The sequence below is a fragment of the Miniopterus schreibersii genome (assembly GCF_964146895.1).
Source record: "Miniopterus schreibersii genome assembly, chromosome: 14".
In the NCBI taxonomy this organism is placed as follows: Eukaryota; Metazoa; Chordata; class Mammalia; order Chiroptera; family Miniopteridae; genus Miniopterus; species Miniopterus schreibersii.
In genome coordinates this window covers 53,049,941-53,188,956 of record NC_138114.1, presented here as the reverse complement: position 1 = coordinate 53,188,956, position 139,016 = coordinate 53,049,941, and the positions used below count along the sequence as shown (strand labels likewise).

Here is a 139,016-nt window from a genome sequence, read left to right as displayed (position 1 = left end):
AACTGAAAAGGAGGCTGCGAGGAATTATTTTTCAAGAAGTGTTTGCCCCTCAGGCCATGGGATGCTTCTGGGTTGACCGCCAAAGTTCACAGGTCGAAGCCGGTTAGGGGAAATGAATCCTCCCCACGCCCATAATCCCATCAAAGGGGAGAGGGTGGGAAGGGCTGTGGGGACCCCACCTGGAAGGAAGTCTTTTGCTCAGAAGGCTCATGGGGGTGCCCTGGAAAGTCCTTTGCTCAGAAGGCCCATGGGGGCCCCAGGAAGGAAGCCCTTTGCTCAGAAGGCACGGCCGACCCAGGATTAGACGCCAGCAGGAGCCCGCAGCTCACACTCCTGGCGGCAGCAGCTCTGATGGTCCCAGAAGGGCAGGCTGTGCCCTGGGCGTGCCCTGTGCAGGGCTTCCCTGCAGCATGGGCTCCTCTTTTCTTTTGATTTTCACCCAAAGATATGTTTTTATTGACGAGAGAAAGAGAGAAACATCAATGGGTTGTCTCCCAAATATATCCCAACCCGGGCTCACGCCTGCAACCTCCGGGTGTAGGAGGCTCCCACCAACCGGGCCACAGGGCCAGGACCACACGTCACTATTTAAAATGCATGAGATTCAGCCCATCCCCACAGACTCAGTCAAGGGCATGATCGCTGTCTTTAAAAACACGAACTAATCATCGAGCCAGAAGACCCGTGGCCCCCATTCCATCAGCCCTCCAGAGGGGCCAGGACTCAGGTCCCCCAGAGCCCACGACAATCAATACCCAGTGAAAACTCGTTATAAAAATAAATTAGAAAACAAGTCATAAGCACTTGCTGAGGGCGGGTTTGTGTTCCTCTCTTCAAAGTCAACAAAACAATTAACTTTCCATCTCGGTTTCCAGGGTGGGAGAGTCTGTGACTCAGGGCAGTGCGCTGGGCCAGGGACTCCGTATGGGGACACGGACCTGGGCAGGGAGGCCGTTGGTCAGTCACCATGAGCGGTGGGCCCCGCGCAGGGACTCGCAGGCTTTGTTGGTGTGAGTGAGCGTCTCAGGAGGCAGGCCTGCTTCGGGACACAGGGAGCGCTGTTGGAAATGTCCTTGTCTGAGGGGGACCGCGTGAACCTTCCAAAGTGACCGAGAGTCCAACGCAGGGGCCCAGGACAGGCCCTGTGTTCACAGTAATTCTGAGTGTGGTCCACAAGCCCACTAGTGATTGGAGGCGGCTCCTGGACACTTTCTGTCCACAAGGCACAGTGGGACGTGGCCAGACAGAGGGGGACTGGCCTGGCTGGTCTGGTCTGTGGGGGTGAAGGCTGTGGGTCCCAGAAAGCCCGAGCTTTGGTGGGCAGGCCGAGCTGGGAAAGGAACCCGGCTCCTGTGAGACACTAGGGGATGGGTACTGCCTCCAGGGTGGCCCCCTGGAATACCCTGTGGGCTGCAACTAGAAGTGAATCCGGGAAGCCGGAGGGAGAAGCAGACAGGATGGAGGACCAGCCTGCACACAGTGCTGGGAGTCAGGCTGCAGGCCCCTCGGGGGCTGGGAAGGAGCCGGTGCTGGGGTCAGGCGAGGTGGGGCTGGGATTGCCCCACAGGTGCCCATGAGGAGGAGGGGCCTTCGCCTTCCGCCTTCGCCTTCGCAGGGACAGAGTAGAGGCGGGTGCAGCGGGTGCCTCATAGGAAGCTGCTGGTGGGGGAGGGCCCGAGGGGAGGGCAGGAGGCTGCTTTGAGATCTTTCCCTCGATGACCCACCCGGAGGATGCTTCAAGGTGACATGAGGAGCCAGTTGCCGGGGGAGGGGCTGGTTTGGGGAAAGAAGTCAGGTCGGAGAGATTGGGGTGTGTCCAGGGTGTAAAGGGGGGCTCCTTGGACCAGACCCTCCGCAGGGCCTTGCATAGCTCCCGCTTAGAGGTGGGAGTGTTTCCAGAGGAATGAGAGGTGAGGAGCCTTCGCTGGGTGAGGACTCCAAGAGCGTGCAGGGGCCTGGAGGAAGCTGTGCCTCCAGAGAGGCCACAGAGGACAGGGCCCCAGGGAGAGGGAGATGTAACCCTGAATGGGAAAGGGCAGGGCAGGGCAGGACACGCAGGAAGAAAGCTGCCCGGGGGAGGGGAGCACGTGGGTGGGGGAGCGTCTACAGGCACAGAGAAGGGGGCCCAGCCACAGGGAGGGCTGGCCAGGTGGGGGGGGGGACCTGATGGCAGAGCCCAGGCGTCTGCTAACTCCTGATAGGACGTCAGAACCGCTCACTCAAAGGGGTGTAAGTCACACTCTCCTGTGAGTCATCAACATTCCAGCTGCTGTTGTCCGTTACCCAGAGTCTCCCAGACAGTCGGGGGCCTAAGGGAGCCCTGGAGACCAGGAGGTGCACAGGTATGACCATGGGCCCAGCGCAGTCTGAATTCGTGAGCTCCACCCTCCCCCTTCACCCCGAAACATAGGGTCTGCTCCTTCTGGTCCTGCAGGGGAGGCTCCTGCTGCTCCCAGGTGCTCCCTCCTGCTCCTGAAATCCCACCTCGGGTTGCTGGCAAAAACTGCTCAAAAATGGGCAAGAACCCAACCTAAACAACAACAAGCATCCCCCCCAAATTTTAAGTCAGCATTTACAAGTGGCTGCTTCATGTATAGGTCAGTGTCACACACACAGGCTCACACAAAAGACCCGAATGTCCAATAAGTTGGAGGGAGGGTGGGTGCGGCTGAGTGGGCCGATTTCTTCACTGTATGCGAATGTCATCGTCACTGGGCTCTGAAGGAGGGATGGGCACACAGAGCCCTATTTGAAGGAGCATCTCTGAGCACAAGGTGTCTCCAGAAACGTGGGGGGAACATCCATGTAGAGGCAGGTGGGCTTCTGCTCCCGGTAGGTCTCAGGGACTAGAATGGGCCCTAGTTTTCCGCAGGTCACAGGCTTATACTGACCTCTAGTGGTGGCCCGTTGACATGGCCCATTGATGCTGATGTGGGGGGCGGGGCCTCACAGGCTCCTCTGGGGTGTCCCCACCACCTCAGATGCCCCGTAACCAAGTCCACAGAGACTTAACCTACTTACGCTCCGAACTTCAAAAAGATCAATATAGTGTCCTAACTCTAGTCTAAAGCAGAGCTACAAGGATGAAAGGAAAGACATGTATGTAACGATTGTCAGTGACTCACCAGAAGCACAGTTTCCGAACTGCCCAGTAGAGGGCAGTGCTGCCCCCGCTGAGAGGGCTCAAGAGCAGGGCCAGATAGGAGATGTCTGGCTGTGGGGCCACGGGCTGTCACAGCTGCTCAGCTCTGCCAGGGGACTCACAGCAGCCACAGGCGGCGTGTGAATGCAGGGCCATGGCCGTGTTCCAGCAAAGCCGTTTGTGAAGCAGGTACTTGGCTGGGTTTGTCCCACAGGACGCAGTTTGCTGACCCCTGGTCTAGGGGGTCAGATAAGAAAAGCAGAGGGGCGGGGACAGAGAGGGGCCAAGGCTAGGAAATGGGACCCTGACTAAAGTGAGAGCAAGGCCTCCTCCCCCTGACCCACCCACCCAGCCAGCTCCTCCCCGAGTCCCCAGGCTGCCGCTCAGAGGGTCATTCCTCAGCTGTGTGTGTGTCCACGGGGAGGGAGGAGATGACGTGTCCGCTTTGGCTCCTTTGCAAAAACCTGCCTCAGTGTTCAGTGGGGGCTGCCTTGGGTTTAGGGGCTGCCTGGGACCTGGGGCAGCCTCAGACCTGGGACTGCTTGGGGTTTGGGGGCTGCGTGGGACCTGTGGTGACCTGGAGTCTGGGGGTACCTGTGGACTGGGGCTTCCTGGGGTCTGGGGCTGTCTGGCATCTGAGGCTGCCACACTAGAGCTCGGGCTCCTTGGAACACGGGGCCTCGTGTCCTGGCTGAGGTGTCGCGGTCGTGGCCGGCCTAACCATCACAGTCACTGGCTGTTGTGTCTCCACCTGTGAGGAATGTCCCCTCAGGATTGGCCGTGGGGCATCCCAAGGCTCCTGGCCCTGGGTCACAGGGACCCTCAGCCCTGCACGGCTCTCAGGATACCCTGGGTGAGAGCGAGGACCGGGTCTAAGGGAGGAAGACTCCTTTCAGGTGGCAGGTCGTCACAGGCGGGGACCACACCTATCCAGCCGGGCCAGGGGGCCAGTCCCAGCTTCCTGGCCCCGCACACCCTCCTGGTCTCAGGAGCACGTGGGTTGGATGTGATTGTGTCTGAGGTCTGTCGCAGGTCTGCCTGGGGTCGCAGAGTCTGGGGTGGAGCCAAGGCCATTTCCCTCTCATGCCTCCCCAGTTCGTTCAGGTTCTCCTTTGGGGTGCCCCACAGCACCCAGTCATTGTGCTCCCAAAGCTCCCCGTCATGGTAGACTCGGTGTCTGTCTGTCCAGCTGCTCCATAGCCCGTGTCTGTCGTGCCCATTGCCGGGTTCCCAGCTCCGGCCTCCTGTCTCAGGCTAAGTGCTGGATAAATACTTGTTCACCGCGTATCCGCTGACGCCTAGTCTGTTGCCACATGAGCACATGCTCTCTGCACTCCAGCCCCCCCCAAATCGCAACTTAGCCTCTGCCGGGACTGTGCCGGAGCCTCAGAGAGGCCGTCTGTCTCCAGGGCGGAAAGATAGCACATAGCGAGTATTGTCTGGTGAAAATGGTTAGATTTTTCATCCAAAAGTGAATGATTTCACAATTAAGCACCTGCCTGGGGATGCCCGATGGAGCCCAAAGTCCAGTGTCTGGAGGTGCACTGAGACTTGCGCCTGCGCAGGGTGCCCTGCAGGTACCAGCCCCAGCCACTCACCCCTCCAGAGATATGCGTGGAATCTCATCTCAGCTGCCCCTTGCCGTAGGACATGGACACAACAGCCCAGCTAAGCCTCGGTCACTCACCATAAAATGGAGTTAATTGTAAACCAACCCATGCTTTGGCCCCGAGGCTTTGGTGAAATCTCCCTGTAGAGCCTCCGGGGGCACACGCACTGGGAGACTGACTTTCGCTGCCATCGCTGGGGCTGATGAGGACCCTCTGAGCTCTGACAGACCCTCGGGGCTCGGGGAGGCCCTTGGAGCTCCCACCAGCCCCGGGCACTGTGAGAAAAGCAGAAATCCCCTCCGACGCCGGACTTACCAGTGACAAACATTTTGCTAAAGTGGCCGTACCTCAAGATAGTGAGCCCAGCAGAGCGTGCCACGGAGGGTCAAGGTTAAAAATTAAAACCTGCCCCCTTGCAGAGAGTAACCAAAGAATTTATGTGCATATATACACAACCCAAGGACATGGACAATGGTGGGGAGAGGGACTGGGGAGGGGAAGGAACAGGATGGAATGGGTCATTGGGGAGAAAAAGGGACATCTGTAATATTTTAAACAATAATAAAATTTTTTAAAAAAAATTGGAAAAAAAACACACACAAAAAAACCCTGCCCCCTTGGTGAAGATGGGAGGCGGAGGCAGGAGGAGCTGTGCTTTTAAAGTGGTTTGTTTAAAACAAAACAGAAACAGACTCACGGACACAGAACAAACTGAAGGTTTCCCGAGGGGGGAGGGGGGAGGAATGAGCGAAAGGGGGAAGGGACGGGAGTCCGAGCTTCCAGTTATAAAATTAGTCACCGGGACCCGATTCCCTGGCGTGGCGATGACTGTGCGGCGGCCCATGGCGATCACTCTGTAAGGTGCATAAAATGTTGAATCACTATGCTGTGCACCTGGAACTAACAGGATACTCCATGTCAATTATAATTTGAAAATAAATTAATAAAAAAATTAAAAGAATTTTTAAAAGAATTTGTTTAAAACAAAGTCATAAAACCTGTTTCTATCTAAATTTTTCTTTTTGACTAAACAGCTCAAGTTGTTGAAAATGAAACTTTCATGATCCGAATGAAGTCAGTCTCAAGTACAATTTTTTTAAAAACGAGGGCACTGTCTGGAATTCTTGCTGATGCTGTCTGCCGCTATTTTTCAAGCCTCTGGGTGGCCTGAGAACGCACAGCAGGAGCAGTGTGCGGAGCAGGAACAGCATCTGCGTGTGCTCCGGCGCAGGCCTGCTCAGGGCATTTAAAATTGCACAAACTCCCACTTTCCTCCGTTCCCCCTTGAGCACAGTTTTAATCAGCCAGTGGCCCTGGTCCCCGTGGGGAACGCTGGCCTCACTTTCCCTCTAAGGAGCACCACGTCCTGGGTGTGCGTGGGAGGGTCATGCGGGGTGGCCCCGCCGTCTCCAGCTTGGGCTGGCACCCGAGCCGGCTGAGACTTTATTTGAAACAAACTGAGTTCCTTTGCCTGAGCCAGCCGCTCCTTTATTCTGCATGGACGAGACCCCCCAGGAGGCCCACGCATGCGGTGAAAGGGGCCCTGAGCACCACGGGACGCACCGGGAAGGCCACCCTTCCCGTCTGGGGCAGAGCTCAAGGAGCAGGGACCTTTTGTCCTTTGGCCCCTGAGCCCCACCCCCAGCCCATACCATCAGCCTGATGCAAACAAGTATTTATGGATCTGAGTCAAATGTGGGCTAAAAGGCCCAAGGGCTCCGGACCTTGCTCCGCCGCTTGGCAGCTCCGGACGCTCAGGCCGTTTGTCTGTTGCCATTTACAAAGCTGAGGAATTAACCTGAGGGCGCGGCCACCCTCCCGCGTTTACACTCACGTGGGTGGAGGGCCAGGAGCCGAGGACACCCCTGGTCATGGTCCGTGCTCGGGACCCTGAGGGCGGACCGGCCGCTGTCATCCGGTCCCACAGAGGGCAGCAGAGGCCGCTGGCCGGCCTTTGTCCCCCTCGGCCTCTGGCTGGGCAGGAGTCTCCCGATGGGTGACACGCTCCCACCGGACCAACGACGCCTGTGTCGACACCTCAGGAACTGGGCGCAGGGCTGGCCGACGCGGGGCGGGCGTCGCTAGAGCTTGTGGCCATGTTACCCTTCCATTTCGACTGGATTTACCGCAATCCTTTTCAACCAAAGACCCGTGGTTGGCCTAGTTTAGGCTGCAGGGTAGTGATTTTTTATTCATTTAAAGACAAAGATATTTTATCTTTTCACTTTCTAATCTCATCCTGACAAAAACGCACCTTGGGACCCCCCAAATGGGCAGCGGCCCTTCCACCCACGGCGGGGTTTGTTATGTCGGTGACCCGGGGCCCCGGGGGCCGGGTCATTTGCCCCAGAGCCTGGCCTTCTGCCTGCAACGCCTGGTGCCAGGCAGAGGAGCCCGAGCCCCTCCGGGCTGGGCGTCTCGTCCGCAGGGTGGGCTCGGGGCGCCGGCCGCTCCGGGGAGGCTGGGCCCGGGTGCTAAGGAGCCGGGGCGACGCACAGGGCGGGTGGGTGGTGCAGACCTTTATTACTGCGGAGGCTGGGCGGCGGGAAGGGTCCTGAGGCTCGAGATCGCCCCACCGCTTTGCCCACCACGCGGCCGGAGAGCCCCCTTCCCGCCTGCCCGCCCTCGACCACCGGACCCTCTTCGGGGACTTCGTTGATGAAGAACGTGGCGCCCTGAGACGCAAAAACGACCGCACGGGGACAGCGAGCCAGAGAGGCGGGCAGGGGCCGCTCAGGGCGCCGCGGGCTAGGCCGAGACGGTGCCACCGGGCGGGTTCAAAATAAGATGCCGTCCCGCGGCGCGAACTCCACTGGCTTTCTCTGCTCCTGCTTCCGCTTGTACCTGGCCTTCTGGTAAAAGAGGACGATGACCGCGGTGACAATGTTGAGGAGGATGACCAGCAGCATGAGCCAAAACGGGTACCCGTAGCTGTGGCTGGTCCCTCTGTGAGTGGCAGGCGGGTACCGGGGGTACAGCGCCTGGACCAGCTCTTCCGCGGGGTGATTGGCCTGGACGTTCCCCGCAAACAGCGCCATGGTCAGGACAGCGAAGGAAGCTGGGAGGAGAGGGGACTTCGTAAGTGACGTGGAACCAGCCCCTCTTCCCTCTGGCTCCCTGTGGGCAGGTGGCCCCCGCCCTGGGGCACAACGACCCGGGGCATCTTCGCGCACAAAGCCCCCCGCAGGTGGAGGGTGGGCAAGCGGGCTCACTGGCTTCTCCCCCCGGGAGCCCGTGGGAGGAAAGGGAGGAAAGCAGGGGTCCCCGAGGCTCGGGGGAAGGCCTGGCTATCCCAGCGCCGGGGTCAGAGGAGGCCGGACTTGAAGCCAGAGACCGGCCTCGGCCCCAGGCCCGTCAGGACAAACTCCCTGACCCTCAGGGCCTCGGGTTGTCTTCGGCCCCCCGCAGCCTCTCTCTGTGTCAGAACTCGCCCCAAGCAGGGAGAGGAATGTGCCCGACTCTCTCTGTCAAAGTTCTTTGTTGGGAGAAGCAGGTGGGAAGGAGGGAAACCTGCAGGTTCCTTTTTCCATGTTTTCCTCCAAAAACACCCATCGGGCCTCTGCCAACGGCAATCAGTTTACACTCAGCTGTGGAGGGAAAAGCCAGCCTCGGGGAAAGCAGGGCTCCCTCTGGCTGAGGTGAGGGATGGGCTTTGAACCCGGAGGCCGCAGACCTCCATCCGGTCCTCCTCTCTGCTGCGACCACCCGACTTTCCTTGAGGACCCACCCAGCCCTAGCCCCAAGGTGGACAGGGGTTCTCGGCCAAGGGATGGGTCAATCCATGAATTCAACCCTGCAGGCCGTGGAGGTGGCTCCAGGGAGAGGGAGAGGGCTAGTCCAGCGAGAATCAGGTTTGGGGGAAAGGAGTCTTTTCTCCTGGGGTTGTCTCAGTGGCGGTGAGCAGGGAATGGCTGGGACCAGCACCGCCCTTCAGAGGACCAGCTGGGCTGCTGAGCGACGGAGGGGTGCTGGGACATCTAGAGACAGCACACGGGAGGGAAACAGAGTTCTGACGGTGTGAGCTGACACCCTGAGCCAGCTGTACCTGAAGCCCCTGCTTTCCTTGACTCCTGAATTACATGAGCAAAAATTAGAATTATCTATTTCTCAGCCTGGCAATGAGTGCCAGTGAGCCTCGCCTTTGGTTTGGTGGATGGAGGTGAAATATAGTCATAGGAATGGCCTGGGAACCCTGGTGCTTGGGCGAAGATAGGTGAGCTTGTGACCAAGCCCCTCCGCCTCGGCCCCAGCTCCACTGTGAGCCTGGGCAGCAGGGAAAACCCCGTGCAGGGCCCTGTGCCTGGCCCAGCGTGGATGCCCCCTGAACTCGGGGGTGGATTGTTTTTTCCACCAGGCAGTAAAAGCACAGAGAGAAAGGAAAGGGCTCGTTATGTGTGAATGTGGCTGGAGCAGCTGGGGGGTGAGCATGCATGTGGCCACCCATGCAACTTTGCTGGGGACGGTCCCAGTGCCACCTGGGGTCCCTGGTTAATGGTTTGGTCAGTGAGTTGTGTGGGTCTCTGTCATATCCATGCTGTGCTGGGGGGCGGATCACAGATCCCCTCAAATATTAGCCAGAAAAGGCCACCGTGGAAATATTTACGAGGCTCGAATCAGGCAGTGCTCCGCTCAGAGCCCCTCCTCCCAGAGCACGCACTCCAGTCACAGGACGGAACTTGGCCTCTCCTTCAGCCACCTGCCCCAGGCCAGCGTAAGATCGGCCCCCACAGGAGGACAGGGGGACGCTGCCCAGGGTGCCTCCCCCAGGCTGCCTGGCACCTGGATTCTGGAGCACCCCTCCTGTGCTGGAAAGGGGCCGGCCTGCGTTACAATGCACCACCTGGAATTCACAGGTTAGCAGGGCAGGCCTCTTCCGCTCCTTTCTCGAGACCAAGCTCCCGTGTGGAGCAGGGGGAGAGCAGGAGAAAGCTGGCTGCCGTCAGGGGCAGAGAGGGACCCACGGGCCACGCCTCTGGCCAGAGTTGGTGTCCACAGTGCCCCTCGAAGCCACAGGGAGAGGCAAACCTACTGTGACTCAAGCTGGGATTCTCCTCCTCTCCGGGCAGCAGTCCCCACCCCAACACCGTGCCCACAAGCAAATAAAATAGCCTAGCAACGCCGCACACCAACACCCTGGGCTCACAGGTCACCCACAAAAGGGCGTTGGCACCAGATCCTCCTAAGTGACAATTTCTGTTGTTCTCTGTGGCACAATCATGCAGATGTTATGTGGCAACAAAAAGTAAATAAGTATTTATGTGTGCGTGTGTGCATATGTGTGCGTGTGTGTGTGCGCATGCATGTGTGTGCTGGCATGTGCGTGCATGTGTATTTGTGCGTGTGCTCCTCTGTACGTCCCGTGGAACCTAGTTTGGAGTCACACACACAGCAGGAGCCCAGTGACTGTGTCATGATTGCTGTGTGTCTCGTTTACCCCTCACATCGACGCTTGAAAGCAAAGCCTGGTGCATGTCGTGTATCTTAACTCCTAACATGCCCTCCTCGCGCCTCTCCTTGCCTCTCGCCGGTGCATGTAATACAGACTCTTATTTCCAGAGATGCTCATAAATGCTGTAAATATGCAGACATAGCCCCAGCCCTGGCCCAGAGCGGGCCTCCTGCCCTGCATGGCCCACTGTGCCTGGGAGGGAGGCGGGAGCAGGGACGGGCGAGTGCGGGCCCCGGCCACTCACCGCAGAGCCCGTTCCAGGTGTAGAGCCCCAGCGGCCCCAGGAACGTCTGGTAGGGGTTGCTGACGCTGTTGTAGAAGCTGAAGCCACAGCTCAGCAGCGAGGCGCACAAGCTGAGGGCCAGGAGCAGGATCGCCACCGCGTGCAGAGCCTTGGGGGCAGAACCGTCCAGTTTCTTTAAAACTGAAATAAAGTTAGGTGAGTACATAGTGCAAAGTACAAATACCAACTCCAGGCCGAGGCTGCGCCACGAACGTCTGGCTTTCCTGCAAATCCTTCCCAGTACATACTGGATCAGAGACCGTTAGTCAGGCGGCATCCCTCTGGCCTGCCTGGACGGGAGGGAGTGGGACCTGGGGGTCCCCACGGTTCCCCTCCAGGCAGGTCTTTAAACCTCAGGGTGGAGGTGGAGCCACAGTGGTTCAGATTATACGAACCATCCCAATTTTAAAGTCCCCCAGGAAAGCACCTGTGCCCATGAGGATCCCATAACCCCCGAGGTTCCCGTGGTCACTTCTGTGTGTGCAAACTGAGATGATACCACACTCCCCGACTTGGCTTCCTTGGAGCCAAAGGAACCCCAAACCCCTGTAGCTTGAATGAGGAAGGTGGCCCCTGGGTGAACCATCAGATTTCTTTCTGAGCTAAATTCTTCAGCGTTCTAAAAAATTTTATAAAACCTGCCTGTTTCTTAGGTGCAAAGGAGCTCCAGACATGACCGTGCACTTCCATCAAATGGAGCCCCGGCCGTTGGCCATCAGCTCCCACTTTGCTGTCAGTTTCTAACCACACCTCCCCCTTCCTGTTCTCCGGTTCCCCTGCTCACTCCTTTATTTACAGCACAGGGTGACCAGCACAGAGGTGCAGCCCCACACTCCACACCTGCACCCCAGCCACGCCTGCACCCCAGCCACGCCTTGGTAAGCCTCTCCAAGGCTGCCAGTGTGTTAGGCCCTAGGAGATGCCACCACATCATATCGAGTTTATTTTACCAGGACCTGCTGTGACAGCCACAATTTGGCTACTTAACAGAAAACAGAAACTTCAGGATGGAAAATGTCCTGGGTCCTGGGCGCCTGGAGACTCCCTCTGCTCTATGCACTTACTAAAAGCTGTCAATGGAGGCTCATTTGCAAGCGGGAAACATTCCACTTCTTCCGAGTAAATTAGAAAGTGACAGTCAGGGTGAGCTTTGCTTCTGACAGTAAGACCCACAGACACGATTTTTCCGGAGGGAGTCTGCTTGGAGCCTGAGGACTCACTCTCCTGTGGGTTCATGTGGCGATCCAACTTCATGTGACTTCCCCCTTTTAAAAGTATATTCCAGCCTCTGAATTCTCTGCCACGCAGGTGTAACAGCTGCATCTTCCCGCCCCGGCCTGATTCAGAACTCAGACAATGAGAGCTGCAAATTCAGAGAAAGTTAACAAAAATGAAACAACAATAAACCGCAGAGCATCTGACAGATGCTCTCTGCCTACAAAATTAGCAAATACATTCCGTTCTTTCTTTCTTCCTTTTCGGGGCCAAGCTCTGGAATCAGGAGAACCACCTCTCAATGGGCACTAATTGCCTGGCAGCCCCGGAGAGAGGCCAGGACTCCGCAGCTGGGGGTGGGCCGTGTGCAGAAATGGGGTCGTCCGGACATCCGGGCTCCTGGTGAGCGGGGATTTAACCCTCAGGACCCACATGCCATCTGGCCCTTCTACCTCTGGTTACCTGTAAGTCCCCCGAAACCAAGGGAAGAGCAGTGGCTTTGTGGGTGGGAACTGTCTCTACCCCTCCCCCCGCCCCTGGTCCCCAGGGAGCAGGACCTGGTGAGCTTCTCAATCCGTGGACCTCAGTGTACCACTGGAGGAGCTCGGTAAGGCCACAGATCCCAGAGCGTGGGGTGTCCCAGCTGGTGACCCCTACGCTTGGGGAGAAGGGTACGGCTACGCCTTTTCTGCCCCCTGAAGCTCCCCTTCCCTCTGCGGTCACGTCTCTGGGGCAAACGGTAAGTCCCTCCTCCCCAGAAACATATGGCAGATGGGTGAGGTTGGGCTTTTTGTAAATTCTGAAGGAAAATCTCCCTGGTTCTTCTTGCAATTAATTGATTTTCGCAGCAGATTCTCTCTCTCGGGATTATTTTTGGCCTGGGCTGATAGTACAATTCGGAGCTCCCAGAGGACGAATGGGTGGGTGGAGGAGAGGCCGTGGGGGGGGGGGGGGAAGCTGGATTGGGGTGAAACTGCTCCTTGCTGTCGTTTGCCCCGCGGTTCCTGTGGGGTGTTGGATTTAACTGACGGGGGGTCTTTCTCTAGAAAGAATAGATGGTGAGTCCACCAAGGCCGGGAGCTGTGTGCAATTCTGTGTCCAGGCTCCTCCTTCACACAGCAGCTGCTCGGGCAGCTGTCCTTGAGCTGAGATTGAACATCCAGAGCTTTCGGCACAGCCAGGGCCCCGTGCTCGCTGGGGGCACGGAGGGCCTGTCGCTCTCCACCTGGATGTTGGACAAGCTGGGTGCCTCCGGATGCGGCGGGTAGGCCTCCGGGTCAGCTGAGCCGCTCCAGTGGTCGGGTTTCACGGGCCTGGCTCACTCTTTTCCCAGCGATGGACCTGGCGTTGACTGAATTCTTTTGGCACCTGCAATCAGCCATTGTCACTTGGCTCTGCTTTTTCCAGCCCAGGCCCACAGCCCCAGTCGGCACAGTGCGATACACCCTCTGCGGAGACAGAACCGAGCTCTGCGATATTCGTCACTCTTTGGAGACTTTCAGTGTGACCTTGGCCCAGCCGAGCTGACACGGGTAACTTCGCAGACGGAGAAGTCAATCCGTCACTGCTGGGCAGATTTTCCCGTGCTGCCAATGACAGAATTCTGACTCAAAATTAGCCCCGTGTGGTCACGTGACACCAGCAGGAGAGCGGCCCTGTCTCACTGTGACGCTGAAGTTCTGTCCTCTGGGAAGGACCCGCGGGGCTGCAGCAGCCAGAGGACACCACGGCATACGTGCTAGTTACAGGCCTTTTCCCATCTTCTCCAGAGAGCTGTGCATGAGTTTACCGGTTGCTAAAATCACCAGCAGTGAGGGTCCCCCAGCTCTGATATCAACCAGAGCAGCTGTGTAGCACCTGCACCTGCACCTGCTCCTGCACCTGCACCTGCACCTGCTCCTGTACCTGCACCTGCCCTGGTGGGGGCGTGGCTCACCTTCTCACCTGGAGGCTCACAGTGACTCCAGAAGGTTGGGATGTGGCTCCTGGGGAACAACAAATCAGAGGAGAGAACCAGGCAAAGCAGGTTCCAATGTCCCACCTTCTCGGAGCCCCCACGTTGCATGGGGTGCCCACTTGGTCCTGCCACCTTCAGGGTTGTCCTGCCACTCAACGCCACAGAACTTCCATCACCCACGGGGCTGTAGGGCCTGGCTCTGACCTCCCCTTGCCTCCTGGCTCTGACCTTCCCCTGCCCCCCCTGAGCCTCCCAGTGTGCAGGTGGGTGGGGCGCTCATGAAGCCATTTGTCACAGATCAGAATCATTGGTTCCAAGCAGACGCCGTGACAATCAGAACTTCACAGGGCGCTAGCTCATATTAAAATATCTAAATGAGTCGGGAGACTGGGAACCCAGTACACTCTCTGGTTTTGCAAATGCTGTTCACGTGGCTGAGTGTGAGTGAATCTTTGAGAGTTTCGGTTTCCAGCAGCTGCACCGTGAACACCCCTCGTTTCCCTGTGAGCCGAGGCTGGTCCCGCTGAGGCTGTGGGGGACACGACGCTTCTGCTCGTACCTAAAAGCAAATTTATAACTTGGAACTATAACCATATTGCTCTGGATTTAAGGAAATCATTTCATTAATAAAGTCACAAACTAGAGCTGGAGCCTCGGGCGCGCCCCAGGCTCAACCTCCTTCCCGTAGGCAGCGGGAAGGGACTCAGTGCAACATTGTATCAGGCAGGGAATGGCGCGCATTCACCTGTCAGGAGGAAAAGACGGGGTAACACCCGGGACACCCGCGCATGCCGCTGTGCAGAGTGAAACCCGTGTAGGGCGCTAAATAATTCGCAAAGGCAGCTTTCATAGTTAGAAAACGTAACGGTACATATTCAGACTTCAAAAGTCAAAGAAGGAGCTAACTTACCATTCTCCATGAGTTTTTATTTTCCACCCATTAAGAGTAGGGCATGATCATGTAAGAAATCAGAGAAAAATTTAGGAGTTCCTGCGAAATATAGAATTCATGGAAATCTAATATTATGTCCAACTACAATGGATATTTTGGGGGTAAAAATGGAAACTCAAATTGGTTAAAGAAATGTACTTGAGAGACAGGAATAAGAAATGGACCCCCTTGCCTGGCCGGTGTGGCTCTGTGGTTGAGAGTCACCCCATGACCCAGGAGGTCACGGGTTGGATCCCCAGTCAGGGAACAGGCCCGGGTTTCTGGCTCAGTCCCCAGCAGGGGCCGTGCAGGAGGCAGCCGGTCAGTGTGTCTTTCTCATCGATGTTTCTATCTCTCCCTTCCCTTCCTCTCTCTCTCAAATCAACAAAAACATACTTTAAAAAAGAAAGAAAGGCAGGAATGGACTCCGTTTTCCACTTCATCTTTTCCTTGGATGGCCACTAATGAAGTTCTGGACAGAGGCTGTTGATGCAACTGAAAATCCACGCTCCATACGGTTAAAAATGATGTTCCTGCCGACGGATACCAGGTTGCTGACGCATAGTTTCCCTCAGTCATTTACGTGTCAATAAACTCACTAGCGTCACTCAAACAGCCTCTGCGACAGTGATTCAGACCGTGGTGCCAACAGGCACAGCCGGAAGGGAGGAAGCAGAAATAATGACACCACTGGCAGGAGGTGTGAACAGGTATTAAAATATTAAATATCAAAGGAGAGGAGGGAGGCCTGTCCAGCCACCTGGACAATTTATAGTTTATCCTGAGGACCACAGTGAGCCATTAGAGGGTAGCAGGAAAGAGAGTGATTAGATTAGCAGTTTAGAAAGCACGTTGTGAAGAAAGGGCCTGAAGCAAGCCAGGCGGAGACAGAGATATGTTAGAGGAAACCAAGGAAGGGCTGGGGGTGGCCCGGACTCACGTAGCAGCTCTGAGGATGGCAGGAAGCAGGAAAGTTCAAGAAATGTTAAGGGGGTCGGATGCGAGAAGTCGGCGGTTTGTCAGCGGTAGGTCGCCCCTCCCAACCAAGTGATACGCTTGGGAAGAGCAGGAGATCTGCAGTCTATGTCCTGGTGCCCCACTAAGTCACCTGCGGTGCTCACCTGTAGATCAGGTGTTCAAGAAATATTGGTTGAATTAATAGAAAAAATATTAAATGTTAAATATGAACAGATATTAAAATATTGGATGACATGAGTCTCACCCAGTCAACTCAATCTCACTATCCCCGTTCCAATCCATCTCTCACTTACCTTCAAAGTACTTGTCTGTCTCCCCAAGTCCGTGTTCCAGAACTTGCTTGCTCTGCCCACGAAAGAGTCCATAGGTGACGACAATGGTGCCGTTGGAAGAGCTGTCACTGATGGCGATGCTGCTGCTGACCCACTCCTGGGCCGCCATGATAGCGCAGATGACCACGAACGCCCCGAAGCTCGTGAAGGAGCTCGACAGGAACATCAGCGTTTTCTGTGTTGAAGGCATTTTTCCGGGTAAACGATGGTCCTAGGGAAAAAACTATGTACCTTTTCCTAATATCTTTGGACCTTATCATTTGGAGCCCAGAATTTAGAAGCGGAGCCTACTACTTTGTTGTAAAATATAAGAGCTGGCTCTTCATCGGAAGGGTTGTACTAATGCGCCTTGGACCATGGACATGGCCATAAAGATTTACAGCAGCTGGACTTTGGTCCGGAGTAGGAGGTTGCCATGGGTACAGCCAACCAGCGGGAACACGGGGGCGCGATCTTCCCAAGGCTTCCTCCGTCGCACGATTAATCTGTAACCCTTGTCAAGGGCCACGGGAGCGAGCCCAGCCCCACGGCCGGACAGGGCGGGACTAGAACTCCTAAATAATGAGGGAGCGGAGGGCCTGGACCCCCAAAATGTTGCTGATCCTAAGCAGCCAACAACATAGGGTCTCAACTCACTCACAAATTGCTTTACTGGTTAAAAATTGGACCATAACAATGATTCCAAAAGGAAACCCTAAGCAGAGCCAGCCTTCGCTAATGGTACCATGTAGTGGCCTTTTGAAAATTGTCATTGAACATCTTGAAACTGCAATTTTTTTATTTCTTCTTTGCCAAGGAGTAAGTTTGTAAAATTATTATATGGTAGCACTGTTTCTATTTTCAATTTCTACTTTTTGATGATTTTGATAAAAGAATGTGGTCTTACAGTATTTACTCTTTGGATTTTATTGTTGGGGTGTGTTTTTTCGGAGTCTGTTGACAAGCCGTTTTTATAAATGCTTACATTTTATACCACTCGATACTATTCAATTTTATGGGTTCATTATCATTAATTTAACAATGTTCTACTTTGGATGTTTTCCCTATTACTACACTTTTTGCTCACCTAGACTTGCTTGGATGCAGATTGTTGATTCTGGCCTTAGGGTAAATTCCCGGAGAAGATGGCTGTTTCTGGCAGACGGTTTACAATTCTTGATACCAAATGCAAATTGGCCTCCAATGCATAGCCCCAGCCATGTTTAAGAACAGTCCTCTTTTTCATAGTACTGGAAAATTCTGGCTATTAAGTTTTTAAAGTGTAGCCAGTTTTATAGGTAACGTTACATTGTTACAATTCTGTGATCTGCTTCTCTATTTTCCTTTTCTCACTTGACAGCAATGGTGTATCTTCTGTGTCCGGCTTATTTTGCGATTCATCTGGATGCACCAGATTTTGTTTATCCACTCAGCAGCCGTGGGTATCTGAGTAGGTTCAACTTACTATTATGAAGTTGTTACGAACATCTGAGTACAAGTCTTTACGTGGATTTATGCTTTTTTTTCTCCTGGGTAAAGATGTGGGAGAGAAATTGCTGGGACATGTGGTACATGTATTTCACTTTAGAAGAAACAAAGTGTTTTCCAAAGAGGCTGTGCCAAGGTGTCCCCCTCCCCTCTCCCCTGGCAACGGGTGGTAGTTCCAGCTGCTCCACGTCCTCTCCAACACTCGCTATTATCAGTCCCTTAAAATTTGGCCTTATAAGTGCTTAGTAGTATCTCCCTGTGGTTTCGATTTGCATTTCACTGTATTAATGATGCTGAACATCTTTTTATGTGCTTTCTGCCATCCATCTACTTTCTTTGGTGCAGTACTGTTTTAAATCTGGATGCCTTTCGATCGTTTTTCCCCCTGAATGCATCCAGGAGGGAAGACTGGGCTGAGCTTTGACAAACCACCCACGTCCCGTTGGCTTAGCTCCCACAAGTTTGGGGTAACAGAGGCCCTGTGCATCACCTGGGGCAGGGCCTCCAAGGCGGTCAGCGGTCCCGCCCTCCTCCCATCCGCGGTGCTTCTCCTTGCCCTGTTCCTGACTCAGTGACGCCCATCCTTGCCCAGAGCCAACCCAGTCACACATCCCCACACCTAGAGCCGGGGGAGGAAGCCTTCTTATGACGGAAATTCTTTTTGATTCGTTTTGAGTTTGGGGAGGCAGCGCCTGTGATCACGCTTCAAGTCAAGAATGTTCTCTACCCAGGTTGGGACTCTTCCAGGGCCTGGCTCTGGGGACTGTCTCGCCCTCTGCCAGGGACGCCTCCAGGAACAGGGACCGCAGGAAGGGTGGGCTAGGGCAGGCCAAGGCTGGGCGTGGGTGACCAAGGGAAGTGACGTCAGACGCAACACAGCCGGGAGCACGAAGCCTCCACAGGCAGGGGACAGCAAGACCGACACCTGGGATGCAGGGGGCACCGGCGGCTGGGTGGCTCCGGCTCGGGACTGCCCCCGATTCAGTCACTCAGGGCCACTGCTGAGATTTTCACCTCTGTGGTTACCATCTCTATTCCCTTCCTAATGTTCTCTGAATTAATTGACTCTGACACTATCTACAGTAGCTTAGTTGTAATAAAAACCTCAAAGGATGTATATAGTACTTTTGTAATACAAGAAAATAAATATGTCATTTGCATATGACATAAAAAATGGCCATCCTTGTACTACGCACTCTCCTGACGTCCTCGGCACGGGCCGCTCGCGGGATCTTACTTTGGAAAATGCTCGCCTGGCTGATAGGAAGGGCGAGAAGGGACTAGCTGCTCTCCTTTTACTATTTTACCACAATTGGTGGCCGCTGATTTCCCATTTATCACGTGGGTTACGAAAAAACGGGGTTGTTTCTTTAAAAAAAAAAAAATACCAAAAACCCAAAAACAAACACAAATATGAGCCTCATAACACATAGAGCGCTAAAGATATAATAGGATTTATTTTACTCTTTTTAATTAACTCATGTATATTTACGCTCTTGTTATAAAACGTATGTAGTTTATATGTACATTGGGATCATTTTAATAGGAAGACTCTCAAGAGGAGCGAAATTGCCCATGAAAGGAGCAATTTTTAATACATAAAACCCTTTCTTAACATCGCAATGCTTTAGGAAATCAAACATGTAAAAGCTAAATTTTATCTTGCTTTAATAACTGATAGAAAATAGCTGCCTAGATCCTGTTTACCAGGAGTTTCCTCAGTATCTCGCCGCTGCTTTATATCCTGTTACCACCTTTTTTCTCAATCCCTGAGCAAACCGAAGCTATACACGAGGCGAAAGGAGGTGAGTGATAAATCATTCCACGGGTGGCCGTGTTCTGTGGGCCACAGGCGGCATTTCACGGTGAGACCTACAGAACCGCAGGCGTTTCCTTCTGCCCGAATCTGCCGAGGGTCTCGCAGCTTCCCGAGGACGTTGGCGGGAAACGTGCCTTCGCCAGAGCGCACGCCCTTCTGAGAGACTCGGTGGTCTTTAAACTCGAGGCAGAATTGACGGAGGCGGCCAGGGTCAGGGGGACACACGACGTGCTGCGTGGACGCCGTGCGGCGGCCGCCGCGAGCAGCCCGGCCACGGCTCCTCCCCTGCGGCGTCTTAGCAGCCGGAACAGTGACAGAACTGACCCGGAGAGCCAAGGAGCCTTGGGGGCCCCGAGGGCCAACGTCAGGCGACGCGAGGAACCTGTAGCCGGAGTCCCCGGGGTGGGAGACGGTGGGAAACGTTCCTGGGGAAACAGTGTCTGAAAACTTCCCAGATCGATGAAAAGTGTAAACTTATAGAGCAAGAGGCACCGCGAATCCCGAGTATGACAGACTCAAGGAAAACCACACAAATCCACCTTTTAATCAGATTTATGTGAAAAGCCAAAGATGAGGTAACAAAACACGACCCTCGGGGGATCCTGTCGAGCGAAAGAAACTAGACATAAAAGCGTGGGCTGTGCGGTCGGGTTAGAAGGGACGCGTGCCCCTGGCGGGGTGAGCGGCCTCTGGGAGGGGACGGAGGATCTCTCGGGGGGTGGAGAAGGTCAGCGCCTGGTGGGATCTGCCCCTCGTTGGCCACGTGCTTCCCTTCTCCACGACACGGCGCACTTAGGGTCTGGGACACACGTGTGTCGTCCACGATGAAATTCACCCGGGAGTGAAAATGCCGCGACGACGCGGAGGGAAAACGGCGCTTTCCCTGGGGTGGTGGAGGCAGCTACTGCCAAAGGGCCCGGCCCCTTGACCTCACTGGCTAATAACCGTTCCTACCTGGGCACGACTTGGAAACGGGGGACGGCAAGAATGACGGGGTAAGGTAGACATAGGCGGTCCGGGCCCATCCAAGCTGTTCATTCGGGCACATTCTGGAGACCAGAAGAGCCATCCTGAGTTTCCTCTCTGTGGGGACAGTCCTGAGGCTGGTTTTACCCGCTCGCCAGGCCCCACAGCCCCTCAATCCTAAGTCCTTCTGATTTTACCCCCTGAAGTAATGTCTGCGCCACTGTTCCTGTGCGCCGTTGAAAAGCGACGCCGGTTTGCTTCCTACGAACCAATTCTGCCTTTTTGCTGAGCCTCCTGGACAGCGCCTCTGGCCTGAGCGGTTCCATTTTCATTGACATCTGTTGAGCCCTTCAAGCGCCATGAGCGTTATCCAGGTTCCCAGGAAGAAATCCGAACGGCCCGTCCTGGGGTGGAGTGAAAAGCGAGGGACCGGAGGTCTCCAGTGAATGTTCAGTCCGGGGAAACCGCGCCCCACGGCCGCGTCTAGGGGAAGGAGCTGCCAGGCTGGCGGGTGGTGGCCGGGAGGGGAGGGTGGCGGCAGCGAGGCTGCGGGGCTTAGACGGGTGCTCGAGGGGCGAAGAGGAGGCTGTGGGCTGACCGAGGCCGAGTCCCAGGGTCCTGCACCATGAGGACTCGTCCCTAGGTGTGCGGGGTGGCAAGAGGCTCGGGGGGGGGGTCCTCGGAGCCCAGGAAAGGGAAATTGAGCCTGATGTCGCAGGGGCCTTGAGCCTGAGAGGCTGGATGCTGTTTAGGAGGAATGGAGGGCCCCAAATGGTCACACTCCTCAGCGTCTGTGTGACTATGGTCAGCGTCTTTAGACTTCAGAAAAAGTGGAGGGGCCTTGCTCCGTTCCTGGAAGCATCTGCGGGGTCCCACAGAGAAGATGTTACGGGGAGGGGAGAGCCATCTGCCCCGCGTCATGTTCCCAGGGCTGTTGGCTTTCCGGCAGCAGATGTCTCACGCAGGCGGCTCGCTCGCTCTCCTGCGCCCATCTCTGCCTCCGCAGCCCTGCGGCCACAACAAGCAGAACCGTGCTCGTCGGAGCTTTGAAACGATGGCCCTCGCGGGGAAGCCGGGCTCTGCAGGCCGTCACCCCAGGGAAATCCGGAGCTGGGTGACGACAGCACCGGGCTCCCCGGTTCCCCCCCCCCGGGCGAGCCTCGGGGCACACTCAGGAGGGAACCACCTGCCCTGCCTGGTGCTGCCGACCGGGACCCCTCCTCTCATCTGTCAGCCCACGTGCGTTCACGGGCTCGTCCTGGCCACGGGAGCTGTGCCCGGAGCTCTGGATGGAGTCTGGGAGCCCATAGCCCCGGGCGAGGGGCAGGAAAGGGGGCGAAAGGGGGCGGAATGACGCTAAACGGGTGAACACACCTTGAGAGAGTAGCAGAGGGAGCGGTGTGGGGACACCCTCCAGCGGGGTGTAGGGAGGTGGGGCAGGACAGAGGGGAAGGCCCCCTCCCCCGCCCCACCCCACTGGGGCATGTTTGTCTCTGACACGGGGAGAAGGCGCTGAGGGCTGGAGCACCCTGAACTGGCGCGAGAGGCCGGGCAGAGCCTCCCAGGAGTGTGGGTTCTGTTCTGAATGAAGGCTCTTGGCAGGGGACTGGCACGACCTGGTGTCGTTTGTGAGGGTCCCGCGGACGGTGTGTGAAGAAGGGACTGTTTGGGAAAGAGCGAGTCTGACGTTGGGGGGCAATTGCCCTCGGTCAGATAGATGAAGGCGGCGCAGAGGAGAGGTGGGGACACGCTCAAGAGGCATTTGGGAGCGAGACAGCCGTGAACTTGGGGGTGGGCAGAGGCAGGGGTGAGGTCAGGGGGTGTCTGCGGAGGGCCTGAGTAAGAGCAGGAGCTGGGTCTGAGGTGGTGGGGCCGCCAGCAGGGCCAGGGCTTGGAGAGGAGCCCGAGGAGCTTTGCTCTTTTGAGTCCCCTGCATATGGATGGTGTTTAAGGCCCTGGCGCCAGACAAGACCCCCCAGGGACCCCACACGGTCGGGCCAGAAGGAAGTTGACTTCAAGGTCTCCACGGGTTCCACGCCTCTTTCACCCTGCGGAAGGGACATTGCACCCTGGACAGGTCACCTGTGGTGGTCTCAGCCAGTGGGTGCCCACCGCTCCTCAGTCTTTGGGGTGTGCAGCTCTGTCCCCAAGTGCCCCCGGAGTTGTCTGCTGGCTATTGATTCGAGGTGTGGTAACAACCTAGCTGCCATCACAGGCCCTGAAGAGCGGGGTCCCTAGAGCAGGGACGTGATAAAATTCCGCAGGGGCGCCAGGCCCTGGACCGACCCCGGGGGGCACCTCGCCAAGGAGGTTCCCTGACCCTAAGGCCTTCCGAAGCGGCCGCAGGAGGCCGCCTGGACAGCAGCCCCAGGGCGCAGCAGGTATGTTTGACCTGCAGAGGTAATGACAGGAGGCCCTTGCAGCCCACAAGCGAGGACCCTGATGGGGCGAAGGGACAGGGGCGCAGGAGAGTCCCCGGCTCTCGCGCCTCCGAAGCAGCAGTGGAACCGGGCGCCCTGCGCTGGCTGCGCGGCCTCCAGCCACGCGGCTCCCGGCGCCCAGGGCCAGGGCCGGGCGGGAAGGGCCTGCCCGCTGGCGGGAGGGCCCGTCATGTCCTGGCTCCCTCCGTGCGCACCCGGCCCGGCAGCGGGGCCTGGCCAGGGCCCCCTGATGCGCCACCAGCCTGCGTAAAGGCGCCTCCCGAGCGCCGGGCGCCTCGCTCGGGCCAACCCGACGGGCGGGGCGCGGCCAGGTGGGCGGGAGCCGGGTGCGCTCCCCGCGCCGGACGGCAGGCGTCGCCCCCGCTCCTCGCAGCGCCGCGCCCCCGCCCCGCCCCGCCCCCGCGCGGAGCCCGAGCTCCGGCGGAGCCCGCGCCGTAGCGGAGGAGGCGGCGGGACGCGGCCGGACAGATTTCCTGCTCGGCTGCGGGCGCAGGCGGCGCGGGCGCGGGCGCAGGAGGCGGCGCGGGCGGCGCCCCGGACCCCAGGCCTCCACGCGTCCTCACGACCCCCCTGCCCGCCCGGCGGGGCCAGAGGGGCGCCCCGGAGGGCGGCGGGCGAGCACCGGGAGATGCGGAGTCGCCACGGCGCCCGGATCGGCGGCGCCCAGGGACCGGCCCTCTGGAGGTGAGCGCGCGCCGAATGCGGGGCGGGCGGGGGCTCCCGCCGGTGGCCGTGCGCCCGGGCGGCCGGAACAGGCCGGGGACGCCGCCTCGGCCGCCACCGCGGGAGGGAGGGAGGGGCCGCGCCGGGGGCCCGATCCCGAGCCGGGTCCCTGCCGGCCCGCGGCGCCCGGGTGCCAGCGGCTGGGCACCGCGCGACCCCGCGCATCGGCCCCCGAACCCCCAGCCCAACTTGGCGACGCGTCTTCGCCTCTCGCGCTCGCTCTGGGTGAAGGGACCAGCGTGTGTCTGCCGGTGGCAACAGCGCCAAGGGAACGGCGACGGGGACGCGCGTGGGAGCGGGGGACCGAGAGGGGGTGCCCGCGGGCGCGCCGGGGGCCGTGCGCTCGCCGAGATGGAGACAGGAGCCTTTGGAGAAAGTGGCTCGGAGTTGCGCCAACTCCGGAGGGGCGGGCGCTGCCGCTGGGATGCTGCGGGCCGGTGGTCCCGGGCTGGTCCCTTCCGGGGGCGCGCGGAGCCCAGTCGGGTGCAGCTGGGGGCTCAGGGCGGGGCAGACCCCGGCTGGCTCGGGCAGGCGGCCAGGATCCGCAGTGTCGGTGGGGTGACCTGTGGCTGAAAAGTCAGTGCGGTGCCAAGCCTGCAGGCTCCTTGGGACCATCTGGGGAAGCCTGAGGTCAGCCACAGGATGGAGCGGCAGAGCCAAGCCCTGCGTGACCTGCTGGACTGACCTAAATTCCATCCTGGCCTGGCAACCTTTCTAGAAAGGTTGGGCAGTTACACCTGCCGGCGATGGCCCTGCCTTCCCCGGGTGAGGCTCTCTGTCCGAGCTCCCGAACACGGTTGAGAACCAGCAGAGATGGTCACGGGTTTTAGAGTCCTTGTGTGCATGTCCAGTCTGCCCTTGACCTCAGCTGCTCCTTGACCCAGGGAGCCTGGAGGGTTTTGTGTCCCAGAGGTGGGCGAACTTCCACTCTGCAAAATAAAGACCATCCCCTTTAAACTGTGTGTTGGGGGGGGGGGGGGAGGCTTTCAAAAGCAGCGCACTAAAGCCAAAGGAGGGCATAAAAGTGGGTGCACGTGGGTGGCCCAGGCTGGCAGGGGCAGAGATGGGTGCTCGGGCCCCTGAGCACAGGCTCTAAACCTTCAGGGAGCAAAAGGCCCTGTGGTGAGCTGCAGGCCCCAGAGGTAGGGCTGTGCTCCCAGCGGGAAGGGCCTGCAGTGGCACCCAGCTCCCCCAGGTGTGGCACTGCCTCTGACCGTGACCTCGGGAGCAGAGGTCAGTGACGCCTACAGGTCAATACCCCACACTGCCCATGCATCCATGGGGGCTAGGAACTGGGTTTGCCTGAGAAGGCCAGGTTGCTGGATGGACCTGGGTGTTTTTAGGTTTAAAACCGTACCCACGGAGGCCGCTTCTCACTTCTGTGGAGGGACAGCTGGCCGAGGGAGATGGGTTCCCTGGGTCTGTGCCTCCATGGAAGCCTCCCTCCAGGGATCCATGTGTAAGCCCATCAACCCCTGGGAGGGGCTGCAGGGAGGTGGGGGTGGGGATGGGGCTCATGGGGGGGGGTGGATATGTGAGGTGGATATGTGAGGAATCAACAGTGGTTGGCAGTTGGTTAGGACTGGAGCCGAAATGTGAATTTCAGTTGGTCAAAATACACGTCTCCTCCAAACGGCACCTCCATTGTTCCATTTGGCCCTGTTTCCACCACCCTCATCGCAGTCCAAGGCACACCCTTTAATCAAAATTTCCTCCTTCCAAGTCAGAGGGGCATTTCTAGAGGGGCATCCTCTGCAGTTCTCATGCCCAGCTGCCCCCCTCCCTGACATTTCTCCCAGGATATCAAATGTGCCCAACTCAACACGCCCCAAGTGAAATGTGCCATCTCCCTCCACTCAGCCCAACATTTTCCCAATATTTTCTTTATCCATCTTACGGCAAAGATGGTCACGGGTTTTAGAGTCCTTGTGTCCATGCCCAGTCTGCTGTACAAAAGATATGTGGGGTCGTAGTTCCCCTAAGGACATGTTGTATCCTCAGCACCCAGCCAAGGACCTGACAGTAGGCCCGTGATGACTGTCATTGGACAGAGGAACGAGAGAGGGAGGGAAACATTTTAGGTGCGCATCTGCTGCAGGAGACGGGCTGGTGTATTTTTAGTGGATGTCAGCGTGGTTGGGAGGCAGCCATACATTTTTGTTGATGTAGATTGAACTGGATCATGGAGACATGAGATGGGTCTGTCTGAGGCTTACATTACCAGTTCTTCTGGAGATGCTGAACATATTTGCTAAAATGACAGAGTTGGACCAGAGAGACCCCAGTGACCTCCCAAGGGAAGGGAGCAGTGAGGGGACACTGCGGAAGCTGTGTGTCCCGTTCCTCTCCTCAATGCGTCTTTTTCATTTATAACATTTGAGTTATACTTGCAGAGGTTCTGATATCAAAACAGGAACAAATGTATCCATTAGGACAAAGACTGGCCTTCTAGTGTGTGATTGTAACTGGGAAAAACTCTGTGTTCCAAGATCATTCCAGGTCTTTTGGCTGCTATCTCCTAGGGAACCAACGGCTTGGTGCACCCTGAGGACACCCTGCTAGGTCCTCAGAAGTGGAGCCTGCTCAGCCCCCTGCTCTGAATCTCCTTCCCCTTTATCTCCAGCTTAGGGACTCCTACTCATACCTCAAGGCCCATTTCAAATGCCTCGCTCTCCACAAAGCCCTCCTGACCCCTCTGCCTAAGAAAATCTTTCCTGCTTTAGTTCCATTCAATGCCTGCCCTGGAGCACTTGCCAGACTCTATTTTGACTCCCAGTTGACTTGTTGAAATAGTTACTCCCCTACCCTGGTGCTTAGTGCTCTTAGGATGGCTCATGTGTCTCCGAGGGTGTGGACTCTGGGTTCAGGTACAGATTCCCATAAATCCTGGCTCTGTGTGACCTTGGTTAGCTGTTCAGAGTCCACGCCTCAGTGTTTCCTTCCCTGCAGTGGGAATGATAGTCTGTACACCTCATGGCTGCTGTGAGAGTGGCAGTTAGTACATATGAAGTACAAGGCCCATGCCTGACGATCAGTAAATCGTGGGGATCAGGCCCCCGAATTGCCTAAGGTTGTGAGTTGCGTGCATTAAGAACCAGCGAGGTTTGAGCAAATAAATAAGCAAAGTCAAAATCCATATGGATAGGTGGATACCTATTACATGCCATTCAGAGTCCTAGGTCAAATCAATTTGGTGTGATAGGCTAGGGAACTTTATTTTTTTGCGAAATAGTTTGAATGATTATGCAAATTCGTCATGCTTAAGTATTTTAATCTCGTAAGGCTACCGCTTCCCTGTGCCCCGTGAACAAAGCCATTCTTTGACACGCACCGTTGACTCCAGAGTGAGAGGTTTATGAGGCAGAAATGCAAGTGTTCGTGCACTTGAACTTGGGCTCATGGACTGGATTAAGCCAGGCCTCCTGCCAGAAAACACCCAAATGAGCCAGACCCGGCACCAGGAGGCGGTGTGGGCTCCAGCCAGCCGTGTGACCCCGGGGTCAGTGGGATGGCTTCTAGGCTAGAACATAAAGCTATGAAGCTGCGACTGCCCCCCCAAATCCTCAGACCTTCTCTCTTGTTAGCGCTAAAGAGAGGTGTGGCACCAGGTCACCTCGGAGCCGTGCCAGCTGCCGTGGGTGACTGCTGTCATCCTCTCTGTGGCTTGTCCAGGCAGTGCTGGGGCTCTTGTCCTGGGCTCATCCCATGGGCACACCTCTCTCTCTGCCCCGGGTACCGACCGGATCACCTTGAGGAAGATTATAGGCTTATGGGTACTTTTATTTTTTATTTTTTTGTCAATCCTCACCCAAGGCTATTTTTTTCCCATTGATTTTTAGAGAGAGGGGAAGGGAGGGAGGGAGAGGGAGAGAGAAACATCAATGTGAGAGAGACACATCGATTGGTTGCCTCCTGCACGCGCCCCAACAGGAATTGAACCCGCAACCGAGGCATGTGCCCTTGACCGGGCATCGATCCTGAGAGCGACCTTTTGGTGCATGGGCTGACGCAACACTGGCCAGGGCAGGCTCATGGGTACTTCTAGCATGCCGGTAATTTTAGATATTGGCCACAGACATGCCTGCCATAAGTCTACTTTGGAGGGTTAACTTCTTGTTTTTTCGCTTGAATTTTTCTCCAAGCCCAGAGTGTGGATGATATTCTAGGGCTGGGGTTTCAGATCTGAGGCCTCCAGGGGGCTGCACAGACCCTCCCGCAGGCCAGGCCAGGCCAGGTGCACGGCAGGGGAGGGGCCCCGGCATGTGCAGCGGGGAGATCCCTGCCTCTGGGGTTGCCAGGCCAGCTTCCTTTCCTTCTCGGGGTCTGCCCACTGTTCCCATGTCATCCGCCCAGGCCCGCCCTGTCCAGGTGCAGCGTGGGGAGTTTTGATGTGGTTCCCAGCCCCTTTGAACTCCACAACAGCCGGCTCAGAGCCAGAAACGTGGGCCTCCCGTCTTTCTTTCAACCACAGATACTTCAAAGGGGTTGACTACGCCTGTGGAATAAAAAATGTTTCCAGTATGTCTCATGAAAACAACACACGTATCCTTTTATATCGAGTCCCAATGAAACAGGGACCAAATTAATATTTTTAAAGGATGTCTGCTTTAAACGTTTCAGATACAATTGACAATGACCAATTAATATAATCCATTAATACATAGTGTATTAGACAACCAAGTGTGATCCCTTGTCATTCTAATGGGAACAGTGACGCTTCCCAAAGGGGGGTCGGGTGGGTGGATTGAAGGGGTGCCTAGAGGTCCTGGCCTAGTGCGTCTCAGGTGGTCGCTGTGCTGCTCTCACCGGGAACCGAGGGCAGCAGGGTTCGAGTCTGAGGCTCGAGGGCTCGGAGCGTCGCTTGGTCCCCTGCTGCACTTGCTCTGTCCTCACTGGGAGTCACTGAATTCCCAGTCTCGGTTATTAATGTCCCTCAGTCTATTTGGATGTGTCCAGCTGGACGTCAATCACCAGCTTTTGTACTAGGGAGCACATTAGTTACATTTTTCTTCCCTAGTTGATTACAATGTATCATTCCAAGTGACCTTTGTCCTGAGCCTTTTTATTTTGCCTCTCGCTCCGAAAGAATCTGGCGCTTTCCGGGCTGTCTCTGGAACAGGACTTTCGTGGGCCTTTCTGCAGACCCGGCCCCGACTCCTTCGCCCACGTGCCCGAGGTCCCTGGAGGGCTGGGCGCACCCGCGGGAGCAGAGCCTGGGCGAGCGGAAGCTCCTGTCCCGGCAGGTTCCTCGTTAAGCTTGGGGCGCTCGGGGCTCCCTCTCTTCTCCAGTTCAAAAAGGCCACCTCAAAGGTGGACCTGCACTTGCACAATCTGAAGTCACAGCCTGGGGCCTCCCCCAGCAGTCTGCTTGTCTGGATCTGAGGCTTTTATTTTGTTTTGAAATATAGCACAGATGCAAACCCTTCTGCGAGGGGCTGTCTTCGGGGGGCGCTGACGTTTAACCTGCTGCTGGACGCCCGGGGGTGAAGGGTACGGGAGGCAAAGGGGAAGCAGGGCTCAGAGGGGCTTTGGGGACGCCCGTGGTCAGCTTTCTCATCACAGTTGTTCCCGGGACTGGTCATCTCTCAGCCGTTCTAGACAGAACCACGGGTTTCAGGGCTCACCTTCGCAGAAAGGCCGGGGGGGGGGGGGGGTTGAGATAAGACAGAACAGGTGTTTAGACGGGGAGGGCCTACAGCCCCCCAGGAGACCAAGTAAATCTCTGGAGAATGCTCCGCCCCTTTTCTAGATTCCAGAAGGACCTGCCAGTGAAGTGAGATAAGAGGTTGGTTTTCGGCCCAGGGTTCCTCCTGCAGATGTTCATGCTCCTCTCCAGGTCTTTGCTGTCTTCAGCCCGGTTTCCCACTGATCTGCGTACAGAAGAGAATAGGGGGAGGGGACACCCCCACAGAGACAGACAGACGACAGGCAGAAAGATAGACGGAGAAACGCAGAGACAGACGGGGACAGAGAGGGAGAGACAAACAGAAAGTCAGAGAGAAACACAGAGAGAGAAAGACCCCCGAGACCCTTGGATGCTGAGACTTCATCTCCCAAGGTCTGTCGCCCGAGGAGGCCTCAGCCTGCTGAAAATAATATCGACCAGGTGTTTATCACCAAAAAGGATTTTTTCAGGAACAAGAAAGGGCTGCGCCCGGAGCCTGCAGCCGCGGCAGCCACGGGCACGCTGGCCTGCGCGCCTCGCCCGAGGGTGTGGGCAGGAGGAGACGCCGAGGGCGGGGAGCCTGGCGCTGAGCTTGTTGTAAACGCAGGGCCCTCCCCGAAGGCCTCTCCGGGATGGAGAGCGGGAGAGCTCCCAAAGCCCCTGCCCCTCCGCCGGGCCCTCCCGAGGATGACCGGGAAGTTTGCTTAAAGTTCCAGGTGGCCTTCGTCACCTCCAAACTCCCTTTCTACCCAGGATGGGGCTTCTGGCCCCTGGGCCTCCTCTGGGCGAGAGGTTAGGGCCAGGGTGTGGCCTGGGACAGTTCCAGAGCATAGAGGGGAGACATGGGCCTCCTTGGAGTGATGCTCAGACCAGACACCCTGAGTTTCTGAGGCGGAAGCTCTCTCACGATGACCGGGTGTGGACGGGGGCAGGTCAGCGTGAATGAACAAAGGGCCAGAATATGTGTGCCCTTTTGTTGCATCCAGTGATTTACAGTAACTCAATTTTGGGTCACAGAAGGTCGCCCGAGGGCGGCTGCCTTCATAACTAGAAAACACGAGAATGCCCTTCCAAAGACAAAACACTTGAGCATCTCGCATTTGTAAAGTGAACCCTCTACAGCCCTTACTGCTCACTAAAGTTTGCTGGTCAAAAAGACACTTTCCCCTGCAGCTACATTATTTCGGGTCATCTCAACTAGTGAAATTATTGCTGGTAATCAACACGATTTTCCGGCATCTGCTTTTTCTGGCTCTCCAAGTGGCCTTGGTTTCATCCACAGCTGAATGTTTAAGCGCTAGACATAAAAATACTTCGCAGCCGTAGCCCCGTCCTGAATCCTGGAGCGCGGTTGACTCAGCATCCGTCTTCTTCAGCTCGCAGCGGCGCTTTATTAAGTGTGTCAGTAATTCAATAGATTACTTTCTGCCAGGGTTGTGAACATCAGCTGAAGTTCAGCCATATCAGAGATGTCATCAGTCTGCCCATTTACATTCCTTCCAGCAAGGTCCCGATTTTGGCCCCATGTCATATAAAAATGCAGGAGCCTGAAATCTAATGATTTTGCGTGGTGCGGTGCCAAGTCAGGCCTATCTGCGGCTCGCCAACAATATTCTTTCAAAGGATTTCGTCCATGTGGGTAGTATTTAAAAGAGCCTGGACGATCATTTGGAAGGAAATGGAGATGCTGTACATTTATCGAGTACCTCAGGCGGACGTGCACTGTGTTTAGTACTGAAGTTACCAAAAAAAATCACGGCGCTGTCCTTCGGATGCCCCACGTCGACAGGGGGCCGGAGCTCGTCACTTCCAGGGAGTGTTAAAGGTAATGCTGGATGCAGAGGGGGGGCAGAGCTGCCGGGAGGGGCTCCTGCGGGGACCTGGGAGGGCCTCCCCAATAGAGAAGGCCTGGTTCTCCAGGATGTTTTCTTGGCAGCCAATGGGACTGGGACATTCCAGGCAGGGCTTCCATGTGCTTGCTCAGCAGGGATGAGTAGCGTGACCCGTCTGGGGAACAGCAGGTGTCTGAGTGGAGCTGGAGCCCAGGGATGGAGAGGAGGGGACCAGAGAGATGGAAAGTGTTCTCTAAACACGTGTAAGAGGCTACGTTCTGTCTGATGGACCCGCCGTTCTTGGCCTGTTTGAGACCATGGGTCCCCTTGGAGACCCTAAGGAAGGCTCTGGAGTCATTCTGTAGAAAATGCCTGCGTGCATAGGTTTCTTTTGTTTTGTTTTTTAATAGTTTCAAGGGAGTCTTATCTGACCAAGGCCCGCAGTTTTCAGCGAGGGAGACCCCACGCACCTGGACCAGGTGCAGACTTAAGGGATGCCCGTGAGCCCCGGTTTGGGGCCGACTTTGAGGTGCATTAGGGGGAGCCAAGCGAAGCTGTCCCATGCAGGCAGTTGATTCTGCTGGGGGTTCTGTCCAGCGAGCCGTGAAGAGGGTTTTCCATCGTGAAACGGGGGTGACAGTGTTTATCCCTCACTGTGCTAACAGCGCATCTTTCTATCAAAATTTGTTTACCACATGTATGCTTGGGAACTGGACAGTATTCCTCATAAGATAATGTGGAGTAAGTCCTTTAATGATGGTTATTGTCACCTGAGAAGCCACCCATAGGGAGTGCAGTGGGAGTGGGCTCACAAAGCTCCCCGTGGTCACCGCTGGCCTGTGACAGGTGCACACGGGGCAGGATCCTGCTCCCTCCCTGGCACCCACCATGCTTGTCTTAAAGACCTCAGTCGGGCTTCTAGCACCACAGTTTCCCTTCCCTTTTGACATGGAGAAAACCCACGTGGGAGTTACTGAAGGAGCAGAGAAAGCACCTTGAGGGCGAGGCTGAAAGAGCCGAGGCCACTGATGCAAACCAAGTCCCGGGGGTGCCTGATGTGGTCGGCCAGCCCCGCCTGCTCGGCATTTTCGCCGTTGTCCCTCGGGCAGCCCGGGAGGAATGACACACAGAGACACAGCACAGGAGGGAGGCCGCCCCGGGGCAGAGCCGCTGACCTGAGGCCTTTGCAGGTTTCTTGGGGAGCACCACGGGGAGCCCCTCCTCCAGGTGCAGAGAACTGGCCGCCTGGGGAGCGCAAGTTCTTCTTCATGGGGGAGGGGAGTTTTACGGGGGACCCCGTCAAGGTGGTCAGCAATGAGCTACCGACGACAGCATCCCCGAGGGCATGGCGTTAAAAATTCATTTCTCGCTTCAGGGTACAAAACCAGCCTGCCCCGGGCACCTCTCTGGGCAGAGGAGAGCCCGGAAAGACTTGGCTCGATTCAGCTGCATTTCTGTGCTCAGGAAACTGAACTCGCTGCCCACCAGAGAGCCACCCTGACATTTCTTACCATCAGACGGAGAAGAAAACGCATGTACTTATTCCCAGTTTTCCCAGGAACCTCCTCGTGGTTTACGATACGAGACGTGTACTTTCTGTGCAGGTCCTTCTGTTTGCCTGGAACCAAAGCCAAATTCTACCTTTTCACTTCAGATGTTATCTCTCTCAGAAGTTGGGCAAATAATTTGATCCCCCATTTAGAATCGAGTGTGTTGCCAGCTGTACCCCAGGAGCCAGAGACGCGCCCAGGGTCACACTGCCTGCCCCCGGACCGCTGGCCCGGCCTGGCCGAGCCTCTTCATGTCCTTGCTGCCCTGGGTGGACTGACCCACTGTCCTCGCCCCCCTGTCCCGCACGCTGCTCGTGTTTTGCGGGAGGACCCGTCCGCCTCCATGAGGAGTGCCAGGCTTTTCCGTGCAGTTAGATGCATGCATTCCAGCTGGAGCAGGGCCTGGAGGGGAGACGGGACACCTCCCTGCCGAGCGTCCCTCGTTTGCTCGGCCTCGGACACGCGGGCCTTGTCCCTGTCCTCGTAGTGCGCTTTCTGCGCTGCAGACTGCGTCCAGGAGGCATTTCGGAAGGCCGCGGCCCGCGTGTGCCTGTGTGGGGCGGCTGTCGTTAGCAAGTGATTTGTTGTTTGTTAGGCAAAAATGCGTCTCCCGAGCGGACCCGGACAGGCAGTGCCTGCAGAAATCGTTGGCAGCGATCTGCTTATTTTACTTCGCCGTGGATTTTCTCTTTTCGGCAGAGCAGTGATTTATAAGTGTTTTAAAGAGACTGCACTTTCTTCAGCGTGTTGGCATCTTGGAAACTGGAGCAGCCAGGCTGGGCGTGCTGTGTCCGTTTCTAGCCCCAGCTGGCGGAGAGGCGGCCTCGCGTCCCAGGGTGACTGCCCTGAGCTGATGGCTGCAGTGACCGGTGGGAATGTGACGGTGTGAATGGCATGGACTGAATTCATGATGATAAGAATGGGCATTGAGCCCTGGCCAGTGTGGCTCTGTTAGTCGAGTGTCACCCTGTGCACGTGGGGGGGGGGGGGGGTCAGGGCACATACCCAGGTTGCGGGTTTGATCCCGTTGGGGTGCATGCAGGAGGCAACTGATCGATGTTTCTCTCTCACATGGATGTTTCTCTCTCTCCCTTTCTCTTCTTCTCTCTGAAATCAATAAAAACATATTTTTTTAAAAAAATGTGCATTAAACTGGTGAAGTGATTGGTATCTGGTAACCGGAGCCTCCACCCCGTCACCAAATGCCAGGAGATGTTGGTTAAGCCGCCTTAGAAGGAAGGAGCAGCAGCCTGAGGGGCCTGCCTTCTGCGCTGAGCCCTTGATGCCTCTACTCTGAGTCCGGTCTGGGGTCCACTGTGCTCCCCGCCCCAGCCAAGTACATGCCTCTGGGGAGCTGGGGGGATGCAGCTCCCCATGTGGCCACTGCACTGTCCTCGATCACCAGGGCTGGCAGGAGGGCTGCCCCAGGGTCAGGCAGAGGGAAGCGGCCCCCGTTACTGACGTAGCTGCAGCAGCCAGGGCACCATCTATGAGAAGGTCCCCTGAAGAGTCTGTACCTGAGTCTAGAACTCACCTGTGCTTCCACTGGCTCCCGTGGTCTCTGGCAGGTTGTGAGGTCACCACACATCCTGGGAGGAGTTCGGCTCCGTGTTCTCAGGGATCTTAGGGATGTAAGAGATGGAAACATGATTCAATTCATTCAGAGCCATTAGGGGCTCCATTGATTTACGTAACGGCAGGTTCAGGAACAGCTGGATCCAGATGTTCAGTGTTGCCCTCAAGGCCCCACCTTCTTTCTCCTTCACTCTGCCAGGCTCTTTCCTGTGGTTCCCCCAGCAGCTGCTCATCCCGTCCCCCCTGCCAGGGAGCCTTTCCCGGCAGGTGCAGCCATGGACCCAGGAGCGAGTCTCCTTGCCGCTGATGGTCCAGGCTCAGGCACCATGTCCAGCCAGGAGCCAGGGAAGGGGGGCAGTAGCAACCTCCAAACCACGTGGTATGAAAAAGAGGGCCCCCCAGAAGACCTCGGTAGGGGAGCAGGAGTTTCTCCAAGCGAGGAGAGCGGTTCTGAGTGGGTAGAAGCAAATGGCCCAGTATGGTCGGACTTGGGGCAGAGTCTGGGGTGCAGGTCTCGGGAGGGGCCGAGGTGAACGCCTGCATGGCACACGCAGGGGCCCTACCTTCCATCTGTGCAGGTGGCAGGACTAAGCCAGACAGGATGCACACCTGTGACCCCTTTTCTGTGACCTAATGTCATTTTAAAAATTCAGGCCTGACAGCCACCAGGCCTGGAAGACACGCGGACCCCAGGGAGGCCCATAGTGAGAGCCTTAGGCCCGCTGGCCACACAGGGCCCCCAGGGCCAGGCAGCGTGGAGACCGCTGGCCCTCGCCTGGGTTCAGAGGGCCCGCAGACCCAGCCCTGTGCAGTCCTCCCTGGGTCCGCGGGCCTCTCTCCCAGTGTGCCCATTGCCATCCTCATGTCACGTGGCTGTACCCCCGGCGCGGCTCATGTGGCCTGAGACGTCCTCGCGTGCCAGGCCCTGCGCTCTCTCCCCTGCCTTGTGGACCGGGAGCAGGGGGTCATCATTAGGGGCCTTATTTCCACTTGGGGTTTGTGGCTGAGCCCTGCCCCTCTGAACGACAGCCACTGCTCATAAGACTTCGGTTAGAGATCCCTCTGTCTCGTATCTACGGAAACCTGCCACTCTGCTCCTGGCCGTAACATGCAGAGGGACTGGGGCTCTGGGCCCGGTGGTAAGGCAGCGGGGTCCTCTCCCAGCCTCTCGCCCTGTCCCCCGCCCCTCCTGCCCCTTCCCAGCTCCACCGCTCCCTCCCTCATTCCCCACTCTCAGCATCCTCCGTGTGGCTCCTTTATCCAGGACCCAGACCCCACTGAGCTCACCCTCCTGCAGGCCATTCACCTCCAGTGGGGACACTTGTTGGCTGAGTGAGGGCCTGGACCCCAGACACTGGCCCCAGTGGCCGCCTTATGCGCCTGGCAGCTTCCCCACCCTGTGCTCCTGCCCCGGCCAGAGCCCTGGGAGGCCATTCTTCTGGGATGAGTAATGGCAAAGCTGGTCCAAGAAATGCCCAGTGTTTTCGCCCCTCTGTTGCCTCGTCTCTAAGGGATGGTTGAGTCCCCATCACAAGAGGAGGCCCGGGGGACAGCCTTCCCGGGACCTTGCTGCCGCAGGGGCCCCTCGGGGAGACCCTGACTTAGGCCCCAGGGACCCTAGTGCCCAGGGCTGAGTGAGTGCGGAGTCCGGGAGGATCCGGATAATGGAGCGATTGTCTGTTGCTTCTGGTTTGAAAATTGTTGTAAGGGCTCCGCGGAGGGTTCCGCTCTGAGAAAAATTCTTTCCAGATTCCAGAGTTGGAGTCACGCTCTTTCTCCTAACACAGCGTCCAAACCGCAGATGTTTCACTTCTAAGAGCCCCCGGCAGGATCTGCACGTGTCTGGGGCTTGGGGTAACCCTCAGAGGGGCGCCCACCCGTTCGCACGCCCTTCCCGCCGCTGGGTTTCCGGCCGGTGGGAGCTCAGCCCCTTGAACGAGCAGCACAGGCCCGAGGGCAGTTGTGCGGACGCTGTGCCGTGTTGTCTGGCTCCAGGGGCACAGGGTCCACGAAGAGACGGAAAACGCCCATGACAAGTACCAGGCGCGAGGGGGCGGGGGCTTCGATACCTTGTGAAGATGCCTAGGAATGAGATTAACCACGGCGTGAGGCGGGCAGTGTCCCTGGGAAACTGTGTGTCTGAAATTAAAGGGACACGTGGCAGGAAGCTCTGACGTGTTTTTGTGCAGAGAGAGTCTGCGCTCCGTGGAGAGGAGTGGGAGGGTCACGGGCAGGAGTTCCCAAATACCGTGGGTCCACAGCGCACCCTGAAGGTTAGGGTCTTGGGTAGGATGGACCCTCGCAGTCTGGGTCGCCTCCCTGCCAGGCTTTGCAGGTGCGTGGAGGGTGGGCCGGCAGGTGGGGTCCCCACTGGAAGGTGCAGCTCTGAACCGCCCACGGTACGTGTAGGGGTGCCCCTGAGGGGAGCCCCCAGCTGCAGACATTCACTCTCCCTGGTTTGTCCTGAGCTCAAGGTTAGTTTTGGCTCCACGTATACCCCGCACCAGCGGATTAATATATTCCTGAAAGGTTATGTTAATCTGACTCATGGCTGATATACACCGGCTAAGCTTAATACCTTCAGAAACCTGTAGATAATTCCTTTGAGAAGCAACTAATTATTTTAGGGAATAAATAAGCACTTCTTAGCCAATATTTTTAAAGCTCAAGACTCTATATTACATTTTCTCAAGGCTAAGTATCCAGTGTGAGGTGTTCTTTTGCTCTCGGTGAGGACACGTTGCAGCTTTATAGACAGACACCTGTTGCAAACAAACAGTTTCTTTTCTTTTTCCACCGTAATTGACTGTCTTATGGAAGGAGGTACAGCTATTAAGAGTTTTAAAGAGCTTGTATTTATTTTGTTCCTACCTGCAAGGCTGTTTTAATCTGGGCGCATGGAGCAGTCGGATGAGTGGAGGAGCGAACATTTGGAGTCGCTACGCCTGCTAAGTCACATTTGGAACGTTCACCGTCAGCAGTCGTTTTTTCTCCCTAAGTGGCTTTCACAGTAGGCAGACATACTCTGGTCCATCTCCTGGAGCAGCTTTCGTGTTTCCTGGATAACAGCGCGGAGAGCCGAGGCCACCAGCGGGCGCAGCCCGGGCGGGTGGGCGTGGGGAGCAGGTCCAGGGGACCCGGCCTCTCTGCTGCACCGTCTGGGACAGCTTCTGGGCGTCCGAGACAGTCTGGTGGCCACGGGAGGGAGGACAAGCGGTAGGTGAGGCACCGGAAGCAGGCAGGGAGAGCAGTCGGGAAGCCGGTGTCCTAACCCAATAGAGATGGAAAGAGGCAGAGAGAGAGACAGAGAGACAGAGAGACAGAGAGACAGGCCAATAACAGCTGCCATTCAGGTGCCTCCATGTGCCGGGCACAGTCACAGCTCGTCTCTTTTTACCCACAGAGTAACCATAACAGGCAGGTATACGACATGACAGGCCTCGCCGTGGGTGGGCTCTCGCGCCGTCAGGGAGGTGGCGCATCGGGGACCTGGAGGCAGCCCCAGAGCCGGGGCCTTGGCCGACCTCGGCCGCATGAGGGGGAAGGGAGAGCTCGGAGGGACCCGCCCGCAGCTCCAGGCCGCTCGTTCCGTGCCTCCTGCATTCCAGACCACGATCCTGCGGTGGCCACACCTTTCAGTAAAATGTGTGGCTACAGGAAACACAGTGAGTGACGTTTTTGAGTGGCACCGGTGACGCTGAGTCCACGGGGTCATGAATCGTGCTTCTGATTTGATTTTACTTTGGAGAGAGAAGAGTTCCCATTTACCTGGGGCATTTGAGTGTATTTACTCTTATTACATTGCTGTTATCGTTTGAAGAGCGATGGCCTTATCCCTTTTAAACAGTGTTTCCACATTTTATATTGTGTGTAGGTATAAAACACAGAGCATCGTCATTTGGGGGCTAAGGAAATTGATGCACTCTCCAAAAACTATTAGAGAAATATTGATTTCCTAGATACAATAACCGGAATGGCTTTTTCACTCAAGATTCGTACATTGCATTAGCGGTACCCTTCGGATTTATAGTTAAAGCAAAAGTTCAAGGAAGCTTTATTTGGAAGGGTCACCCCCCTTCCAACATGCACGTGTGCTGTTGGTCACGCGTCTGCCCGGGTCTGCGGGACCTGAAACCCTCAGTTTCACCAGGAAGCCGCCCTCCGCCTGCTCCTGTTTTGTTTATCTGGGATCTGCTCCTGTTTTGTTTATCTGGGATCTGCTCCTGTTTTGTTTATCTAGTTGCTTCCTGGCTCGCTCCCTCCTTCAGTAAATCGTGTTTCTTATTGACGGGCCTGTTTGTTCCCTCAGAGCTTGGGATTTCTGAGCAGGAAGGAAATAGTGGGAAATGTCATGCTGATAAGGCACTTTCTTAACTGGTTTTAAAGGCTCACGTGAGCGCTGGTTTGTATTGATTGGATCCAGGCTGCTCCTGAAGTTTTCCAGGGACGATCCATTTCCTTTTTAATGGTTTTTCTCTGTGTGCCCGGGGCCATTTCTTCTGGCGTGTGACAGACCCGAGCTGAGTTAGATTAGCGCGCTCGTCTGATCCCGCCTCCTCCCGCCTCCGTCTCCGAGGCTGGCTCAGTAAACAGCGAGCGTGCTGTCCTGGGTCCGAGCGCGCCCCTGTGGCTATGGACTGGGAATGCGTGTCTCCCCTCTCCATGGCGTTTTGGGGAGCACAGTATTTGGTAGATGACAGTGGCCCTGATGATGTCACATCAGAAGAACAATCACAGCGTTTGGTGTCACAGGGTCCTTCTTCCAGCCCAAGTTTATCTCGGAACAAGGCTCCGAGAGCTGGGTCAGAGGTCAAGGTCACTGTGAATCCGTGTTCCAGCTGGAAAACAAATATCAATCGGCTGTATCGCCATGGAAAGTGGCATGTCCGCTAACTGCAGGGATGGTTGTGAATAAATGTATGCGTTGAGTTTGTTTGCAGTTGTCGAAACCTCATTAATTGCAGACCCAGGGGCCCTGCCTGCTGGTTCAGATCATTTCGAAATTACACGTGTTCCACTTAATCTTAAAAGTAAACTCAAACCTTGGATCGGTATACATTTCAATTTACAACATCAGGTCATTGTATTTGGGGGGGAGAGACGTCTAATGTGCATTGTAAGATAAAATTTGGAGGGACTTGGCATTCATGGTGGCTTCTGTAGTTAGGCTCTGTCAGCTGTAATTTCTCAGGCTAATTTCTTCCGAGACGTGTGCTGTGCAAATAATAAAATTACAAATCCTTTCCTATGTTAAAATTGCTATAAAAATCCTTAATATTAATGCGATAAAGTAGTTCAAGTAAATCACTTGGAAGTATGAGTTGTAAGGCAAATAGATTTTATTACTTTTATTTTATTATTATTCTAAAAATTCATTTTATTATTATTTTTCTTAAGAAATCAGCGAGGATAGACATTTTATTTACTTAACAGACACAGGTGTTTGTCAAGCCTGCACCTGGGCCAGGCGCTAGGAACACAGGGGTCTGCAAGTCATGGCCGCTGCCCTCAAGAACCTGCTAACCTATCAGGAGATTTCCAAAGGCCTCCCTGGGACACTGTCCCCCAGGTGCTCGGCCAGGTGTGGCGAGTGTGTGGCCTGCAGCCGGTGTTCCGAGAAGGTGCAGGGAGCACTAACGTTTCACATTGTTTTGAACACAGGGCTTCTTTTCTCCGTAACGTTCCCGAGCTTTTTTGGTCGAGTCCAGATTGTTAACCTGGGGTCTCTTGGGAGTTTGTGGCTAGAATTCCGAGGGTCTATAAATGTAGGTGAGAAAACAACTTGCACCTTTATTTCCATGTAATTGGCTTCCTTTATTGTTCTTTCTCCCTCATGCCTTAAAAGTTTTTTTACCGTGGGGACAATTTAAAGAAAAATATTTTTAGAATTCATTTTTTAATTTACTCACAGTAAAATTCACTCACGCTTGGTGTACAGCTCCGTGAATTTCCACAAAGGCAGGGAGCTGTGTTTCCACCACCATAATCGAGACACACAAGTGTTGTCACCTCCCCAAAGCAAAATTCTCTCATGCTGCGACTTTTCAATCAGACCTCCAACCCGGCTGTCAACCCCTGGCTGCCGCTAATCTGTTCTCCAACCCTGTAATTTTGCCTTTTCTGGAATGTCATATAAATGGATTGATGTAATATGTAAGCCTTTTGGGTCTGTCTTCTTTCACTTAGCATATGAATTTAAGAATCATTTTTGTTGTGGCATATATCACCAGTTCATCCCATTTCGTTGCTGCGTAGTATTCCATCGTATGGATGTACCACAGTGTGTTTAACCCTCCCCAGTTGGGGGGCATGTGGGTTGTTTCCAGTTTGGGGCACTTACTAATAACATGGCTATAATATGCATAGGTGTGTGTGAGTCTAGGTTTTCATTTCACTTGGATAAGTAAGTAGGATGGGATTGTAATCACTTGTTAAGCATATTTAACTTTCTGAGACACTCCCAAACCACTTTCCGTGGTGGGTGTACCCTTTGCTTTCCCACAGCAGCCTGCGAGCGTCCCGGCTGCTCTGCGTCGTCCCCAACATTTGATATGGTCACGTTTCCCCTTTCCTAATTATTGCCATTTTTATAGGTAACTGGTAGCATCTTGCTGCAGTTTTCATTTGCGTTTCCCTAACGGCTGATGGGGTTGAGCATGCTTTCGTGTGCTCGTTTGCCAGCTGTCTATCGTCTTTGGTAGTGTCTGTTCCAATCTCTTTGCCCGTTTTAAAAATCGGTTTGTTAGTTCTATTATATTTTATTGTATGCAATTAAAAGCATGATTCTGAGACTAAACTTCACGAGATGGGCAATGGGACCCACGTCACCAAAAAGGTTGAGAACCCTCGGGAGACACACCAGCTGTAGGGCATCTTTACCCACGGCCCGTTTGCCGGTCTTGCGCGGGGCCTGCCTTGCCCAGGGGCTGCCACACGCCGTCGTCAAGGTGGTAGCTTCCCGGACAGAACGTGCCGCCTTCCTGTCGTTATTTCTTTCTGTTCTGAGGACACGAAATGGGATTTCAAAGCGCCACCCTCAAGCGTGGGCGGGATTCCATATGCCTCCCTCCTCTTCAATGAGAGCTAAGGCATTTCTTCTATTTTTATTTAGGAAATTCTTCGGCTGACTTTGACTCTTTACCCAAGTGGAAGGAATCCTTCATTGCAGGAGAACATGTGGACCAACATATTCTAGGGGATGAGCCTGTTCCACGTTTAGAAGTAGGAGCCCTTTCTTAACGCAGAATATCAACGTGAGTGCGTTTGGTCGTTGCCTGTGGTTGTCAGCACTGTGGATTGACATTTTCTTTTGTCCTGATTTCTGCCTTTTATCACAGTTCCCCAGTAGAACTCGTTTCCCAGCAAAGATGCTTTTTACCTAATTGAGATATTTTTTTCAAAGTCTCTTGTCAACCCTTTTAAACGGGCAGCCTAATTTTGGCTTCGTCAGAACCGAATGTATGAGTCAGGTTTTAATACAGTCTTCAGTGGTTAACATTTTTAGGAACAATAATGCTTATTTATGATTAATGTAATAGTTTATTTTATTTTGTGGTTCTCCTGTTTAGGAACATAAGGTATAGAACGTCTTGCTATAATGTTTTATTTTCATTCAATGAAAGCCCTTACTCAGGATTTTCTTCTTCCCACCAGAAAGGGGGGGGGGAAGTAAATATAATGTATATGTAGAAAATTAATTTCAGCCCCAAAAGATTGTGCCACAGTGAGGAACTCTGACATGTGTTAATTATTCCTTTAGAATGTGCTTTAGCGATAATTAGGTGCCCTGAATTTTTTATTTGGCACATGGGGGCTAAGCACATGCAAATGTATGTTCAGTGCTTAGGGTTTGGGGAACAAGAGACATTAAAAAAGATTCTTAGCTTCTAGCTGTGTATCGTCCCCCTGAAAAAAATGGAGATTGACGCAGGTGAAAGGACAAGAACATTAGAAAGGACCTCCGTGGGGTCCCTGTCAGTCTTGTGAATGTCATGTGGGCCCATCTCTGAGGCTTCAACCTCTTCCTGTCCACTCGGCCTGTCCCTTAGGCCACAGAGCAAGGAGGGTGGGAACAGGTGCTTTTGCTCATTTGCACATGGGTGCTTGTGGCCGCTCGATCACTCACCTGTATCAGTCTCCTATTGCTGCTGTGACAGATTACCTCTAAATTTAGCAGCTTAGAGCAATGCCCGTCACTAATCCCATCGTTTTGGTGGATCAGCACTGGTCACCGCTTTGTCTGTGTCTCGCTGGTTCTCTGCTCAGGGTCTCACAGGGTGAAGCTGATGTGTTGGCAGGGTTGGGTCCTTGCGGGAGGCTTTGGGACGAATCCACTTCCAAGGTCATTCAGGTGTTGGCAGAATTCAGTTCCCGTGGTTGTAGGACTGAGGTTCCTGTTTCCATGCCGGCTCTCAGACGGGGGTGTTCCTCAGGCTGTACACACCCCCATTCCTTGGCTCCTGGCCCCCTTCCTCTGTCTGCACAGCCAGCATTGGTGGGTGGAGTCCTTTTCTTGCTTTGAATAGCTCTGCTGCCACACCTCTCACTCCTCCATCCCTCCTGGGACTGCACTGGGCCACCCGACAATCCAGGATCGTCTCCCTGTTTTAAAGTCAGCTGATTAGTGACCTTAATTCCAACTGCAGAGTCTCTTCCCAGCAGCACCTGGGTTAGTGTTTGATGGAGAAAGCTGAGGGGTGGGACTTTTAGGGGTTGGTTTTAGAATTCTGCCTACCCCCCTGTGCACACACATCAACAGCGGAACAACCAATTCCGGGGCCTCCTGAGTGCCTGTCTGCGGCAGAGGGAGGTTTCTGTCTCCGAGACAGAATGTGCTAGGAGAATTCTGTGATACCATTCAGTGTTTACGCCTCGCCAACCCCATTATGCATGTCTTTAGAAATACTCTTTACATAAATTAAGATGATTTTTCTCTTTCCTGAAAACACAGCCACATGCCACACATTCTGGATGGAATGAGGCACCGTTTATACCGTGGGCCAAATGAAATTCAGAGAGAATTCTCAGGCTCGGCGGATAAAAGCGTGCTCCATTGTATGGCATATTTTAAGTTTTCTAGGACTCTCCTTGCAAGCTTAATCACAAATTAATTTTTAAAAGCCTTTGAATTATACCATGAAGAATGTGTCCAAGGTTCCCTGGCATTTCACAGAGAAAGTAATCCTAAACTCACACCACGTGTTCTTCCATGGGGTTGCTCAGGGCCGCCGCTCCCACCTGGGAAGAGGGATCTGCCCCCAGAGGGCGGAGCACAGGGTTTGGGGTTGGAGGGGTTGGATTCCATCTTCTCTCCCCAGCCCCCCACACTTCCAGGCTGGCCCATTTTTGGCAAGGCCTGTGGTCTTAAACCTCAGTGTTTCCCATTATGAGAAAGATCCTCTCTCATGCAGGAGTCAATGAAGTCATGTCTAAGAAGGGAATTTGTAATTTAGGACGAGCTAGACGCCTGCTAGTTAAACAGCCAGAGGGGGGCGGGACAGAGGGACAGAGGGACAGAGGGGGAGAGAGGTGGCAGTGGTTGTAACTCACCCAGCTGTGTTCCTCACACGTGTCCCGAGAAAGTCTGGGACCATTACAGGTGAGGTTCTGTAATGAAGGCTCTTTGCAGAGAATAATCTTGGAATCAAAGCAGAAAAGATGAGGTTTGACTTCCCCTTTTTTTGCACCATAAGCAGTTTGCTGAGGGCCGGCAGTGCCTGCGGACACACTGGGCTCCCTCGCGGGCGTCGCTGGTGCTTCACCGTTGAGAGGTGAGTGTGACCGTTGTTAAGATGATGTTGTCCTCTGAGGTGTTAGGATATTTATTTGCTTTGGGAAGAGCGCCACACACGTTTGCCTTTTGGGACATGGCTTTGAAATCCACCCTTTAAGAAATGAGATGCTATCTGCAAATTGGGCTTGGCTGCCTCTCCACACTGGGAAAGCTCATTTACTTGGTGCGTAGCTGGCCCATGGTCAGTCTCCCCGAACGCCGCATTCTTCCCCGAGGGGAGGAATTGATGGACACGGCACCTTCATCGCCTCCCTGGCTCAGCCCTGGTTTAGGAAACTCTGGGCTGATGTGACCCAGCTTGAACAGGACGCCCTCGGTCCGTGTTCCCTTTATGGGGAAGGACGAGAAACTTGTCCCTGTCCCCCAGCCCAGTGCTCTGCTGAGGCCTGGAGCGCTGGGAAGCCCAGGCGGGGGGTGTCGCACCCCCCCAGAAGCCCTTACCCAAGCTCACTGAATGCTCAGCACTGTCCCACGGCCCACATGCTGGCAGCCAGTGAGCTGATCATGTCTAATCCGTTGCTGTCGTCCTTCCAAGGACATAAATAATGATCCCTGGACAGGGAAGGCGGGTGTCTGAGAAACAGCAGAGGCGCTGAGACCTGGGGCTCCCGGCCCCTCCCTCTGTTGCATCATGTCCTGCAGAGGTGACTCTGGTGTTTTAGTTCCTCAAAACGCCTGGACAGTACACAGAAGGCGGAGCCGAAGGTGCTGATTCCAGGGGCCTGGCTGCAGCATTTCTTTTTCTGGGATTAAGGATTTAAATATGTAACTTAAGTTGTCTTTGTTTACACGCCAATGCCCCTTGAGAAATCCGCACCCTCCCGGCCCCTGACTCAGGGAGAAATAAAATGCACCTCCCGTCAGCCGCTTGATTAAAATTCCCCGCCAGCACCCTGTGCGGCTCCCTCGTATTGGGATTCTTGCAAATCAATGGTTGGCCGCTCCACCCGTGCTCGTATTAAACCAGGAGTGTGATTTATAATTGGAATCCTGGACTTCCGAGCTGAGAGGAGGTTCTAGCAATTGTCCAAACCAGGGAAGGCGTTTTGCAAATGAGGGAGCAGGAGTCCCGGGGTCCTTTCTCATCTGGGGAGAATCAATATCTCAGTAGGGAAAGGGAGGAATTCCTTGCTTATGCTTTTTTAAATAGACCACTTAATAACATCGTGTGTGTGTGTGTGTGTGTGTGTGTGTGTAAAATCACATATTCTTTCCTTGCTGGTCCATCGAGGGGCACTCAGGCTGTTTCCATGACTTGCCTGTTGTGGATAATGCTGCAGTGAGCGTGGGGTGCAGGTATCTCTTTGACGTATCGATTTCATTTCCTTTGGATATTTACCCACAAGCGGAATTGCTGGATCAATATCACTTTTTTTTTTTTTTACAGTTTTAAGATCTATTTCACGTGATGTCACCTCTTAATATTGCCTTTCGCTACTGGTAAGACTTGTGTGAGTTGATACAATTAGTATCGTTGCTACTGTAACTGTTTGGAAATGGAAACAAAGAAGCAGAGCCTGTCATCTCCATTAGCGCAGGTGTTTGCTGGGAGGCGGCACCTTCCTCCCCGGCCCCAGATCTCTCCTCTGGTCCTGCCTGGACCTGATCGCCCCGGGGCGCTCCGGGGAACGCGTCGGGATGTTGTGTTATCAGATCCCCGTGACAAACTCCAGGAAGCCACAGGTCAGAGCTGCTACCGCCGAGAGATGTTTCCCCTTGGTACCAAATGCTCTGAATGCCGGTCCGAACAAGGCCACGACTAACCACTGTCCACTATCTTTAAATAGCAGCCACCCCGCGACACCCCTTTCCAGGTGTCGCAGCCAGTGCGGTCGGGTTTGCGGGTCACACTGTAGCTTTTTCGGTGAAACACGACTCTAGGACTTTCCCTGGTACTGACAGTGGGAGTCGTGCTGTCAGTGGGAGAGCCCTGTGGGGACCCTCCTCTTAGTCCTTGATGGTCCTTCGTTTTTTACACTCCCGTCTGCGAGGCCGCCCTGCAGGACATGCTGTTCATCTGGATGATGAACACACGTCTGACATTTTAGGGCTCATTATCAGAGAAAAAAACAAGTCAGGGGCCCCAACACAGGGTTCTTTGTTATCATTGGAAATTGTGGGGCACACTTTTGAAGGGTCAGTGGGGTGCAGGTCCTACGTCTCGGTGTGCGGTGGAGGGGTACACGGAGAGAGAAAACAGGGCCCGAGCCTCCCTGGGATCCCAGGCAGTTCCCTGGGACACGGGTTCTGCACGGCCAGGTGGCCAGGGCTGCAGGACGGGCTCCCAAGGTGAGCCCCACGCCGAGCCCGGCGGGGCAGGGCCCGGGGAGAAGAGGTGGCCCCGAAGGAGAGGCAGGGGGGCATTTCTGCTCTGTCCTAGACACCTACCCAGGTTTGATCAAGTATGACCTCACACCTTCCTCTCAGAAGCCCTTAGGGACTTCTGCTTTGTCCCCAGGGCAGGGCCCCTCTGCTGACCCTGCGCCCTGGACGTTCCCTGCCGCGGGCGTCGGTTCTAGGCTGCGGGCCCGCCGTTGCGCCCCCAGGGGTGTTGTGCGAGGACACAGAACGAGCCAGTGCGCAGGGCTGTTTGCCGTGGCACCTGTCCTGCTGCGTCTGACGCCCAGTTCACTTGTCCGTGTTCCCTGGAGGCTGTGCGCCCTCCCCCTCGCCCTCGGTGCCCAGCAGCCCCTGCACACAGACGGGGCCCAGCTCGGGCTGGAGAACGAACAGATGAAGGGCTTCCCACGTGAGCCCGGGGAGGGCACAGCCTCTAGCCGGAGAACCGAGCTGGCGAAGGCAGGGCCCTGTCTGAGGCTCCCAAGCAGGAGAGCCCTCTGCCCTGGCAGCAGGCGTGGGGCAGGACAGGAAAGAGTGGAGGGGAGGGGTTGGTGGAAGGAGGAGGCCCTGGCCTGGCTGAGAGGTCGAGGTCGAGGTCAAGGTCAGCGCCACTGAAAAGGCGGGGCGGGCGCTAGGCTGCAGAGGGTGCTCGGATTAGCTTCAGATGAAACTACTTCCAACCAGAGCCCTCTGCCCACTCTCCCCTCCCCTCCCCCGGATTCCTGGACAGCTGCCATTCAGCAGTCACGGGAACACATATTTACTGAGTGCCCGTTCTGTTCCGTGCCTTGGCACAGCAGCCCCAGGCGGAGTCACAAGCACACGTGCCAGGCAGGTGTGGTCCTCGGGCCAGGAGAGCCGGGTGGGCCCGAGCAGGGAGGAGCAGCACCGGCTCCAGCCACAGGGGGCGCCCCTGCTCCGGGTCACCCAGGTGGGCGCAGAGAACGCAGCTCCGGGGGGCACATCTAATTTTTTCAAGAGAGGCTGAGCATCCAGCTATTTCTGTGAAATGTTAGTTACAATTATAAAACGTGAACAACTGCATACACACACACACACGTGCACATACATGTGCACATATTTACTTTTATTTTAATGCCTATCTTTTACACCCGGCGAGTTGAACAGGCTATGTCTCCTGGCTTCCTGGCTGCATTTGCTCTCTGGGCAGTCAGCTTTCCCCCGAACGGATGCATTTCTGGTTCATTTCTTTACTTCCATCCCCCTGCCCTTTCTACAGTCCGACTCCACTCCTCCACCGCGCTAAAACGACACGAGCCAGGTCCCCATGGGCACTCCCAAAGGCTCTGCTGTACACCCAGACACGGGTCCCAAAGCCCTCGCCTACAGCCAGGGAGTGTGCAGAGCAGGGACCAGGCCAGGCGGCCGGGCAGCCCGGCGCCCCGTGCAGGCCGAGTGCAGCGCTCTGGTCCCCTCAGAGCAGCCCGGGCGGCGTCCCTGACCACAGCGCCGACACCCTGGGGAGACTCTGACCTCTTCGGTCTTACAGAATCCAAATCTTCCTCCATTTCCTGTTACTCTGCCCGGCATCCCCACAGCCTGTCCTCAGGAAAACAGAAAGATCCCGTGAGCCTGAGATGTGACCTGAGAGGTGAGGTTATTTAGGGAACCACCTCTCACGTGCTGTTCAGAGCAGCATGGGCTCGCGTCTGCACCGACTTAGCGTCGCTGTGTGTTTGTCGGAGTTCGCAGTGGGGTGCGTTCATCCCGAAGAAGCTGGACTGTGCCAAGATGATTTCATTTCCCCCCCAACTGTAGGTAAGGAAGCCCCACCCGGGTCCGACCGCCATCTCCGCACTCTGTAAACTGTCGAGGGTAACACCTCGCTGGTCCTTCATCGGGGTCTCCCCCGCTGGCCTGCAGGGCTTCCTGAAGCTGTCACAGCACGCGTCCCACCTGGGAGGACAGGCGCTGAGAGCAGCCTGCGGCCTCCCGTGGCCTCCGAGTCCGGGGTCGGGGCTGCGCGGCGAAGGGGGGGGGCCCTCCCACACCAGGCAGTGCCCGAGGGCCCCCTTCCACGGCCCTGTGCCAGGGACTTGCTGCCTGGAACGAGGTGGAGGCCTCTGGGGCAGGCGCCCGATTTCACTTTCTCAGGCCGTGGAATTGGAGGGCTCGGTGCCACGTTGTTCTGGGTGGGTCAGCACTTCCCACAGGGATTTAGTCTGTTCTCCCCTTGACCTTTTTTAAAATCCTCGCCCGAGGATATTTTTTCCACTGCTTTTTCAGAGAGAAGAAGGGAGAGAGACAGATAGACATCGATGTGAGACAGACACCTCGACTGGTTGCCTCCTGCACACTCCCCAGCCGGGGATGGAGCCTGCAGCTGAGGTACATGCCCTCGGCCGGAATCGAACCCGGGACCTTTCAGTCCAAGGGCCGACGCTCCAACCACTGAGCCAAACTGGCCAGGGCTCCCCTTGACTTTTAATTCCAGGCTTCCCCAGCCCTCACATCTGCCGCTCCTCAGGCTGGCGGGAGTGACCATGCCCGGAGCCGGGCCTGCCCGCTGGGGTGGGCAGGGTCGGCTGGGATGCATCCAGCTCAGCTCAGCGCCGGGTACATGCTGTTGTTTGAGGTTGTTGGATATGGAGCTGGGATTGGACAGTCTCATCTGTGCCACTCCTGAGACACTCGGATGGGACAGAGCAGGGTGACTGGAGGAGCTGGCAGGTGGCCGTGGGGAGGTTCCCAGAGTGGACTGGCAGTGGGGGGCGGTGTCGGTGTCTGGCCCTGTGCACAAGCTCACCAGACTTTCAGCTCCGCGTCCCTGGGCATCTGTGCTGCTTTCTCTGCTCTGGCTCCTGTTTGGGGAGGCCCCTTTCTCATCACAAATGTCACCAACACTGAATGCCACCCCCTCTGCAAAGGAAGCTGGTGTGGACGGGGCGTGTGGCCTTCCTCCACAGGAACTGGGTTTGTCAATAAACCAAAGACACTGTTACGACACGTCCTCAGGGAAGTGGGCCGTGTTTCCCCAGGACAGTCCCCGAGGCCCACGGGAGTGAGGCGTTTGGCCCCAGAGCAGCCTTTTTTTCTCAGCCCCGAAGGGTGTGGGGTGGGCCAGGCCATTTGCTTTCCTGTCGCTGATGCATTTCCTTCCACGAGATTCGTCACCCCTCCCTCCTCACCTGCCAGGCACAGAAACGCCTTCTCTGTGTTGTTTGTCACCCTGGCTGACCCCTGGAGGCCGTCCCCGGTGTCGGGCTGCCACCTGGCCCTGCAAAAAGAGGAAGGAAGTCACCTGTGCAGAGCACCTGCTTGTCCTGGCTGTGACTCGATGATGTCACTGTGGAGGGCTCCGTAGGTTTCTGAGAGAGGCCAGGTGTGCACTGGGGCTTCACCCCGAGGGACCTGGGAGGTGGCTGGAGGTGAGGGCCAGTTCGTACCCGACAGAGAAATGCCTGGTGAATCCGACAGAGGCAGGGCAAGGGCTGCCGGGGGAATGGCTTCCTTCTTCCTGGACGTCCCTTCGGAGTCCGGGAGGGAGTGGGGCTCCTTCAACAATTCGTGTGTGAAGGGGGGTCATTCTAACTCGGAGTCCATAGTCTACATTACTGTTCACTCAGGAGTTCACTCCATGCTACATTCTATGGGTTTTGGCAAATGTATGTGAGGTGTATCCGCCATTATAGTGCCCTCAGAAAATGCCCTAAAAAGTCTCTATCTTCCACCAATCCCTCCCCCTCCCTCCCTCCCTCCCTCCTAACCCCTGGTAACCATTGACCTTTTTTACTGTGTTGTCTGTCTTTTCCCGAATGGCATGTCGTTGGAATCCCACATACATGTATGGCTTTAGGGATTGGCTTCTCTCACTTAGTCATATACATTTAAGGTTGCTCCTTTCATCTTCATGGCCCCATAGCTCACTTCTTTTCAGTCTGAATGGCATTTTATTGCCTGGATGTTCCACAGCTCATTTGTCCATTCTCCTACTAAAGGACATCTTGATCACTTGCACCTTTTGGCAATTACGGATAAACATCAGCGTGCGGGTTTTTGTGTGAACGTATTTTCAACTCATTTGGGGAAATACCACGTAGCACGATTGCTGGATCGTACGATAAAAGTGTCTTTAGCTTTGTGAGAAAAGGACACACTGTCTTCCTAAACAGGCTGTACCATGTTGCATCCCCACCAGCAGCGAGAGTTCCTGTGGCTCCACATCCTTGTCAGCGTCTGGCGGTGTCAGTGTTTGGGATCTGGCCGTTCTGATAGGTGCGTGGTGGTGCCTCATTGTTGCTCTAATTTGCATTTCCCTGATGACGTATGTGGAGCATTTTTTGATACACTGCTTTGTCATCTGCGTATCTTCTTCGGTGACGTATCTGCTCAGGTCATTGGCCCATTTTTTTTTATCAGCTTGCTTATTTTTTTTATTGTTGAGTTTTGAGAGTTCTTAGTATATTATTGATGAGCCCTTTATCAGACTTGTCTTTTGCTGCTCTACATAAACTGTAGCATCAGTTTCTTAATATCCACAAAAATAACCTGCTGAGATTTTGATTGCGATTGCATTGAATCAATGTATCAAGTTGGGAAGCAGCGACACCTTGACAATACTGAGTGTTTCTATTCATGAACATGGAACATCTCTCCATTTATTTAGTTCTTTGATTTCATTCATCAGAGTTTTGTCATTTTCCTCATAGATTTTTCTGTAATTTTGAAAGATTTGTACCTAAGTTTTTTATTTTGGGCATGCTAATGTAAATGGTATTGGATTTTTAATTTATATTTTCACTTGTTCATTACTGATATGTAGAAAAGCAGTTGACTTTTTTAATACTAACCTTGTGTTCTGCAGCCTTGCTATAATTGCTTAGTAATTCCAGGAGGTTCTTTGTGGTTTTGTGTGTTTTTTAATTAATTCAGGTTTTCTACATAAATCTGTGAATAAAAACTGTTCTATTGCTCACTTCCCAATCAGCATACCTTTGTTTCCTCTCCTTGTCTTATTGCATCAGCTAAGACTTCCAGTGTGATGTTGAAAAGGAGTTGTGAGAGGGGACCTCCTTCCCTTTTTCTTGATCTTAGTGCGAACGCATCTAGTTTCTCAACAGGAAGTATTGTGCTGATTGTAGGTTTTTGGGTAGATGTTCTTTATAAAGTTAAGGGAGTTCCCCTCTACTATGTTTGCTGAGAGTTTTTATCATGATTGGTGTTGGATGTTGTCAAATGTTTTTTCTGTTTCTACTGATACAATCGTGAGATGTTTCTTCTTTTGCCTGTTGATGTGATGGGTTACATTGCTTGATTTTCATATGTTGAACCAGCTTTGCATCCCTGGGATAAATCTCTCTTAGTTGTGGTATGTAATTCTTTTCTTACGTTGCTGTATTTGATTTTCTAATATTTTGCTGAGGATTTTTACATCTGTGTTCATGAGGGAAATTGGTCAGTAATTTTCTTTTTTTGTAATGTCTGTGTCTGATTGTGAGATTAGAGTAATGCTGGCCTTAGACTGAATTAGGAAATAGAGTAGACACTCAGCCAGTGGAGTCCAGGGATAGAATCTGGAATGTTTGTCACCAGGCTTGCAGTGGCCAGGAGGAAGTCTCATTAGCTGGGTGCAATTTTTGTACTTTTTAGGTTCCATTTTTCCAACCTGTTAGGTTATTCTCCACACTCCGTCCAAGTTACAACCAGACTTCTTTGTAGGACAGTCAAGACCCTGCATCCAGGTGCCCCATGGATCGAGATTTCTTATCTGCTCTTTTATAAGGTCCTTCATCAGCTTCTCCAGGACCTGGCCCTGGGATGACGTCTCTGCCTCACGTGCTCAGGCCTCAGGATTCTCACCTTGTGCTTCTGCACCTGTCACAGCCGTTGCATCCCCTTGGGGTCCGGTCTCACCCCTGACCTCCCCTGGTCCCCTCTGACCCTGAGCTCCTGGACACGCACACGGACACACACACACACACAGTCATCTTTTCACAACCGTAGCTTTGAATCCCCGGAACCTGAGTAGGTCCAGTCATTGTGTGAATTTGCCATTGCCCCGACTTTGCTGGAATTCATGGTCATTTAGCTCCCTTAGCCCTGCAATGTGAGACTTTCTGATACAGAAGCGAGCGGCCCCCGCTTGCCCTCTCTTTGCTGTGAGTGCGCATTCAGACGGTGCCAGCGCACTGCCTTCCTAAGCGGAGCTGTGGCGCGAGGGGTCTCACTCACCCCCCACATGTCCCGCATGTATGTGGCCTTCTTCGGGGCATAGAAGTGCTTTTTTCAGCTCACACAAATGAGGGCGATGAGACATTCAGCGGAATATCCCAGCTGCAGCCTAATCATTGCGCATCGTGGATGGTGACAGCCTCCCTTTTGGTGGGAGGTGAGACGAGGACAGTGTTGACTTGTCGGGCGCTGCTTGGACGGCGTCCGGGTGGAGAATTGAAAATACTGCCTTAGAGGCCTCTCTCTGGGCAGTGAGTCGGGGGTGGGTGGGATTGAAGTGGGGGCTCGGTGTTTCTCTCTAGGAAGAGGCCTCTCTCTGCCCAGTGATCAGAAGGGGGCGTGGGGCTCCCCCAGAGGGCCAGGGGTGGCCTGGAGCCTGAGAGAGGACCAAGGCCAGCACATACAGGTGGAGACTTCCTGACTAAGGCCGGTGCCCCTTCCCCTGTTGTGTGACACCTGTGCCAGCTGTACGCCGGCCTTGGCGAGGGAAAGTGCAGCCTCTGAGACTGGCCAGAGCACTTGCTGTCACTCAGCTTTGTGGCTCTCTGTCCCCAGCATCTGCCCATCCCTTCCTGGCTGTCACTGCACTTGCTGGTCATATATATTGTGCTGATGTAGTCATTCCTGTCTCCCCGAAGATGGGAGCAGCACAGAGCAGGGCCCAGGCTGTCCTGGGAGCACTGTCCCCAGGCATCGCAGGCCCGGGCATGCTGTGGGTACTGGGCAGGTGCCTGTGGAATGAATGAATGAGTGAATGAATGAATGAGTTTGTGAATGAAAGCGAGTGGAAGAAGACACTCGGTGGGCCTTGCGCCATGCAGGGCATACGGTAACCACTCAGGAGATGCTTGTTCTGGGGGTGGGAGAGACGCTCAGTTCTCCATCCTGTGTTGTTGGGTTGCTGTAATTTCATTGAACAATAAGCATTTATTACCTTTTTTACTTTCATTTGCAAACATAGTAAACGTCCAGTCTCTCCTTCTTGGGGGGGGCCCAGGGGTAAGGGGAAGTCTGGCCTCCCAGGGCCCTGGCTCCGGCCCTAACAGGGGAGGCGGCCCAGGGACAGTGCCCTGCACCTGTGGGACGACCGGCAGCAGTGGGGAGAGGACACTGTGCCGAGTCTCAGGTGTGCTTTCTGCTAACCCTCTGGGCACCACAGGCAGGTGAGGGGCCCAGGACCAAGGGTGAAGGGACTCATTCCCGGGGCCAGGCTCACAGGACCTGTGTCGTAAGCGCTGCCTGGCGCTCGGCTCAGCCAGGCGCACACCCACCTGGCGGGGGTGACTCTGCCTCTATTGAATCTAAAGTTCTAGGAATGTATTTTTAGGTAGATGATGCTTCCAGCCGCCTCTAAGAGTTCATGAAGTTCTTCTTTCCACTTTATCCGCCCTTGGCTAACTGGACAAGCCTCAGTTGTAAGGGAAAACTTACTTTAACAATCCGAGGGCCTGGGCGAGGCCTTCATAATCCAGGGGCGCTCACGTCACGCGACAAATAATCCTTCTCGCTAAGACACGGGCTGGCCACATCCGGGAATGCAAACTCTGTTCAAATAATGATTTAAAAAACACACCACAAAACAAAACAAAAAAGCTCTCTGCCCCAGTGACCCCCATGGAGGGTTTCATTTTCAATGAGGCCTCGCGGTCAGGTGCGTGATTTTCGGAACTCAGACTCACCGGCAGTTTCCCCAGGGCGCTGCTGGGAGGCTGACCGGTTCTCTGGATCACAGGGCACCTGCGTGCGGGTGACAGGCCGTGTCCGGTCAGCTGGCCTCGCGTGAACCCTCCCACTGAGATGCCTTGAGAGCACGTGGGCTTCGGTGTCTCTCGTCCCAGTTTCTCGGGTCCCTTTGAAGATCATGCACCTGACTTCTGGTTTGGGGTCCAGGGTGGAGGTCTGGAATTAGCGTGTCACGACCCCACTCCCCCACGACGTAGGGGTTACTTCTTACGAAGCTTGTACTTGGAACTTCCATAATGATATTTTTATAATCATCAAGTGGCAGGAAATGGATGCTGCCTCCCTGAGATTTTGATCGTGCTAAATGTCACACGGATGGCAGGGATCTTGAAAACACAAGGGCAGTGCTTCAGTTAGTAATTCCCATGGTAACTCATGGAGTGTGCTCCCCCCCCCCATTTCTGTGGCTATTTTAAGTCCTTAAATTGATTTGCATCCCTGTGGAAATGTGCTAGAAGTGTGGACCCGGTTCATCCTTTCTGCGGGGAGTTTGGGGGTTTTCTGCTATAAACCATGTTCTCTGACTCCCTCCCAGGTATTAGCAGTGGCAGGTAAGGCTGGCCCCCCACCAGGAGTGTTTACAGACTCTTAACTTAGGGAGCAGTTGCAGCTTCCTGCTGCATTTCTATTATAGTTTATATGAAAACACAAATACCCAAGTGATTTTCTCCTGAATTCCTCTTACATTATATAAATATACCTGTATTGTAGTGTCCAGACACTAGGTGATAAAACTGGCTCAGTTTGAGCTGAGTGGGGGCGGGGAGGGGGGCCCCCTCCTCGGTGCAGCGGGTCCATCGTTCATTACCTCCGTGCCAGCAGTCGTCGTCGCCCTACTGTGTGTGGAGCGGGTGACGCGGGAATGATTCCCAGTTGACCACATTTGTAAATTGATAAAGAGAAGTTAGTTGATTTCTTGGATAACTTGTACAGCATGAAAAGCAGAACCAGCAGTGATCCAAACCGGCAGATCAAGTCGAAACCGACTCACAGCAAAGCGCACACAGCTCTGAGTGTGGGGGGCCCGGGGCCTTCGCCCAAGCTGTGCACGAGCTCCCGGATGCAGGGTGCAGGGTGACCCCCACACTCACCGCTCCTGGTGGTCTCTCCACGGCCCTCACCCCTCCCTTCCGGGGGACCACTCCCCCGCTTCTAACACCACTCGTTCGCTTTGCCGGCATTTGAAGTTATTCATGTAAATGGACCCGCAGCGCGTGTGAAGTCCGCTGTAATGTTTACTGCACTCCGCGAAGAGAAGAGCCGGGCGCTGTGTGTGCATCCGGTGGCTCTCGGTGGCTCTCGCTGCCTTGGCTCTCGGTGCCCTAGGGATGCTCGTGTGTCCCTGTGCAGGCCCCAGAGTGATCTCAGCGGTCAGTCCTCAAAGGCCACACTCAGACAATGACCGGCTCACACACTGTGTGTCCAGGAGGGCACCACCCCTGTGTAAATCAGTCGTTGAAAATCCGTCATCACGATGCACTCAACAGGGCAGGTGGTGTCTGTGCTGTTAGGAAGTTTTCTGAGTGCTGAAGTCATCTGCGCTCTGGACTCAGCAGCCAAATTGGGGCCACGAGGAGAGGAAGCCACCGTTAGTTCTGAGGGCAGAGGGGAAGGTGGCATTCAGATGTCATCTTCCATGGTGGCCACCAGAGGAGACCTGGTGTCTGGTGAAAGCACAGCCATCTCAACAGCCCCCTCCCAGCCCCAGGGCCCGCCCAACAACAGGCTTTCTTATCCTGGCCTCCGGGAGTCCCACCTCTAACACGCAGTGCCCAGGGCAGGAGGCAGCCCCCATTGTGTCCTGCAGGCCGATGGGACCATTGTTGCGCCTTAATAACCCGTGCCCTGCGCCCCAGGACCAGTTGGGGAAGGGAGGCTGCATTGTTAGCCGGGTGGACTAGGGTCTGTACCGGGCCCTCGCCACGCGCTCGCCCGGGGACCGAGCCCCTGACGCCTCTTTAACTCGGGGTGTCTACTCAGCGGAGCTGGAATAACAGGATCTGGGCGACTGCAGGCATTCGGGGAGCGGGATTTTGTGGAAGCACCTTGCACAAGTGGGCATGCGGCAAGTGCGGCTCGGTTTCCCTGGAGACAAGACAGGGCTGCCATTGTCCCTTAGGTTCGGCCCTAAGCTTCCTGGCTGACTAAGCAAAAATGCAAACACAATGCTCACATTGTGACAAAAAGAATGCCCCCGGGTTTTCAGGAAATGTAAACACTTTCCTGGGGCTCGACTCTGAGACAGCTCTATTTGAGGGCCCGAGTCGCTCAGCTGAGAGGATTTGTGGCAGCGATTTCCCCCCAGAAGACGAGTAGTCCCCTGTCCGTCCCACAGCAGGTATTAATCCCTTAATTGATAAACGCCAGCCTGGGACGTGGCACTAGATCCAAGGCGGAAAGCTGCCGCCTCGGCCTCAGGGTTAAGTTCTGTTTCTGCGTTTCTCTCGCCACCTTATTTTATCGAAAATCTCCTAACAATAACATAGAGCAGGAGGGTGTAAAGCCTGCAGCAGTGACGAACCCTTCCGTCGCTCGGCGCTCCCTGCGGCTGTGTCAGGGACAGAGTGACGCTCGGGCCTGCGCAGGGTCACTGTGCGGCTGAGGTAACAGATGCACTAGATGGCATGTGCTCTTGGCATCGGCGCCCGGAGCGGGCAGGGTGAGGCCAGAGGCCCTCTCTGAAGGTCTAGACGATCAGAGTGAGTGTAAACCAGTCGGTCAGGAGCTGAGGAGCTGCAGACGCACGGGCCCTGGTCCCGAGTGCGGGTTTTGCCCGAGGGCTCGCAGGGCCTAGGGATCCAGAGCCGGGAGCCGCCGGCTCCGCCTCTTGCTGACCGCGTGACCGCCAGGAACTTGCTTCACGGCCCTGGAGCGCGCGTCCTTGGGTTGGTTTCTTTGCCATCACAGTTTCTAATATTCTTTATACTCAGCTGTAACTGCAGGTCCTCCTGTCCTGGGCCTCAGTGACGGTGTGTGGCAGGGCTCAGTCCTCTAAGTCATCTCAGCCGTTCCCATAAAGGCAAAGAAAGGTCATCATGAGGATCAGATGACCCCCTGGACGGAGTGTCCAGCACACCGTCAGTGCCACTGAGCCCTGTGCCTCTGGCTGCACCTCACTGCCAGCCCAGCCCCTCACCGGGACCTCACCTGGACCTCACCGTCTCACCTTCACCGTTTACAAGCTCAAAGCCCAGCGCTGTGCCCTTAAGCAACATCTGAAGCCGTCCGTGACCTCATGTGCAGAGGCCACTGACGTCCAGAGGCGATGCGGGGCCTGCCCAAGGTCACAAGCTAGAAGGTCACCCAGCCGCCCACGGTGGCAGCGGGCAGGGCTGGGGCTTGGGAAGCATCCCCTCTGCCTCTTCCTCCCTCCCTCGGGCTTGGATGACCGGGCAGACCGCTGGCCAGCCTGAGGCAGGGGAGCACCTGGGGCGCCCGCTGTATGTGGGACACACGCGTGGCCCCTCCGACGTCTGCGCGTTGACCCAGATGCCTGGGCTGACACAGGCTGTGGAAGCTGCTCAGACCCACATATTTCAGGGTGATCCCTTGAGTCGTGAAGAAAGAAAACAGTTGTGCTGGAGAAGGACGGGTGCCCCGCCGTCCAGGGCAGAGGAGGGCTGACCTTTGTAGGTGGACAGACAATGCCGGTCAGACATTGCGCGCCTGTTGCTGTGGACCGTCGCGACCGGAGCGCGGCATATTTGTGCCATAACGCGGCCTTGTTCCCCGTGAATGCTGCAGTGTTCCCCCGCGTGGAGGAGGCAGTGCCGGGGGACAGGGCCCCCGAGCTTTCAGCGGCAGCCGGGGGGCGGGGGGGGGAATAGGTGCTTGTCCTCAGGAACTGCAGCACCAAGCCTGGGGACATTTCTTTATTACTATTATTGTTTGAATCCGCACCTGAGGATATTTTTTTATTGATTTTTTTTTCTTTTTTTAGTGAGAGAGAGAGGAAGGGAAAGCGGGGGAGAGAGAAACATCTGTGTGGAAGAGAAACATCGACCCGTTGCTGGGCTGCCTCCTGGGAACCGAACCCACAACCTGAGCCTGTTCACAGCTCAGGGATGTGTGCACCTGGCCACGTGGGGCAGCCCCGTGGGTTGGGGGCGGGGCGGGAAAGCATGAGGCGGGGAGCCCCGCGGTGTGTCTGGACAAAGGTGAAACACCGTTTGTGGGGGTCGGGCCTCTGGAACGCTCCCCCCGGACACCAATGACAAGAAGCACGCCTTGGATCTCGGGGGGACCGCCGAAAGGTGCTAGAGGTAGGAAGGGGACCCCCGGAGTCAGAGGCTGTGTGTGAGCCCTGTGTCGGTCACTGTGGCCCCCCGAGACCCTCTCCCGGGAACTTCCAGGCCCTGACAAGCGACCAGGGCTGTTGTCCGACGCTGTGTTCATCCGCGCCGACCCCGTCGGCACAGTGCCGCTCCCCTCGCTTACTAAGGCAGCCGCTGCTGTGAACTAACAAAACTGCTTGATCCACGCCGGCGGCGAAGGCCGTCAACTCGCCCCCTTGCCGTTCGCGCAGGATTGCTGGTAACTAGCATTTTAATTAACAGCACCCATTGTTATTTTTAAATTAAGGAGCACAATCTGTTTCCTGTCATTCTGGGTCCGTGGGAATAGGGAGCCTCCTGAATAATTATTTGGTGCCCTGGCTCCTCCGCTGGGGGGCCCTGGGGACCGTCGCTTCTCCCTCTGCCGCCTGACTCAGCGCCGGGAAGCAGTGAATGGCCGGAGCGGAGCCAGCGGGGTGTCACTGCGGAGGGTCCCCATCCCAGTGCACTGAGAGCCTGCGACAGGGTCCCTTAAGGTCAGAGTGCATGCTGTTTAATTGCACTATCCGGACTTTAATTCGTGTGCCCTTGCTTTATAAAATGTTAACCCATCGTAAAGCTCACCAGGCCCACCCGTCAGGGCACGTGCCCGAGCTGCAGGCTTGATCCCCGAGGGGCGCGTGGGCGGCGGCCAGCAGATGTTTCTCTCTCCCACCCATGTTTCTCTCTCTCCCTCTCCCTTCCTGTCTCAAAAATCAACAAAAACCTATTTTTTTTAAATAAGGCTTACCTTCTAGATATACTCTACATGTAGAAATATGTGTACAGACATTTTCTACGTGTAAATGTGCATCCCCACATTTTCTGGATGGTGCCGCCCAGCCATCGGAATGAAGAGATGGCGGACACGCCTCCGCTGCTTCGGGCCACGGCTGCGTGTAAAAGAGGTTTGCTTCTGTCTGAATTTGGGAAGATTTCCCAGTCTGTCCACCTCAGGACTGGACAAATCAGACATAATTGTACTGTTTCCCTTGAGTGGAGCAGTCCCGCTGATTGGCTCTAAATGCTGTAGTTTCTTCTTTGCGAGGCGGGAGGTACAGTAATGTGGCCTCGCCTTATCTTGCGCGTGATCGGGACCGAACCCTGCAGCGAGGCCGCTTCCTGTGGGGGTGCCCGCCCAGCCACCCCGCCTGGCCTCCGCCCCCCAGGCTGGGTCCCCCGTTCCACACCCTGACACCACCTCTCCCCCAGGGTCCAGCTGGGCATCCTCCCCGCCTCCGGTCTCTGGAAGCAAGTGGCTGTGCCGTGAGCCCGGGGCAGACCGTGGCCCGCCGGCCCAGGCCTCTGCGAGCCCGGCCGCCGCAGACGCACCTCCCCCCACAGGAAGTGTGTGGCCTGCCTGGGCCTTCGCAGACCTTTCTGTCGCACAGACCGCAGTGGAGCCCTTTCTGGAGTCAGGAGCTCCCCGGGGTCAGCGTCGCCCTCACAGGCTGTGCCCGACACAGATGCGCGGAAAGGGAATTACAGCCTCGCGCAGGGGAAGGGAGACAGAGAAGCCGGACGGTCGGCCCGGGCGGGTGCTGCTCAGGGGCTGGTGCGTCCGCCCGCGCTCCGAGGGGGTCGCGGGTTCCATGCCTGGGCTGCAGGTTCCGTCCCAGCCCTGGTTGGGGTGCTGGCGGGAGGCCACCCGTGGATGTCTCTCTCTCCCGTCGATGTTTTGTTTTTTTTCTCTCTCTCTCCTGTCTCTCTCCCCCTTCCTCCCTCCTTTCCGGTCTCTCTGAAAAAAGCGATGTCCTCGGGTAAAGACTAACCAGAAAGAAAGAAAGAAAAGCCAGGCGGACAGATGTCACCCCAGTGTGGGCTGGATTCCCCCGTGCGGCCCAGCCAAGTGTGGCCTTAGCCGCCCCGGGTCAGGATCCCCCTGCCCTCTGCCTTGCTCCTTGTGACACGAGTCAAGCCTCAGTCTTCTCACCCTTAGAATGGGACTTGGCTTGCCACCGAGGGTTGGCTGTGGGCTGTGGGACGGGCGACATCCGCAGCCAGCCGGGCACCTGGCCGACCATAAATCGAACAGCGTCTCCCCTTCCTGTTTCTGAGGGACGGTGCTGCTCCGGATAAGACCAGGGACCTTTCCACTGTGGAAGGGCTGCCAAGGCCTCCGCCACGACCCCGTCCCCACAGGCGTGGCTGTGTCCACGGGACCCAGCCTCCCCACCCCCACTTAGTAACGGGCTCGTTTCACCGTTTTCAACATTTTGCTCAATTGTGTGTAGCATCTGCCTCAGGGCCTGGGCTGAGGAAGCCTCCCCGTGATAACACGGCTGAGAGGCTATTCTGGTTGCTTGGTTTTCTCTCTACATCTGTGCTTAGAGAGGAGCTGCTGCTTGTGGTTTCAGGCTGACATGTGCGAGCCCCAAACAGATACAATATGTGATCTATTTGTAGAGCCCGCTGGTCTGTGTGTTCTTGCTTTGTTTAAAATAAAACGGGGGGTGAAAGGGGGATGTAGGGGAGGGCATAGGGAGGGTAAATGGTGACGAAGGTGACTTGACTCAGGGTGGTGAACGCGCCGTACAATATACAGGTGATGTGTTATAGGACTGTGCGCCTGAAACCTACATAATTTTATTAACCAGTGTCACCCCAATAAATTCAGTAAAAAAGAGGAAAAAAATAAAAATAACACAGCCCGAGTTCAAGGTTTAATTTAAAATTCTGAGCTGTGTTTGATTGGGATGTAGACGATTGTGTGCATTCATCCATTTAACCAGATGTTGACAGAGCCCACCAGGTGCCAGTGCAACTTGGGTTTTCCTTGGGGTTTGCAGTCTGGTTTGACTCGAGCCTTCAGCCGTGCTTCTGCGTGTGATGAGTTTCTGCTTGTCATTGGGTCTTATTCCACGCTAACGTGGCTCAGCATTTCACTCTAACCTGGCTCAGCACTCCATGCTAACGTGGCTCAGCGCTCCACGCTAACCTGGCTCAGCATTTTACGCTAACGTGGCTCAGCATTTCATACTAATGTGACTCACTATTGCATGGAAGACAGTTTTCAGCATTTCTGTCAATCCTGAAATATTAAGGGCTCCTTCCACTCCTGGCTTGTCCCCATGTCTGGTTCCAGACAGACACCACGTCACTCTCTCCAGCATCTTCTCAGGTTCTTTCTGGGGATTAGAAGGGGTACACTTATAATAAGTTATTCCTACAAAAAAGCAGTTCCCCATCCCCCAGTGATCGCCTCGGTGCTCCTCACCTGCCTGCCATTAGCTGTGTTATACTGGGCTCCCTGGCACTCTGGGACCCCTATGACTGTACATGCTACTCCACAGGTGGATCCCCAGTTGCTTTTTTATAGATGCCTTTGAGTTTTCTATGTAGATAATGATGCCATTTGAAAATTAAGAAAGCATTGTTGTTTTTTCTTTCCAATTTCTCTCTTTTATTTCCTTTTCTTGCCTTATTGCATTGACTAGGACTTCAAGTACAGTGTGAAATATGAGTGGTGAGAGTGGACATCCTTGCCTTGTTCCCAGTAGGAGGGAAGCATTTAGCCTTCCGCCATTAAGAATAATGGTAGCTGTGGATTTGCCCAAATAGATGTAAAATTCCTTAGTAACCAGAACTGTTGTTTTGTTTCTTTCACTCTAAACCTACTTCACAGGTCAGCTTTGTGGTCAGTGCAACCTATTATAATTGTGTAGGGTAGAGTCTTTAATGTCTTTGCTTTAAAGTAATGTAGCCTGGCCCGGCCTTGTGGCTCAGCGGTTGAGCATCGACCTACCGGTCCAGGAGATGGCAGTTCAATTCCGGCTCAGGGCACATGCCCAGGTTGCAGGCTCGGTTCTCAGTAGGGGGTGTGCAGGAGGCAGCTGATCAATGACTGATCACTCATCATTGATGTTTCTACCTCTCTCCCCCTCTCCCTCTCCCTCTCTGAAATCAATAAAAACATATTAAATAATAATACTAATAACGTAGCCTGGCCATGACTAAGATAAGTAGTCTATTTTGGTGGGGAAATGCCAGGTACTACATTAGCTATTTTAAAACAGTGGCGATCAAGTCCAATGTCAAATGCCCGATGACAACCGAGCATGTCTCCAGCCACAGGCAGATACAAACTAAGAGCCCTACTGTGAGACTGCCCTACTGACTGCTCACACAGAACAGGGGAGTCCTGTCTGTCAGCTGAGGGATGGACAGACACGAGGTGGTCTGTCCATGCAAGGGAACAGTACTTGTTCACATAAAGGAATGAAGTGCTAAGATGCTACAACGGGGATGAACCTCGAAAACATTGTGCCAGGTGAAAGCAGCCAGCCACCAATGTCATATATTGTAGGATCCCCTTTATATGAAACGTCCAGAAGAGGCAAATCCATAGCCAGCAAGTAGATCAGCGGCGGCCAGGGTCATGGGGCGGGGAGAGGATGGGCTGGGCTGGGCTGGGGAGCGGGCCGGGGAGCTGATGAGCTAAGGGGCACGGCTTTCTTCAGGATGGTGCGAATGTGGAATGAGATCATGGGGATGGTTGCAAAACTCATGAACATGCTACAACCCATTGAATTGCACCGTTTAAATGGGTGGGCTTTATGGTGTGTAAGTTATATGTCAATAAAACTGTTTTAAAAAGAACATTAGATTAAATTAATGGGGAACTGAGCAAGCTGAATAATTCACTGGGGCGGGGGGCCACCCCGAGCAGGTTGTAAGCGGCCGTCTCCAGAGGAGATGGGCTGAGGGGGCTGCCTCCTGGGCGGGGGGGGGGGGTGCAGGCTACAGGAGGAGCCCCTGACGGGGGGCGGGGCGCCTTGGGGGCTACACACCAAGCATTTCAGATCTGGTCGGCCACCACCCTCCACCATCAATGGACGACCAGATATCGCAGGAGAGTTGGGGGAAGGACCCTTTTGAAAGCTGATGATTTCAGCAAAAAGCATTTATGGTCCCGCGGATCAGGGGGCCTCAAGGAGACCCGGACAGTGAAGCCAGAGTGGGCACGTTCCAGCAGAGACGCAGACAGGGAAGGCGCTGGGATTAGCACCTCCGCCCGCTGACCAGCAGACTGACTCTTTCTTTTCCAGGCCGTAGCCAGTGTTGTCCTGGGGTGAGTACAAACTTTATGAACATTATTTCTGATGTGTAGTCAACTGCCCAAACAATGTGTGGGGCTTAACTGTTCGAGAAACATTGTTTTCTAGAGAAAGAGGGCCAGACAGTCAGAGCTTGATGTTTGAATTTTATGCCTTAATTTGCTCGAACGGGCTCGTATCACACTGCTTGGTTTGGGGTGGGGTTGTGTGTGTTTTTTGGGTTTTTTTGGTGTTTAAAATCTGGCGCAGCTGTTCGGTGTCCTGAAATGTACTGTTGAGGACACAGTTTCCATGGGCTTTCCTTTCTCTAGCTTGTCCCGACTTCGTAGAGGGCCTTGTCTTATCTCGGCCACACACCTTCAGTGACCTTTAGGAACCGGTGGTATCGGTGGCAGTGGCTCCTTGCATGATCTGCTGTGGGGAAAACTCCTGAAAAGGAGTTTTTCTGGTTAAAAAAGAAAGAAAAGAAAAGCGTGGTTGTAATTTTATGCCTTGTGAGGTCCAGGCCACAGTGCATGGTGTTGAGGTCCCAGTATTTAGACAAAGAAGCACCAAATCTTTTTTCTGTTCTACATAGTCAACTTAGTGGGCTTAAGCTCCCTAAAGAGATGGAAGGGAGAAGGTCTGAGAGCGTTGGACGCGGCCGCAGATGTGGGCAGGTGGCACCTGGTCAGCGATGCTCACTTTTAGTGAGACCCTCGTAGTGGGACCAGACGTGGGCTACTAGGAAGCTTTGTGTTTTAAATGCCTCGCCTTGTTCGAAATGCCTGGACTCTGCTCTGAATTATCCTAAGGTCAATGGGTCAGTTATTGTGGGGGACGCCCTCCTCTTTTGGGGGGATGCCCTTCATGGCTGTATTTCCTCTGGGTGTAAATGCTTATGGTTCGTCCTGGAGCGATTCAGTGCATTTTCGGTGCGGGGACTGTTGCTGTCTCGAAGGAATGCCGGATATAGTCAGCCGTTTGCCAGGGTGCGGAATAGGAAAGTCTCGTTTGCCGCCTGCTGAGCCAGTCCTGTTGTCCACCTTCTCTGTCACATCGTCATTGGATGCTGTCCCTTCTGCATGGCATGATCTCCTTGGGCAGGCGTCAGCCGTGGGGTCAAAGGGCAGGATCGTTACTGGAACGATATTCATGGGATGGAGACTCGGTTACGAGAGGTCTGCACTCCCCCTGCCTCCGAGTCCTAAGCCAGAGGTAGTGGCTCGTTCACGCGGGTTTGAATGGGTGTATAACATGCTCGTGGAAAGCAGCAGGTCCCCACCATGCTGGGGAAATGTCACCGTCCAGAGGTCACTGAGCGTCAGCCGGGAGTGACTCCTTCCTGCCGCTGGGGTCAGGACGGAACAGCAGACTGGATGTGTAGCCCGCGGCGTTTCCATTGCTAAACGCCTGAGACTTGTACCAGAGCTCCCGGATTTGAACTCGCAGAAAATGATTTCGTTTCTCACTTGTGGAATTAGAAACTTGCTTTTGAGACTGTTAGAACTAAATAAATAAATAGCTCACCCTGAGCAGGGAAGGGTGTCCTGAGGTTGGAGACTGTCCCCAGCCTTCGTCCCCATGTGGTCAGCTGGCTGCAGAGGGGGCCCGGTGGCCACCTGCCGAGTGAGCTCAGAGCTGTGTCTGCCTCTGTTTTCTCCTGCCAGTCACTTCCTAGGGTTAGCGTGACACTGAAGTGAGGTGACTCGAAGTTAGCACTTAAAACTGCTGTTGTTAAAATCACCACGAAATTCTGGCATTGTTTTCAACTTTTAAAGAAGGCGTTTACCGGGGTGGCAGCGTGAGTGCCGGGACTCTCATGGGTGTCAAAAGGACTTTCCCTTTCTAGCCATAATCCCTCATTTTTCATTAAATAAACCAACACTATGTTAATAATTGAATTTTTTTTTTAGAAAGAGTCAAATTTTTCTCAGTTGGACTGGATAAAGAGGAGTCTTTTTAGCACAGCCACCCATTCTTACATTTTTCCTTTTTTATTTTCTTCTATTTAAAAATAAGCTTAGGAAGCAATACTATAGTTCTTATTGATCATTTGATCTGGCTGAAGTTCCCTGGAGGGAAGAATGCTCGCAACTCTGTGGCTCTCAGCTGCATACTATTTAAATAATGCAACGGAGGAGCTTCAGAATGAAGGATGTATGGAAGGCCCATGCTTAAGGTTTAACTATTTCCTCCGAGCTCTTTGAGGTGTTACATTGTTACACCAAAGGGTATCCCCGGCAAGTAAGATGAAATGATACTGTATCTGACTGTTCCACTTTGGTTCATGGAAATACCAAAGGAATAAAAGAAACCTAAATGAAGTGCTACTAAGTAACAGAGCATTTTGTCCTAAATTTAACCGAGACCATTCATTCACCAGCCTTGTCCTCTGGCAGGATCCATCTTCCTCCTCCATCCGTTTCAATAGGTGTGACTGACTTGTCCTCTGAGTCATTTTTCCTCCTTCGTGTTGGTCTGAATGGCCACCATGGCAGGAACAAAACAGAATCTGAAAGTTTTTTAATGAAGCAAGCTCTGCCGGGCAGGCAAACCGCTCGGAGCACGCTGACCCACCTCGGCTGGGGTCCCGTTTATGCGGACGGGCCTCAGCCGCGTCCTGCGCCGGTTCTGTATCTGCAGAAAGACGCGAGATGTGCACAGCACAGATTTAAAAACTTCCCACGAGATCTGGCTCCTGCTTCCTTCCTTTGCCCTGTCCCTGGGTTTTTATTAGCATCCTTGGATTCCACGGGTTTCCTTTCTGAGCAAAAATTGTTCCTCCCTGCAGAGAAGTGAGTCGCCCAGACGCTGCATGAGAAGCTGCCAGCCAGGTGGCAGGGTGCGGCTGGGTCTGATGGTGACGAACATCCATCCCTCGTTTATTTCCATTTCCATTCCCCCCAGGAAAGTTCCAACATTCTTCCAAGAAGTGCCCCTAAAGGCGTTTACTAAGTAACCATTTGTCATGTAGCAAAGGCCCCGGATTAGCAGTCACAGTTTCCACTCCGGGGAATATGAGCACCGCTCTCCTATATAAACTCCCGTCCGTGCCGAGCTCCCAGCAGACCCAGCTCAGAGCCGGAATTCTCCTTCTGGAAATCCCGTGGCAGCGACAGGCAGGAAAACATGGGTCCTCGCCGGCCAGGAGGGCTCCCCGGCGTCCTTCCAGGAGGAGAGGTAAAGGGAAGCTCCGAGGAGAACCTGTCCTGTCGCCTGGGATTTATATTGTGGTTGCTTGTAATAAAATTCCTGAGTATTTAAAATTGAGGTTCAAGACTATTGCCAGGAAGCTCTCATGAAATGAGCACTTGGCAGGCGGCTCTGTGCACCTCGTCCAGCCCTGAGCAGGAAATCTGGGTGTGTTTCAGGAAACCCTTTTGGTCCCCGCGGTTCGGCCAGGCCGGGCCTGCGGAGAGGAGCCGGCTGCCTCAGGGCCGCTGGGCTGTCAGGCTGCCAGGAACCCAAGGGGGGGCCCGCCTCGGAGGAAAACGGCCCCCGAGCATTGTCGGGCCCCGGCTGGCCGGCCAGCACGTCAAAATCCCACCCGTTGGAAGCCGGCGTTTCCTATTTTTATCAGCCGAGCCGCCCTCCTGATTTTCCTCACCAGCAGGATTTGGGAAGTGGCATTTTAGTTCACGGTGATATGGTGAGAAAGTGGGAGGCACCAGGGCCGCAGGTCCAGGGTTGGTCCTCCGGGAGCCGGTGTCCAGGGCCACGGGGGGGGGGCCGACGCTCTGCGTGCAAGGCTGTCCCCAACCTTGTAGGAGCAGATGGTGTCGCCAGCTGCGGGCCCGGCTGACCGCCGAGGAGTGACACTGGGTGGAGACGGGGAACTGATGGATTCTTTCCCGTGTGAGTGACAGAGAGATTTCTCAGGCCCGAGACGCAGGGTCAGGAGTGAGCTCTGGTGGCAAATGGGAGGCACGTGGACCAGTCCCCATTTGCTAGGGGGACTCGCCCCAGCTTCTGTCCCATCCACTGGGGACATTCATCCGCAGGATATCAGAGGCATTCGGCTTAAAAATAGCCGATTTGGAACGACTTTTAAAAACTGCTTATTATGATGCAGAGTTTATTATAAAGAATTTAAAATGTGGGGAAAAGAAAGATCCCCGTGGAATTGCTGAACAAAAGCGTGTTGCGTAATGGGCTCGCTGAGTCGATTTTCTTCTGTGTTCTGAATGGAAGTGAGAATGAACAGAAAAAGCAAAACTTGCATCTGTGTTATTTTACGATGGGGGCTGATTGAATTCTAACAACTTTAAAAAATATATGTTGGCAGTATTTAACGATTTCAAACAGCTCTACCCAGATCAATCTGCGATAGGAAACGGTGCAGTTTTGTCCTCAGGATATATATACTTTTTTAAAGCTACCATGTTACCACGTTGCTGCAGAGAAATTACGTTTTTTAAAACGTTATGTTGGTGGAAATGTCTAGTCACAAAAACAGGACTTGGTTTATTTCCTGTTTTTCTGGATAACTTAAATGAAATGCCTTATGCTGAAAAGATAAATCGCATCGATGACGCGTCACGCGCAGGGAGAGCAGGTGACAGTTGGCAGAGACCCTCAAGTTCTTCGCCTTGTTTGGGCTCCGAGGTGCCCGGAGGCCGTCTACCTGTGCGCCCCCACCTCCGCCCCAACGATGAGAAACAGGCAGGTGGGCTTGTGGCGGGCCCCTCGCGGTGTCCCCTGCGCTGTGCCCGGTGTCCTCTCCTCGCCGCCGCCGAAGGGGAGGTACCCGCCCGCCGAAAGAAAAAGATTTTCCGTTATGAAAAATGTTAATTTGCAGTTCAGGGAATAGAGCGCGTTAACCAAAAAAACAAAAACAAAAACATATCCCGTGGATTCTGCGGTCTGCTGGTAGATAATTATATTTTGGAACAATTCTCCGATCGCCCGAGTTGATCTTGGCCAGGGCTCCCAACTGTTTCCGCATGTTACCTGCTGACCAAACCCAGTTTCTAATCTCTCTTCACACACCCGCCGGGTTTCCTTTCCGATGCCCGGCCATGCGTGGCCCGTCTGCCCACCCGCCGGCGCTCGCCCCCGCGGGCCCAGGCCTGTGCGAGCTCTTGAAAGCCGAGGCCAGGGATCCGGGTCTGGGCGTGATGTTCACGCGGGAGCCTGGAAAAGGAGCGGACAGATTGAGAGCTTAGTTCCCGAAGGCTGAATGAGTTAGAGGCGTCCCGAGCCACACTTCTTTCTCTAAAAAGATGGGGGAGAAATTTTATTTTATTTTTATTATTATTTTTTTTAATATATCTTTATTGATTTCCGAGAGAGGAAAGGAGAGGGAGAGAGAGAGACAGAAACATCAATGATGAGAGAGTCACTGATCGGCTGCAGCCCGCAAGCCGGGCATGTGCCCTGACCGGGAATCGAACCCCGATCGCCTGGATCCCAGGTGGACGCTCAACCGCTGAGCCACGCCCGGCCGGGCGAGAAATTTTAAAAATTCTCTCCAAGGCATCAAGTTCTGTGATCCCAGGCGATGCTCCTGTTGGTTTTCCGCTGACAACACAAATGCCCCGGAGCAGCCCCCTGCGTGTCCCGCGTGCCTGGGGCCGTGGGTCCCCGCCACCGCCTTCCCCCCGGGGTGCCGAGCACGGCATGGCCTGCGCGGCTATAACCTGCACTTTGAAAGCCACCCGTGGCTTTTTCTCGACCCTGTTTCTTATCTGGATTTGCTCACCCGCGGCCTCCCGGAAGCAGCAGGAACCTACCGGGAAGGAGGGCTTTACTGATGGAAAAACATTTTGGAAAGCAGCTGCGTTCTTTCCACCACGTGGCTCGTGCGCGGGACGGACGGGCGGGGGACCCTGGGCTCCGATGTTAAAGCTGGAGCAGGAGCGTCAGGTACTGAGACGAAGGCACGTGGCCCGCTGTCCTGAGATCTGTTCGGGGACCTGATGGTTTCCTCAACCTGAAGAAGCGGCCCCTGGGAAGACGGGTCAGTTCATCTTGTCGGAAACCATGGAAACGCCCAGCGAGTGCCCGTCTTCCGGGAGCTTTCAGCATGAGACAGGCTGGGGCGTGTGTGGCTGGGCATGTGGGGCTGGGCCGTGTGTGGCTGGGCGTGTGTGGGGCTGGGCCGTGTGTGACTGGGGCGTGTGGGGCTGGGGCGTGTGTGGGGCTGGGCGTGTGTGGCTGGGGCGTGTGTGGCTGGGGCGTGTGGGGCTGGGGCATGTGTGGCTGGGCCATGTGTGTGGCTGGGGCGTGTGTGGCTGGGGGGGTTGGCGGGATGGAGTCGTGTCCCGAAGGCTCACAATGGGAGCGAGGTCCCCTTCAGGGGCATCACTGTTTCCAGGACCTGCGCTCGGCCCCTCCCAGGGCGAAGCCACACTGACACTCTGTGATGCCGTTTCCGTCGTGGGCGGATTTATTTAATTTTTAATGAGTGATTCACTACCCAGAGCTGTATGTTTCTGAGCTGAGGATTAAGTCATGTTTCCTTTGAAACACGATGTTTGAGAATAACCTGAGCGCTGCCTCCTCTGGGTGTTTGGGACGAGGGGACGCGGTGACATCCCCAGGCTCTGAGGCACTGCGGTGATGATGTCAGCCTGCGAGCCTGGTGCTCTCCCGCAGAGGAGCCCGCGCCTCGTTACACCTTCCAGGCTGGTCCTTTCTGTAAGGATGTTTTTGAAAACTCTGTAATTTTTTAAAACAGTGTCTTCACGTTACCACAAACCCGTTCCACGTGGGGAGCCGTGTGTCAGGTTTCCCCAGCGGAAACCCAGTAACATCATCCATTTCCCTGTGTTTGTCACGCTTCCTCCCATCCACTCTGTTTACTCCAAGCGGCCTCCCTCCGCCCAGCTGGGGTCTGGCCACCCCTGGTCCATCACCGCGTCTGACGACAGCTCCGGGGCTCGTCTCGGTCACGAGCTGTGAGCTCCTCTCAGGCTCGCTCCTGCCTCCACGCGCCCCAGTGCCCCCTTCAGAGGAAGGCGGGTGCGGCCCCCCGTCTGTAGGGACCCATCCCGCCTGCCTGGCCGGGCACAGACCAGTGAGCCGGGGACACGCGCTCAAACCGCGAACCTCGTGCCCGGGACCCAGCGTCGGGTTACACGTGCTGCCTGGGAAGGTGGGCAGAGACCCGAAAGGCCCAGGGGGCCGGAGATGGTACAGACCAGAGAGCAATGAGGGGGATTTGGGGGAGCGGCGGGGAGGCGGGGTGCTCAGTGGAGTCAGTCTGGTAGAAACAACAGGACCAGGAAAGGAGTGGAGGTGAGGGCGGGGCGAGGGGACCCCCCCATCAGGGCTGCTCCCCATTCTCCAGGCCCAGGGAAGCTCAGGAAATACCCGGCCCCTGAGGGCCTGGACCAGCCGCCTCAACTGCTTCATCTGCTGATGGGCCCCCAGAAACCGGGTACCGAGTTCGAAATAGAAGCGCCTCCTCTAGAAACTCAGGCGCCTGGTCCGAAACCCAAGTATCGCACCAAGTCCCAAGTCCGGGCGTTTGCGACGGTGGTGCAGGGGAGCCTTTGTTATTCCTCAGGACGTACTGACCCCGTCGGAGAGTCATCTATAAGGTTAAAAGAAAACCGTTGACTTGTTTTATTTCATCGAGGCTGCAGTGTGTTTTATAAAAATTTGTCTGATATACGTGTAACAGCGTGTCCAAGGACAAGAGCAGTGTCCTTGGGAAATTTGAAAAACCGTAAAATCTCCGCTAGTCGCAGGGCCTGGCGTCCTGACGGATCGAGAGCAGCCGGCGACGGAGGAAACGGGCTCAGGGGAGTTTCTGATCCGATCGCAGGTTCTGTGAGAGGCAGAGGCCCAGCCTCAGCCGGGCTCCGCTGCCCTGGCCTGAGCTGCTCGACTCCGCGGGAAAGGGCTTCCTTCGAGGATGCGCTTAGAAGCGGATTCGATGCTGATCTTGGGGAATGAAAAGCCAGCTTCAGAGAGGGGCCTGATGACGCAGAGCTGTCAGCTCAGCTGTCGAAAGGCATTTTTTTTCAGACTCCCGTCCTGTGCTTCCTCGTGATTTGTGTGACGCGTGACACAGAACTGGGAATTAACGTTGGGTTAGAGCCTCGCAGAGGGGGCGGGAACAGTGGGTTTGATTGGGCCCCCGCCCGCCTGCCACATGTGGGGGGGTCAGCCTCCCCCCCAGAGGACAGCAGTGTCCCAATTGTCTTGGAATCCCCGGGGACGCCCGCACCTAGCTGACCTCAGGACTCGCCGGCTGATGATCTGATCGAGTGAAGGCGCTGGCGCGGGCCGTGGGTGCAGTGGAGGGAAGGCGCTGGGCAGGGAGCTACCTTCGCAGCCTCCAGCGCCGGGCGGCACTGGGCACGACCGCCCGGCTGCGTGAAAGGCTGGATCTCTCGTTCAGAAAAGCAGGAAAAAGCCTTTTCTTTCTTCTGCGGTCTCTCTCCAGACCTATCGGAGTAGCTTGGGTTTTGGGTTTTTTTTTTTTACTTTCTATTTAATGTCGTGCTCCCTGGGCCCGGGGACACTCCCAGACGGTGAGACCCTCGTCTTCCCAGACCCCACCCTGCAGGTGGAGTGTGCGACGGGACCAGGACGGGGACAGCCCAGACCCCAGGCCTGAGTCCAGGCTCCAAGCCCAAGGCACAGGGGCTGTTGTCCCATCAGATTGCGCTTAGAAAACAAATCCAGAGATAAAATGGTTGGGAGCTGAAAGGACATTAAGCTCCACACACTAAGCCCCGTGGGGGGGGGGGGCGCTGGTGACTGCCCCAAGCTCACACCCCGGAGGCCACCCCTGGCCTGAGAAGTGATGGTCAGAGCACTGGACTGTTGCTGTGGCTTTGTGATAGGGATTCCTTCCCTCGGGAACGTGACCCACTGGGCGCTAGGGCTTTAATTCTCCCGATTGCATCACTATGTTCTAGAAAGGTCTCTGTCATTGTTATTTGGGGCGGCCGTATCTGTTCACGCTCTCGCTCACCCGAATCCGGGCCTCACGTGCCCGGCATCTCCCCGTCTCCCTGCGGCAGATGTAAGGAGTGTTAGTAGCCGCCCGTCCAGCACTTGCACGCAGAGACGGGGTCCGCGGACCCAGAATGGCAGCACGGACTGCCCAGCAGGTGCCTAGCTGGTGCCCAGGGCCCGCTGGCGGGTGGGAACTTGACAGCACCCAAAGCTTCCTGTGGTCTCATAAGCAGCTCTGTGCAGGAGAGGGTTATGAATACCTACGGGAAACCTTGTCCTCCAGCGATGCTGCGATAGTTGACTGGTTCTCCGGATGGCGTAACGGGGCCTGGAGCAAACGTTGCTTGGAGTTGCCGCGTTAAAGGGAAATTCTCAGGTCAGGAGGCTAATCATCCCCACGGCCTCAGGGCGCATTCGGTCCGTGTGCACACTCACGCCGCGCGCACCTGGGTGTCGGCGCTTCCTTTCCGAGTTCGGCAGGCGCCCACACCACGGCCCCTGTCGCCGCCAGCCTGGGTGCTGAGGCGTCTAGTTTCCCCAGGAAAGTCCAGTTCACCCCGTGGACGCCTCGTTGCCAGGAACCGGCGTGTTCGCCATTCGTCTCAGGATGAAGGAGTCTCGTGCGTGTTCCCAGAGTGGACGTGGAGCGGTGGGTGATGTCTGATTATTGGGAAGGGAGACGATCCTCGAAGAAGGACACGCGGTGCCGGACGCTTCCTTTGCTCCGCAGCGTATAACTTCACCCACGTTTCGTCAGAGGCAGTTCAAGGGGCTAAAAGCACCCATTCGTGTGACAGGACGTAAAGGGGGGAATCGCGAAGCCTGGCCTGTTAACACAGTTTCTTCCACAACAGAAAACAAACAGCTGGAGGGTCTGGGGCGGGGCCGGCTTTGGGGGAACACCGGTGGGTGCCCGGACTTGGCCCGCGTCACACAGACTTGGGATCATTATTAATTCCGATTGCTCAGGACTCTAATAACCGTGAAATCTCCGGCTGAAGAGTCTCCTTCAGCGTTTACACCTGAGGCATCCCCAGGTTTTCTAACTGTGGTACCCGAGTCTGGAACCCGCGCCAGTGAACGCCCATCCACCCACTCATCCATCCGGCCCTCGACCCAGCCTCCACCCTCAGCTCATTCCACCGCGGCAGCCGAGCTCTGGAAACTTCTCCCCGGGGAGGGGGAGGGCGAGGGCGAGGGCGAGGGGGGCAGCCTCAGCCGCCCCCGGGCTCCGCGGGGCGCGCCCTGCTGCGGGGAGCTCCCGTGAGCCCGCAGCGCCCCTCCTCCAGGAAGCGGGTGTAGTCAGAAGCGCGCCATCGTGGTGGCGGCCCTGGACCGGGGCGCCCGCGGCATTCTTTCCTGTGCGGGGAAAGCTCTCTTTCTGTTCCGACAACAACAAACCTTTCAGCCTGAAGCCTGGCCGGTCCTCAGAGTGTCCTAGCGAGAAAGAGAAAGAAAAAGGGAAAACCAGGCAACAACCAAACAAATACGGGGACAGAGAAGACCGGCGCCTGCAGGTGGCGTGCCTCGGGCTCAGGTTCATTTAATGAATTTGGGCCCAACTTGGATGTAGCGTTTTCCTTGAGGTTTGACTTCGGTAGATGACCCTCCTTTTCCAAATAGCAGCCTCCAGCCCGGCCGGCGTGGCTCAGGGGTTGAGCGTCGACCCAGGAACCAGGAGGTCGCGATTCGATTCCCGGGCAGGGCACGTGCCCGAGTTTCGAGCTCGATCCCCAGCAGGGGGCAGGCAGGAGGCAGCGGACCAATGACTCTCCTCACTGATGTTTCTCTCTCTCCCTCTCTCCCTTTCTCTCTCTGAAATCAATAAAAACATATTTAAAAAACCAAAAAACAACAAATAGCCTCTGAAGTTCAATCCAGGAGACTAATCCCCTGTGAAGGACACCGTCCTACCAGGAGCCCAGGCCAGCCCTCAGGACCACTTGCAGTGGGAGCTGGAGACGGCCGACTGCTGGCCCCAAGTGTCCAGATCAGCTCGTGTTTGCTCAGGAGGTAAAGCAGTGAGGCCCACGTGCCCCCGCGGGACGCTCCCGCCTGCCCTCTGAGGCGGGGCTGAAAGGGGTGGACACTGTCCCTCAACCTGGATTCAAGGGCTCAGACCTCAGAGGACCAGCATCCAGGGAAAAGGAGAGGTCAGCACTTGACACGTCCGTCTTAGGAAGCCAGGGCTTGAAGATGGGTTTCTGTTACTAGCTGGTTCCAATTAATAGTATGTGTTGTTGTTTTTTATTAGTATTTATTCTACGTTGAATTTACTCCCGGGCCGGAAGTGTTTGTTTCTCCACTGTCTTCTGGGCTATCTTCTGACTTAAGGACCATCTGCCCTTTCTCAGTGGGATCACCTCCGTGTGACAGGGAGGGCGTATGTGTGGGTCAACCTGCCCACGGGCTCTGTGAGTTCTGCGTGGCATCTTGGGAGCTTTGTTCGCCTGAATGTGCTCGACGACCGGAGAATCTACACCCTCGAGCTCAGCATTGCTCTCTGCATTTTTAAGCATGTGCAGCAAAAATTCAGCACTCTTTTTGGGCCACCGACCCTGCGTCCAGCCCCACTGTTTCTCCTGGGCGCACCTCCCAACCCCACCGAGGAACGATGGAATGGCACACGCCGCTTCTGTAAAGCGACGCCCTTCAGGTAGTTGGTGGCTTTCGGATACGCATACATACCCTCGATGGCCTGGGCCATTTCACGAGTGTTCTTAAGGTGAACACGGAGATTTGAACCTCTTGATTTGCGTGATTTTGTGGGGGTTTCTGAGTCAAGTGAACAGCGCACCATTTTCAGAGGCCACCTCCGGCCGCTTTCGGGAAGAGCGTGTGTCTCTTTTTTTTTTTTTAAGCCAGACTTAAAACACAAGTGGGAGACCTCAGGCATTAACATAGGTACGTGTGTGTGTGTGTGTGTGTGTGTGTGCGCGCACCAACAACTAGAGAGCAAGAGAGGAGCGCTGAGCTGTTGCCCCAAAAGTGAGGGCCCATGAATGCGAACCCCCAACAAAAGGTTTAGTGCCTCATTTCCAGTCATGTTACTTTTATGTTTTGTAAGAAGCGTTTCTCAAGTCTCTGGACCTAGTAAGAAATACCCCCTGACATGAACAAAAGGAGGCGAATGAAGGCGTTTTACGACGCCTCTCCCTGTTGACGTGGCTCTGGAGGCCGCGCTGTGCGGGCGTGAAGCTAGGCCTTCGCCAGCTAAGCCGGACGTGGCCAGGTGTTCGTTTCGGGAAACAGATGGTCCGAGGGGAGCGCGCCGGGGCTGAGGCGGGACGGCAGCAGCGATGCCGCGGCGCCACCATGGCCACGGCAGGACCCGCGGCCCCTTCGGGAGTCAGAGAGCTCGCCCCTCCTGCTGCGGGCCAGCACCTCAGCCGTCAGCCTCAGATGGTTTGCGAGGATTGTTTCAGAAATGTCTTATCAACCAAACATGAACGAGAAGCGGCGTTTTCAGAAAGTAAGTGGATTTGCAGACAACTGGCCTGACCATCTAAGTCGCCAAGGAATTCAGGCGTCGCCTGGAGAAGCTGAGCGTGAAATACTGCAGGCGGTGGGCCCGGGCGCCCGCTCTGAGCCTGGTCCGTGGTCCTGCCCGCAGAGCGCACCTCTGGGACGGCTGCTGGGGCTGTCGTCACCCGAGGCAGGGACGACCGGGGAGTAAATGGCACAGAGCCTGCCACTGCCCTTGGCACAGGACGGTGCTCAGTAAACTGCTGCAGGTCTCGGGGCGGAATGGAAGCGAGAGCCCGGGCTGCCCTGGGAGCGGGGATGGTACCAGGCCAGCACCAGGGAGGACGCAGCGGGCGAGCTCCGGGCCGCGCGCCGCTCGGTGCCCCGCCGGGCTGCCCGGGAGGCTGGGGGCCGGGCACAGCTGTCCGCGCACCTGTGTGGCGCCCGCCCCGCAAACCACAGCCGCGGGGCTGGCGCCGCTCAGGAAACCGCCGCGTTGCCGCGGTGTGGCTCGCCCGTAGCACGTGAAATGCAGAGGCTGTCGGAAACCTCCCGCCTTGTCCCGAGAGGGGAACCTGGTGGGCCCCGGCAGCAGCGGAGCTTCGGGTTTGGGGAACAGGCTCGAGCGTGAAACCCGAGGGTGCGCTTCCCTCTCTACTTTAGGAAGCGCTTTGAACAACAGAATCAGGTTGTTTGGATAGGAGACGTTCGCTCTTCCAGCACCGTCGTGACGGAAACAGACGGTTCCTTCCGCCGAGTGGAGAAGGCAGAATAGAAGAATTTCACCTTTAAACCTGATTTGGGGACGGGCACTGAAGATGGGCGTCCTTTACGCGCCCTTCAGTTTAGGTGCTTTCCAATCCAGCCCTGCCTCGGACGCGTCCTTGAGAAAGTATGACATTGGCAGTCACTTCCATTTGGAGACGAAACCCGGGCACGGCGGAGTCGGGGTTGGGGCTCTCCTTGCCCTTGGCCGTGGGTCCTCCTTCCCGGCCCAGGGCACCCCGGGTCCTGACTGTGCCACCAGGAAGCCATCGGCAGCAGCCAGGCACCGGCCTGCGTGGCTCCCGGCAGCCGGACTGGGCTGTCTGCCTCCTTTCCCACTGATTTATTTGAAACTTAATAAGAAGTCACTCCACCTCTGCGAATCGTAAATTTATTTTCGAGTGTGTATTTCAGCTAGAAACGAGCGACCCCTCCTACCCCTCCGTCCTGCCGCGTGCTTGGCCCTGGTGTGTAGTGACATCGCCTGAGGCCCGGAACGAGGCCTGCCAAGGAAATGCCACGTAAATAACGCATCGCCTGCGCCTCGGCCGCGGCTGCCGGCACGGACACGCCCGTGTTACCAGCCAGCGAGGCTCCCGGCCGCGCTCATGGGCGTGAACGGGTTGATCACCTGGGGGCCCCCTGAAAGCCGTGCCCCGTAAGTACCCATGGATGCGGAACACGGATACGAAGGGGGATTTCTGGAATGTTCCTTCCGGCGCTGGATTAGGTTGTGGGGAAAATGCATTTTCCAACAGCTTTTAAAATGTAATACCTAATGTCGCTCCTCACTGAAGATTCAGGATTGTCACAGCAGAGCCACTCTCGGTCGGGTTTGCGTGCGAGCTCACGCTGCCAGTGGGTAACGTCCACGTGGGTGGTGCGTTAGTGGTTTTGTACAAGTGACTTACAGCTGGTTTTGTGTCTTTCCCTTCAGTCAATTGCTATTTGACATGTAAGTACTTTCCCTTCCACTTAAAAGACAAAAGATAAATGTTCTTTCATCAGCAAGAACATGCTCAAATTTTTGGACACGCATCTTTCAACTCATCTGAAAATTATAAAGGCGTTTTAGGAAATATTTGGCGTGAAAGCTGAGTAAGCGAGCGTTTAAACATCCGCCGTCCAGCCGGAGGGGGGCCCTGCTCTCCCCGCGTTCCTGCGCTTGCTTCTTTCTTCCTCAAGCTGCTGCGGCCGAAGGCTGCGCCCGTCGAGCAGCCTGGCTCCCCAGGCCGTGTGTGTTTGCTAAACGCTCCATTGCTTGTCGGTGGCTAATGCGACTACGTGGGCAAACGCAGATGCAGCTCACCTGTGGTTATTTTTGGTACCTCTGGTGAGAGCAGGATTCCTGCCGAAAAAAGGCGAGCCTGCGTTAGGAGAAATGGCTCGTTCGAGCCAGTTTACCCAGCATGTCGGTCTTTCTTTCCCTGGGAAGCCGAGGACCCCACAAGCCCTCACACTCTACTCAAGGACGGCCGGTCAGCCCCGAGTTCCCCAGAGGGTACCCCCCCCCCCGCTCGCTTGGGTTGATGCCCCCAAACGCTCAGCGATGTTGAGAACACCTGGTGCCTGGGGCGGTGCCGGTGCCCGGGGACAGGAAGCTGGCCACGCCAGGCCTGGCACCCCCGCCACTCTGGGCCCAGCTAGAAGGGAGGCCTGTGCCTTTGGGCCCCATAGAGCACCCCCAGTGGGGTCTGGAGGTCACGTCCCGTGTCTGCTGGTTGTGTTTTCACTAAAAGTCACCTCTTTCCTACTGGGAAGGCGAGAGGAGAAGCTTCGCCGTATTTCGCCTGTGAGGTGAGGGCTTGGCATCGGGGGCTGACGGAAAAGCCGAGCTCCTCCACGTGGCGGTCTATCCCCACCCTGCGGAGGGAAGTCTGGGCGCTTCATAAGGTTTTGCTCCGTTTGGTGGGATGTAAATGCTCCCACTCCCAGTAGCACAGTTTCTTCTTGCTCCTGCCTCCTCGGGGGCTCCCCGTCTGTACTCAGGGCCGGCCCCAAATCCCGGTCCCACTCCCCGGAGGACCCGCCGTCATGATGGAGGCAAACAGGACGGTGCCTTCCCTGTCCTGCCCAGGACTCTGGGGGACAGCGCGGGGAAGTCCTCAGAGCGAGGGGACATGAGAGGCGGGGGAAGTCAGCCCTGCTCACGGGTCAGGATGAGACAGCCGACGTCCATCTGCGATAAGGAGTCGGCTTGAGAACAGATTACCAAGGAGGCAAGGGTCGGAGAGATTATGGTCTTCCAGGTTCCTCCACTTTCCTGCCCCATAAGTAAGCCCCCCCTTTGCAGAAAGAAGCGGGGTTCCCTCCTGTCTGATCGGGAGGGAGTCCAGGCCGTGCCCCTGGCGGCCACACTCCAGCCACTCCCCTCCCAAACCTGAGATCCGGGGCGGGTGTGTCTGCTGAGCGAGAGCTGAGCGGTGACAAGACTGAATGTTCAGTTCCCGGACGGTGCCCTGCTTGTTTATTTGTGGTGTGACCTGGCAGTGCTGAGGGGAAGCGGGGGAGTCAGCCCACCCGGGAGCCCGGCGATGACAGTGTTTCCAGGAGGTTTGGGTGGAGTGGACCCCTGAGAGCTCCCGAGGGAACCGCTTAGGTAAGAGGGTGCTCCCGGAAGAAGTGGGGATCGGGGAGCCCTCTCTCAGTTCCAGGGGCCCCGGCGATGGTGATGGGAAACACTGAGCAGGGACCCGCGACAGCGGGCTGGTTGGCAGGAAAAGTCGGTGATGTGGGGACCCAGGAACGCAGCGGGTGATGGCGCCGGCTCCTCTTTGTCTGCCCAGCTCCTGGCACCCGCGTGGCACGGGGCAGGTGTTCAGGCTCCCCTTCTGGTAGTGAAATGAACCAATGATGACATAACATCAATTCGTTTTGTAATGTTTGTGGACAGTGTGTCTTATGGGTGATGTTTGTCTCTCTGCAAACACACGTGCATGGCTACGTAGTTTGAAGTATTGAAAGGCAGTGTGGGCGTCGGATCAGACACCGGTTCAAGTCCTGACGGGTCCCTTTCTCTCTCTGAGACCTGGGGGAGGGGGGCGGTGACCATCTCTGTAAGGTAGGAGATTCTTGTAAAGGGCTCAGCATTGCGCCTGCCCACGCCCAGGCCCTGGATCTCAGGCTTCCCTACTCTCCCTATTTCTTCCCTATTGAAATACCAATGGCATATGTCATTGAACTAGAACAAATGCTGTTCCAAACACATATATACGTATATGGAACCACAAGAGACCCCAGATAGCCTCAGCAATGGGAGGAATCACATTACCTGATACCAAACTATACGGCAAGGCCGTAGTAATCAAAACAGCATGGCACTGTCATAAAAACAGACACATGGATCAATGGAACAGACTAGGGAGCCCAGAAATAAACCCACGCCTTTGTGGTCAATGAATATTTGACAGAGGAGGCAAGAGCTTACAATGGGGTAAAGACAGTCCACTCAGTGAATGATGTTGGGAGAACTGGACAGACGCTTGCAAACACTGAAACCAGACCACCTTCTTATACCATACACAAGAAAAAACTAAAAATGGGTTAAAGACTTAAAACATAAGTTGTGAAACCATAAAACTCCTAGAGGAAAACAGGCAGTAAAATCTGTGTCCCCAGCGTCCCTGCTCCCGATGTCGCCGGCCAAGGAGAAAGCTGACTTAAAGGACACACCAGGGCGTGAGGATCTGACACATAATTAACGTCCAGGCACCTCTTAGGTACTTAACTACCCACGACTTGAAAATCGCTGCTTAGCTGGCCTGCCTCCTGCTGCCTGAGCCAAGCAGAAACCAGGGGCGCTTCTGGTCTTTGAGGCGCGCAGGTTAGTACAGTTACATCTTCCTCGGAAGCTTCCCCGCACGGAATTGGAAGGACACCCGTGAAGGGGCCCTGTCCCCCCTTTTTGTTTGCCTGACCTCATCGCCAGACCCGAGAGACAGCAGAGAGGGCTCAGCAGACACTGGTGGGGATAAACGGTGAGGCAAGCAGGCACCGGGACACCCGAAAGGGCCTCGCCGAGCCCCCGAGACTGCGTCAGGTACCTCGGAAGACTCTGTCGCCAGAAAAAGGTCTCCTCCCTGCTCCTTCCCCCTCCGCATTGTCGCCTGATTTCAAATCAAAGGACGCTCTGTGCTCAGAGGGACTTCAAAGCGCGACACAGCTCCCGGCCAGCCTGGCCGTTCTCACAGTGGTCAGCCCGTGCCCTGGACGTTTCGAAACAGGACCGAAAGCCTCCAGTTCTCACGGCCCGTTTCCTATGTCCCGATTACCTGGCCCGCTGGCAGATGGCGAGAGTCATTTCCTCTGAGGTCGCTTATCTTCCTTCCTTCCTTTTTTTTTTTTTAAACAGAACAAGGAATTCTCAAAGGACATAAAATTCTGATTCTGTATTGATAAATATTTAAGGAGATCCAGCTGGTGTTTATAGAGACTTTGGTTGGTTGGGGAAGAAGGGAGCTCGGCTCAGGCTCTCTCTGGCCAAACTTCTGGCCGTTTCATTCATGCGTCGAACAAATATTTACTAAGCACTCACGGTATGATGCAGGGCGTTTCCCAGGTATAACCGAATCAAAACAAGGTTGTGGAGAGAGATGTTTGGAATCCCAAACCCACAAAGTCTAACATCGGCCAGAGCCAAAACAATTCACGGAGGGTTTTTTTTGGGGGGGGGAGGGGAGGGAGTGGTAAAGTAAATATTTTCAGTAAGCTTTTGGAATTTACAAGATGTGTGTTCATTTGCCCTGAAATGCAATGTTTTCCAGTTTAGACAGAGTCCCATGTTCCCCACGCTTGTCCTGATAAAAGTCTTACCGAGTTTCAGAATAATTCCCAGGCCTGTTGTGCTCAGGATGACTGTGGCGACGCGGGTTTTGAAATCTGGTTGTTTCCGCACTGCTCTGGTTTGAATTCAGGCTCTGCCATTTTACCAGCTGTGTGGCCTTGGGCAGGTGGCTTAACCTCTCTGATCCTCAAAGCTCTCTGCTATAAGGCAAGCACGAGGAGAGCCTGGTACACCCTCAGGGGCTGCTGTGACGTGAGGGTCAACTGTGTTTAGTGTGTAAAGTGGGTGGGCCAGTGTCCACGGCCGATGCTGGTGCCCTGTGAATGCTCTGGTTGTGATCAGCATCCTTACTTGTCGCACATCTGCACAGCTCACCTCGCTTCTAGAAATAAAGGTGTGTGTTCGGCCTCAGGCACCTAATTCCTCCCCAGGTGACTCACTGAGCCCCGGTACTGACTGAGGGATGGAGCTCGGAGCCTGCCGTTCCCCATGGTTCACAGGGCTTGCACGGAGGCCCTGCTGCCTGCCAGCCTCCTCCTGCCTCCCTCTCTCAGGACCTTTGCAGCCTCAGTTTCCCCCTGGAGCTTCTGGAAGGCAGGGATGGAGTAGCCGGGATGCCTGACTCTCTCTCTGAGCCTGAAACAGCCTCATTTCAGGAGGGAGAAGTGCTAGCGATTCTTAGCAAAGGTTTCAGGAGGCATAATGTTAGCAATGACAAGGCCTCAAAATCCAGTCCTCCTGTTTCTGAATCCAGGGGCCAGTGTCCTTTATCCCCGGCAACCTGGGGGATCTGGAATGGGGGTGTCAGCCCTCAGAGGCAGCCACCCAGGGCTAGCGGTCTGCGGGAGTCCCCCCTGTGGTCTCGGCATGGGGAGGGGTCCACCAGGCTGGTCTTTCTCAGCTCTTGCTGGCTGAGGTCCCATCTTCACAGGACTTTCTGGCCTTGCACCTGCCGTGGACCAGCAGTAAAGGGGTGTGAGAAGGGGTCGGGGAGCAGAAGGAGACGGGGGAGCAGAGGCTGGAGGTTTCTGGCTCTTTCTCAGATGCAGATGAGCCATGTACATGCTTTGAAAAGCCCAGGCACCCACGTCACCCAGCCACAGCCCTCTGTCCTCAGGGTGTGCATGTGTCCAGCCATGGAGCCAGCCAGCAAACCCTGGGTGAGTTCCATGCACCGTGCTGCACCCCAGAGGGGACAGGGACTGAGAGTCACTATCTTGTGTCTGGCTGGTGCTGGGACACCTCACGTGTCCTCCACAGATCTCACCAGGGTGTGCCCTCTCAGTGTCCCCTCCCCTGTGGTGTTCCCCCATCGCAGGATGACAGAAGCACCCCTCCTAGGGTCCAGGAGGCACGGTGTCCAGGCGGGGCCTCTGGCGTCCAGCAGAGAGCCTGGGCACAGCCAGGGCTCTGCAAGTGCCACTGGGCCTGTGGTCCCGAGACCTCTCCCTGTCTCAGAACCGTCCCTGGTAGTGCTGGGGGTTCATGTCCCTGGGACTGAAAACTGAAGTCTTCCTACGGTTCCCTCTCCCCCTCAGAACGCCCATCCGCCCGTCTGTACGAGGAATGAACCTCGCTCCCCTGCTCCTTGCACGCGCGCCTCTGAGCTGGACGCATTGAAAGTGCTCGTTCGCATTCCAGGGGCCGTGAAGGGCTTTCTCCCTCTCGCCCCTGCGCCGGTCACGTCACTGTTTTGCTCATTTTACGGACTCAGAGGGAAAGAACAGGCCACGGTCACACAGCTGGTGGCTCAGAGCTCAGGTCGTCCTGAGCTGGTGGCCCAGGCTCTGTCCAAGGTCCACGCCGCCCGGGGAGCAGCTGCCGTTTGAAGGGTGCTGAAGGGAATTCAATAACCCGGGGCACTGTGTCCGTGCCATCGACGGGGCCCACGGGGTTATTTGGCGCGTTTCTGTTTGCCCAGGTCCCCCGCTCAGACAGCAGAACTCCTCTCTTGTTTGAGGGTGAAGCCCCCCTCCCTGCATCTCTCCCGGTCGGGTGGACACTTAGCCGGTCACCCAAGTCCTGACAGTGTTGAGAGAGAGAGGAGGCTTCCGATAATTACGCCGGGCAGTAGGCGTGACCGGGGACTGGCCGGGGCCACCGGGGCGTGTGTCACCCTGTTCACAGGACATGCGGCAAGCACGAGGGTCACCCTCCATCCACTCAGCCCTTCACTCGCCCGCGCTCTTGCTGGGCAGCCCCAGGTGCCAGGTCCACCCGTCCCGGCCGGGATGCCCTGACGGTTGGTAGCACTCTGCACATCTGGCCTTGCCCGTCCCTGGCCTCGCCAGATCTCCAGCCAGAGACTGCTCCCCATGATGCGGGCACCCCAACTTGCCTGAGCAGGCACACAGCACGGGGCGGCGCCGAGGGACTCCCAAGATAGGCCCTTGCTACCGCTGGGCCTGGCCAGGAGAGCACGGAGCACAGCTTGGTCTGGGGGAACCGACTGACTGACTTTGAGGAATAAAAATCCTGCTCCCCCTTCCTGGGCCGCAGGTGCTGGCCCCCCCCCCGTCCGGTTCCCGACCTCTGCTCCTCCCTGACCCGCCGTCTCTTTTTCTTTTTCTTCCTTCCGTCTCCCCCACTTAGGCCCCCAAAACGCAAACGTCAGAGCCCAGCGGCTGTCACCGGTTGGTTTATTAGAAAACTGATAACGGGGCCATGACCTGGGAGGCAGGCGGGAGGCGAGCGTGTTGGGGAGTCTCCCGTCCTCGTTAGCGGCCCCGCGGCCTCGCACACCACGGATCGTGTGCGCACCTTCCCAGGACAGTCCCCTTAACGCACGTGGAGGAATCGCTGCTGTGGGCACCGCGCCAGGTTCCTGAACGGGAGATGTGGCCTGGTTTCTAGTTTCTCTCCTGTTTCAGGCCAGGAAGGTCCACTCGAGTGTTCAGTTTCTTGCCTCGGGCAGAGATCACAGAGTCACAGGTTAGAAAATAAAATTCCAGGCTGGCACATGGGCGCGAGGGGGCCTGTCAGGAGACTCCTGGTGCATCTTTTAATGCTAGTTACCAGCTCATCACTTCCACTCATGGTCAGAGAAGAAAACTGTTCGCCCACATTTGTCCTGGCCGGTGGGGTCGTTGCTTGCGGGCACTGCAGGTGCCAGAAACCGTGTTTCTGCAGGAATCCTGGGAAGATGCTGCCTGGGCGAGGGCCCGGCTTGGGAGGAGGGGGCAGTTAGGCAGGTCCTGGTTCAGGGCCCCAGCCCCAGGCAGGTGCGAGTGGACTTTTCTGCGGCGTCCCCCACTGCGCCACCTGCCGGTCCTCTCTGGCATCGTCCCTGGGCTTCCAGCGAGGGCGCATGCGAGGAGACGGGAGCCCGCCCCGCCCCGCCTCCTGCATCACTGATGCTTCCAAGTTCGGGTGCAAGTTGAGCCCATAAAGTAAAACGTAAAATTATACTACTTCCATCACTTACAACCCCTTCTTAGATACCCCTGGGAGCTTCATACTCTGGGCTTCCTCTTTCTAACTCCAGGCGTGTTGTTATGTGTCTGTCAGCCCCACTGGGCTCTGAGCATCCTGGGGGCACCCTGCACCCCCCGAGGGTCCCACAGTTGGTTCCCGGCCCAAGGAGGGGCTCAGCAACTGTGGGTGCATCGAACATGCCAGGGCACAAGCTGCACCCTGAAATCCGGGATCCGGCACCCGGCCAGCTCAGGGCAGAGCCTGGGCCAGAGAAGCCCCCTCAGTCCCCGCAGATCCTAACAGGCAGGCACTGTGCCCGCAGTTCACAGAGCAGGAAAGGGGTCCTCTGAGAGGTGAGACACTTGCCTCGAAGGTGGAGGGGCCCAGGTGTGAACCCAGACCCGTCTCTCATGTCGGGGCTCTAGTCACTGGGCTGCCCGCCTCCTGGAGTCTCCCGATGAGTTGAAAGGGGTTCTCCAGGACCACAAAATACGCCACGGACAGCTCTGAAGTCACCGTGACTCAGGCACCCAGGAGCCGAGATCCTCACCAAGGCGGGGACTCAGGAAGGAAGCTTAGGGTCAGCCGCCTTCCGACAGCCATGCTGTTGACATCTGGGTTTCTGCTCAACTCAGGGGTCGTCCTGCGCACCTACTACGTGCTCAGCGTGGGAGAGGCATCGCTTCCTGCCTGTGGGAGCTTTCCAAAGGCACGGGTGGAGCCTTAGGCCTGTGGAATCTCCAGCACCCAGTACCTGTGTGGAAAGCAAGGAATGGAGTCAACTTCCAAGTGGTTTGGTGCCGGCCACTCCCCACCCCCGCCTTGACCCGCTGACCCTCTTTCCCGGGGAGGCCTGGTCTCCCCCGCAATAGACATCCCTTGAAGACAGCCGCATCTCTGTCGACTCTCGTCGACTAAGCGAGCCCTCCTTCTGTGCTGTGTCCAGAAGTCCCCCGTAAATATTTGTTGAATGAATGAACACACACATCTCTATTACCGGCTCCTGGTCGTGCTAAAATCAGTGCTTCTTTAAAAATTCATGAGTGTCATAACGCTTCCCAGTGTGAGAGCAAACCACTTATGAAATAGGCCCGAATTTTCTATTAACGAGAGGCGTGTCTATTTATTAATATTCCCGCAGGGGGACTTTTTGGTTTACTGGGGTGCGAGGCCGCTGCTATCTTGCTCCGTAACTGGGTGGTGTGGAGTGGCGTTTACCGACAGGGCACCACCGGTAAAGGAAACCGCAGCCCTGGAGCTGCATCCCTGCAAGGGTTTGGGCGTATCGGGTGGAAGCTCGTTGATTCGCGGGTCTGACAGGGCAAAGAGAATCCCCCCAAAACTGTAAATAGAGGAAACTCCGAGTTGCCCTGCAGATCTGACTTTCTGTGGTCAAAACACATAGGGGGGAGGGTCTCTGTGAGGAACCCTGCTGGGACAATTTAGAAACGGGGTGGGGGGGTCCTATTTCCGAGTGCCGTTGGGGGCTGGTGGTGGAGATGACTTAGACAGAAGTCAACATTATGGGGTAGAGCCTGTTGAGGAAGCATCCTATAAACAACGAGTCCCACAGTGGTCCGAGGACGTGTGTAAGGAGGTCCCCGAGGCAGGGCTCTGTTTGTCACCATTAGGCAGGAAGTGCCAGCAAATAGTTGAATGAGTGAATGAAGCTACCTCGGCCTTACTTAGATTAGACCCACGTGTGATGCTGCTTCAGGCATGAGGTGGGCCAGGTCTTCAGAAGGGACCCTGGCCCTGTGGCCCCTCCAGGCAGGTGCAGGGCTGTGTGTCCACCATGGTTGGGGTGTCGGGGAGGTTCTGCAGCGGCTCTTTGGGTAATGAAATATGGAGAGTTCTTCTCTTAGTTGCAGTTCAGAGGCAGTTTTTCTTCCAAATAAGCAGAGGTTTGGTTATAAATAATTCATGACATTTTCCAGAGACGGGGGCAGATCTTTCCTTCTGGAGGGACAGTGACACACCCCTGCTGGGCCGGGCCGAGCTTCTGCCCTAATTAGATATTTACCCAAGAGACCCAAGCAAGAAGGGTGGATTTCTTTTTAATAAAAGGAGATTAAAACCTGTGTATCCGCAGCATATTCAGGGAGACGGAGCCAAATTAAAGCCCTCCCACCCGATGGGTAGCGGTGGGCTGATGAAGTGTTTCGCTTGGAATTACTAAAACTCCTTGCTTTGAGTCTGGAACAGAATCAGCCCCACCCCAATTTCAGATCCGTTTGTTCGAGTTGTGAGTGGGGGTGCTGGTGCTGGACGGCAGCTCTAATCCGGACACTGGGCTCGGTGTCTCCACCTGTGGAGGGGCAGCCACGGGCCGTGTGAGAAAGGAGGCAGGAGGGGATGACCCGGCCAGCAATGGGCAGCGTGGGGCCACCTGGCACTCGGGGAGCCCAGGTTCCAGTTGAGGGGCCAACCCAGGGCCATGCAGGAACGCTGGCCGCACCTCGTCCCAAGGCAAGCTCCATCTCCAGGCTGTACGTGGCCTCTCTCCCTTTTTAAATATTTCAAACTAATTTAAAACCTTTTAAAATTATAAGCATACACCTGCCTACACCTGGTCCCCTCTGATCCCCCAAAACCTCTCAAGCAAAAGAGGAAAATCTCATGACACACAGACAAGAGGGAACGTGAAATTAAATGTCACGTAGTCACTGCCGCATCTCGGGAGACAGCTTGCCTGCTTGTTGGGGGAAGCTGAGTGGGTAAAGGTATCCGGTCCCGGTGCCGAGCTCTCCCGACCTTTCGAAGCAGAGAGGGCTCCTCGCGGAGACGTCGCTCCGGGCGCCCCGCGCTGCGGGCCTGCGCCTGGGGAACAGGCCCGACTCCCGGAGCCGCCTCTCCCAGTGACGCCCAGGGACCTTGCTAACCCGTGCCGCGCAGACAAGCCTTCCTGCACCTAAATGCAGGCGGCATTCTGTCTTCTAACAATATCGCCCGTCATTTTAACTGGTAAAATACATTTTCAGTGTTATTGCAGGAGCTGATTTTATTTTGTTTCCCCCAATTAAAAGGAAGAGTAATGAGCTTTGCTGAAGAGCCGTTTTCCCTAATGAGTGGAGAACTAATGGCCTTGAGTTTTTTAAATGCTGTCCCACCTCTCATTCCGTGGCCATCTCCCTTGGCGCCCGCCTCCCTGAAAGGCGGCCTCTCAGAGGGCTGGTCCTGGGGGTGCTCGGAGATGCAGGAGGGGCCCGCGGGTCCTCCATGAACTTGGTGAGGACAGCCCAAGAGTTTCCCATCCAGAACTACCTGTTCATCCTAGTCACGCCCGGGAAAAGCCTAATCCAGGGCCCGGAGGCGCCGCGGGCCGCAGGAGTGTCCCTCATTCACCCCCAAGACTGTCTGCCCTGAGAGCTGGGGTGGGGGGCGGGCGCCTCACCGCCTCTGGCTCCCTGCCTCTCAGGGTGGCTGTCAGAGGAGGGGCACATGTGGGGACCCTGGAGGACATCATGGGCATGCAGACCCCTGCCCAGTGACAGCCAGCCAGGCCGAGGGCACTGTCATTTCTCTCCACCCGGTGTTTTCCCTTCTGTTTAACCAGAGGGACGTCTTTGCCGGCCTCCCTTTAATGATGTTTCCCTGGCTTTACATCAGACTGTGCAGTACCTTTGTTCAAAAACAATTAAGTTCCACCTGCACCAACTCAGATCAAACACAGGCTCTTTTGCGCAGGGAGGGTGGGCTGTGGAGGCAGGTCCAGGGGCCAGAGCCTCTCCTAGACGGCAGGACCGCTGCGGAGGCGGCTGGCCCACGGGCTCCGCACGTTTGACCGCTGGGGCTTTGTGTTGTTGTTATTTAAATCTCTCACCCTCTGAGTGTATTCACACCTGAAGTTCCAAAGGCCTGGGTTTGTTTCTCCCTGGCCAGGAAAACACACCTTTGTTCTTTGAATGCTTGTTCATCCACGAGGCTAAGGGAAGTACTTGCCCTCTGGGTAATGTGCTGGTTCTATGGAAAACAGCACAGTGGTATTAGGTGCCAGCCACCTGGGTAGTGGAGGCCCAATACCCCTGCTTCCTCGAGGGCTTAGCGAGAGGTGATGGGACGGAGGCTGGGAGGGGCGCACCGGGAGCCTGGTGGCAGAAGGGGCTGGACTTGTATTCCCAGGGATGATTTCAGAGATTGGCCCCGACCTTCCCGGCCTTTTTCAGGGCCAGTGTCTGTGCCCACGATGACTGTCTTCTGGGCACTGTCCGTTCTTGGCGGCCTGCAGGGTGGAGGGACACCCAGTGCCCCAGAATTCACCCCTCACAGACCCATACCCCACGGGGATCCCTGAGCTGGGGGACATGTCAGTGGACAACAGGGTTTGGCTTTGCCTTCAGCCTGCACTCTGCCCCCCTCCCTCAGAAACTCGGGGGCACTGTCTGTGGGTGACTGTGGCCTAGAAATTGGTGGCTGGGCCTTGTTGGAGGCGTGGTGGCAGTCTTCCCATATTCCCACTCATGTCATTTCGGGGAGCAGAGATGGGCCTCGAAGGGTCCTGTGAGGCAGCTTGAGGTCCCCTGCAAGGTGGGGTGGCTGGTCTTTCTCCTCTTGCCTGCCCGCCACTGGAAAGGCCTGGGTAAGAGAGACAGTCTGGACCAGAGATTCCACCCCCACCCCTGCCCCTGCCCAGTTAGGCATCTAGCCGAGAGGACAGCAGGGGACAGGTGTGGGAGCTGCCCAGGGGAGTGCACTTCCGGCAGAAACAGAGAGGCCAAGAGGATGTGTGTCCACCCAGTGCCTCCCCACCCTCACAGAGTCCGGGCAGTCCCTGCCCCGGCCTTGGGTGGCTCTGACTGCAGCTAGGGCCTGGGAGTTCCCCTCCACCCTGGAGACCAGAGGACATTGGATTCGAGGGGAAGTAAGGAGCAGTCCCCACCTGCAAGAAAGTGAGGAATGTGCATGTTTCTGTGACAGCAGGTGGCCTCTCTTCTGGACACACATGTAGCCGCACAGGAATTTAACCCCCACCTCCCCAGGCTATAGTGTCCCTTTTTTCTCCAGCCGCCTCTGAAGGTCACAGTGACCGGCATTTCCCAGGAGTGATTGTGGGAACAGGGTGCACTGTGGTTGCCCTGCCTCTGCCCCCACACGTGGACGGTTTCAAAGGCTGCTGGCTGCTGCCCGGCTGGAGGACTGTCACCACCCCCAGAGCCCAACAGAATGGGCGGCGTGCTCTGCTCCTGGGCCCTGGCTCCCAGCACGGCTGAGTGGCCCCCTCCCTGGAGCTCAGGGGCCAGGAAGGTGGGGTGCCTGCCATCAGCTTCTGGTCCCTTCATTCACAAACAGGAGCCCCAGGCCAGGAGGGGAGGGTCTGCTCAGGGAAGAAGCCTCACCCCCACCCCGGGAGACCCTCTGTGACCTGACCTGGTGCCCCTGCCATCACTCGTGCCCTTCCTGCCACACCCAGGCCCTGGCTGCCACACCTGGGCTTTTCTCTTCTGCCTCTGCAGCCTCTCCCGAGATGCCCTTCCTGATCCATGTCCCCTCGGGTCAAGCAACTGCCCCTGAGGAGGGGCTTCCTCCTGCCCCAGTCACAGTGACCCCCTGGGGTGTGCTTCCCCCTGACCTGTCCTGTGGTTATTGACCTGCAGGGCTGTCCACCTCTTGATGGCAAATCCCGTGGAAGTAGAAATAAGACCCGGTCACTTCCATCCTTGCCCCTTGGGCACCTCACTGAGCCCAGCCGGGTGGCTGTGTGATGCTCAATTTGAATTGTCTCAAAGCCACCTGATGACTTGGGGTCTGAGCTGGAGAAAAAGCGGCTTCGATGCCACATCCTGAGGACTCCTCGGGACCGACCTCAGCTGCCTGCTCTTGGGGACTTAGTGGGAGGGTCGTGCATCTGTCCAGGCTGCGGGCTTTCTCTGCGGTACTTGGGGACCGTCCCTGTCCACCGACACTGACGGAAGCCAGCCCAGCGTGAGTGTCCACACCACAGATGACAAGAGTTGCTAGGCCCATGGGACATGTGGAAACAGGCCACGCAGCTGACCCCGGAGTAGCTGCCCAACAAGGGGCATCAAAACGGTGTCGAGTGGAATGAAAAGGCGATTCTAATCAGAACGGCAGCCGGCTGGCTTTGCTGGGAGTAAAAGGAAAGTCCACTTTGTTGGAAGGAAACTATTTTGATCATCTCAGTTCTGGAGATCGGCGTCTTTTATGCCCCAACGGTACTTAGGGTTTGTAAGGGTAGAACAAACTGATTAAATAAAATGTTTAAAATTCAGCATGGAGTTCATTACTGTTCCATGCATTATTTTTGTACTGATTCGTATCTGTGCTTATCAGGTAGCTGGTGTGAACCTTTTGAGGGCGAATGTCAGGGGAGGGCGGGGCTGGAAAGTTGTCACTGGCCTCACGACGTAATTGCTCCAGGAAAGGGACTTGGATGGGGGGACTGGTTTGAATTCTGCAAGGTTTAGTGCCCTCTGCTGGTCGTCGCAAACAAATCACTCCGTGCTCCCTGCAGGTTGAGTTAACCTTTGGCTCAAGGGTGTGGGCCTCCTTTAGAGTGGTCCACGTTTGGAGAGGGGCGTTTTCAAATTAGTGCATGTGATCGAAAGAAATGTTTGAAGGAGGAATTCTGCATCTCTGAGTTGTCGTAAGCCAGTGAATACTTCCTACCTGATCAATTCCTCTGTCATTTACTCAGACATATTGAAAGTACTGTAGCCGTGTTCAATAGCAGATGCTTTTTAATGCAGCGAGAGGACTGGGCTGGGCTTTCAAATGATTAATCGGGCTCCAGAGTGTGGGGAGAGCGGAGGGCCTGGGGCTGGGACGATCGGGGCCCAGGACTTGTTTGCACAACTCAGGAGGGACGCAGCGAAGGCCTGCTCTGGGAGTAAGGGCTGGGGTTCGGGCTGGGGTGCGGCAGGAGGACAGCAGAGAGGACCCTGCGCAGATGGCCGGCCCCCAGCCCTGTGACCCAGGCTAGCTAAGCAGCTCCTTCCCGAGCTGGGATTCTTCCCGAGGGGCCTAATCTTCTCTGGGCTGTCGTGATGCAAACCAGAAACACTAGACCGAGAAGTACTCGGGACAGGCCTCTGTTGGGTCTGGGAAGCTGCCTCTCAGAACCCTGGATCTCTGGTGTTTTCGGAGCTTCTCCTTCCTCAGCCCCTCCAAGTCCTTGTTTGCCTCCCCTCTCCCCTTAAACTGACACCCAGACACAAAAGAAATTAATCCGAACAGTGGGAGCTCTTAGAGCCTGGGGATAGGTCCTGGAGCTATTAACCTGGCTTGTCCTAAGGTGCAGTTCTTTCCCACATACTGGTATAGACTGTGCCACCCTCTCCCCAACTCAGATTGACAAACCAGTGCTCCTGGAGCGCCCCACTGTCTCCCCAGCCCAGCCCACCCCATGTCTTCCCTGCGTGTCCGCCTCGGGGGAGGGGGCGTCCCCTGAGCTTGTCCCTGCCTCTTCCAGGTTCACCATGGAGCCCTTCCACCCGCTCCTGCTAGTGGGTTTTAGCTGGCCGCTTGCCGAGGCTTTCACGGTCAACGAGACCACCCCAGCAGACAGCAACTGGACCTCCACGACCTCAGGTAAGGACCGGCTGCCTCCTCCCAGCTGCCCTCACAGCCCGCAAGCTCACAGGGCTTCCAGGGAGATGGCAGGAGGGAGGAGGGAGGAGGGAGAGGGAGGGTGGCTGGCCTCGGTGGCGTGTGCTTTGAGCGCTGGGCGCCTATGAAGGCCAGCTGGCCGGGAAAGCCAAGCTCAGTGTTCAGGAGGCAGTGAATGTAACCTGTGCTGAGAGCGGGCGACAGGCGCAGTGGGAGGCAAGAGACCCCACTGTGGGAGCCCATTCAAACCACCCCCAACCATGAGCAAACACTGACAGCCAATCTGGGATATTTAAATACCCACAAAACAGTTGAGGTTAATTAAGAAAGTGGTGTCGCCCAGCTGGGTTGTGGCTCAGCGGTTGAGCATCGACCTAGGATCTAGGAGATCAAGATTCAATTCCCCGTCAGGGCACATGCCCAGGTTGCGGGCTCAATCCCCAGCAGGGGGCGCGCAGGAGGCAGCCGATCCATGACTCTCATCATTGATGTTTCTCTCTCTCCTTCTCCCTTCCTCTCTCTGAAATCAATATATATTTTTTTTAAAAAAGAAAGTATTGTCAATATTTTAGACAAGATACTGGTATAGGGGTTAGGTTTTTAAAAATAAGAGTCCTTACTTTTTAGAGACACTTGTTATTTACAAATGATACGATGTCTAGGAGTGACTTGAAAAAGTAAGTGGGGGCAGGAGGTAAGCCCCCTGACAAAGGCCCCCAGGGGTGGGCTGTCTGTGGCCCAGGTGTCCCTCTGAAGCTCCCAGGCAGACCTGCATCCCCAGCCAGGGCCACCTGCCCTTGGAATTGAGAACTGGCCAGTCGGTCACTGTCAAGGAAGAAGCTGAGCCCGGCAGCCTGACCCCGTGCAGTGCAGAAACGGGCACGTCTGGGGCAGCAGAAGCCTCAGGCCAGAGGGGCTCCCCAGGGAAGCTCTGCAGCAGGTGGTGCCCGGCTAGGGGCTGGGTAGATGCTCTCAGGCGCTGGCCTGGCGTCACACTGGCCTTCAGCTGCAACGTGGCCTGTGAGAGCCACTAGCCAGAAGGGGGAGGCATTGGCACATCCTGGAAAGAGGCTGTTTCCGAGGCTGGCCAGGTTTTTGGTGGCTGGGGCCACCCCCTCATCACAGACCAAGTGTCCTCGGTGTGCTGCTACATCTAACACTCACTCAAGTCGGTACAAGTTTGTCATTCGCTAGCAATAGATGCACCGGCCACCTGCAGGGTGCCAGGGTGCTAGAGGGTTGGATCATCACCTGCTCCCAGGAGCTTACACCCAGGGGGTGAGATGCAGGTGCCGACTGGGCTGTATTGTCCCAGAAGGGCTGGTGGGGGGAAGCTGTGCGGTGCAGCCTGGTGCTGGGAACCGTCCCTGCCCGGACCCCCTTCCCCGCCATGCCAGGCCCTGCCCACGCTCGGGTCCCGACGGCCCCGCTTCCACCCGCAGGCCCCCCCGCGCCCGGCGCGCAGCCCCTGCTGGCCTGGCTGCTGCTGCCCGCGCTGCTCCTCCTCTTCCTGCCGCTGGCTGCCTGCTTCTTCAGGTAGGAGTGTCCCTCCCGCGGGGACTGGCCCGGCCCGGTCGGATGAGGAAATGAGCGCCCACGAGGCGCGGCGACGACGCGCGGGGCGGGCTGCGGCGGGCGGCGGGCGGCGGGCAGAGGGACGCGGGCGGCGGCCGCGGCGGGACCATGAGCTGCAGGAACAGCTTCTCGCGGCTCACCTGGTGGGTGCTGGGGGCCGAGTCCTTCCGGGGCTCGGGGCTGGGCCACCGCCCTGCGCTGGAACCTAACGCTCTGTCCCCCAGGTTCAGGAAGCAGAGGAAGGCCACGGTCAGCGCCAGCGACAAGAAGATACCCAACGGGATCCTCGAGGAGCAAGGTACGAGCGAGCGCCAGGGCTCGGGCCGCGGCCGGCCTCCCTCCCCGCGCGGAGCGCGCCCCTTCCCGGCACAGAACGCTCCCACTCCCCACCCAGAGCGCGCCCCCTCCCCGCCCGGAGCGCTCCCCTCCCCGCCCGGAGCGCGCCCCCTCCCCACCCAGAGCGCGCCCCTCCCAGCACAGAGCGCGCCCGCTCCCGGCACGGAGCGCGCCCGCTCCCCGCCCAGAGCGCTCCCCCTTCCCGGCACGGAGCGCGCCCGCTCCCCGCACGGAGCGCTCCCCTCCCTGCCCCGGAGCACGCCCGCTCCCCGCACGGAGCGCTCCCCTCCCAGCACAGAGCGCGCCCGCTCCCGGCACGGAGCGTGCCCCTTCCCCGCCCCGGAGCGCTCCCCTCCCCGCACGGAGCGCTCCCCTTCCCGGCACGGAGCGCGCCCCCTCCCCGCCCCGGAGCGCGCCCCCTCCCCGCCCAGAGCGCGCCCCCTCCCCGCACCGAACGCACCCCCTCCCCGTGCAGAGCGCGCGCTCTCCCCGACGTTGAGTCCCCTCCGCTAGCGCCACGCTACCTGCGGAAATGCTAAAACTTACAGCCTTAGAACTTCGCCATTTCAAAACTTATCTCCTTTTCTCTCCGGTGTGACACCTCTGAAACGTGTGGGTTTGTGGCTTTTTTGAGACTGTTCACGTCCTGTCTCCGGGGCCTGACATGCAGTTGTCAGTGAGTCCTCTGCAACCTCCCCGAGCCCTGGCCGTGCGCCGTGGGGGTCAGAGCGCAGGCCCCGCGCCCGAAGGGTCCACTGGGGGCTTGATCCGGGCCGAGGGCACGTCCTGAGCTCCTGCGGGAGGCGACCAGCTCTGGGACCCAGCACCCGGGTGTTTAACAGGGAGGGTCCGAGTCCTGGGGGCATTTCCAACCTCAGCTACCTTCTCAGTCCAGTTCCTAATTGAAAACGCTACTTAGACGCGCACTGCAGACTTTCAAAATTTTTGGTTCCCATCAGTGACTAGAGCTTCCTTCCGTCAACTGGTGGTGGAAGGTTCTGTGGTTTGGGCAACAAAGGTGCTGTCAGTGGGGCTTCAAAAGGAATTGCTAAAGCGACCCCCACCCCTCCCATGGTGACCCCCAATACTGACAGGAAAACCCACAGCAGAGGCCTGGCCTGCTTGCAGGAGGGCAGTTTTGCAGCGCCCAGCATGGGACTCTTGGTAGAATATAATGTGGCCTCCGGTGCCACTTTCCTGCCCCCCCCTTCAGGGCCCCAGGGCCTAAATGGGAGGGGAGGGTGCGGCTTCTGGGGCAGCAGGCTCCTGCTGATTCCTGAGTTTGCTGCAGGTAGGAGCCCTGGGGGCAGAGCTCGGCTGGGCCTCAGCACAGTTCCGCTGCAGGTATGGACAGGCCTTTGTGCAAGCGAGAGGGCGAAGTTATCGGGCTCACCTGTCAAGAATACGCCCCCAGAAAGAGGACACCCCAGTGGTCTCTTGTTTCACTCTGAATTATGGGGCCCTTTGTCCGGGACTCCCTTGCCACCCATCACTCCTCTCCTTTTTAATGCCTCCTGCCTCACCCACCACTTCCCTTCAAAAAACCAAAAACAGAAACAGGAATGGTTTTCTCTTGGAGCTCTTGGGGTTTGACTAACTGGACTGTGTGTTGACAGACAACACTGAGAAGACTCATGGCCTTACCGATTCCCAGTCTGTCCGGAGCTTACAGCCAGAAACCTAGGACTACCCTTCTCCTGCCAAACCTGGGGACACCTGGAGTGGGAGGGGGGCTGCCTCAGTCTTTCATGGAAGGAGCGGGGGCTGGAGGGAAGGGAGGAGGGTGAGTGGAGGACGGGTGGGTGAGCTGGGCTGATATGGCGGTTGTGGTCAGTGAGAGCAGGTAATGGGGACTCCGGTCCCTTACAGATGATGCGGATGTACTATAGGACATGACCTATAGACCTATAGGGCCCAGGCCGTGGGATCTGAGAGGAACAGTGCCCCCTCCAACTGTCATTCCTGGAATGCGGTTGGTCAGTCTGGTTAGTGAATCATGCAATGGCCCATGTTTCTTTTGATCCCACAGAGCAGCAAAGAGTGATGCTTCTCAGCAGGTCCCCCTCGGGGCCCAAGAAGTACTTTCCCATCCCTGTGGGGCACCTGGAGGAGGAGATCCGCGTCCGGTCAGCGGATGACTGCAAGAGGTTCCGCGAGGAGTTCAACGTGAGTGGGGTGGCCCCTCTGTGTCCTGGTCATGTGGTCGGGAATGGGAAGCACAGGGTTCTATTTAAGGTTAATATCCATCCCAAAGGCTCAAAACTCCTGCGTCTATTATGACACTGTCCCCCAGAAATGGGGGTCGTTCGTGGGAGGCCGGGTTCCCACTGCAGTGCCTGCCCCTTACTGCACTCAGTCCTCATTTATGGGATGCGACGTGACATGGAGTGAGATGCTCATGAGTCTCCTTCTAGCTCTCAGGGCCATGCTGGGAAACCAGGGGTGGCAGACAGACCGTTGTCTCGGTGACGTGGAAGACCAGGCCGGAGAGTCCACAGTATGAGTCTTTCTTATTGACAGCCGTGGATATTAACCAATGTCCCCCCAACAGATGTAATTAAAAAAAAAAAAAGCCACAGAGCTTCCGAGATCTCAAGCATCTAACTGTGGTGGGAACTGTGCCTTCTCTTGCCCCCCGTCACAGGGCCAATTAAACCCTGTGGGGACCCCCTTGAGGGACAGCTCTGCCCTCGGTAGCTCTTGGGTGTCTGTCTGAGTCAGTGTGACCTGAGTCCCTGCTTGTTTTCTCCTGCTACTGCTTCTTGGATGAATTACCTCCGTGAGCTTAGCAATGACAACAGCTAAGATGGGTGTAACCAGCTGGTGCGGGCCCCACAGGAGCAAACTGATTCTACTCTCTCCACCAGAAACACAAATACATTAAGGACACCTCTTCTTGCATTAAATTTTTTATGTAATATTCTATGAATTGTGAACCAGATAGATAGATGGATAGATGGATAGGCAGATGGATGGATGGATGGATGGATAGATGTAGAGATGGTCAGGGAGACAGACAGATGCTGGAAAGTGTTGTCTTGGGTTTTTCTCGTCAGTGTCTATCCCTTGAGTTTTGTGTTCTGTGGCTTCCACATTTTGTACACGGCCTCAGGCTGCGTGTTGAGAGTGAGATTGGATGGGTTCCCAGCAGGGGGACTGACTCACCCAGGCTCTGCCTGTTGGGCCCTGGCCCTGGCGCATCGGTCAGTGTCCGGGAAGGCAGCCTCCGTCACGGAGGGTTGTGCAGTTGTTGCATCGAAAGCCAATGTGCACCCGACTGCAGATCCGTGACTCTCCACACGGAAGCCACAGGAGGGCAAGGAAGGCGAGGGCGCATTTCGATGCACTTTGCTTATTTTTTAGCACAAGTCTCGTCTGCATTTATCTTGCTTCCTTTTAATTGTTTCCATATGTGTCCCCATTTTGGAGAAATTAGGTCATATTGAAAGACAGCCCTAAGCATTATTGTTTTGCAATCCTGGAGACTGATAAGAGAAGTTAGTTCTGCATTTTCAAAATAACTCTCCAAGTTCCTAGTGACAAGACTCCTCCCCTCCTTGTCGCGTTTCCCCTGGCTCCGTGTTTCCCCCTGTCAAGACTGGAGGAGGGCGCTGAGTCACCGCCGCAGGCTCTGCCCCATCCCGGGACGTGCAGCTCTGGAGGAGCAGGGCTGGGTATGGAGTCAGGCAGGTGAGCCCCTTGCCCTGGGCGCAGAATTCAGGGAGGCACCAAAGCACTCAGTCGTCAGGATAAGAAACATTTTAATGAGACATTTACAAATATCAAAATGCATGCCAGCAGTCCATGCAGAACGAAACAGCACACTTGTAAGTCACGACAGGATTGCTCTGACGGATGTTTCCTGTGGCTCCAGGCTCCAGTGTGGCCTGTCACCACACCTCGCTGACCACGTCCTTACTTACAAGTTTAATATTTTGGTTATTATGGATTTTTCGCATTTATTTCGATTTTTTTAAATGTGGCATTTGCATATTATTTTATTTTGAATCCCTAGGTTTGGGGGTACCCCTTTCAATTTTGCACTCTCCTGGCCCCCACCCCTGCCATCGGGTAGCTTCCAATGGAGCCCTTCTGCTCAGCGACGGGCAGGTAGAGATATGGCAGAGGGGGAGAGTGCTGGACTTGAGTCCAGCGATGTGGGACCTGGTCCTGGCTCCAGGGAACCCTGAACAGGCTGTTTGTTACTCTGTGGACCCCAGTTTGCTCTCCTCTCAAGTGAGGGACAGCCGTGTCCTAAGCCACATCTGTGCCTGATCCCTCTGCTAAGAGCAGCGGAGCAGCCAGCACCAGCCCCCTCTTGGCCCGCAGATGGATAAGCTTGGGGTGGGCTCTCACCCCTCGCCCCGCTCTTTTCTCCTCCGCTGCCCTGAGCGTCTCTCCCAAAAGCTGGGAAGGGGAGGCGGCTGAGCCTGAGAGTAGTGGATCCCGGTGCGTCTGGGCATTTGTGTGCCGCTGATGGAGCTGAGCTGAACTGCGTGAGGACAGTGAGGGTGGGCGCCGTGGCCCAGTTCAGTGGGCGGGCGGAGGCGGGGGGGGGGGGCGCAGCTGTCTGGGCACCTGCCCGGTCCGCCTCTTTCCGGCCTAGAGGGCTGGGGCAGTTTACTGAGTCTCTGCCTCAGTTTTCTCTCTGGGAAATGAGGGGGCTCCCCGCCCCATAGGGTTTTCGTACATAACCTGTAAAAGAGGTACGAGGCGTGCCCAGCTCGGCCCAGTGTGCACAAGAGGTGTCTGGAGCTGCTGTCCTTTTTATGACAACTTCCCGACTTGCGGTCTCTGCCCCCCAATGGCAGAATGCTGTTGCTGTCCGAGCAAAGGCTATTTAGGCCCAGATTAAATCCCTGTAGGTGAGTGCCCTCCGGGCCAGAACGCCCTTTCCAGACAGGTTCTGCCCAGAGCCTCTGTCCCGGCAGGGGCCTGGGCCTGACCCAGCCATCATGTTGTAGAAGGCACAGGGGAGGTGCCACCAGGAGAGGCCCCAGCACAGGACACGAGCCAGCACTGTCCCCTGGGCTCGCTGGAACAGCCCACATATGGCTCCTTGTCTGTTTTTCTCAATTTGCTGCTGTTCTGCCCAGCACCGTGAGTGAACACACACTGGCTCACGTGCACATTCATGGAAATGAAATCTCACCTCAAACAAAACAAACCAACCCTCTCCCCCAACTACATGATCGGACAGTTAATCACAAGGTGTTATTGACCAGTTGCTCCGTGCATGGCTCACGCTTGGCACTGCGGGTGACCTGGCTCCGGGCAGAGCCTCCCGCGCTCTCCGGGTTCCCCTGCGCCCTCGGAGCCGCAGGCGATGGGAGGCCCGGCAGGCCGAGGGCAGGGCAGAGTGCCGGCTGCTCTGTGTGGGCGGGTGGGTGTTCCCCTGGCTTGGACCCAGGTATGTGTTAGGTGCCCTGAGCATTTTGTTTCTCTCACCCCGAGTGGCGCTCTGTGCTGCCCACGGAGCTGTGCTGTCACTCTGTCTCCATCTGGGGCAGATGCCGGGCCACACCGCTGGGGCATCAGAGCCCCGTCCATCCTGGCCACTCAGGCCCCTCCTGCCATCCCCACGCACCGTACAGTACCGCCTTACCTTCCAAGGAAGGCAGAGGCTTCTCCTGGCTTTTTTTCCATCTTAATTTATACTTTTTAATGGACTATTTTTAGAGTAGTTTTAGGTTACAGAAAAATTGGCCAGGAGGTATCAAGTTCTGACACGCAGGTGTGCTACATTTGTTACAGTTGATGAGCCAATAGTGATCTGTTACAGCTGATGAGCTGATAGTGACTTGTTACAATTGATGAGGTGACAGGTGGTTGGGTCAGAGCCCTGTTTCCCAGGAAAGCTGAGATAACTCCGAGCTCGGATTCGTCACGTTTAGTGCTAACTCTGCATTTTCTTCCAGTCGTTGCCATCTGGACACACACAAGGAACATTTGAACAGGCCAATAAAGAAGAAAACAGAGAAAAAAACAGATATCCCAACATCCTTCCCAGTAAGATTTCATTTTTTTTGCATGGTTGGTGGCATTTTGACTAAACTGCGAATTCCCTTGCAGCTGCCCATGACAGTGCTTGTCCGAGCGGCGACAGTTGGTGCTTGGAGCCCCTGTCAGCGCCTGGCCTGTAGGTGCCTGTCTGCTGCTGGACACTGGCAGCCTGCGATGGCGAGGGTCTGGCTGCTGAGCCTGTGTTTAATGAGACCTGGGCTGCCCAGGGGCCAAGAGGGGGCCACCTGCACTGGGGGGCAGGGCCCCTCCTACCGAATCCATTCCTGAGCCCCAGCCAGGGCAGCTGGTGGCCCTGGGCATCTCCCCTTCTTGGACTCAGCTCTCAGCCACCAGCAGAAATGACAAATGAGAAATCTGTAGGGCTTTGGCAACGTTGTGGGAAAGCCTCCTTCCAGTAAACCCGATTTTACCCCAGCAGCTAAAGATTGCCAGGGCTGGAGAGTGTGAGCTCGAGAGGGTGCAGGGCCAACTGGGGAGTTGACAGATTTGTCCAGGGGCGTCAGTGGCCAGGCCATGCTCCTGGGGTGGCCTTCACAGCCAGCCTCGCTGCCAAGACGGACCCCCAGAGTTCCAGCGGCCTTGGTGAAAGCTGGCCCGGGAGGGTTGCCATGTCCTTCCTTCAGCCTGGAGCCCTCTTATCACCTGTGCCCATCAGGCTGACAGTGTGGCAGCCTCGAGGACTCCACTGAGTTCAGGTTTGCACCCTGACCCCGAGGCCTTCCCCAGTCCAGGAACCTCCCTTCTCAGCAGCCCCTCAGTGGATTGAGGAGCCAGCCTGTGCCATGGCTTCAGCGTGTTGGCTCTGGGTTGCATTTTTCAGGTTAGAAGTGAGTCCACGTACATCCTCTGTAGGTGAGAGAAGCTGTGGTCAGGTGACTTGTGTGATCTCTGAATTTTCAGCTCCTGGGAGAAATAGTTCTTTCCCATTTCGCATGCACCTGGTTTATGGTTTTGCAGAGCCCCCTGACCCTATGATCCAACTAAGACTAGAGAAATTAACCAAATGTCTTTCATCCCACGGGTATTTGTGGAGGAGGCCAGGGAGCCCCAGGGGGTGGGGTCAGGTGGCTGCTGTGCCCCCCGGGGCTGAGCCGGGAGGGTGGCTGGGACCAGGGTTGCTTCTGGACACACCTTACAGGGGGTGTTGAGAGGCTTTGCTGCTAGACTAGGTGTGGGTGCAAGAGAAGAGCAGAGAGGTAAGTGGTGGGGCTGAGTCGGCCTAGAAGAGGAAAACCTGGTGGGAGGTTGGGATCTTTGGAATAATCATGTCAAATAAAAACCGAGATATTTGGAAATTAGTAACTATGATTAGTATAGTTAGCTTAATTAATTAGTTTAATTTACGTATTGATCAATGGAATATAGGTATGTGTTGGGGACCTACTCCGGGCCAACCACCTTCCTAGGTTCCTGACCTACATTTCTTAATCGCTAAGCCCTCTATCCTTTAAAGGCAATATTTACGTTGCTAATTAAGAGTATTTTCGGTGGGACTTTAATGAGAGCGGATCTCATGGCCAGGTGTGGGAATTACCTGCACCCCCAGGCAGCCCCTCCTCCTCTCCGATGTGAGGGCCCAGGATGGAGGCCGCACCTCCTCTGAGGGTCACCAACCAGGCAAAGCAGGGCCTGCCTCCTGCCCGTCGTCGGGAAGCTGTGTTCTCCGGCGTGTACCGAGGAAGGAGGTTGGCCTTCACTGTAGGTGTGAAATGTGACAGGCACAGAGCAGGCTTTTTGACATCTCCGTAAGTTCTCTCTCCCCACCCAGGTGAGGGCCCTACCCCAGCCCCTCCCAGCCCAGGAGCACCTCCCCAGTGAAAATCGGGGGTGCTGGCAGTCACCAACGGCCAGGGGACTCTGCCGGGACATGACGCATTTCACATTGGTGGACGTTGGGTTACGGGATGGTGGCATGGGCACACTCAAGATGTACCCTGGAGATGGCCAGCTGGGTGGCGTCTGGCCTTTGCCATCAGCATAACACAGGCTGAATGAGGGGGTATATGATTTATCTGATGTTGGCCAAAGCTGCCCCGGGCCCTGCTGGGGGCTAGGACAGGAGTGTGCTGGACCAGGGGACTTTGTGCAGGGGACCGAGAGACCCCACTCTTACACATGGTGGGATCAGCAGGCAGGAAGAGGGGCTGGGTCCCAACTCCCACAGCCTCAGGCACCTTCCCCCAAGTCCAGATTGGCTGTAAAGGGCAGGGCGGGGGAGGGGAGACACACCAGGCTCCCTGGCTGGTGACCAGAATGTCCTATTTTCTGGGAAGACGCCTACCAGCTGATAAATTTAGGAAATAGTGTTTTGAAAGTGAAGTGTGACTTTTTGGAATAAAAATACAGGAAGCTCTTAGAAATGGGAAGATCTAAATCTCACCAGAAGTCTATTTAAAACCTCTGCGCTCCATAGCGTTTGTCACAGTGTAAATTCTTCTCGTGATTTTTAACCAGCTGCATGCCCATGCTCTGCCTCTGGGTGGTCAGCCCCTGGGCACGAGGATCTCACGGCCAAGTCCATGCAGGCTGTGAGTCTTGGGTCAGACACCCTGGCCACCCCGCGTGGGCCGTGACTGTCTGGCCCGGCGATACGAGGTCCACACAGTGGGTGTCTGAGGCCAGCAGCCACCTTCCAGGTAGATGGGGGGCAGCAGCCCTCACCCGAGTGCCTGCCCCAGGTGCCCACCACAGACACAGCCCCTCGGTGAGTTTCAGTCCTGTGACCCGAGGAGGGGACAGAGCAGGGGCAAAGACACAGAATTATTCTATAATCGGTGCCATAAATACAGACAAAGTGGCCGCCGCATGCCGCGCTCTGGGCCAGCGCAGCCGGGATGGGCCAGGCAGCTGGGCGTGTCTCCTCCCGGAGGCCAGCGCTGGCCCAGCCACCGGACGGGGCGGGCACGGCGCTCTCAGGGCCATGAGTCGCCTCCTCTCCTCTGAGATCAGAGAAAGGACAGGATGAGAACCCTGCCCGGCTCACACTCCTGTCCCTGCTGACTACTAACCCAGCTCCAGGTGCTTAACAACCTTGCGAAGGCGAAACCCCGAGGGCGGGGGTGACAGAGACCCGCACAAGTCATAGAGGGGCAGGTTGAAGCCTCCCCGGAGTGTGCGACACACACACAAACCCCAGAAGCACACCCACCCTCCCCCCACTCACACACACAATTTACATGCACACACTCTCACAGACACCACACACACCGCTCACACAGCCCGCACACTCACACACTCACACGGAGCACTCCCGGCCAGCCTCCCTCTGGAAGACTGCTTGCACCCCAGGAGGAGTCTTCCAGCAGGTGGCCCATCAGGCCCAGGTCTGTGCGAGTCCTGCGCCTTCCTTTCTGGGGCAGGCCCGAAGCATGAGAATTGGGGCCCGCAGTCCGGAGCCCCAGACCCAAATGTCCGCCTGTCCAGAGGTACAGTAGTCGGCCCCCCGGGAAGCCTGGGAGAGTGGACCTCAAAAGTTCTCCTACGTGCATCTACACGTGTCAATACTGGGCGCCGCTGGGGTTCAGAGGGCACGGCTGCGCACAGTAGGGCCCCCACAGTGTGCCGCCCTGTCTCTGCGGCAGGGGCGGCCCAGTCTGCACACGGAGATTCTTCCCGCCGGGCTCGTCCCTCTGCGGCCGCCGTGGAAGGCCCGGTCCCGTGCTTCGCAGAGCTGAATACTGTAGATGGGAGACCTGTGTGGCGGGGGTGAGTTCCTCCTCTTGATACCAGTTTTTTTTATAAACAGATGATCATTCCAGAGTGATTTTGAGCCAAGTGGACGGAACCCCCTGTTCGGACTACATCAATGCCTCCTACATAGATGTAAGTGCTCTGTTTTCCCGTCGCCCGGCTCGGTGCCACGTGCACACCTGGGCCATTTGGGGGCTGAGTGGCCACTTTCTTCTCTGGGTCCGGGAATGTAAATTGTCACCATCTTCCGGCCAGTCTGGCCACAGCACAGGGAGCGTCCACTTTTTTGAATTAGTGTCTGTGTTGCATTTTCAAAAAACATAAGCACCAAGGATATTCTTTACAGCTTTGTTTATATTACTGACAAAATAGAACAGGAGGGACCAGGTAAATAAATAAATAGTAAAACGGTACACACTGGGTTATTACAAATCCATTTTAATTGAGCCTTAAAAGGTCATTTAATATAAATTAGAAAATTATCATAAAAATATAAGAGAATTTATATGTGTAAACCAATTAAATATATGTAAGTGTCTGTGTGTCTGCCCATGGGTGAGTCTCAGAAGATATTCACAGGAGAAAAAGGCCAGAGAGGGACATGTGAAAATAACCTGTGTCGTTCCTGGAGTTACTGGTGAATTTTCTTCTCACTTTTGTGTGTGTGTTTTCCAAATGTTTCCCGATGAATATATATTGCTTTCCTAACAACAATAAAAGAGTCTTTTTCAGCAGAGATAATTTTGAAAACTTATAAATCTGATTTTATTCTTTCTAGTTTTCTGAATTATTCTTTATATTCTTTATAATTTTGAAAAATTATAAATCTGATTGTATTCTTCTAGGGTTACAAGGAGAAGAATAAATTCATAGCAGCTCAAGGTAAGCTTGTTATGGCTCTTTCTCATCACAGACTCAGACACACACCCGCACACGCACTCACACACACGTTCACCCATACACACGTTCACCCACCCATACACACACACACAAACTCACATTCACACACACACATTCACACATACAGTCACACACACACACAAACTCGCACGCACCTGCACACTCACACTCACACCACATCCGGGTGTGACATTCTGAGACTGTGGAGCACTGAGTGGCCACAAACCGCTTGGACCTGGAGCTGCAGACCCAGCTCTCGCTTTTATACATCACTGCCTGTGACTGTCACCTAAACCGCGTCCAGGGACCCAGCTCTCTGAGGATTTCCCAGCTCCAGGCCGGATGGGGTGGGGAGGCTGGGGGCCTGCTGGTCCCTCCCAGCTCCTCAGGTGCTGGAATCCTGGGGGGGGCATGAGCTGGACCCACCAGCCCTTTTGTGCCTCAGAGAATCGGGGAGCAAGAGGTGCAGGGCTGCGGCCAGGGTGCCCAGGGCTGGGCTCCTCCGCTACTTTGTGAGCCTGACGGGCATCCTCTCTGTAGGCCCTAAACAGGAAACAGTTAACGACTTCTGGAGGATGATCTGGGAACAGAGGTCAGCGACCATTGTCATGTTGACGAACCTGAAGGAAAGGAAAGAGGTGAGCCGGGTCTCTGACTCAGAACTTTCCTCTGCTGCTGATGCTGGGGGGGGGGGGGGGGGGGGGGGGGCTGGGCGGGGAGGGGGCAGGAGCGGGGAGGGGGCAGGAGCGGGTTACCACTTCCTCTTTCCTATTTCCCTCCCTTCTTATCACCACAGAAGAAAATACAAACCGCCCCTGGCTCACAGCATTTTTATTTTGAAATAAATTCCCTGTGTTCCAAGGAACTGTTGACATAAGACGCGTCCAAATCCGTAGAGACGTTTTATGAGTTTATTTGAGCCAAACTGACAACAATTGCCAGGAAGCAAAATCTCAACGGATTGAGAAAATGCTCCTGAGAATGGCAGTTTTACAGCTTATTTTATACATCAGGATCCAAAAGAGGAGACTTGAGGTTCCGAGAAATCCATTGGTGACAGGCTAGGAAGGCGGGAGAAAGCAAAGCGGGGGAACCTCTGGGATTAACTAAATAGTAAAATGGAGAGACACGTGCTTTCTTGACATTGGTGGGTACAGGGTAGTTAATAATTAATGTCTACAGCACATAGAGGTGGTTGGTGTTCAGGGGACAAGATAGCAATGAGGGTCCCTGCTCTCGTGCTCTGGTGGGAGGTCGTGCCCTGAGGGGTCTGGAAAAGGGGATCACCCTGACCTTCCAAAGGTCTATTACCTTAGATGCAAAAAGACAACAGACTCGCTCAGTTAGGGTCAAGACTGGCCTTTGTCAAGGAAGCCAGCAGCCTTCGGGGTGACCACCCCCCATGACCCGCTTTTAGTTAGGAATTTATTTGTTGGTCTTATGCGGTCACTTTCATCTCTGGGCTATGGGTCCACTCTGCTGGCCTCCCCGAGCTCGTGCGAGTTAGTATGTGTCCCTCTTCCACCCACGCACTGTGTTCTAGACTATGAGGCGAGGATGGAAGCGTTTTCTCTTTTCAGCCCAGGTCACCCCCAGCCGGCTGGGCAGCTCTAACCCCATGATGGGGACAGCGGGTTTTAGCTTTTGATTTTTAGTACGTTGAGCATGTCATGTGGGCCTCAGACTATAAATAAAAATGACTTCCTGCTGATTAGCCAGACTAATAAGTTATCATCCTGAGTTATCATTCTAATATATTTCATTAGCTCTAATTCATAAAGTAACGTGCATTATAAGAACTCGAAACCTCTTTAAAGAAGAAAGTTAAACAGATTTGTTTCCTACAGTGACCAATGCCAGCACGTGCCCCCAGGGCAGGCACCGTCCTGTGTAGGGTGTGCAGACCCGCCTCCTGCGTTTTATATTCCACTGGGAGGGGCTGGCACCAAACAGAAAGCAGACAAATGTAGGCTGTCCAGAGGTGGCATAAGAGATAGTGGAGAATGAAGGACATTGTGGTGTCCGGAAAGGCCACCACCTGGGTGGAGGGCCTGGCGGGCTGAGGCCTGGGTTGTGCCCCAGGCATGGCCCTGGGTGCAGAAATGCAGGGGCATTTTCCTGGCTCTGAGCCTTCCCTTTAGCCAGAGGGTCCCAGACCCTGGAGAGGAAACCAGAACCCAGCTGATTCCGTTCCTGGGGCTGAAGGAGGGGAGGGTGGAGGCGGAGCAGCCCCACTGGGCTCTCTGCCAGGACACCAGCAGGAGAGTTCACCTGGGGGGTGATGCTGGGGCTGGATCTCAAGGACTGGAGGGGATTTTACCAAATCCAGCCAGAGAGAAGCATCGAGGGGCAGGACGATGTGTTTGTGAAACCAGGAGCAGCCTCCTGCTCCACTCCCCACTTGTCCGCGCCAGGACATAAAGTCGAGACACGCATGGAAGAGCTGGGCTTGGGCGCCGGGGCAGGCTGAAGCGGGGAGCACTGCGGGCCTTCGGGGTTGGAGGAGGGGGGTTGTCTTTTAGGAAGTGAGCTCACTGACCGTAATGAAGGCAGAACTGGGAGCTGGAGGGAGACTTGTCAGAGGCGGGGAGACTGGTCTAGCATGTTCTAGCCCGAGGGCCGGAGCAAAGGTGGTGGGAGCAGGCTGAAGGAAGGTCCAGCCTGTGGGACACGTGAGTCCAGGCACGGGGCCCAGAGGTGCTGACCTCTGCTTCTGCCTGTCCTCTGTCACTCGCTGGCATGGGACCAGCTGTCCTGTCCCCAGCCGAGCCCAGGCAGCTTGGCTAAGGCTCCAGGAAGGGCTGCCCTTTGAGATGGAAGTTTAGCTGGAGCTCAGGGTGGGAGGCCAGGCAACAGGCAAGGCCGTCCAAGAGGCATTGAAGCCGCCCCAGGTCCACTGTCGCTGAAGGCCACAGGAAGTAGCCTCCGGCCACCGTTTCTGGTCATGGTAGTTTGGGGGGTTTGGTTTTGTTTTGTTTTTGTAGAAGTGGTGACAGGGCTGGGGAGGGCCTCTCTCCTCCGTGTGAGTTCTGCCCAGGCCATCCTCTGTCTTGGAGAGAGTGACAGGATGAGGCTGGGGATGCCCAGGGACGCTTCACTGGAGGGGCCCGTGCTCAGCATCTGAGCAGGTGCTGTAGCAGGACCTGCCCTAGAAAAGGAGACGACCAGGAGCCTGGAGTCCCTGGGTCCCCTGGGACCAGCCAACACTGGGACCAGCCTTGCTGGGGGGGGGGGGGGGCTTGTTACAAACATGAAACACACTGAGACCAGCGCAGAAGCAGGGGAGCCCCAGAACATGCCCCCGCCACCCCGGCAGTCATCCTGTGCCTGTCACTTGGCATTTCCCTCTGATGTCACTCTGCTGCCTCCTCCTGCATTTTCCATCTCTGTCGCTCGAGCAGGCCTGCCGCTGTGTCTCTGTGTCACTGTTTCACATGAAATCATTTCTCAATCCGGTTCCCTTTTTCTCTGTTGCTCACACTCTGCTGTGGTCGCCCGGCTTCAACGCCCCTGCTGAGCGTTGTGAAACGCAGCTGCTCTGTCATCTCAGGCCCGGATGTGGAGGCGGGACAGTGTCCCTGTGGACAGAGAGGCCCAGGGCGTGCAGACCCCACACACCGAGCCCGCAGGGCCACAGAAACAGCCTGGGCCCGAGGGGCCACCTTTCAGGGCCAGACGCTCAGGAGGGTCTCACGGGGCCCAGGAGGCTGAGACTGGCCCAAACCAGGGCCTCTGGGGCTTTGCTCCTCCTGGGGCCGCTTCAGGGACACCCAGGGCTGGGCGGAGGAGCGGAAGTTGTCCCGTGGGTGTAAACACCAGGACGCCTTCTGAGTTGGACAGTGGTTAATTCTTGTGACGGCCTCCCAGCGGCGCCACCCGTGGTCGTTTCCTGGACAAGCCGTCTGGCGTGTAGGTGGCTGCTCCTCCCGAGATGGTGCCGAGCAGGCCGCCCCCCGCCCCCCGGGTCCTGCTGCTCAGGAGGGCTGGCGGCTGGCTGGGTGCTGGGCGCCCCGGGCCGTGCCCTCTGGGTGCTGGTGTTGGGCCCGTTGCTGTGGGGAGGGAGGGAAGGGGCAGAAACGGCCTCTCTGTAGCAGTGTGCCCGTGCCCGTGCCAGCCCGTCCTCGCTGGAGAAACGAGCATGAGGCGGCCACAGCTCCTCGCCCTCAGCGGTGGGCTGGCGGCGGGCGGCTGGCGTGGCGCAAGTGACGTTCATCCTCGGTGAGCTGAGCCTGACGGGACCACCTGCCACACCCAGCGGGGACTGTTTGGGGGACACACGGGGCTGGGGGCGAGCCCCGTGGATGGGGGCCACTTTTTTAAAAATATATTTTTTATTTATTTATTCTTTAATTTTTAATCCTCACTTGAGTGGGGATATTTTTTGCCACTGATTTCAGAGAGAGTGGAAGGGTCGGGGGAGAGAGAGAGGGAGAGAGAAACATCGATGTGACAGACACAGGGAGTCCACACCCGACTGGGGCCGGGGATTGAACCCCAGCCCGTGTATATGCCCTGGACCAGGAATCGCACCTGGGACCCTCGGTGCTCAGGCCGACGCTCTAACCACTGAGCACGCCGGCCAGGGCATGGCGGCTGCTTTGGTCATGTTCCCGGCCCTGCAGGGCTCGGGCTCGGCAAGACGGTTCCAAAACCCAGAGCTTAGTGACTGGATGAACGCGTGAGTCATCGGCGTTAGAATCGGGCCCCAGTTACAGGCTCAGGGCTGCCTGAAGCAGCCGTGTGGCCTCAGCTTCCCCATTTCTAAGCAGACACGTCCCCTGCTCTTTCCCAGCTGCCGTTTAACATCCCCAGGAAGCTACCGGTCTATTCCCCACAGATCCTGGGGGCAGGGACTGGACGGGGGAAGGGCCACATGCCCAGTGAAGTCTGGGCGACAGAGGGAAGGTACTTGCCTGTCAGTGGCACCCGGGTACAGGTCATTGGCCTGGGCAGGTGTGGGCACTGCAAGCGCACAAGCATTTGAGAGATGAATGCCTGGGCCGGCCATGGCCATGAAGGAGCCCTCAGGCCCCCGTGCTCTTGGTTCCCTGCAGGAGAAGTGCTTTCAGTACTGGCCGGACCAGGGCTGCTGGACCTACGGCCACGTCCGGGTGAGCGTGGAGGACTGCGTGGCGCTGGTGGACTACACCGTGCGCAAGTTCTGCATCCAGTCGGTAAGCACCCGAGGTGCGGGCGTGCGGAGAGGCAGCCCTCACGCTCCACGCGGGAAGGCGGGAGCAAGCAGGTCTTGGTTCATAGTAGGAAGAGCTTCCCCCAGCTCTGCCCCTGCCCCCAGCATTGCCTCCCACCCCCAGCTCAGCCCCCGTCCCCAGCTTTGCTTCCCATTCCCTAGCATTGCTGAGTGGGGGCTGGGGCCAGAGGACGTGCCAGGTGGGGACAGGGACAGGGATGGGACAGGTGTCAGGGGACCGAGGGTGAGTCCCCAGCGGAGGACCAGAGGCAGGAGCCCACGAGCCCTCACACAGGCTGCTCCTGGCTCCCAGGGGCCACTCCTGGGGGAGGGCGCGAGTGAGTCGGAGGGGGCGGGGGCGGGGTCCCCCTTAGTAGCGGTGCCGTTTCACACACTGGGATCTCGAGGCAGGGTTTTCTTCAGCAGTTTCAGAAGCACAAGGACGTCCAAAACGTCCTCATTGTTCTCCACACTCCTTGCTGCTCCTTGCCCACCCCAGGGTTCCCAGGTGGTTTCAGCAGAGGCCTGTGTGTGTGGAGGGCGGGTGAGATAGAGGCGCAGGAGACGAACGCAGAGGCCGGGCTGGCAGGACGGCCGGTGGATGCGGGCGAGCACAGGTCGCAAGAGGAGTCAGGTGTCCAGACGCCACAGCACAAAGTGGGAAGGAGATGGGCTTTGTCACTCTCACTGTCCCTGCCTCCCTCCCTCCCAGACACCGCCCCCAGATACACACACACACAGTGCACATACATGTACACATGCACACATGCACGTGAACACACAGATGCACACATATGCATGCATGTACAAACTCACATGTGCACACATACAGAAACACCCCAAGGAAAGAGAGTAGCCACCCTGCCATCTGTGGGGTCCCCGAGTCCTGGACTGGCTTTAGGGATGGGGGGTGGGGACGGCCGTCTCACACACACCTGTGCCTCTGCAGCAGCTCCCCGATGGCTGCAAAGCCCCGCGGCTCGTGTGCCAGCTGCACTTCACCAGCTGGCCCGACTTTGGGGTGCCCTTCACCCCCATTGGGATGCTCAAGTTCCTGAAGAAAGTGAAGACGCTCAACCCCACGCACGCCGGGCCCATCGTGGTCCACTGTAGGTATGTCTGGACCTCGCGTAGCCACGTGGGAGGACTCAGCCCCGCATCCACCAACATCAGGGTGACATGGGCAGGCGGGGTGATGTGAACACCAGCCACAGTCACTAGGCAGCAGCCCAGGGAACCCCCACCCATTCCGTGACAGCACATGAGGGGGACCCCAATATCTAAAACAGACAAGCCGAGAGGCCTGGGTTGATAGTGGGAGTGGGAGTAGGACTGGCAGGTCCCCTTGGCCTCCCCCCTTCATGGCCCCCAGGGACCCTGAGTCACCCCAGGAAGAGATAGAGACCGCATTTCTACAGGGAGCCCCCCAGAGTCTTTCTGGAGGAGCACATGAGGCTGGGGGTTGGAAGGTGTGCCCCCTGGCACAGGGAGCAAATGGCGGCCAGGAGAGCCAGGCAGGCGTGCACCCAGGCTGCCCCTGCCGCATCCCTTCACCTCCCTCAGCCTTGGTTCCCTTGGCTGCCTGGTCTATAATGGGAAGGCCAGCCTTGGAGGGGCCTGGGACACGAATCTGGGGGTGCGCTTTGCCCCACTGTAAGCAGTGGCTGCTGCTGGGGTCATTCCTTAGGTTCTAGGAGGGGCTGCAGGGAGTCTGGGCCATTGGGGTTTATCTGTGAACGTTTGCTGGGCATATCTGTACCCGCTGAGTCCTGGGTCTGGGGAGGCAAACGTGGACGGCTGGCACTGTCTGGGGGAGGTCCAGACGAGACCAAGACGGGGAAGCTGTCGTGGGGAAAGCAGGGACGATGGTGGGAGGGAAGGAAATCCAAACCCGGAATCAAGTCAGGGCAGCTTCCCGAGGGAGGAGCTGGCTCAGCAGAGACCCTAAGCTGAAGTCCTGGCGGAGGGTTAGGATGCCAGAGAGCTGACTGGTACCTCCCAGCAGCATGACCTTGGCTCAGGGGCCACTGGATCCAGCCTGAAAGGCCGTATCTCGTGTGACAATTTTTTTTTAAATATATTTTTATTAATTTTTAGAGAGAGGAAGGGAGAAGAGAGAGAGAGAAACATCAATGAGAGAGAAACATCATTGCTAGGCCGCCTCCTGCACGCCCCCTACTGGGGATGAGCCCACAACCCGGGCATGTGCCCTGACCGGAACTCAAACCCATGACCTCTTGGTTCCTGGGTGGACGCTCATACTATGCCAGCCGGGCATAGTATGGCAATTTTTTAAAAAGCCAATTGCGCAAGTTGTAACGAGAGACAACACTTGGTAATACGGGAAAAATCGGTACAGCCTCACGCAAGGCTTAGCTGCTGCAGCTGCTCTTTTTGAGAAGCCTTTTAACAGTCTCTGGGGCTTTTACTCCGCGTGCGGCGCCCTCTGGCGGCCTCGGCATAGACTCGCCCAAGCGAGGCGGGTGGAATGGGAGGCGCCCGTCTCCCGGTGAGGGGTCGGCGCCACCCGGTCCTGGTGTGCGGTCCTGGTGTGCGGGCGTGCTTTGAGGCCCTGCCATTTGCTTCGGGGGGTGGGGGGTGGGGGGTGGAATCCGCCTCACGGCGTGGCATCTTCCTGTGTCCCCGCAGCGCTGGCGTGGGCCGGACCGGGACCTTCATCGTCATCGACGCCATGATGGACATGATGCACGCCGAGCAGAAGGTGGACGTCTTCGAGTTCGTGGCCAGAATCCGCAATCAGCGCCCTCAGATGGTCCAGACGGATGTGAGTCACCTCCCCAGGCCCAGGCCCAGCGCCCGCCCCCGTCCTGGCCTCAGCTTCGCAAGGCAGACCCAGCCGCCTCTGCAGCCCTGCGTAGCTGTCCCCGAGGGTGTGTGGGCGACGGCTGTGCTCAGTAATGTGGCTGTTACATGATCTTTCTCAAGGCCATAAGCGGTCACTGTAATGGTCACTTTTGCCCCCAAACCTCCCCCTGCGCCTGGAGCTGTGAGCCCTGAGCGGGTGCCAGGGCTGCAGGGCGCACTCCAGGCCCACCTGCTGTCCCCGCAGGTGCAGTACACGTTCATCTACCAGGCCTTGCTGGAGTACTACCTCTATGGGGACACGGAGCTGGATGTGGCCTCCCTGGAGAAGCATCTGCAGACGCTGCAGGGCGCCACCACCCACTTCGACAAGATCGGGCTGGAGGAGGAGTTCAGGGTGAGCGCCCCCAGCTCCAAAAGAAGGCAGGACGGCGTACAGGAAGCTGCTTCCCGTGGCGTCCCCGCTGGTGGACCCTAGAGAAGGCTGGGGCTGGCCCTCAGTGACCTGCCCGGAAGGGACTGTGTGGACTCTCAGAGCTCAGCAGCATCCCAAGCCGGGCGGGGGAGGGTGTCTTGCACACACGTTTATTTCCCGACCCAGGGGAGGTCTGGAGATGGAGGCAGGTCCTGGTGCCTTGTATTAGGGAGCTGAGGCTGTGCCCAGGAGTGTCGCGTTTTAACCGTGTGGTCGTGTCCTTTTGTGACGGCAGAAATTGACGAACGTCCGGATCATGAAGGAGAACATGAGGACAGGCAACCTGCCAGCAAACATGAAGAAGGCCAGGGTCATCCAGATCATCCCGTGTAAGGCAGCCCCGGGCCTGGGGTGTAACCCCACAGGGCGGGGCTGGGCCCTGGGCCTTCAATTCCTGAAGGTTCACTTACCACCCAGCTCTGTAAACCAGAGTCAAGGGCAGGGCACCCCCTGGGCCAAGGGCTGCTCCCCAGGAAGAGAACACCCACCTGTGCAGGTGTGAGTGACCCTGACAGGCCTGGGTTTGTCAGGGGGCAGCGGGTGACAGGGGCCCAGAGCTGGGAGAGGGAGGACTTCCCGGCAGCGGAGGGCTGTTTCAAGCGTGACTCGGGGCCTCCCGGTTCTGCATTTCATTGAATCCTCCCCTAAGCCTGGGCGAGGCCTGGCACCCCCGTTACACAGAGCAGGAGTCCTGGCCCGGGCCCACAGCAGAACTTGGAGGAGCTCAGCTGAGACCTTCCAGGTCTTGGGTGAGGGCAGGCCAAGGAAGGGACCACAGTGATCAGAGGAGCCATGGAGGGTGGGGCCCGTCTTGTGCAAAGGGAGAGCCTCACTCCAGACACCTCCCCGAAGGGCCAACAGCCCAGGACACCAGCAAGGTCTAGACAGACTTGCTCCGGAGGCCACACTGTGCGCAGAAAGTGCATAGGGACGGTCCAGGTGAAGATTTCCCAGCCTCAGATTCGCGTCCTGGTGGCTGTGATGTCCCTGGCTGGCTTCCCTGGGTCGCCTTCCTGCCCACATTCCTGTTACCCTTAAATGCAGTGTTTGTCTTGCTCATATTTTGGTATGAATGATCTCAATTCATGGCCGATGAAAACCATGCCTGAATTATTTTCAGAGCTTTCCTGACAGCACACCCCCTCCCTGGGCCACTTTAATCCACCTGTTTTATAAAGTAAACCCCCTGCCAGGTGACTTTGTTAGTAAGTTTTATGTTTCGGGAGCTTGCAGCGACACAGGAAAGCCCGCAGGGCAGGACGGGTGTGTTGCTAACCCAAGGGACACGCTGCCTTGCAGATGACTTCAATCGCGTGATCCTGTCCATGAAGCGGGGCCAGGAGTACACGGACTACATCAACGCGTCCTTCATCGACGTAAGTCCGAGGCCCTGGCTGCGCGGGCGAGGGAGACCCACCCTCACGGACCCTGATCAGCTCCTGGCTCCGTCAGAAAGGCGCCACCTGCCTGCAGAAACCCAGGCCTTCTTCGCATTAGTTACTTGCTTAGAAAAAGTGAAGGAGGAGCTTTGGAAATGAAGGCGACAGCTCGCTGCCAAGCGACTCAGTATTTCCCGTCCTGCTTTTATTATTAATTATTATTATTATTTAATACTCACCCGGGGATATTTTTTCCATTGCTTTTTTCAGAGGGGGTGGAAGGGAGAGAGCGAGAGAAACATCGATGTGAGAGAGACACATTGATCGGTTGCCCCCTGCACGTGCCCTGATATCGGGGCCGGGGATAGAACCTGCGACCCGGATACGTGCCCTTGTCTGGAATCGAACCCAGGACCCTTCAGTCCTCAGGCCAACGCTCCAACCACTGAGCCAAGCCGATGAGGGCCGTTCTGCTGTTAACACGTAGCGATTTTTCCTTCGCGTCTCTGTCACCGCCGGTTGTGCATCGGTGCTCCTGCGCGCTCTCCCTCCCCCCGTCCCCACGTGGTTTCTGCGGCACATTCCTGCAGGACGCCGCGATGCAGGGTCACAGCCAGGTCTGCGTGAGGACTCCTGTTTGCAGATGAGAAAACTCTGCCAAAGGCCTCTGGGGCCCTAGTGGAGGAACTGGGATTTGAACCACTTCCTCCAACTCTGCACCCAGGGCTCTCTGCACCGCGTGATGCCAACCGAACCGTAACACATGGCAGCCTGTCAGAATCAGAGCCACCAGGTGCTTTCCCAGGCAGGCAGGCGAGTGGCAGTGCGTAATCGCCTTTCAGAGGTGATGGGTGACAAGGGGTCCAGTCCTCAGAGAAGCGGGCGTCCTGACCTGTCTCCCGTGTGCGCTGCCCACTGCGGGCCTGGCCCTGCCCTGGAACCCGGGGAGTGTTTTCTCTCTCCCGGCCCCAGCTGTGCCGAAGCCCAAGGTCCTGTGGTGGGACCGAGGGAGGAAGTCAGCCTGTGACCTCTGCTCCATTCGCAGGGCTACCGACAGAAGGACTATTTCATCGCCACGCAGGGGCCCCTGGCGCACACGGTGGAGGACTTCTGGAGGATGGTCTGGGAGTGGAAATGCCACACCATCGTGATGCTGACGGAGGTCCAGGAGCGAGAGCAGGTGAGGGGCCGCCCAGCCCGGCCCCCAGGGGCGGTTTGCACACACTGGGTCCTCCCCACCCCGTGTGACAGGTCCGTCGTTGCAAACGTCCCACCTGCTGTCAGGTGGGGAGGTTCAGCCACAGCTACTGAGGTTGGAGCTGCAAAGGGTCTCATTTCACTCTCTCTTTCTTTCTTGTAACCATAACTACCCACCAGCTTTTGTTCTATGGTTTTATTTAAACTGCCTTGAGATTTCATTTTGTGTTTGCCACAAATACAAACCTGATCACAGCCTGTTGGAGAACAAGACACATATTCAGTTTTTCCAAGACATAAAGGTGTAGGTATTGATGAGCGCGCCTAACTGACTCCCCCTGGCCAAGCTGAGTGAGTTCGGTGTTTCCATTGTCCCAGAGATCCACCCATGGCCTTCTTGGATTAGGTATTTATTTAATAACATAATAAGGACTCGCAAACCCACCATGCAACTGAAAACCCCAACTTTTGCCAATAACGTACATCTACCTAGGTGCTCCCCCAAGATGTAACCACTCCCCCAAATTTGTGTTTTGATTTCTTTGCTTTTAAAAGACAGCTTTATTGAGATGTAATTCGCATACCATACAATTCATCTTTTTAAGGGATACAGGCCAGTGGTTTTTAGTATATTCACAGAGTTACAACCATCACCACTCTCTAATTCCAGATCACTTTCATCACCCCAGAAAGAATCCCCAAACCCATGAACCATCACCCCCCATTCATCCCTCTCCATCGCCCCTGCCACCACAGATCTGCCTTCTGACTCTATGGATTTGCCTGTTCTGGGCGATTCACGTAAATGGAATCACAGCGTGTCTTTTGTGATTGACTCCTTTCACTTAGTCTAATGTTTTCAAGGTTCAGCGTGTGGTGGCGTGAATGAGCTCTTCATTCCCTTTTACTGACAAATATTATTCCATTGTACGGCTGGACCACCTCTGGTTTAACCTTTCCTCAGTTGATGGACATTTGAGCTGTTTCCACTCTGGGGCTCATATGAGTCTCGTTATGAACATTCATGTCCAGGTTCTCACCTGAGTTCCTGCTTTCATTTCTCTTGAGTAGATACCCGGGTGGAACTGCTGGGCCGTATCATCACTCTGTATCGTAACTCATATGATTTACCATTTTGAGGACCTGCCAGGCTGTTCTCTGAAGGAGCTCCTCCAGTTTACACTGTGCAAGGTCTCCAGGTTCTCCCCATCCTTGCCAACACTTATTATTGTCTGTCTTTTTTATTAAAGCCATCCCAGTGGAAATGTACTTTGCTTAGAAAAAAAAAAAAGCATTCCTATCATATATGTGTGTGTCTGAAGAGACTGCTGATGCATTTTGCTTGCTTTTTGCTGTATATAAAAGGTGTCATCTCAGTATGTGTTCTTCTGGGACTTGCTGTTTCCACTCAGAGTTACACTTTGCTGTTTCTCTGTGTTGATGCCTAAAGCTGTCCTCATTAATCCTTTCATTATGTTCCACTGCACCAGCCATACACCTGGCGCTTCATGTATCCCTCTCCCTCTGTGAGCGCTGGGGTTGGTTCATTTTGTCATTTTACAAGTAGGGCTGCGGGCACACCCTTGTACATGTGTGCTGCACGGGGAGTGATGTGCCGGAGAGCCAGCATGTGCATCGGAGAGTGTGAGCAAGTTTGCATCTGCAAGGCCGTCCCTAATTGCTCCCCTAAGTGGTTGTGGTTTGTGGACACTGGACACTGGCAATTCTGAAGGATTTCATTTGTCCACATGCCCCATGTTGTCAGGCAGCCTCACTTTTGATCACCGGAAAGGGTAAACATCATCTCTTTGTGGCTTCGGTTTGTCTCTCTGACTCCCATGAGGCCGAGCCTCACCTCTTATATTTATTTTTATTTTTATTTTTTTAAAATATATCTTTATTGATTTCAGAGAGAGGAAAGGAAGAGGAGAGAGAGAGAGAGAAACATCAATAATGAGAGAGTCATTGATTGGCTGCGTAGACTGCAACCCGGGCATGTGCCCTGACCGGGAGTCGAACCCCGATCTCCTGGATCCTAGGTCGATGCTCAACCACTGAGCCGTGCCCGGCTGGGCTCGCCTCTTATATTTAGAGATGGCTTGGTTCCCCAGTACAAGGTTCCTGTTCATGCCTTTTACCCATTTTTCTAGCCGACTATTTCCCCTTTTTTGTTTCATAGGATTTTTTACACATTCTTTGTACTAACTCTTGTGGCTTTATGTATGAAAGTACCTTGTGGCAGCTGATGGCCTGCCCTTTCCATTCTCTTAGTGCTGCTTGCTGGGGACGTGAAGTTGATTTCATTGTCATCGGACGCTGCAATCTTTCATGTCGTGATTGGTTAGCCCTTTGGGGTCTTATTTGTTAAATCGTTGTGCTTCTCAGGTTTTCACAGTTTTGTTTTTGCCTTTAAGCCCTAACCTGTCAGGTTTGTTTTTATGAAGGTTCAAGCAGCCACGTATGTCGTGTAGTTGTCCACTGCTGGCTCCAGTAGGGGATGGACATTCCTATCAGGCCTGGTTGGCTGTGTGTCAGGAATCTAGGTCAATGCAAAACCAGTTTTTCAAGCTCCACTTATCGGATAATCTCTCCTTTCTGTCCGGTCCCTTCCGTCCTGTGTCAAAGTTCCAAATACACACATCTATTTTGTCCCCTTGCTCAGTAGGCATTAATGGGCCTTCGTATTCGTATTTGTGTCATTTTCTTGGTCCGACAAAATATGTTAAACCATTTGAGAGCAATTGGGTATCATATAGTTAAAACTGCAGGCAGCAAATTATTTATTAAGAGACTAAAAATTGAATTTTATCTCCCAAGGACAAATGCTACCAGTATTGGCCAACAGAGGGCTCAGTGACTCACGGAGACTTAACCATCGAAATAAAGAGCGACGCCCTCTCGGAAGCCATCAGTGTTCGAGACTTCCTGGTCACGTTCAATCAGGTACGGCTGGCGTGGCGATCGGAGCTGTGGCTGGGCACACGCAGCCCCCCCTCCGGTCCACTCACCTTTGTTCCTCCAGCCCTTCCCGGAGCCCACGCTGGTATCAGAGCTCAGTGTGCTGAATAGGGGGCTGTGTTATCAAGGAGCAGAAATCCTGTAAAATTCAGACCTCCACGGTCACCTGCCTCCTTGCTGGGGGACAGGGATGACGGGGCAGAGTGGCCGACCCCAAGAGGCGCCCCGCCGCCCACTCTCCACTCAGGAGGGATGACAGTGACCGGGGTCAGGAGGAGTAAAGGGGACAGATGAAGCCACAGAGGCCTCTCCAGGACTTTCTGCCAGGAGCCTTTTCAGAGCCCCTGACCGTCCCGGTCCCCGCGGGGTCCTGGGTTCTGCTTCTTGGCCAAGAAGGGGAATTCTGTAGGTCAGTCATAAGTAAGGTGACTCACCCATGGGACTTGGTTCTGAGCTCAGACAGCACAGCAGAGACCCAGCTTGCCCAAAGATATTTTCCACCCATGCCAGTCTCAGAACCACCCAGAAACTAGACCCACGAACCGCTCATCTCCAGCCGTGACGGGTCACATGGAGTCCTCGCCTCTTAAGAAAGAGAGAGTTTCGGCCGCTCAAGCAGAGCTGCCAGGGGGGATGGTAAAGGGACTCCAGGGATGTCCTCTGCACGTCTTTCTTCCCACGCAGAAGGAAGCAGTGCCAGCTGTCCTTAGGGTAACCACAGTCAACAACAGTCTGTCCTTAGTGTGACCACAGTCGACAACAGGCCGGCCAGGAGCTGCCAAAGGCCCCACAGAGCTCTAAGTCTTGTCCTAAGTCCCCGGGAGGGTGGGCGGCCCAGGGGCCTGTTCCCAGGCAGAGAAGGGTGGGGGACCCAGCACCACTGAGATGCCCTTTCCTCCCACAGCCCCTGGCCCCCCAGGAGGAGCAGACCCGCGTGGTTCGACAGTTCCACTTCCACGGCTGGCCCGAGATTGGGATCCCCGCCGAGGGCAAGGGCATGATCGACCTCATCGCGGCCGTGCAGAAGCAGCAGCAGCAGACCGGCAACCACCCCATCACCGTGCACTGCAGGTGAGCGCCCCCTGCTGGGGCCAGCGCACAGCACACCCGGTTCACACTCATGGCGGCTGAATTCCCTAGACTGCATTTTCACCTTCTCTTGCACGCTTGCACACGTAACTTCACATAAATGCCATCTTAGCATCCATGCAGAATGCATTTAGTGGGAGGAGTTAGGAAACGATCCCAACACACATTTCCTCCTGCTTTTTAAGCCATCAAAAAAAAATCTCCAGGCGCAGCTCCGACAGACCCACGCTGAATGTCAAGGCACTTGTTTTCCTTTTGAAAGGTTATTCTGGCTCAGGGGATAGCTCGCCTCCCGTCCTCTCCCCGGGGCATTGGAAAAGGAGCTCGTGGCCTGACGTCAGCGCCGGGAGGGTTCTGCACCTGGGAGGTGCCTGGCGCACTCCAGGTCTGGCCAGCAGGTGGAGCCCAGGCCTCTGTTTGCAGTCCCAGGTGCCTTTGCAGGGGTCACTTAGAATAAACTAGCAGTGAGCCCCTCCTTGTTCTGCCTCTAAAACCGGAGTGAGTTTCGAACAAGTCGGGCACCAGAGGCACACAGGTGAAGTGATCCACAGGGCAGACGTGGGACAGGTCCCTGCAGGGGGACAGGGGCCTAGAGTCAGCCCACCTTTACCTCTCCTTGGACCTGAACACGGAGGTGTCTGTCTGCATCATTAGGCGGGCGTTTGGTGAGTTCCAGCTGCTGCCTCTTGGTGAAAGCTCAGCTACATAGAAACGATCCTTAAAAGGCCACTCTCACATCACCCCACGACAGGCTTCAGCACCGACGTGTGGTGTTGGCGCCGTCCCATTGCCACCCACTGCGGGCATGGTCACCTGCATTAAGGGCTTTCTCTCCACAGTGCGGGAGCCGGGCGAACAGGTACATTCATAGCGCTCAGCAACATCCTGGAGCGAGTGAAGGCGGAGGGGCTGTTAGACGTGTTCCAAGCTGTGAAGAGCCTACGACTGCAGAGGCCGCACATGGTGCAAACCCAGGTAGGAAGCTCAGTGAGGGGTGTTTCCAGGGAAATGCGCTAAGTTGAAAGTAATCACTGACACTTTCTATGTGGGAAAATGGATTCATTTGGAAATTCTCGTGTGCATGTGGGCATACAATATTTTAATAGACAGTCAGACTTTTTTATGTCTTCTTTCTGAATGCTTCTTCTAATTAAATTCAAATAATTTTTTAAAATATCATTTTAATATATTCTTGGTCTTCTTTTTTCAGGAACAGTATGAATTCTGCTACAAAGTGGTACAAGATTTTATTGATATATTTTCGGATTATGCTAACTTCAAATGAAAATTCCTGCCTTAAAATATTTTTTAATTTAATGGTCAGTATATTTTGTAAAAACCATGTTAATTTATTTCATAGTTGACATTAATATCCTTTCTAATTTCTTTGTATATATCTTGTGCTTTAAAGGCCTCCTGCCATAAAGTTATTACGTCTTGAATACCCCCTTTTAAAAAACTGGAATAATGTATTAAGGTCAAATAATTTCCCATAAAATATATATTTCTGCTAATATCAGTCAATATTTTAATTTCTCATTAGATCCATATCATTCAATTTCTCCCACTCGGCACCTTTAAATGTTATAAATCTTAATATGCCAGGTGTGCTTATGCAAAATACTAAACACAACATTTGTGAGGAAACAGTTGGGACTCAGAAATCAGCTGAAAATTCGCTTTCTTCACACCGATTTTATAGCCCTGAGCAAGCAGCATTTTTTGGAAAGCAAACTGTTCCTGGAGAAACGCAATAAAGAGGGCATTTTGTAAAGTCCTCAGTCTCAACCCACGCGGTTTACCTGGACATTTTAAAGATCCAAGAAGACTATATAGTGAGACTGAAATGTATCCAGGGCTGTGTCCCTGCTCCCTGGCTAGAGCGCAGAAGATGCAGGTGGTCCTGTTCGCCTGTGGCCTTGGATGGAGCCAAAGCAGCCCTCGGAGCTGCGCTCCCACAGCGCCACCTGCTGTCCGTCCGTGTGTGTGACTCACATGGATGCGCTTCTCGCTCCTCTCCCATTGGCCCCGGCCGCCGTGTGGGCGGGAGGAACCTCGGGGGCGGGGCTTCAAGGCACCCAGGTCCCAAAGGTTCAGGTGAGGCCCCAAGCCCGACACCCACCGAGCCGGGAGCACACGCTGGGGGTAGGAGGAGCAGGACGACCGCAGGTAATGACGCTTTAAACTTTCCGAGAAGCATTTTGGTACTTAAAAAATCTCTTGTAAAAGCTGTTTGTAAGAAACCTTAAAATCTAGATTTATACCGTTTTTTAAAAGTCCCACTCCTCAATATTTAATTAGAGAAAAGAAAGGCTAACTTATTTTTGGATGGAAATACTACTGAGACCTTGGACACTGGATTATAATGATCCCACTGGCGTATGGGGTTAAGAAAGGGGGGAGGGAGGGATGTAGAAAAGTTTAATTTAGTAGCAGTGATCTTTCTGTGGCCGTTGGGTGCCTAGCAGGTGAGCACAACATAAAAAACACCTGGTCTGACTTACCGAAAGCATTTCACGTGCATTTTTGGTACATCATTTGCCCTTTGAAAGACCTATCAATGCCTCATCTGACATTTCCACTGAAAACTGATTGCACTGTTTCTTCTGTATTCATTGCCTGAGCACCATGCACCCGGGGCTGGACTTGGTTCTAAGCACAGGCTCACAGGTAGTCAGGCCTCTGCCTCTCCCGTGAGCTCCACCCAAAGGCCAGAGCAGGCGCCGGGCTGGAAGGACAGAAGCACAACTTTGAGGGGCTGCCAGCCCGCCAGCCAGCCACAGCCCTGGGCTGCGCATTCGCAGCTCAATGTGATCCTTTCTTCTTGTCGGTACACTGGGTACAGTGAGTCCGCACTTGGGTCCAAGAGGAAACTGCAGGGAGCCTTGCCAGTTGCCCCGTTTGTTTTCATTGTTAAAATCCCCAGCCCAGAGCCTTTCTTTCCTTCAACACCAACCCTAGAAACAGAGCTGGCTGGTTGTGATGGAGGCGACTAGTCCCTTACTTGAGGGGTCAAAGTTGAAGAGCAGGGATTTGGGTCCACATTTAGGAGCCTTCACCAGAATCCTGCACGTCCTTTAAAGGTCTCCCCGGCATCTCCTGTGTGGAGACGCAGACCTTCTCAGGGTGCCCTGGGAAAGTGCCCCATTGGTGTGTTCTCTCGCGTCCCCTTGGGCCGTCCCCAGTGTCCACTGCAGGTGTCCCGGTGCCCTGTTTGGGCCCTTCCAGTTCCAGAAATTAAGCAGAAGCCGCTGTCCCTTGGACACAGGCTCCCTCCCGGGGGGGGGGGCAGCCAGGGCTTGCCTTTCCCTGAGGCCCTATAACTGTGGCCTCCTGGCCTCTCTGCCGAGGCCCCCAGTCCAAGGGGTGAGCCCTCGGGCACTCACCGCCTGTGTGCAACCTGGACGTGCGCTCTTCTGCCCCTTCGGTGGAGGAAAGTCCCCTGTACATACAGCAGCGCCACGCTGACCTCGGTCCCCCCAGCGGTGTCTGTGTTGCATGCAGTTGAATTCAAAGGCCAAATAGTGATCGGAAGACCCGCTCCGATCTGTGCGCTTTATCGGTCACCGTGTGACTCACCTTACTCTCCGTGTGCTATGAGGAATGCAGACCAGTGTTTTAAACGGTATTTTTATGTGTTTTTTAAAACTTTAAAAATGAGCCTGACATCCGTCTCAGCATTTGGAGACGTGCCGCGTTATTTTTTTAAATGTCTGATTACTGATACCCTTGTTTAACTACGTCATGTTTAATTTATGTGCAATCTTTACATGTATGTACTCATTCCAACTATCGTGCTTTCTTTTATTACATTTATCACTCGATCTTGCTCTGATTATGATGCCACTGAACGTTGCTGAATTCTTTGTATTTGCACATCGCAAGGTCTGAAGCATTCCCACGCGATAAATCTTTACTTTGACGTGCAGCCTGCGTCTCGTTCTTCCAGGAAGTTTCTTTATTTCATTCCTGTGCCTTAAGGCCTTTCAGGCGGGACTTTCATTAGGAGGTAAACATTGATTTATACAGACAATTAATTGTAGGACTTCTATAATTTAGCTCCGAGCTGGCGTAGGAACAGCCCCCCCGGCGTGGGTTGGCGGGCACGGTGGCCGGGGCGCTGGCTGTGGCGCGCAGCTGGTCCCCAGGCCTGAGTGTGCAGGCGGGAGGCACAGGTCAGACTCGCGGTTCAGGGAGCCCGAGCTTTTGCTCGAGTCTAGGCAGGAATCTGAGCTGTGAGCAGCAGTGTGTCAGTTGCCACGTTTGAGGACAGCCAGGCGGAACCAGCGAGTCCTTGGGTGTCGCTTTTCCTCCTGAAATCTAAACCCCACCGGGCCACCCTTGGCACATCCTCATGGCTCCGCTAAGGCCAGCTCTGTCCACCCCGGCCACCTTCGCCTCCCTCCCTTCCCCACCAGCTTCCTTTCAGATATCCCAGACCTACTGTGGGATTGGAATATGCACTTTTATTATTTGCTGTATTTAATAAATTTGACGAGCCTTGTTGTTTGTTAAAATGATATGCAAACCTCTCCAAAATGGAAAAAAAAAATTGCCTGCAACGAAATGCCTTTCCCTTTCCCTCCTGTGAGCCCTTGAGTTACTGGGCTTTCCTCATGGGTCTGTCTGCATGTCCCTTGGGTAAGTGGCCCTCACCTCTGCTCGAGGTGTGCAGGGGCCCTGGGGAAGTGGAGGTGCAGACACACGCTGAGATGTGGATGGGGAGGAACCTTAAGGGCATAAAGGGTCATAAGTCAATCAGGGACCAACTGACTCCACCAACCTGAGTGAACCACGGCCTCTGGACAGTGTTGTGTACTTGCAGGTGTATATGTGCATATATGTGTATGTGTACATGTGTGTTGGGGGTCCGTCTTGCCCAAGGAAGAGGGGGCTGTACTTAGGGCAAAACTATTAGGTCATACAGAAGCTTGAAGGCAAAAGGTAGAAATAGTTCTGTTTCCTGAGAACGTCCCAGCGGAGGGACGTGGCTCACTTGGAATCGAGGCTGAGACGGCACCGGACCGCACAGCGAGGTGCTCATTTCCCCGCAGCCTGTTGCCGCAGTTGGCCTGGTTAGATGGTTAGTATTTGTCTAATGATTCCCCACAAGACTGAAGTGAAGGATGCGTGCCGTGGGGGTTTTCAACGTGTGCGTAGCCCTGAATGAGTTGGTCTCATCCAGACCTACAACCCTGATGACGCTCTGGAAATACTGTGCTTACGAGGGTGGAAAGGGTGCTTATATTTCAGTGAGAGTTTTGGTTGGAATTGAACCCTAAAGGGTTTAATTAATCTGTATATTCCATTTCCCAGGCACACAGCTTATTGAAATTTTTCTGTATGTGAGCTTCATAATTACTGAATCTGAACAACTTAATCATAGAGAAACCTATTATATTTTTCATTTTCTTGAATTTGGTCCAAGTTCACATTTATGACACACCTTCCAATCAGGTACCTTCTGATGAGGCCGCACTTCCTAATACTCTTTCTGCTCATATGATGCCACCACTCCTCTCCCCAGCCCAGCTCGCCTGTCACGGCCCTGACCCCACCCTCCAGCCTTCCCCCAACCTGTCCCTCCCTCAGGACCTTAGACAACCTGGCCCAGCCCTGCACCCTGGCAGTCACAGCACCCAAAGCACCGACTGATGGAGACAGACACCTAAATTCATTAACAAAGGTTTATTTTTATGTGGACCTGGTTCCATGCCAGACACAGGGGACAAGAGGGGACAGACAGGGGCTCAGCAGTTACACTCACATTTGGGGACAGCCACCTTCTTGTCTCCCATCCGCACCTCAGCCTGGCAAGGCAGGTGAACCGGAGGATTCCAGACAGGTAACTGGACGGAAGGTGTGCTATTTCCCGACTTAGGGGACAGAGGGGCAGGAGGACATGGGAACATAAAAACAGATGCCAGCAGTCAGATGTGTGTCTAAGCCTGAAACGGAAGGAAGTCTGGACATAAAATGAGACGGGGAGGTATGGGCTCGCAGGGAGAGTGGGCCTCTGGGGGAAGGACCCTCGCTCCCGCCACTGTCAGAAGCGGCCTCGCGTTAGGACGGCTCGTGTGGCTTCCTGTGCGAGGCGGGTGCTGGGCACCAAGCAGGCCGACAGGTGCAGCCAGAAAAAGCACAGGTGGGACCAGGGCCAGTAATGGAAATGACAATGTAAATGACACAAAGCACAGAAGCGAAGAGGGTGTCAGAACTTGGCACCGAGTGGCACCCCGGCCAATGGGTGGGGTGGGGCCCTTCTCAGATGAGAGCAATAAAAAGGCCCACTACCAGCCAGCCCCCAAATGTATGACTCCTGTGCCCTGAAGATGGGGTCACAAGCCATCCTTCAGGTCACTTTCATTCCCTGAGTGGTTTGGACCCAAGACAGGACTGTCCTGGGCAAGTACCCAGCAGCTGGCACAGGGACCGCACGCCTGCCTCTGCCACCGCGCAGACGTGTCTTGTGAGCACCGCGGATCTTCATCTATCCGTTCCTGACGCTTCCTGAGGGCCTGCCCAGTGTGGGGACAGGAGACAAGCCCCTGCCTTCGGGGTTCTGACGGGGGACACGGACAAACACGAAAGCATTTACAATGCAAGTGCTAGAGCCCTAGGAGTGGGGTTGGCCTGAGGGATCGATTTCAGGGCCGCATTTGGCAAAGTAGAAGGGCACAGCTCGGCTCAAACTCCCACCCCCCACCCGTCTTAAACTTGTATCGTTTCAGGCGTCCCCCTCACAGCCTCCGCGAGGGGGTTCTGAGTAGACCATCAAAGTAAAAAAATTTTAAAAGCTTTCTTCCCTTAAGCACCCAGATAGCACTATTTACAGAATTCACGTTTAAATTTACAGCAGACGTTGTACTAGAAGTTATCACTAAACTACGTTTCCTACTATTTCTCCTTGAATGTCTTGGCTAAACATTGCCACTGCCCCGGCGGCTTCTGGTCCTCATTTTCTTGATGCCCACGGAGCTGTTCTCCTGTTTGGGACGAAAAAGACAACTTGAATCAATTAAAACAGCGATTTCTGTAACCAACTCTGCTCTGCAGACACCCAAACCCTCCTGGGCATGATCCTTTCTGGAGAGGTGATTTTGAGGTTGGAGACAAGTTTTAAAATTCGTTGGGGGCAAAAAGTAGGTTTACAGTTGCAAGTACACAAAACACAGACTTTATTCTTGTATTATTACTAATTATTATATTATTTTCCATATGAACAACTGTACACCTACTTTAGCCCCACCCCATACATCCTGCGAAAGTTACTTTTGTTCTTAAACTGTTTTCACTATTTGATTTTTTAAACTTAAATATATTGTCTTTTGATAGAAGTTTGTAACCTATTTTTAAGTTGATACGTAATAAAAAATTTCCACACATAGAGCGTTACTAATGAAAAGATCCCACTCAGAAAAGCAAATTCAACTGTCCAATCAGGACGCAATCCCGAGTCTCCGGAGCAATCCCCGTGCATGGCGAGGGCAGTCGTTCAGCTCAGCTCTGCACTGAGAGGGCGACCAGGCCACCTACTGTGTAGACGCTCAGAGGAGCCTCATCCTAAACTCTAACCAGCAACCGCAGATGACCCGCCTCTTCAGAAGCGGTGCCCAAAGCCCCAGTGTCTGCACTGCGTACAGGTCAGCGGCCGGGCGTCTGGCTCCCGCTCCACAGTCCCCAACCTAACAGCCACTCAGAAGCAGCTACTGGCTGGGGCAAGCAGGCCCACCAAGGACTTTGTCAAGTGATCTTTAAGGGGGGGGTCAGAAAAACAAAAGGCAAGAATTAAAAATCTAAGGTGGAGTTTGAATGCAAATGAGCTGAAATACTTGTATATGGACCGAAGGTTCACCACAGGAGTGGAGAGGTGGAGGGAGCCGCACCCTCTCCCGGAAGGTAAAGTGGGAAACCCTGTTACAGACGGCAGATGGTGAGCGTGCAGGTGGATACGTCACTCCGTCTTTGCTGACCAGTCAGCTGCTGTGCCCGGCCCCTCGTGACTCTAAGGGGTTAGGGACATTTGATGCCATCCTGGATGTGGGGGGACCCATGTCCAGGCTTTTGCAGCTGGCACTGTACCAGGCAACCAATGCTCAAGGAGTAAGTCCATCATGGACGGATGTCAGAGCAGCCTCCAGCTGCATCCTGGGAGCAGGTTTATCCACGCACAGCAAGGGGACCTTTCACCTTTCTCTTTTAAACGAGCAAAGCCAAGCACTCCCCAGAGGAACGCCGACTGGATGCAGTCACGCTCCGTGGGTTTACTCCAGCGGCAGGCAGCTCACGGGCTGCTGAATCTGACAGCGCCAGCATCGCTGTCCTTTAACTTGGATGGCACCTGACTCGGGAGCCTGACAGGGCACAGCACTTCCTACTGACGGGGGACTCTAAGAGTAGAGGTGCCTCAGGGACACCCCAACTTGGATTCCTTCTAGCTTCCCAAAGGAACCCCTTGGGGACCCACAGGACCGCCTTTGGGCCCTAGGAGCTCTGTTGAACTAAGAATGAAGACCTCATCCGCCTGTAATGCGGGTCCGGGTGTGTCGTGAGCATGAGAAAGCACTAGCTGGATGGAGTCCCTGTGTTCCTGACTGGCCTTCACGATGTGAATTCACGGTCGAGGTGGGAATTCCCAAGACGGGGCACTAAGCGCAGCTACAGAGACAAAATACACGCTTCCGACTCGAGCTTCTAGGCCCCGTCACCGGGAGCCTGTACCACATGCAGCGCGTTCGCTTTTGCAGCAGGGAGCAAACGTCGCGCGGACACGGTGCGTGCTCCCTGCAGAGCGAAACCGTCAGCCACTTGCCTGTGTTGCACTTTCGGCAGGTCTCTTGGCGCTCCGCGTCACTCGCTGTTGGGACTGGCTCTCCGAAGTGTCCCCGGCAGGAGGGGCGGTCACCTTCCTTGATCTCAGGCGTGTGAAGCCTGCACCCTGGGCCCCTCCTTCCTCTTCCTGAGTCTTCGCCTGGATTTCCACGCTTCTGCCCCCTGCCTTCTGCTCGGCTCCGCTGGGCACGGGCGCCTTGCCCCGCCTTGCGGATCTCAGGCCCGCGCTCCTCTCGGGGGCCGCGTCCCCAGGTGCGGAGTTCAAGGCTCCATCTCCCGGGTTTTGGATCTTGGCCTCGTGGGCCGTATCTGCGGGCTTCTTTCCACTCCTCTTTATTTTAACCTCTGCTGCTATGAGAATCTCAGGTCTTTGCTCGGCTTCGCTGGTTTTATTTGGGCGTCTGGAGCGCAGGAACTTTCCCTAAAAAATTGAAAAGACATCCACAAAATGCGAGGGATGAGTGATACAAACCTGAAAATCCAACCTGGGGAAAAACATCAAAACATCAAAAGCGGATTCAGGGGAACTCGTCTGAACATCTTACATGGGTTAATTTTCTAAGACGCCAGTAATCTAAGATATTTATTTTGTTCCTATGGAGAACTCACCACCTCTACTGATAAACCGTAAATAAGGAATTTGGTATAAATCTGTCACGGTGTCGTGCATGTTAGGTCTGGGTACAGGAAGCGTTGGAGGGCGCTACGGGAAAATGCCCTTAATTCAGGCAGTCAGCGAACTCCTACTCTAACGATCGCTAGGGCAGAGCAGGAAAACCTGTTTCTGGAAGTTCGCAGTCCTCTCTCCACACAGGAGCAACCGCTCTTATTGAAAACCTCGACGGTCGTGTTGTGCGCAGGACGCCCCTCCCGGGCAGTGTTCTAGCTGCTTAGGTGCCACACTGCCGGCTGCGGGGTCTGGGACAAGGCTGAGCTGCCCCTTTCTCTGCCTCTTTGAGGATGAACACAACTCGTTCAGTTCCTGAGCAAACCTTGTCAAGATCTGTAGTGATAACCCTGGCCAGTATTCTCCGCAAATTAGCCTAGTCTCTCTGAGTCCCTCAAGGATTCTTCACGGGGGTCTGCGGTTGCTCAGCACTGACACAGACCCCTTCGGGAAGGGACACCCATGTGTAAATTCAGGTTCCTCACAATCTATGCCAGTTTTTCAGAAATGGAGACACCGCCTCCCGCGCCCCCCCCCCCCCCACGGAGCCACGCCAGTAACTCTGCAGCAGCCACCATCACCTTGTCTGGGGAGGTCACGACTTGGGCTCTTCGGCCCCTGTTCTTGGTTTCCACGTCCTTGCTGGGCGCGCCTTCCACAGGCCCGGTGCTTTCCGCCAACTCTCGCCGACTCTTCAGGGCCAAGGGCTCAGGCGGTTCGCACCTCTCTCGGGGAGCTGTCCTCGGCCTCTTCGGCGGTGGCTTCTCCTCCGCAGCGTCCTGTGCCCGCGACCTCGTGCGCAGCCGCCTCGCTCCCGTGGCGCTTCCGTCTTCAGGTTTCCTCTCGGGGGACTGGGACGCGCCGCTCTCACTTTGCGGCTTGACAGGGTCTCTGCTGCCCCCCAGGTCTTCCACGGGCCTTACCTTCGGGGCCCTAAGGACTCTTCTGGGTCTTGCAGGTTTGCCCCGGTCTGGCGTTTGCCTTGGAGTCGGCGCCCTCGTGTCGCGCTCAGCACCTGTGCCCAGTTCCTTGTCCTGAGCTGGGCTCTGGGAGAGCTGTTTGCAGCTGGCGGGGCCTTCGGGGGGCTGGGCCTTCTCCTTCCGGGACCTCAGCCGACGTTTGCTGCCTGTGTCGTTTCCTGTGGGACCCGGTTTCTGCCTTGGAGGTTCCTGGAACGCTTCGATGTCTTTATCACCGGCGACGGGCTCTCTGTGGGACCGTGTGGTTTTCCTTGACGTCCTGGGCGCTGAGGGCGCGTCCTCCACGGGCACCTTCCCTGCAGGCGCCCTGAGCCGTCTCCCCTGGGGTGCCGGCAGGACCACGGCTTCCGGCTGTGGACACGTGGGGGGCAGTGTACCGGTTTTGACAACAGTCTCTGGTTCCTCTGTGTGACCTGATACTTGGGAGGACTCTCTGAGGCTGGCCGGGTCTTCTAGGGGCTGGGCCCTTTCCTTACGTGTTCTTGGCCTCCTCTTGCTTCCAGTTACATTCTCTGCAGGGTCCAATTTCTCTTCTGGAGCTTCCTTCAACAATTTGATGTCTTGATAAGCCACCTCTGGTTCTCTGTGGGACCGTGTGGTGGTTTTCCCGGAGGCCCGTGTGGGCTTCCTGGGCGCTGGGAGCGCGTCCTCCACGGGCACCTTCCCTGCAGGCACCCTGAGCCGTCCCCTCCGGCGCGCTGGCAGGACCACGGCTTCTGGCTGTGGAGACGTGGGGGGCGGCGTACTGGTTTCGGCAGCAGTCTCTGGTTCCTCTGTGTGACTCGGTATCTGAAAGGACTCCCTGAGGCTGGCCGGGTCTTCTAGGGGCTGGGCCCTTTCCTTACGTGTTCTTGGCCTCCTCTTGCTTCCAGTTACGTTCTCTGCAGGGTCCAATTTCTCTTCTGGAGCTTCCCTCAACAATTTCATATCCTTAGCAGCAGCCTCTGTTCCTCTGCGGGACCGTGTGGTTTTCCCCGATGTGCGCGTGGGTCTCCTGGGTGCTGAGAGCTCATCTTCTGTGGCCACTTTGCCTGGAGGTGCCTTGACGCGTCTGTTTCTACCTGTTGGCATGATGACTGGTTCTGGTTTTTGAGATGTGCAGGGTTCCTTGGTGGTTCTGTCATCGTCAGTCACTGTTTCCATGATGTGATCTGGTGTTTGGAAGAGCTCTTTGAAGCCGGCCAGGTCTTCTGTGGGCTGGACCTTCCTCTTGGGTGTTCCTGACCTCCTCCTGCTTCCAATCACATTTTCTGCTGAGTTCAGTTTCTGTTCTGGAGTTTCCTTAAAGAATTCAATGCTTTTGCCATCACCTACTGGTTCTCTGGGTGAACACGTTTTCTCTGGTGTTGGTGTGGGCATCCTGAGTACTGAGAGTTCTTCCTCCATGTCCACCTTCCCCAGAGATGTCCTGAGATGGTTCTTTATACTTGTTGGTGTGCTGACTGGTTTTGGAGATTTGCAGGGTACTTTGGTGGTTTCGTCATCAGTCGCTGTTTCTATGACGTGAATTGGTGTCTGGAAGAGCTCTTTGAAGCCGGCCAGGTCTTCTGTGGGCTGGACCTTCCTCTTGGGTGTTCCTGACCTCCTCCTGCTTCCAATCACATTTTCTGCTGAGTCCAGCTTCTGTTCTGGAGTTTCCTTAAATGCTTTGATACCTTGATCACCTTCTGGTTGTCTATGCGAGTGTGTGGTTTTCCCAGGTATTGGTGTTGGCTTCCCGAGCACTGAGAGCTCTCCTTCCATGTCTACTTTCCCCAGAGGTGTCCTGAGTCGTCTGGTCATGCTGGTGGGAGTGATGCCTGGTTCTGGTTGTGGAGACTGGCACAATACTTCACTGGTTTTGTCATCAGTCATTGGTGCTACTGTGTGATTTGGTGTTTGGAAGAGCTCTTTGAAGCCGGCCAGGTCTTCTATGGGCTGGGCCTTCCTCTTGGGTGTTCCTGACCTCCTCCTGCTTCCAGTCACACTTTCTGCTGAATCCAGTTTCTGCTTTGGAGTTTCCTTAAATGCTCTGATGCTTTTATCATCAGCTTCTGGTTCTCTATGTGAGTGTGTGGTTCCCCCTGATGTTGGTGTTGGCTTCCTGAGTGCTGACAGCTCTTCCTCCATGTCCACTTTCCCCAGGGGTGTCCTGAAACGTCTCCTTGTGCTGGTTGGTGTGCTGACTGGTTCTGGTTTTGGAGATTTGCAGGGTACTTTGGTGGTTTTGTCATCAGTCACTGTTTCCATGATGTGATCTGGTGTTTGGAAGAGCTCTTTGAAGCCGGCCATGTCTTCTATGGGCTGGACCTTCCTCTTGGGTGTTCCTGACCTCTTCCTGCTTCCAATCACATTTTCTGCTGAGTTCAGTTTCTGTTCTGGAAGTTCTTTAAAGGATTCGATGCTTTTACCATCACCTACTGGTTCTCTAAGTGAACACATTGTTTTCTCTGGTGTTGGTGCTGGCTTCCTGAGTGCTGGGAGCTCCTCCTCCAAGTCTACTTTCCCGAGAGGTGTCTTGAAACATCTCTTTGTGCTGGTTGGTGTGCTCACTGGTTCTGGTTTTGGAGATTTGCAGGGTACTTTGGTGGCTCTGTCATCAGTCACTGTTTCTATGACGTGAATTGGTGTTTGGAAGAGCTCTTTGAAGCCTGCCAGGTCTTCTATGGGCTGGACCTTCCTCTTAGGAGTTCCTGACCTCCTCCTGCTTCCAGTTACATTTTCTGTTGAGTCCAGTTTCTGCTTTGGAGTTTCCTTAAAGAATTCAGTGCTTTTATCATCACCTTCTGGTTCTCTATGTGAGTGTGTGGTGTTCCCTGGTCTTGGTGTTGGCTTCCTGAGTGCTGACAGCTCTTCCACCATGTCCACTTTTCCCAGAGGTGTCCCAAAACGTCTCTTTGTGCTCACTGGTGTGCTGACTGGCTCTGGTTTTGGAGATTTGCAGGGTACTTTGGTGGTTTTGTCATCAGTCACTGTTTCTATGACGTGAATTGGTGTCTGGAAGAGCTCTTTGAAGCCAGCCAGGTCTTCTGTGGGCTGGACCTTCCTCTTGGGTGTTCCTGACCTCCTCCTGCTTCCAATCACATTTTCTGCTGAGTCCAGCTTCTGTTCTGGAGTTTCCTTAAATGCTTTGATACCTTGATCACCTTCTGGTTGTCTATGCGAGTGTGTGGTTTTCCCAGGTATTGGTGTTGGCTTCCCGAGCACTGAGAGCTCTCCTTCCATGTCTACTTTCCCCAGAGGTGTCCTGAGTCGTCTGGTCATGCTGGTGGGAGTGATGCCTGGTTCTGGTTGTGGAGACTGGCACAATATTTCACTGGTTTTGTCATCAGTCATTGGTGCTACTGTGTGATTTGGTGTTTGGAAGAGCTCTTTGAAGCCGGCCAGGTCTTCTATGGGCTGGGCCTTCCTCTTGGGTGTTCCTGACCTCCTCCTGCTTCCAGTCACACTTTCTGCTGAATCCAGTTTCTGCTTTGGAGTTTCCTTAAATGCTCTGATGCTTTTATCATCAGCTTCTGGTTCTCTATGTGAGTGTGTGGTTCCCCCTGATGTTGGTTTTGGCTTCCTGAGTGCTGACAGCTCTTCCTCCATGTCCACTTTCCCCAGGGGTGTCCTGAAACGTCTCCTTGTGCTGGTTGGTGTGCTGACTGGTTCTGGTTTTAGAGATTTGCAGGGTACTTTGGTGGTTTTGTCATCAGTCACTGTTTCCATGATGTGATTTGGTGTTTGGAAGAGCTCTTTGAAGCCGGCCATGTCTTCTATGGGCTGGACCTTCCTCTTGGGTGTTCCTGACCTCCTCCTGCTTCCAATCACATTTTCTGCTGAGTCCAGTTTCTGTTCTGGAGCTTCCTTAAATGCTTCCATGCTTCTGTCACCACCTTCTGGTTCTTTGTGTGTGGGGGTCCTGTTCTGTGGGGTTTGTCTGGGCTTCCTGAGTGCTGAAAGACCCTCTGCACTCACACTCTGGGAAGGCGTCTGGATCCGTGTATTCATCCTGGTTGGCGTGCTGACTGGTCCTGGAGATTTACAGAGCATCACTGTGGTTTTGTTTTCCGTATCCACTGGTTCCTCAGTGTCACTGGGGTTTCGCAGGGAACTGTGGATGCCCACCAGGTCTTTCTTGGATTCTGTCTCTTGCAATCTCTTGATGGCGATCAGGTCTGCTCTTGGTGCACATTTCAGTTCTGAAGATCTTCTTGATCTCCTCACAGCTGTCAGCTTTTCAGAATTTTCTTTTGGTTCAATATTTTTCTTACATGTTTCAAAGACTCTTTCATTGTCCTTCATCGCTCCCTCTGGTAGTTGTGCTGGTACTGATGAATTCCTCAGACATCTTCCCAAGGTATTCTGAATAGTGCCAACTTCTCTGTCATTCTTGTCACACTCTGTACCTGTCACCTGTATATTTCTGAGCTCCACAGACCTCCTGAATTTGTGTGCACTGGGTGCCACCTTCGGAGGCTCTGCCTCAGATCGTGGAGTTTTCATACTTTCATGTACTGTAATATACTGTTGTGTTAAGGTCGGGCTTGAAGACTTTTTATGCGATGGCTCTTCTGGTGCATTCTGAGCCCCAGATAACACATTCTCTCCTATAAGGGGGGGGAGGGGGAAAGCACAATAAATATATTCTCTTTGCTGTGTGGTACCAAATTGGTATTTTATCCTCATGAAATATTGTATAAGAGACAGTAACTCGCCTTCCTCTCCACCTTACTAACAATATTAGTTTGTTTATGTGGCTATAAATCTGTCTGACGTATGAACCCTGCACGCTTACGAATAACGTTATTTGGTGTTATAGAGTGGGTCATACATAGGTGGTGGTTAGAATCCACAGGGATTAGATAAAGGAAAAAATTCCTAAAGCAGCGTCTCCTAAAGGCGCTACACATGTCTCAGTGACCTGAACAAAGGCATTTTTTCCCTTCAGACATGAGAAACAGCTGTTTCTTCTTATGAACCACCAGTGCAGTACCACGGTTTATACACCCACTTAGTGTCCACAATACCCTGGAAGCATCTACTTTTTACCAATAGGAAGCATGTTCAACGTAGCAAGGTGTTCACTCTACAACACAAACCAGGCACCAGATGAAAGCAAGACAGACTTACGTCTCCCCTCCCACACTCACACTGTGGCAATCTGCAATCATTTTCAGTTTGAGTAATTTACATATCAGTATGATGAGAGAGCATTACACTTTTCTGATTATAGCCCTTTTTATTTATAATAAATAAGCAAAAGTGCACACAGTAGTTTGATTATTAAAGGAATATTCCTTTTTACTCAGGTCACTGAATGCCAGTGCTAGCTCAAACGCTAACAGGAATTTCCCCTAAAAACAACAGAGCAGAGAAGCTGGAAGCAATATTTTACCAAGAGTATCTGTTGTAGAGAAATAATACAAAATCTGTGACAAACAACAACAATACCATCTACAGTTCTACTGAAGACATCAAAAGTGCCAGAAAAAAAAGTAAACCAACCAAAATTTTCTGGGGTGTGTAGCAGAGGCTTTCCTTCTGAATTAGGTACTTGAAACTCTTCCCCAAGCATATCTTCTGAATTTGAAAAAGTGGTAGAATATATGTTCATTGTTTGTGGCTTCTCTTTCCCTGGGGTCTTGAACATTTCAGTGAGCCCTGTTATAAGAAAATAGCAGAAAAGCAATTGATAAATTGCTCTTATATGCAAACAACCACGTCAGTCCCCATGAACAACCAAGGAATCACTTCCTAGGATTCCTGAGAAAGTCTCAGGGGAGAGAGAGATGCATTAATAATAAACTCATTTTGGTAAAAGAGGGCAGTGGGACATTAGAATCTTATGGGTCCACAGTCTTCCTCGCCTTTCCCCTTGGAAAGAAAAACAAAGGAAGCTGTCTCAGTGTCCTGCAGCTGTGCCCCGTTGTGAGCACTGGCCAAAGGACAGAGGCCGCCCTCGCTCCCTGCCCTCCAAGCGTTTGCAGACCTAGTGACCTCGTTCTGCCTTCAAAAAGTCTGAGGTTATGCAGCTCTGGATGTTATGTACAAATGAAACTTCCCCAAATTTTAAAAATGACATAGGGCTGCCCATTTTTAGTACTGTTAGGTAATAGCATCACCATCTTTTCAGAGGACAGCTCTTCTATGTTAAAATCTGCCCCAAAATAAATACAAGAGTCCACCTAACAGACTCAAGTCTCACCTCCCTCCACAAGAGTCCAAAGTGGGACCCACTGGACCTCAATGGCATGAAACTCTAACCCTGGGTCTGGCCATGGTTTGAATCTGCTAAAACCTTAAGTATTCTAATGAGAATGGCAGTTATTAATGCATAAAGGAAACCACTTCACGGGTCTTTGATTCATGAAACAGTCAAGCTACATGGAAAAAATGGAAATCTTGAAGCAAAATATCGCTCAAGCCAATTGTTCCAACTCTGGGGAAACTGACTGGCATAAGTGCAGGAAAAGGGCAATTTATGAGCAAGTCACTTCCTTCCCACAGAGCAGCTTTGTTTTCCACCTGAGCTGCTCTCCAAGGCAAAGGTGTGCGTCAACCTTCCACACCGGCCATGCAGGACACATGATCCCCAAAGTGCCAGGGGCCCGTCCCTGCTCCTCGATGCAGCTTTCTCTTCCTGGACCAGCATGACCCCAGGAGGTTGACTGGGCTGCTTGGTCTCCTGTCCCCCTCACAGCAGATAAGCGCCCATCCACATCCTCACGGAGCTAAGGGCTGTGGTTTAGAAGAGCCAAGCCTATGATTTTACCTGAAAGGTCTTCATTGAAGTCGATTTTTTTGTTGAACACAAAGTTGTTCAGCATCCTGTAGGGCCGAGCAGGCACATTTACCTTTTCGATGTGAGCTTTCCCTATTACGATGGTGCAGGGAGAGGCTGCGTGGCCTGTACTGAACTCACTGTGAACACTGCCCGGAGGCTTCTGGGAAAACAGCAGGAGAGCACAAAACGTCAAAGCACAGATGCACACGAAAGGTAACTTCACAAAACATTAAGTATAACAGAGCCATTCGCGGCGGAACACATACCTTTGGGGTGTTAATTCTCCGCTGCCTCTTGCTCGGCTGTCTTGGGGGAACGTGTCTCACGACTTTAGTCTGCGTTTGTTTGGCACAGAGTTTTACTACGTCTGCCCACGATCTTGCCACTGTCAAAAGGAAAAGATGTTGAAACTTCCCAACACTGGCGTGAGTGAGGAAATTCACCTTAAAACACTAGTTAATACGACACAAACCGATTAAGTTGGCCTCCGAGGCTCCGCTCCTCCGCCTGGAGTGGATCATCTGCAGGAGCTCGTGCTGGCCTCGGTCCACGGAGGCCCTCCTGGAGGCAGCGCCGCTGCTCCTCCTCCCGGCCCTCTTAGGAACGTCTGCCTGATGTGGAGATTTGCTGCCACTCGGGGCCGGTGGCTTAGATGACCGTCTGCGACCCTCATTTGCAACTGGAGGCGTTTTCGTAGGATTGCGAGCGGGTGAGCTCATAAGCACGTTCTGTGTGGTCACTTCCAGATGGACCTCTGAAGAATCTTCCTTTTCTGACTGTTGAGGCTGTTCCTGAGGAGATTGGAATGTTCCTAAGTTAGCGTCCTACAAACATGACGCCTCTGTAATGACTGTTACGGCCCCACCAGTTGAGAATTATGGCCTGTTTCAAAGCACAGGAAACACCCAACAAACCAGAAACAAAAACTCATGTCTAGTGCATCCAGTGGTCGCAGGAAAGACTGTACTGCTCCCAAACTCGCAGACAATTTTAATTAAACTGGATTTGCACACACACACAAATTTTAGCTGTTTAAATCTTGAGGCATCAAAACATTTCAACCACTGTCAAGTCCACGGCAGAGGTGAAAGTTTGTCCCCATCATTTAAAGAAAAAGAGAAAAAAAGCAAACAAGCCGACACGGGGGCATTTCAGGGGGAAAGGTGGAGGGAACCTCCTGAGCAGAGGCGCCAGGCAGGAGGGGGGACACCAGCTGGTGAACGTACCTTGATGATTTTCTTCAGCACAGTTGGCGTGTGGGTTACAAGAGACCTTCTCTTCATGGGTGTTTCTCCTCTTTTGAGAGGGGTATTAGGAGGTAAGTTTTCATCGAACAATTCAGGTCTCAGATGGCCCCCAAAGGAGACCCGCCTTCTTTTCAAGGGCAGCCCTTCAGTCTTGTCTAAAGGAGCACAAACAGGAGACGGGAATGAAAACCCATCCCGGCAGCTATTGCTTGTTTCAAATTGCTCTTAAAGACAAACCAATGGAAAGAGCCAGTGACCACAGAGGCCCTACCTCTGCCACTCACTGGGGGACATCAGGTTGTCAGTTTCCCCGTTTGCAATATGATTTAGGATCATACTCATAGGACAGATACTTGTAGCTCAGAATTAAGCCTCCTGTGCAGAGCGATAATGCTTAGTCTCCTACGTTGTAGCTGGAATAGAGCCAAGTGTTGGGAGCAGCCTTCGAGCCGCTGCTGTGTCGGTCCCTCTCTGACAACCTCACCTCCCAGCACTGCCTGTCCGGTTACCCAGGTCTTCAGGACATCGCTCTCAGCGTGGACAATGGACACGGCTGTCTTATCGGGGTGCCCTTAGTCCCCTTGCTTCTCCGCCACAGAATCATTTAAGAAAGGAGGTGTCGTTAACTCATAGACATAGGTGTG

General features: G+C 55.2%; 3 protein-coding genes across 9 annotated transcripts in view; 1 reads left to right on the top strand and 2 right to left on the bottom strand.

Annotated features, from left to right (window-relative positions):
- Positions 1–6,216: 6,216 nt before the first annotated feature.
- Positions 6,217–16,255, bottom strand: CLRN3 (clarin 3). 2 transcript variants are annotated; one of them, XM_081158153.1, is made up of 3 exons: positions 15,859–16,255; positions 10,446–10,625; positions 6,217–7,810 (listed from the first exon to the last, which is right to left on the bottom strand). In XM_081158153.1, the coding sequence occupies exons 1-3, from the start codon at positions 16,085–16,087 to the stop codon at positions 7,530–7,532; spliced, it is 690 nt and encodes a 229-aa protein (XP_081014279.1). In that variant the 5' UTR covers positions 16,088–16,255; the 3' UTR covers positions 6,217–7,529. The 2 variants fall into 2 exon arrangements, with proteins under 2 accessions (XP_081014279.1, XP_081014280.1); XM_081158154.1 differs by lacking the exon at positions 15,859–16,255 and adding an exon at positions 11,549–11,754 and having other exon boundaries at positions 6,228–7,810.
- Positions 16,256–23,118: 6,863 nt separating this feature from the next.
- PTPRE (protein tyrosine phosphatase receptor type E) lies at positions 23,119–124,410 on the top strand. Of its 5 annotated transcripts, none has more exons than XM_081157674.1 (21): positions 23,119–23,274; positions 63,365–63,387; positions 92,125–92,243; positions 93,704–93,797; positions 94,061–94,134; positions 96,202–96,338; positions 100,091–100,181; positions 103,942–104,018; positions 104,732–104,768; positions 105,327–105,424; positions 109,841–109,960; positions 110,927–111,090; positions 112,627–112,762; positions 113,048–113,197; positions 113,511–113,604; positions 114,575–114,651; positions 115,700–115,834; positions 118,669–118,794; positions 119,714–119,880; positions 120,738–120,873; positions 121,109–124,410. In XM_081157674.1, exons 3-21 carry the CDS (start codon positions 92,132–92,134, stop codon positions 121,181–121,183), a joined length of 2,100 nt encoding a protein of 699 aa, XP_081013800.1. In that variant the 5' UTR covers positions 23,119–23,274; positions 63,365–63,387; positions 92,125–92,131; the 3' UTR covers positions 121,184–124,410. The 5 variants fall into 5 exon arrangements, with proteins under 5 accessions (XP_081013800.1, XP_081013796.1, XP_081013798.1 ...); XM_081157672.1 differs by lacking the exon at positions 23,119–23,274 and adding an exon at positions 51,345–51,397; XM_081157670.1 differs by lacking the exon at positions 63,365–63,387 and having other exon boundaries at positions 23,190–23,274.
- Positions 124,411–128,680: 4,270 nt separating this feature from the next.
- Positions 128,681–139,016, bottom strand: part of MKI67 (marker of proliferation Ki-67) — a 19,119-nt gene continuing 8,783 nt past the window's right edge. For both annotated transcript variants that reach the window (XM_081157555.1, XM_081157556.1), the window contains exons 8-14: positions 138,352–138,527; positions 137,598–137,916; positions 137,392–137,510; positions 137,114–137,285; positions 135,847–136,002; positions 129,979–134,948; positions 128,681–129,151 (exon numbers count right to left, since the gene is read on the bottom strand). In XM_081157555.1, coding sequence (XP_081013681.1) covers positions 128,699–129,151; positions 129,979–134,948; positions 135,847–136,002; positions 137,114–137,285; positions 137,392–137,510; positions 137,598–137,916; positions 138,352–138,527 — 6,365 coding nt within the window. In that variant the 3' untranslated portion in view covers positions 128,681–128,698. The remainder of the gene's footprint in view (positions 129,152–129,978; positions 134,949–135,846; positions 136,003–137,113; positions 137,286–137,391; positions 137,511–137,597; positions 137,917–138,351; positions 138,528–139,016) is intronic.

What these genes read in the sequence shown, in the direction of transcription:
- CLRN3 (XM_081158153.1), bottom strand. Translation starts at nt 16,087, where the DNA reads ATGCCTTCAACACAGAAAACGCTGATGTTCCTGTCGAGCTCCTTCACG. An exon ending in GACAGACAAGTACTTTGAAG is followed by an intron (nt 10,626 to 15,858) that starts GTAAGTGAGAGA and finishes ACTTTATTTCAG; the next exon opens with TTTTAAAGAAACTGGACGGT. An exon ending in CACCTGGAACGGGCTCTGCG is followed by an intron (nt 7,811 to 10,445) that starts GTGAGTGGCCGG and finishes CTCTCCTCCCAG; the next exon opens with CTTCCTTCGCTGTCCTGACC.
- PTPRE (XM_081157670.1), top strand. Translation starts at nt 23,219, where the DNA reads ATGCGGAGTCGCCACGGCGCCCGGATCGGCGGCGCCCAGGGACCGGCC. An exon ending in CAGGGACCGGCCCTCTGGAG is followed by an intron (nt 23,275 to 92,124) that starts GTGAGCGCGCGC and finishes TGCCTCTTCCAG; the next exon opens with GTTCACCATGGAGCCCTTCC. An exon ending in CCCATCGTGGTCCACTGTAG is followed by an intron (nt 111,091 to 112,626) that starts GTATGTCTGGAC and finishes GTGTCCCCGCAG; the next exon opens with CGCTGGCGTGGGCCGGACCG.